Below are 144,179 nucleotides of genomic sequence, written 5' to 3' on the forward strand. Positions count from 1 at the left end.
TTATTTTATTTATTAGGGTTTAAGTCTTTTTAAAAGAGATTTAATTATTTTTATGTGTATTGGGATTTTGCCTGCATGTATGTCTGTGTTAGGGTGTCAGATCCTTTGGAATTAGAGTTACAGTTGTTAGCCATTATGTGGGTGCTGGGATTTGAACCCCAGTCCTCTGGAAGAGCAGCCAGTGCTCTTAACTTCTGAGTCATCTTTCCAGCCCAAAATAGAGTTTATAAGAAAAGACTTGGGAGTTGAAAGGGACTACGCACGCACGCACGAGCAGCTTATCTTGAAACAGTGATCTTGAAACAGTGAACTAAATAAACTCTTAACATAAGAATGGAAGAGAAGAGATGGGTGTGCACTAAAGAGAGAATTAAAGCATTGTTAGGCATTTCTACCTGCCAGAGGTAAACTGTGGCAAACAATCAGTAGGGAAGTTGAAAGGTAAGAGGGAAAAATAGAGAAAATGGGAGGATTTGATGGGGAAGGGCAGGTTCCATTTTGGTCAAGGTTTAAGGTGGTAATAATAGAATTTGCAAGTGGATAGGAATGGACTTTAGGAGCCCACTCCACATAGAGGGATACTCCCTCAGCCTAGACACGGGGTGGGTCTAGGCTCTAGCCGAAGGATATGGCAGACTCTTAAGATCCCCCATGGAAGGCTTCACCCTCCCTGGGGAGCAGAAAGGGGATGGGATAGGTAGGGTGTTAGTGGGGTCAGGGGAGGAGGGAAGGGAGAGGGAACTGGGATTGACATGTAAAACAATCTTGTTTCTAATTTAAATTAAAAAATAGGGAAAAAAAAGAATTTGCAAGTGGAATTACCACCTTCATGGTTGTATGGGTGCCTCTAGAGTTTGAGAGATGTTTGGACTCAAGCTGTTATCTGGAGGTTTATATGAGATCATCCTGGGGTATTAAAAGGATTATAGAGATCTGCAAGGAACGACCACCATTTGAGAGGATCTGAAACTGTGTAAATGAGGAAGAGTCAGAAAAGAGTGCTGGAAGTCAAGGAAACAGCCCAGGAACCATGGAAGGGTTACCACTGTTGAGAAGAAGGTAGTCTCTTTGACACTAGACACTCTGGGGGGTGCTGGAGGCAGCAGTCACATTATGTGCCAGTGGCCATAGTCAGACTTCAGAAGATTATATAATTGCTGGTTACATAAATAAATGTTAGTTGTTGATCCTTTTTGCAAATATCTAGTATATTGTAGGAGGCTCAGGTTTTGATAGCTATTCTCACACTTGCGTGGATGGTTTCTTTAGCAAGGATTGGAGAAAGCAGTATTGACAATCAGCTTGATTATATGTGTGAACTCTGCATTTACCAGAAGCATGAACACAATCTCAGACCTACCCAGTTATGTGGAAACACAGCTTCATTTACCGAGTTAAGACTTCTGAGTCGATTCCCACAGTAGTTATTCATACATATATCCTTCCTTCTTATGACTCCCAAGGCTTAGCAATTGGTGTGTTGTTAAACTTTCTAGGCTTGTTACTTTGGAACAGGTAGTAGAAGCCTGCTTCTCTCTGTCACAAGATTTAAAAATAGTTATTGCTGCTCTGGTGGCCTTTGGTCTAGATGAGTGGTTTTGTTTCAAATTCTAGTATTATAAATGTTCTTTATATAATAGAGCTGAAGGTCTTTCCCCCCTAAGAGTTGGTAAAAATAGGTGGAATTTAGAAATAATAATACAAGTTTTTAGAGACCCAGAACTGTTTGAGGCTACATGTGAATATAGTTGCCTTCTGCATAGGTCTGCCATCTATAATTATGTTGCAATCTGTAATTTTTCCAGTAGAAGTTTTGGTGTTTATAGCTGCTTTAGGTAAGCTATAGATTTCATTCAACTATTTGCTTATATTTTTCTTGGATTGTGCCAAGAGAATAGAATCTCAGAGCCAGCCAAGATACCAGCCATTGCCAGAGTCACAGCTCATGTCACCTGTTAACATATGGACAATTGGTTTAAAGAAAACAAACTTTTGTAGTGGATGAGGAGTGGGAGGGAATTTTAATACATTCACCAAATGAAAAGACAATAATAACATACTGTAGACACGACGTCATAACAAAATGTGAGGTAGACTGACTAGTGAGTGAAATTCACCAAATTTTGGTTAAGAAAATTTTACAGTAACAAAGTAACACGGGTGCCCCCTTTTCTAGAAATCACAAAAAGCAGTTGCATAAATTACAGCCAATCTTGACTATAGTTTTTCTAAGTTTTTAGTTTACATTCAGTATTAACCTGTGTGAACTGTCATACATGCCAAAGTTCAGCAGGTCTGCAGGTGAGTTACCAGGTGACTTAATCGATTTGCTGTCCTCAGGGATGGAAGAAGGGAAAATCAAACACACCAAGACATGAGTTAACAAATCATGGTGGCCTGGGCTTGTGCAATTTCATCCTTAAAGAGGACCTAGCATTCACTGAAGGATTATACTGATTAAGGTAATTTTAAAACCTCCAAACCTTAAGTTAGGGTTTGCAGAAAAAGAGGCAGGTAAATTCAAACTTCTCAATTATTGGAGTGATGGTCTTTTGGCTTTATTCTGGCATTTCTCTTGAACAGCGTTGAATAGTATTTACAGTTCATGAGCACTTGAATTTCCAGAGTATAGCCATAACTAATACGGAGTACCTGCATTAAAGTAACTTAGTTCAAAAAGAAAAAGCCAGTAAGATCTCCTAAGAGGCCTCTGCCCCCGGCACAATAGTTGTGGAATTATTTCAAGTATTTTATTTCCCCTACATAGTGTCATTGGAATATTGCACAAACAGTAGCTTTCTTGATATTACCTGCATTGGACCCTTTCAGCAGAACAGGAACAAGTTAGATACATTCATATCTAAGTCAGACTGCCCTGGGACATACCTCTTTGCTAAAATTCTGCTCTACTAAAGTTAAGGAGTAAGCATATAATAAGGCAGGTCCTCTTTGAAGGACAATTAAAAATGGGGTTAAAAGGAATTATCAATTTAAAATACATTTAAAACATAAGTAGCTATATTAAAGCCAAGAGATCTGCAAACCGTTCCCATCTAATACATTCCATCTTCTCACTAACTGTAAACTCCTTGTTATCCCTGGATAACCAAGCCCATCAGCTAACACTTGCAGTAAATGCAGGCTCAGTAGGGCTCTCAGTAGTCTCAGGTCCTAGGACAGATTCAAGTAAAATGACCATTTTTAACTGGAGATAAGTGATACACATGGGCTGAGGAAAAATCTGAAGAGATACCATGAAGTAGAGCAATTTAAGTGTAAACTTCCCATAGATTACTGTAGGATATTTTCTCAATGTTTCTGATTAAAATATTTGATAAGAAATACATAGAAACTTAAGCCTTCTACTGTTATTAGTCACACACTACCCACTAATTTTAATGAGTCCAAAACACTCTTCATGGAGTCTTCTTTACTCCTCAAGAAAACTGTCACTGATAGAACCATAGACACGATTTCCTTAATTTTGTTTCTCATTTCACCCATTTTTGTGTATCGGTGTAAGACAGCTGCTACAGTCTTTTCCATGATGCTTAGCCTGAGCCAAATAAATCAACTAGTTCGACTCCATAATAGAATCCCAGCCTGATTTGTGGGTTTCCAGGTGCCAACTGCTTACTTTCAACTAAAACACGGTGGTATAGCATAACTGCAGAATGCTAATTTGTCCACATAGTTTCATGCACAAATCAGACATGGTGTGCTTACAGACTGGAAATGGAAACACAATAGAATTTAGCTCAGAGAACCTTCATAAATGCACACAGTGCTTGCTCTGCATTTACTGGTTTCTTTTTCTTTTTTCTTTTTTCTTTTTTTTTTTTTTTTTTGTTCTGTTTAAATAGTAAACTTTTGACTCCTGTGGAAATTTTGCCAAAGGTTTCGATACATATAAGATTATAAATCTTAAACTAACACTGCACAGAGAAAGACAAAGCTACTTCTTTTTAAATACAAATATCTTCTACATTCTATCATTTCAGACCCCTGAGTAATACTGTACCAAAGTACAGATCTGAAGAGACACTGAGGGTTCAGGCCTCAAGTGTTAATCTTCAGTAATTCCACACCAGTGGTGTGAGTCCCATGTAACACATTCAAGCTGGCAAATGCTGACGTCAGTCCCCTGCCCCCCAACATAGTGTAGTAGAAAAAAACAATGCAAACTCCATATTTGTTCTCCAGAATATACCCTCAGGTTCCCACAGGCAGAGCACATCCTATGTAATTGCATAACTGCCCACTGTGGCACTGACCTGAACCTGGGTCCTTTCAGCAGAACTGAAGGACAGTGCCCCCAAAGAAGACCTTGGTCACATTTGGGGAGCTCTTTGGAGAAGAGATAAATACGTTGCACTTTGCTCCACAGTGATTGTACTTTAAAGGAAAAAAAAATCCCCAATAATTGTTGCCCCACTCCATCTAGGGATGTTTGTTGTTTTTGGACTCTCCTAAAACTCATATATGGCGTCCAGTAAGAAAGTAGAGAGGCTTGTCATCACTGCTGTTAGCAGTTTGAAACTCATCCCGGAGGCGGAACTGCCATTCATCCTCCAACTCTAATCGAACAATGGTTTGCCGTAAGGCGTTTCTGTCTTGGCAGATGACGCACAGGGTAGCACCTATAGGAAGAGCGGACATTGAATCAGTCAGAATGTTATCACCTTTGAAAACGAGCATACAGGTAGATATTTTATTCCAAGAGGTTTTGCAAGTTTCAAGGAGCTTAAAGTGATGATAGAAGGAGGTTTCCTTCAGCTACAGCTCTCTTCCCTCATAGACTGGTGAAGCCAGTGTTTTCTTGTGTCTTTAGAACAGAATGTTTCAATTGTAGCACTTTGTGTGTGCTGGGTGCTCTTCTGTGCCTTGTAGAGTGCTTAAAAGTATCCCTAACTTCCTGCTGACTGTTTGCTAAAGACACCCTCCACCCCAGACACACACAATGACAACCAAAAATCCAAGGCACATCCCTCCTACTTCTCTCACACACACACACGCACGCACGCACGCACGCACGCACGCACGCACGCACGCACGCACGCACGCACGCACGCACACGTCTTTTTAAGTTACGGATCATATTATTCACCTGCACCTAGTTTAGCCTTAAAACAGCCTGGTCTTCCTTCCCCAGTAATGTCAGCCGCCCTATTTTAGAATCAAAGTTTCCAAACTTCCAGCCAAAATTTTGCTTTTGTGTGTGACATTCAACTCTTGATTTTTTTTTCTCTATTGACAATGGCATTCACATTCAAGACACTAAATTTGACTTACCTTTTAGAAACTTGAATTTCTTAAGAAGATCAGCACCCACAAAAGAGTCACAGAGGTACAAGAGAAGTCCACTGAAAAACACTCCTTCACAATTGACATTGTTGGAGTGGGGTCTGGAGCTGATGTAGCATATGGCTACCTGAAAGTAGTAAGCAGAAAAAACAAACACATGTCAAAAGCAAATAAAGGGGCTGTACTTTTGCTAAGGAGCACTGTAGTCAATGCTTTCCTTTTCAGTTTGGGATGCAAGGTGAGCGCCAAGCTTTCTCAATATAAGTGGGTCGATTATTCAAGCTTTGTACTTATTTAGGAGTAAAAGTAGTAAATCATTTTTCTTGCGGAAATATTAAGAGTGTGTGTGTGTGTAAATTTTTTAATGCCCTACATTCTGGGGTTAGAGAGTTAGCTTGATGGTTAAGAGCACTGGCTGCTCTTTCAGAGGCCCCTGGGTTTGATCCCTGGCATCTACATTGGTAGCTCACAATCATCTGTGACTTCAGTCCCAAGGGATCCTACATCCCCCTCTGACCTCCATGGGCACCAAGCATGTACATGATGCACATACAGATAAAATGCCCATATGACCCCCCACACACATAAATAGTAAAGCAAAACAATACCACATTCCATAAGAAAGGCACAATTAGGAAAGACTAAATATTTCACTTTGAAAGAAGCTTAAGACAACATGAATTAGTTTTTAGATCCATATGGCTTCCATGCCTAGACAGTAACGACAGACATTGCAGAAAAACGACAGGATAGTAGAGGGAACAATGGAGTAAACTTGGCTTGAATTCAAACACTGGTTTCTTCAGTTAGTTGTCATGTGGGATACAGTTCTTCATCTACATAGGTAAGAAAACCTGTTAGAAGTATTTTTGAATTATTAGTATAGTCTGTTCAGTATTCAGCAAATATTAGCTGCTGTTGGTATTGAGATTGTATTGGCATATGGTTGGTTCTTTTGTTTTAAGGCAGAATCTCATTCTGTAACCCCAGCTAGCTCCTGGAATGCTGGGTTTACAGACATGTGCCTCCATACTCAGCCATCATATGATTTTAAAATTTTTATTTATAAAATTAATGGCATAGCCCAAAGCATGGATTATTAAGTTAGATTTGATTTATTGAATGTACTAAGACTTAATAGAGTTTGTGTTTGGATAAATGTGTTTATGAATATGTGCAAAGAAAAGGGCTAAAATTCCGGGACAGGAAAATGTTCTTGTTCAGGTTATGAGTAGTTTATTTTGTTCTTTGTTTCTCTCTTAATTTTGGTCATGCATATGCCATGGTGGGTATGTGAAGTGCAGAGGACAACTTGCAGGAGTTGGTTCTCTCCACCATGGGGACTCCAGGAATTGAGCTTGAGTTCAGTTTACCCACTGAGACATACCATCTTGCCAGCTCTAGTGTATATATGTATTTTTTTCAAATTCATTATAAGGATATAGTACATTATTGAAGATAATGAAATAGACTCTCAAGATAATCCAAAGGAAAAACTTAGTGGCAGAAACCTGGAGATGCAAATGGCAATTGAAAAACTAGACTGGACAGGTGAAGAACTTGAAGAATGGACAAAGGTGTACATAGCTTGTACTTATTTGTTCAGTAATCGTTGAGCTCTTGTTGTATCTGCTAAGATATGGTGTGCCTTTCAAGAACCAAATCTTGAGAAAATCCACATAATGACAACTGTCAATGTCAAAACAAGTAGACCAAGTAGCTACTTCTGTCCCTGCCATAAGGGCAGGCTGCTCAAAGCAGCTGACATCTCAGGAACCACCAAGTCACTGGCCAATCCTTTGCTTGTGGGACCCTTCGAGTCATACTGTCACTCACTGGCTCCTTATCAATGGACCTATAAAGGGAAAGAAATGGATGGGGTACCCAGGACTAGTCAGTCGAGTCTTTACCTCCTGTCCAATGTTAAGGTAGCAGTCAATGGCCAGTACAGGACTCTTGAAGTTATGGATGGCTTTGGGGAAGAGTTTATATGAGGCGTGTTGAAGGAACTTCTCCAGGAGGAACTGTGCAGGGGCTGCCAGTAGAGTGTGTTCACTGTCGGGAGCACAGACGTACTGAAGGGGCAAGATAGGAGCTAAGCTCTCTGAAACCTGAAATCAGATGGTCATGGCAAATGTGCCTGTCAGTAAATGAAATGTCTAAGATTACATTGGATTGCATACTAATGACTTCCATATACAGCACCCCCAAAGGATACCTGAAGTTACATGTAGCACTGAGCCTTCCATGAATGTTTACACACACACAAATACACACACTAGAATTTCTGAATTTCTGAGTGTGGTCTCTTGAGAACCAAGGTATAGTATTTTCAAGCCATGGTAGTGATGGTAAACTCCATATGAGGAGGACTGTTGGGGCTGGAGAGAGGGCTCAGTGGTGAAGAGCATTAGCTGCTCTTGCAGAAGACCAAGGTTTGGTTCCCAGTAGCCACATGGTGGCTCATGACCACTGTAACTCAAGATTCAGGGGATCCAGCACCCTCTTCTGGCCTCCACAGGCACCACACATACACATACACAAGTATTTTTATTTCTCTCCTGTGTTACATAAGGAGAAAACATAAAGATGGCTGTCTTGAAAATAAAGCTTTGCAGCTGGGCACTCGCCTTTAATCCCAGCACTCTAGAGGCAGAAGCAGGGGGATCTTTGAGTTCGAGGCCAGCCTGGTCCTAGTGAGTTCCCCACAGCTCTGTAGAAGGACCCTGCCTCGGATGGCTAGGTGGGTGGGGGGGTGGATGAATAGGCAAGCTTTGGTGGAATCCTTCAGGCTCAACTCTGAAACAGTTTTGTGTTTTCTGCCCGGGACTCGGCTGACAGGTGAAACTGCACAGCTGATGCTGAGGACTTGAGTTCCTTCCCTCCCTCGTCCAGCAGAAAAGCACGTGTCCAATGCCAGGACTTTAGTTACAGCACTATTCATAAGCAAGCATCTGTGCTTGTTCTCAACAGTGGAATCAAGCTCTACAAGCTTACCATGATCTTTGGTTTAATGATAAAGTCCCTTTGCCCTCCGACCTGAACACGCTTCTTCATGAGACTGAAGCTATTGAAGCGGCAGATGAGCAGGCCACTGCTGTTTGTTCTCAGGTTAAAGTCGACGTCTTCACAGAAGTACCTAAATCATAACCACAACAGGAAGTTTCACAGAAACACCTAAATCACAACCTCAACAGGAGGTTTTATAGAAGAACTTAAATCATAACCACAACAGGAGGCTTCTTTGACTCCCCTTCACAACTTAGCTATGATAACTCCATAAAGAAATGTGGCAGACATTAGGGGAGGGCCCAAAACATCACCTTGTCCTTGAGGAGCTAGCCCACATTCTACTGATTTGAGCATTACAGCTTTAAAGGGAGGAGAAAAAGAGGACTTCTGTCTGTTAGGCCACAGGGTTTTAGGGTAGTCCTGTCAGAAACAGGACTATATATCCTGTGTTCAGGAGAGCCAGAGGTCTGGTCACACACAGGATGATGCATGGAAGCAGTGGGTATTCTAATAGCTACAGGTTGGGGGTGGGCATTAAGAGTGATACCATTCTCTTGACATCATTCCTTGGCCATTACAGATTTCTCAGAAATGTGCATATGATTAATTCAAGGGGCCTGACTGCTGCCTTCTCCCTCTTGGAAGAGCTGTGGGTCTTACAACATTGGAGAGAGTGATTTCCTCCCTAGTTTTGAGAATGAAACGAGATTAACGTTGAATGTTCACAGGTGCACTGGTTGATCAGAAGCGACTCAATGGTTTTTGTTTTATTTGAATTCTTCTTGAATAATCAGGTGGCTAACCTGTGTTTTCTGATCATTTTACATTATAGTGTCAAGGAGCTAGGTCATGCTGGGTGTGGTGACACATGCCTATAATCCCAGCACTTAGAAGGATCTCAAGTGTGAGGCCAACCTGGGTCACATAGGAGTTGTGGGCAAGGGAAGGTAGTTGGAGGGGGCTTATGGTCCAAGGCAGAACAAAAACAGGGCAGAGGCTGTAGTGGGCAACATCCACCAATAGATGCCAGGATGCCCTGTGTCCACGGGGCCTGACCTACCTGTTGAAGTCATACTGTACATTCTGAGTCAGGTCTATATTGAGGAGAATGAAATCGTGCACATGACATCTTGAGAATGGGGCCTTTAGGCTCTGAGACGTCAGCTTGCTGCTCCATTTCTGTATACCCAGGATTGCATAGTGGACAATTTTCGGTGTGGCTTCAATATGCTGCAAGACAGTCTTCAAGGACACATTCTTGCTGGAAATTCCTGTTTCTGTGGGCTGGCTAAAATATAAAGTTAGTTTATGTAGAATGTCAATAAATATTCCTGAAGAACCAATGCTACTACACATTAGGAATCCTGTAGAGGCTGTAGTAAGATAATTTATATTAAGAAGGTCAAGTCCAATCACAGTGCCTAGCATGGCTAACTCAGAAAAGATGGCCTTTGGTGGTGGATGGTATTACCTTTAAGGCAAAAGGAAGGAAGGAAGGAAGGAAGGAAGGAAGGAAGGAAGAAGAAGGAAGGGAGAGAGAGAAACCCAGCTCATATTTCAATGTGAATAATGAACATTAGTTCCCAAACACATGACCAGAGGTCCAGAGGTTAGGAGTGCAGTAATAGCCAGTTTCTGATAATTACATGTCATAACTTTATGAACACTTCACTGATTTCAAATACACAGAAGAAGTGATAGGAAATCAGTGTTTCGTTAAGGACACTTGAATTTGAGGGGCAATTTCACAAGTGTTTTAGTAGTTAGCATTCTTGACTACTACCCGTTAGCACTGTGCCACCTGTAAGGAATCCTAGCAAGGTGGCACTGCTCTAGGAGAACCCCTGGTTTTCAGCTGGCTGTATTACAGGTGGTGAGCTCAAGCCAGGTGACCTGACTTTCTCTCCATTTAAGTAGTGGAGCCGTCAGTGTAAATGAGTCAGCATCAGAACAGGGAGCTTTGTTTTGTTTTGTTTTACACAGTCTCACTATGTAGCACTGGCTGGCCTAGAACTTGCTATGTAGACTGGGCTGGTGTCAAACTCAAAGGTTAGCCTGCCTTTGCCTCCTAAGTGCTGGGACTGAAAGTGTATACCACTATACCTGGACTGGAACAGATTTTTGCAGCTAACCAATACCAGGATTTGGAAATGGCCCAGGAACTTAATGACATACTGAAAGAAAAATCTTCAAGGAACCACCAGTGAGCTACTGAGTGGTCTTCTGATCCATCTTGCTCAGGAAAACTCTCTTACTTACTCCCAAGTCTAACTACAGCTATCTTTCATTGTTTCCCCCCCCCCCCCCCCCCCCCCCCCCCCCCAGGCACACAACTTCCTAAAAGTATCACTACCTGGTTTGCTCCTGAACACTGTGGATGTTCCACAGGACACAGGAGTCATCCATCACAACGATGAAAGGCCAGACACACTGCCGTTTGACTCCCAGCTCCTCCAGGCGATTCCTTTCCAGTTCCAGATTGTGGTATGATAGCTCCTTAATGAGGAACCTAGCGGCACCTGGAAGGCAGTAAGACAGTACAACCACAGCTCTACATCTTGCACTCTGACCAGTCACATGGCCTCCATTGGCACCCTGGTCCTAGAGGGACTGTGTGTCTACGTGGGAGCAGATAGAGTCACAGGTATGGGCATGTTGGGGAGAAAGTGCAGAGGACCCATGTCAGGCAGCTCCAGGGGATCTATCTGATGCTTCTGGCCTCCGACCCACACTTGTACAGACACATTGCTTTAAAAAAATCTCCAAAGAGTCACTGGGAAACGTAATCTAAAATGTAGATTCCAGCCGGGCGTTGGTGGCGCACGCCTTTAATCCCAGCACTCTCGAGGCAGAGGCAGGAGGATCTCTGTGAGTTCGAGGCCAGCTTGGTCTCCAGAGCGACTGCCAGGATAGGCTCCATAGCTACACAGAGAAACCCTGTCTCGAAAAACCAAAAAAAAAAAAAAAAAAAATGTAGATTCCTGGAATCCATTACTAGAAATGGCCTTGAGTAAGTCTAGTGAAGGGCCCTTCACAAGCAAATCTGATGATGTGTTCACTCTGAGGAACATACTTGAAGAATTCCGTTTCCCTGTTACAACAGAGGACACCTCACACAGCAAATGATATTAGTGACTAGGGCATATGACATGCTTGGTCCCACATCCTGCATCAGACAGTAAGACAGGGCCATGATGAGTAGAGATTTGGAAACAGGCACTCAGCCTAGATCTGCATTTTGCAAAAGATAGGATAGTACAGGAGATGCGACACGTGGTACGGAGCAAGAGGACCGAAGTCCTGCCACTTTTTATCCTGCCACTTTTTAGCCTTTTGTCTGGATGAGTTAACGCTGCCCAGCTTTGACTCCCTTACCTCTGAGAAGTGATGGCAAAGTTATATGTAGTCAGGATGGTGCCTAGCATATGGCACACACTAAGGAATGCTAATGGTAAGTAAGATGAATTAACTAAACTTTCTAAGTGGGCCACTCTAAAATAAAATGTAGATTATAACAAAAAAGGCTAGTAAGTGTATGGAAGAACCCCCAAATAGTAGGATTAGCTCAAGGTAGTTCTAGGATTTAGGGACATCTTGCCCTCAAGAGTCTGTGTAATGCTTTGGATTCTCAACATAGTATGGACCACATAGGAAAAACGGATAGCTTCCATGGCAGTCAGTGGCGAACAAGAAAATGCCTGCTTCCATAAACAGTATTAGAAGACCTAGTCACAGCAATTAGGCAAGAAAAGGAAAGTGATGCTCCCCAACAATATATCATTCATGGAGGAAATACACAGAAGTCTGTTAGAACTAATAAGAGAATTCAGCAATTTAAAAGGAAAGGTCTCAGGAATTTAGTTCTATTATAGCATGAAAAAGGTAGAATACTCAGGAATACACTTAACCAAGGAGGCAAAAGACAGTACATACACTGAGAAACACACAATATTAAGGAAATAAAAGGATATGCCAATAAATGGAAAGATGCCCAATATTCATAACTATAAAGCATGTTTTGTAGATAACCATACTTCAAAAGATCAGTAATTTAATGCACTATTTTTTTCACAGAAACAGAAAAAAAATCTATTCTTAATGGAATCTGAGGGCACCTCAAATTGCAACCAAATTGGAAGTCCTCCTGACTCTGTTTTTCAAATAGCAGCTCAAAAGGAGAAAATAGATAAGGTGACTATATCAAACTAAGAAGCTTTTGAAGCAAAGGAAATAATGAGCGGAGAAAAGACAACATACATCAGTAAGAGACAGCATAGAGAATGGGACAAAATACTGAAAATGACTGATCCAACAAGGGATAAATTCCTGGAATATATAAGGCACTCTAAAAGTTGAGTAGCAAAAATGCAGTTAGAAAGTGGACTGGAGCTAGGCATTGGTGGTGCATGCCTTTAATCCCAGCACTTGTGAAGCAGTGTCAGGTGGATCTCTCAGTTCAAGGCCAGCCTGGTCTATAGAGTGAGTTCTAAGATAGCCAGAGCTACACAGAGAAACCCTGTCTTGAAAAATAAAAAAAATAAAATTAATTAAAAAAAAAGGAAGGTGGGAAGAAGGAAGGGGGATGACTTGAAAGGATGGTGCACAACTTTACTCTTAACCCTTGAGAGGTATAGACGGGAGAATCACCAGTTCAAGACCAGTCATGGCTACCTAGTAAGATGTCTAAAAAACAAAGACTCCAAATAGCCAAGAAGTACAAAAAATACTCAGTATCACCAACCATCAAAAAATGCAACTCAAAACTGCAGTGAGCATCCCACCTCAGAAGGACTATCTCCAAAACGCATCAGTAAAGTGAGCAGTCCATGCTGCCAAGGGTGCAGAGGGAAAGGATCTCTTATGTGTTGGTAGGGCAACAGGGCCCTACCTAAAGCAGACGGAAACTGCAAGTACCATGTGATCCAGCAAGTCTAACGGTTGGTATATATCTGAGATATAGCCATTATCCTAAAGAGACACTTCAATAATGGGATCAACCTAGATTCCCATAGATAAAGACAATATGAGAACCACATAGCCATAAAGAGCATGGAATACTAAATCCCCTAGTTAATCTGCCTACCTGAATGGGTTTCTCCAGAACTTTTGAGCTTTGACACAACTAAAGTCTTTCAGGTCCCTGAGAATGGCTACAATATTATAATGTTGAAAAGCATTCTGGTAAACTTCCAATTAAAGTTTCACTGTAACTAGTTTTAAGAACTTGAATCTTGAGAATGTAAACAGCATTGGGTTTTTTTTAAATGGACTGTGGCACAGAATCTCAGGCAAAGGATGTCATCAAGTATTTCACATGCAAGAAATGAACAACCACAAATAGGCTTGTTTAAAAAAAAAAAAGCTGGGGGTGGTGGCACACACCCTTAATCCCAGCTGCCTGCCCAGGAGGCAGAGGCAGGTAGATCTCTGAGTTCAAGGCCAGTTTGTTGACAGGACTAGAACAGGACTTCACAGGACACACCCTCTAAATCAGACACATCATCACCTCTCGCCCTAGAACATTTGTCATGGATACATTCTGGCGGTAGAATGTCTAGCCTGAGAACATTAGGGAGTCTAAACTAGGAAGACTCCCGACCTGTCCCAGGGTGTTCAATATTCCAGCTGTTTAGTGCTTACTAGTCCTCAGAAGTTAAAAATTCTGTAAACCTGAACAAAAATGTTAGGGTCTACAAAATTACAAAACAGGGGCGAAGGAAGAACTCAGAATCAAAAGATGGTTGTCCTCTCGGCCCCGAGGGCACCCTTACCCACGCCTGCGTTATTGAACATGCCGGGAAGCACCAGCATGATGTGGTTGGGCCAGTACTTTCGGTACAGTGGCATCTCATATTCTTTGACCACTAGGAGGTGAAGGTGGCTGATGCCCTCCATGGCATGGAAAAGGTTTAGGAGTCCGTGCTCGTGGCGGCCGCTGGAAGGAGTGAAAATAGGGCTCTTGACTGCATTTAGATTCTGTGAAAGAAAACAAATGAGAGCAAAATGGGAGAGAAAAACCCTCAGCTGCGAGCATCTTGGAGGACCCCATGGAAGGACCATCAGCCCTCACCCAGAACCTCTAGCCCACCTTGTCTGAAACCAGCGGCAGCCGCATGCTTTCCAGGTGTCTGCCCTGCTTACTGAAGACAAAATGACTCTCTTTGGACTTGGGAATGATGAAGTAGAGCTGGACTTCTTCTCCCAGCATCGAGGAAGAAAATGTGAACGCATGCAGGGTAGAGTCAGACATCTGGATTTGCAAAAAAGAAAGAGGAACGGTCAGTCTATGGTTCCCAAACTTCCAGGCCATTTTAGATTTTTGGCATAAGCAACTGGTAAACATAAGCGCCACCAGACATCCCGGCTGTGAGGAGCAGCTGTGAGGAGCAACGTGTAGACGGCTTTATCATTTACTTGCTGTCACTGATGGAGAGGAGTCAAGTATGGAGCCCTGATAAAGCTTTTCTGAGGAGGAAAAGTCACACTTGACATTGTCTATCTTTATTCCTCATAGGTTTAGTACCTTGACAAATGTTCACTCTAAAGACAAATGTCCCTATGTGCTGCCCTGCTGTATACACATTTCCCCAAAGAACCCAGGAACAGAGACCCTTCTGCTCTGAGTCAGACTGAACACTTTTAAGTTTCAGCTCGTGGAGAATAGGGCTAGAATTGAAAATGTGCCTGTGGTTCCATCTTTTCTTGTTAAGTGGAAGGCAAAGCGTTTCCAACATTTAGTGAGTAACTCTGATAGCAGGGAGACCATGTGACTTGTATAAGGCAGTATAATCTAACCTGTCTGTAAAGGTTACTTTGAAGTTCGAATGCTCAGCAATCCACTGCCATGAGTAATTATAAAATAGCTCTTTCAGTCATACAATGAAGCCAATAATTGATTTAATGGAAGGACAACATTTTCATCAGCACCTAAAATCCAGGTAGGTTTCCTAATAGTTTTAATCTAAATATTACATTTCAGAAAAAAATAATAAAGTATGTTCTATATCACAAATGTGGGGATATATTACTTGTATTGTAATCATACAGAAATTATGTCAAGAGGGACTTTTTAAGCAGAAAATTTCTAAACCCCTATAATTTATAGGCCAAGGCCCTTGTGTCTTCTATGTCCTATGAGGAATTGTGAACAGGGCCAGTGGGATGGCTCAACAGGGGAAGGGGCTTTGCCACCGATTCTTAGGGCCCACAATGGTAGAGTGAGGGAACTAATACATGCATGCACGAACACACACACACCATTTAATTAAATTGCCAACAGACTAGTAGCTGTCCAAGAAAACAAATGACATAACAGGTAACTTGTAGCCAGTTTTCAATGTGTTGTTTCTAATACCCATTGGTCAGGATGTCCTTTCAAGGGGAGGTGTGGTCCTGAGGAGAAGCAGGTTTGGGGAATTCGCTCAGCACAGCCTAGAAGCAACAGGATCCCAGTGCTCAGTGCCAAGACACAAACTGAAGAAGAGAATGGGGAAATGATAGGCAGCTTCTCCTGCAAAGTAGGGGTGCTACTATCAACTGCTGTCTCCTCCTTGTGTGTGTAAGGATGCACTAGACAAAAAGATGCCAAAGGGGGTGATGGAAGGTGTTCTTATTATTTGCAGGGCCCTGAGTTGTATTCATAATGACCAAAATATGAGAAAATAAAACCAGGCACCGTAGGCATGCCTATAATTCCATTCAGTATGCAGGAGGGTTGGGAATTCGAGGCTAGCCTGGAACACTGAGTTCCTGTACCCAGAAGGAAATCAGAGGAAGAGACAGCTGCCAAGTAATAGTCTACATTGTTTCCCCAGGGCCTGAAGCTAGGGGTCTCAGGTCTCCTGTCCGTCTCCCCAAGGACACACAGGGTCCATACTGAACAGAGTTCCTAGGCAAAGGCAAACCGGCTGCACCTGGGAGGTGGAAGTGAAGTCCATGTACTGGTGGCACTGCTCACAGTGGTGGAAGGTGTTGTAGGCCGCATACTTCGTCAGCATCATAGACACGGTTTCTCGTTTCCGGGGCTCCTCAGCTTTGTATTCCTTTATTACTTCTGTGTACAAGGGGATGAGAAACTGTTATCTCCGTGACACACAAGTAAAGCTTGGGAAGAAATGCTCATTCCTCTTACGGACTTCTCAAAGGACTGTATCATTTGAGCCCCGATGAGCAAGTATAAAAATCAAGATGTGTGTGTGTGTGTGTTCATGTGTAAGAGTGAAAAACGGAATGTTGCACTCTTGTCAAAGGAGTGGCCTGTCTCCCTCCCCACCCTGGGCCCTGAGCCTGGCTCTATACACACTGACCTTGTTTGACCCCAGCCAGCTTCTCACTGTAGACCAGGCTCATCACACTGTACTTGGGATCGTGCACACTGACGTCAAAAGGCATTTTGCTGAAAGTCTCAATGTCAGGCCAGGGATCTCCCTCTGACTGGCTCACTCCGCTGGTTTCATTGTTATCTAGGGCAAGGCAGGGCACAGGATGGTGGGTCCACCTCCTTTCCTCCCCCACCTCCTCCTCTCCATGACCGTGCAAAGCCTGGGCAGAGTGCGACAAAGCACTTCGGAGACACGAGCTCTCTTTTTTGTTTTTATTTTTAATTTATTTATATGAGCATTGATCGGTGTTTTGTCTGTGTCAGATCACCTGGAACTGGAGTTAGACAGTTGTGAGCTGCCATGTGGTGCTGGGAATTGAACCTGGGTCCTCTGGAAGAGCAACCAGTGCTCTTAACCTCTGAGCCATCTCTCCAGCCCCAAAGCAAGCTCTTATCCCAGAGTAGAAGGAACCAGAACCATTCCTTCAGACTTTGGCCAGGAAGGGGATTTCCCCCTACTAACCCTGATTACTTCACAAACTCACCAGCTCAGTTCACAGATTCCTATCCCATAAGACCCAGAGTCTTCCTGTGTTCCTTAAACACACTTATTTGGATGATCAAAATCTTCAGCTTTAGCTGTGGGATGATTTTGTTCTTGTTCCTTCTCAGTACTGGGACTTCCTGCATCACATGTGCCAGGCAAACCCTCTACCATTGAGCCATGGCCCCAGCATTTTCCGTAGACATCTGAGACAAGGATTGCTAATCTCGGTTGTCAGTTTGACTACATTGGATATCAGCTACAACCCATGCAAATGGGCACACCTGTGAAGGGTTTTCTTGATTGGCTCATTTGAGGTCAGAAGATCCACCTTAAATTTGGGTCACACCTTCTCGTGACAGTGGACACCAAAGGACATGGAAGAAAGGACCTTTTGCTTTTTGCCTGCTTGCTCTCACTCTTGCTAGCAAGTTCATCCATCCTGCTGCTGAGGCATTCCTTCCTACTTCTTTTGGATTCCACTGTAGACCAAAGACCAGCTGAACAGCTGTCAAATTGTTGGCCTTTCTATCAGGGCTCTCTGATGATATATTAAAAAGTGATTTATTAGCAATGCTAGACTAGGCAGACCACAGCCTGGGAGCCACTCTAATAAATCACTTTTTAATATATCATCAGAGAGTCCTGAGTAATACAAGGTTTTTACTAACTTGATGGGGTCCTAGGCAAGCCTTGCTGGCATTCCTTCCCCGACCTTAGCTGGGATGACAGCCTGGTGAGCAGGCCTGAAGCTGCCTGAAACTTTAGGATGCAGTGAACAAAAGTCCTGGTATATGCGTACATTAGAATTACCCGGTTGTTCTATACTCCAGCACACACTCATCCCCTCCCATCCCCCTCACAAGTCCCCAAGAGCAGCATAGTCAGCTTCCTTCCTCGGGTGCCAGCTGTAGCCTTCAAACATTTCCAGAGCTTGTCCCACACCTTGGTACTGTACCCGCTAGGCACAAACTTAAACCCCAGTGTACCAGCTTGTGCAGGTCTTAGAGACACAGGGATGGGGTATTCCAGGTGCTAGGACAGCACGGCAGCAGGCACAGATTCTGTGTGCAGTAGATGGTGTTCGTTATTAACAACAGGGGTGTTGAGGAGGCAGCTGCAGGCTGCCTCAGTAAGAAGGGTGCTTTGCAACCATAGACCCTTAGGACCCATGTGGAGAGAGAACTGACTCCCAAAAGTTGTCCTCTGTCCCTGCCCGTGGGCCCCTCCCATACATACATGCACACAATAAAATGTAAGGTTTTTGTTTGTTTTAAGTAGCATAAACTTCTTTGAGGGAAAGCCCAAGATTAGAAGTAAGGCTATTACTTCCTAACATAAATACCATTTGATTTCTCCGCTGTTACAGCTTGCATTGCAGTTGGCACTGTTTGCAGTTGCAAGCATGTTCTACTCAGGAAGGGTCTTATGCCTCCCAGTGCACTTACAACTCAACCCTCCCCAGAGGCCCTCCTGTTGGGTGGCAAGTGACAGAGAAGCTTTGGCATCCCAGGGCGGGCGTGGGGGGATTGCAGGATCTCTGTAGCTGCATGTTGGGTAAAATCAAAGGCTGTGATACCAAGGAGTTCAGTGCAGAGCTGGCAAGAACCACAGGGTTTTACCAATCACGGCAATGAACCTACATACCTACCAAGGCTGATGAGACCCCCGGTGCGCAGCTGCAGCTTGCTGCTGCTGGAGAGAGGCCCCCAGAAGCTGAGAGCCACCGTTCACTTGTCTCCAGTCCATGATGGCTCTGCAGCTTAGGACAAAGCGGCCTTGGCTCTCGGCTCTCATGCCTTGGTCATAAAGTCAAGCCTCACCTGTGTTTATCTCCTCCTCATCATACACGTCCACCTCTAGCAGCCGGATGAGCATGCGGAAGAGAATCCTAAGGAACTGCAAATAGGAGGCAGTCTTCCCCACCTGATGGAGGCATTGTTAATCCAGGAAGGGGCGAAGAGGGGAAGAGAGGGAGAGGAAAAAGAAAAGAGATTTCTTTCACACTTTGGCTCTTTAACTGAGGTCTGAATGAGGTCATCTGCCATCCCTACCAACCCCCAAGATGTCCCCCAACAGCCCAGACATGTTCTGCCCTGGTCTCTCCCTACCTGGGGGGGCCCAGTGAGCAGCAGCCGCCTGGGGTGCAAGGTCCGGGTGCCTGAGGCGGGGTCTGGCTGGTTGCTGTAGTCAGCATGGTGCTGCCGGGCCGAGGTCCACTGGCGGTAGTAAAGGGACTGCTCCTCGCTGCTCATGTCCTTGTGCAGGCCTGGCCGCAGGGAGCTCACCCAGGCTACATCAGCGTGGGGTAGCAGGGAGGAGGAGGGTGGCAGCCTGCCGCCCTTCTGGGATCCCAGCAGGCTGTATGCCGCTTTGGATAAGATCACCACTGGGGGCAGGGCTGTGTGCAGGCTCCGGCAGCCTCTGGGGGGCTGCCCTGACCACGTAAGAGCCTGCGCACTGGAGGATGAGGACGAAGAAGGCTTGGAGGTAGTGCTGCTGGCCATCGGAAGGCCCAAAGAGTCACACTCCTGCTTCAGGCTCTCCCCAGGGGCAGCAGTGCTGGCGGAGACTCCTTCATCCAGCCGCACGCTGGGGGTGGGGCTCTGGAAGCTGGGGGTCAGAGGCTGCTGCTGGGGTTTGTCGGCTGTGCTAGACGAACTCACCCCGTTCTCCATGATGGAACCTGCAAGAGGACAGTGGAACTCATCCTATTCCCATCCCTCCCTGATGTCAAGGTCAGGAGGTAAAGGCTACCGAAAAAATCAACAAACTGAAAAAAGCTTTTGGACTGCAGATGGCGATGGAATATTTACTCTGCCTCCGGCTCCACACTGCTCCCTCCTGTTCCCTTGCCCTGGCTTGTGGGTAGGCTTGACCCATGAGAGACACACGCTAGAAGTTGGTTCTATCTCCCCTGGCTTCCTTCCCACATTGTCCCCTGGGAAGCCAGGCCTGGTTTGCAGGGTCACTAGATCCCAGTACTTTGTCACCTGTTGTCCCTTTTCTAGAGCCTTCCAACATTTTTGGAAGTAGTCCCTCTATTAAAGTCTCTCCCCCGCCCCTGCCCCCAACCTCCTCTGTCAGATGGTTCCACAGTTAAGTCCATAGCCATTTCCTAAATCAGGGTAGGAATGTTTCCATGGGGTTGGGTAGAAAGGAGACCTGCAGAAGAGGAGTTGAGAGTATCCAGTTTCTTTACTTTTTCTGTTAACTTTAAGCAGGCTTCCCTCTGGTGGATGAGCCTCCTGATACTCATGGCTGAAGATCCTCTCTGAGCTCAAGAGGTGTTGTTCAGCCATGCAGGTCAAATCCCAGCTATGGGACCTTCACTTGTTAAAAGCAAACCTCTCTTGCACTGGAGAGATGGCTCAGAAGTTAAGAGCATAGATTGCCCTTGCAGAAGCTCCAAGTTTAGCTCCCAGCACCTATGTCAGGTGGCTCACAAATGCCTGTACCCAAGGCCTCTGGCCTCTGTGGACATTCATGTGCACGCCCTCCACACTGGACACATACACATAAATTAAAGATAATAAACAGTGCTTTTCTGAAAAAGAAAACTTTATGCTCCTGTGACTGTGGGGGCTTCCAAGTGTTGGGATCAGGTTACCCTGCTCTTGTTACTCCACAGTGTCTATAAAACAGTGCTCTTCATTCCATTTTGAGGGCGAAGGATGAGTGCATCCCTGCATGGGCTGAGAAACTGCACTGTCGGCCGGCCACCACCCACCCAGCACAGAATGACCAATGACTTATTCCTAGAAGTAGGAAGGGAGCTGCCCTGTAAGTTTATTTCGTGAACTGAAACTGTACGGGACATAAGTACATTAAAAATCCTATAGAACTTGGATGTGCCAGACCAAGGAGAGGATACCCCTTGTCTCTTCCTGACCTCATATTCCCAAGCTCTTAGGTTTGACAACCCCCTTTCACTTTGTTACTTTGCACTGTCCTCTAGCTTTTCTGAGATGCTTTCAGGAAAACTGAGGAGCCTGCAGTGGTGGAGTTGAGTCGGGGGTGATGAGAGGTAAACAAGCTGACCCTGCTGAGGGTCTCATGTCCCTCCGGGCCTTGGGTCACTGCAGACAGGAGGCCTACAAGCATGGAATCAGCCAACAACTGCTGGCGGAATCAACAGGAACGCTGGTGCTACTCTGGGTAGAAGTGTGTGCCTGCTTGCACGTGCATGCCCAGGCAATGACCTCATCTGCATGGTAACTCAGAGTATGAGTGGGACACTTTTGGAGGGGGTGTTTCAACACACTCTCTTCCTTGTACTTTGACACATCTTCTACACTAAGCTTTTTTATTTTCATAGTCAAAAAAGTATGGAAGCGGGGCTGCATTTGCTCTATTACAGTTTACGAGGCTTTGCAGTCTCCTAGTAGCCCCTGGAGAGTGTGCCAGGAAGAACTTAGGATAACTAGTCATCCGCTCATGTGCTCATATATCCTTCCTCCAGCCATCCGCCCCTTCATCCATCTTGCCACGCATCCAACATTTGTACCAGGAACAAGCTCACAGCTTCCATCCAGACTGAAAACAAGCTCTCTATGCAAATATGAGCTCTGGGGTAATTGGAAGGAGATGGAGAAGCATCAGGAGCATGGTGCCAGCTATAAGGCAAACCAGTTACAATTTTTTGCCTTTAGTGAGCTCATGGTTCCACCCAGAGAAAGCTGTAGCTATTCGGCTCTCTGGCTTCGCAAGCATCCTTCCCAGCAGCTGGTCCCTGCCGTTGCTTGAAGACCTTGGGCATCAGTGACAAGCTCCACCTTTTGAAGGTGAGTTCTGACCTGAGGTTCCTGTGACAGCGCTGCTGTTGCTCTGCGGTCGCTCCAAATCGATGAGCAGCTCCTCAGAGTCATTCTCACTGGTGGGGGCCCTCTCCGCCTCCTTTCCACTGAGGTCGAGGGCAGCAGTAGGCCCCCGGATGACCTCTTTTGAGACATAGCAGCATGCCAGGCCCACCTCCTGCTCCAATGCCGTGCGAGTTAAGTAGCTTGAATCGATTAATCGTAGGTCACAATACTTTAAAGACCTATACAGAGGAACTATATTAGGGGCATGTCCCTCCAACACAGAATACTTAAGCATGCCTGAAGGTCCTGTGGTCCATGGGACAGGGAAGACCACAGGCTTTAGCGCTGTCTAAGTCTGCTTTACATCTCTCCCTCACCTCCCAGCTAGCCATCTTTCTTCCTGCTCTACTTCTGTGTCCCCAGAGTATAAAATAGAGAGGACGTGGGCGAGAGATATAGATCAATGACAGAAAACTTGTCCAGCATGTGTGAGGGCCTGGATTCCAGCTCCAGTACCTCTGAAAGCCAGAGTCAAAGGCTCAGTAGACAGAGCTGGCTCATCAAGGAAAGAGGCATGGCACATGGGAGCATTTGGCACACGGTAAACGTTCTGCTGGTGCTTTCATTGCTATTGCCTTCAAATCTACCGTCCCTAGATCCTTGTTGGAGTTTAGACTATCAGATTAACAAAGAGCTTTATCTAAATGACCCACCTACCTATCATCTCTCTGTGTCTGTCTATAATCTATCTATCTATCTATCTATCTATCTATCTATCTATCTATCTATCTATCTATCATCCATCTATAATCTATCTGAATACCTATCTGTCTGTCTGTCTGTCTGTCCTCTGTCTATCTGTCTGTGTGTCACCTATCACTTCCTGCCTTTCCTCTCAGCCTCTCAGCCTGTCTTGCTCTGGGCAAAGCCACAGTTCACCTGTAGCTCAGTCCTACTCCAGAACTGGAAATCTGAAAGGCAGAATGAATGAGGCTCTATTTCTTTCGTCCCTGCATGAAGCAATTACTGCCAGACAACTGAAACTGGTTCATCAATAATTTGGTAGTTCACCTGGGGCGCTGTGGTGCGCAGAACCCTGCAGTGATACACATCTTACCTGGGGAAAGTTTCTCCAAGAGGGTCCTTGCCAGTTAATATCACTATGCAGGGCAGACCTTCCAAGTCTTGGTATGTTCTAGGGATCCACTCTTCCTGATCAATTCCTCTCCACATCTGTAGAAGGGAAACAGAAGAAATCATTAATGGTCCTCATTCAAATTTATATCTTTTTAAAAGGTTTCTGGATACAGGCTTCCGATACACCAAGCTTTCTAATCACCTCCACTATTGTGCAGACCATGTATATTGGAATGGTTGTTTTTTTATTTTTGATCTTTGAGACAGGGTCTCATGTAGCCCAGGCTAGCCTCAAACCCCCTATGTAGCCGAGGATGATTTTGAACCCTTTATCTTACTGCCTCTATCTCCTAAATGTTGGCATGACCGGCCCTTCAAAGCATGTGGGCTTCAGTTCCTTCTCAAGAGCACAGAAAGGTGTTGGTGAGCTTCACTCATTATCTCCACAAGTCAGAGGAACACAATCCCGCACCCTTCTGGTGATGTGAAATGCACAGTTCCAGGCCACACTTGCTGACTCTGGCACTGAACTACAGTTTTAATGGACAAACTCTGGGGCTCGGGTGACGAGAAAGGATGGTGTTAGGATCTATTTATTTATTTATTTATTTATTTATTTATTTATTTATTTATTTAGTTTTTTTGAGACAGGGTTTCTCCGTGGCTTTGGAGGCTGTCCTGGAACTAGCTCTTGTAGACCAGGCTGGTCTCGAACTCACAGATTCCGCCTGCCTCTGCCTCCCGAGTGCTAGGATTAAAGGCGTGTGCCACCAACGCCTGTTGAGAAAGGACAGTTTTAGTTGTCAGGGACTTGAGAAAGAATCTCAAAGCTCATCCAAAACATTTTAATCAAGGAAATAGTGAAGATAGCCCCAATTATGGTGTCTAATTTTTCTCTTTCCCCCCTTTATTGGCTTTAAAAATAACTTTCCTGGAGGTGCAGGTCTGTAATCTCAGCTACTCAAGAGGCTTGGGAGAGATGCTCCCAAGTTCAAGGCCACCCTGTGGGCATCTTAATGAGACATGTATCCAAAACAAAACAAAACAAAAAACAAGGTGAAAGAGGACCAGTCTGGTCTACACAGTGAATTCCAGGTCAGTCAGGGCTACATAATGAGAACCCATCTCAAATAAATAAATAAAATATGTTAACAAGTTATTATAATTTTAATAATTCATATTTAATTTTAAATATTGTTAATAATATTTGTTTCTTATAAAGAATTGTGGTTATTAACACATTTTTTCAAACATTTCCTTTGCTAAGCTCCAAATACACTGAAATCTATTAGCCAAGAGATAATATAATGGTTCAGTTAATGTTTTATTGGGATCTGGAAAATACTTAATGAGAGCTGGCATTGTAGTACACACCTGTAACCCCAGCACTCAGGACAGTGAAGCAGGAGCACTGAGTTCAAAGTCAGCCTGGGCTACACAGTCAGACCCTGGTGAAAGGAGGAAGAGGGAATAAAGGAAGGGTATTAAAAAATAACTAGAGCCCCAAAGGACCCAAACTATTCTTACATTTTCACTTATTGTCCAATTTTTTGTTTCCTTTCTCTCCATGTGCACATACACACACACACACACACACACACACACACACACACACACACACATATATACACACACACACACATACACACACTCATAATTGTTCATAGCTTGGGGGACTTTTTTACACTTTTGAAAATCAAGGCATATCAGGATATCAGGAAGCCTCTACAGGAGTAGGTTTCCATGTGGCTTTTCTTTTATTCTTTTTTTTTTTTTTTTTTTTTTTTTGAGACAGGGTTTCTCTGTGTAGCCTTGGCTGCCCTGGAACTCACTCTGTAGACCAGGCTGGCCTCAGACTCAGAGATCCACCTGCCTCTGCCTCTGCCACCCGAGTCCTGGGGTTATAGGTGTGCGCCCATGTGACTTTTCAAATGGCCTTAGTGTTAGTTGTTCTCCCCATACTCCTCCTTTGTGTTTCTCTCCCACCCCTCCCTGTTTTTCCTCCCATTCTACTTCCCCTTTACCTCTCCATAGAGATAGGTTCTAGTTCCCTTTCCTTGGGAGAGCCTCTTGTTCCTCCTGTTCCTTAAAGGGACCTAACCTCTGTGGTCACTCAGATGGTAGCACACCTACTGAAAACTCACAAGCTGACATCCACGTACAAGAGAATCCTGGGTCTGGCCTACCTCACTTGGGCTGATTTTTCCCCCCTAGCTTCATCTATTTATCTGCAAATTTCATAATTCACTTTTCCTTTTAAAACTTTACCTATATGGGTGTTTTTCCTGCATGACAGTCTGTGTACTACATGTGTACACAGAGCTCACTGGATCCCTGGGACTGGAGTTAGACAGGTGTGAGATGCAATGTGGTTGCTGAGAATTGAACCCCTGTCCTCTGGAAGAGCAGCAAGCGCTCCTAAATGCTGAGCCATCTCTCCAGCCTCCATCACTTAATTCTTCTTAACAGCTGAGTAAACAACCGCTTTTAAATTTTTATTTAAGGCCCACTCCATGAGATGGAATTCACAGCCCAAATTGCTAAAACGGCCAAGAAGCTGAGCCTCTAGCTAGGTCATGGGCTGAGGGGAAACCCTACTACTATTATTCTGTTAAAGGAGCATAGTACTGACCCATATGCCAGTGCCTCACTCAGCATACAGCAGAGAAGCTTCCTGCGGTAGATGGGAATCAACAGAGACCCACAATTGGACAATGGCCAAAGCGAGAGGAGGCAGAAACAGTGTAAGAAGCAGAGGAAACAGGACAGATGCACACATGAACTCAAGACTAAAGCCACACACACACACACACACACACACACACACACACACACACACACACACACACACACCCGGGTTCAAGCCAGACAAAATTCAGCATCGAGTGAGCACACAACGTTCCAGCTCTCAGCCAAGGAGCTATGTGCACTTGGTTCTTGCTGGCGAGTGGGAAATCAGTTTCCTCCCATGGAGTGTTCCTGGGTAGATCAGCCAATGGGGAGAACCTCCAGGCAGGTTCCATGACGTAGCTGGCTGACAAAAGACAGACCCCTTCTCTTTTGTGGACTTTTTGTCTTATTGGTCTGTTCCAGTTTTCACTTTTGTGGGCTTTGTTTTGAAAGAGAGAGAAAAACATAAAAGTGGCTGGGGAAGAAGGTGGGGCAGTTCTGGGAGGAGGTGGGGGAGGGGAAAACATGGCCAAATATTTTGTGACCTACCATGTGGTTGCTGGGAATTGAACTCAGGACCTCTGGAAGAACAGCCAGTGCTCTTAACCTCTGAGCCATCTCTCCAGATTTCTGTCAAATATTTTTTTGTGGAACTTTAAAAAAAATTAAATTGAAAACTCAACATTCTACGTCTAGTTTTTAAAAAATACAGTTGGGTTGGAACGATGGCTCAGCAATTGAAGAGCACTTCCTGCCCCCGCAAGAGTGGAGTTCAGTTCCCAGCATCCATGTCAGGCAGCTCACAACCACCTGTAACTCCAGCCCCAGAGGATCTGATCCCTCTTCTGCTCTCTGTATAACACACACACAGTTTTAAAAATCTTAAAAATATATGGGCCAGCATGCCCTGGGGTGACCTTGACCTTGAGCATTGTGGGTCCCTGGCATGATGGCACTCATATGCCTGTAATGGCAGTGCTCAAGGAGGTGAAGGCAGAATCCGTTTCAAGGTCTTCCTCAGCTACAAGGTGAGTTTAAGGCCAGCCTGGCTACTTGAGACCTTGCCTCCAAACACACATCTTCAGAAGGACGTCAAGCCCCCATCCCACAGCACATCAAGAGGAACAGTGAGTCACCTCACTCACAGCAAACAATCCTGGAACAGCAGTCATTCTACTAAGTGACCGTCACTCTGCGTTCATGCTTTTCCTGACAGTGGGAATTCCCCTTCAGAATTTTAGATCCAGGAATCCACCATTAGGTCATGCGTGATTCCACCAAGGGTAAAGAACCAGGATGAGGATAGGATAACAGATATTTCACCACTTGAGGACCTTTTCCAAAGAGTGCTAACCACACTTTGGAAAATACCTTTACTCTTGACCAATAACAACCAGTCAAATCACTGTGCAGGCTTTCCCATCAAACTACTACTTGTGGTGAATGATAGTGACTCCCTCCATGGATCTACTGGGGCCTCAGAGTGATTTTTTTTTTTTTTCCTGGAGACACTTAAGCCAACACAAAAGACTGGACAAGAACTTAGTTTCAGTTCAATACTGGGCTCACTACCAAGGTATTTATCTAGAGACTTTGTAAGGATTCCGGCATTATGCTGGCCTGCCCCTGTCACCTGGCAGAATGCACTCAGGCAGTACCGTGGTCAGCCCAGGATTCCATGACTGTGTGTGTAGTCTGCACAGAGGTGCAAAGGGCCCCTTTAAAAGAAAGACCCCACCCACTTACGATCTCTTTCCCGATTTTTTCCCTCTCCATTTCCTTCTGTTCCCCTGGGACAGACAGGACTTTTCCTGTGTCCCTCTTCTCTTCCGTCTCCTCTCTGCCTCTGTGTCTCTTTACCGCTTCTCCCCCCTCCTTTCTTTCTAATAAAACTTCCCACTAAGCTCTGTCTGCCTGGCATGTTTGTCCCTCTCCCTCGGTCACCCTCACCTGCCATGGCATCCGCCATGGTTCCTCAAGCTTTATCATAACAGGCTTCACACACTTGTTGGGCAAATGGATTGATTTATTTAAGGTTCAGATTTTAATCTGTCCAAGGCTAAAATTTTAATGCTTGCCATCTCTTATCAATTAACCATCATGCACAAGGTCATATAGCGGGAGTAGTGTTTCATTTTATCCAATAGGCACGCCTGTCTTCTGAGAATGGTAAAGAACTTAGGGGCATCCAGCTGGTGAGAGAGTCTTGCTTAGATATGAGCATTTCAGAGGAGTTCACATTTTCACCCTCACACTGATGGTACAAGAAAGGAGAGACTTAGAACAGAGCTTAGAACAGAGGTTCCAAGCATCTGGGACTCGCTTATGTGTCTAGCTAGCAGCTACTCAGATAAATCAGAAGGAGATGCTGCCTGCTGTGGGGACTACAGCACTTAGGAAGCCGTTCACATACATATGGCACACTCTCAGAACAGTGTCCCTCACCTGGGATGCACACACAGCTAGCGTTCAGAGATGGTCGAGGAACACTGTCGGTCGGTGTTTTTCAAACAGTGGCCCGGAGGGGCAGATTTTTTTATAACCCACTGATATATACTGACCCAAACAAACGGCCCAAGACTGTCAGGAGCTAGATAAGGAGAATTGGGGCTGACCCAAGGACACCCTGTAGTCCTAGCTCGACCACAGGTGTGTGATAACCCCAGAGTGCTGCTGCATGTCTGTTGCTTCTTGTTCTTTAGTGTTTTCAGACTGCCTCAAGCCATATGTCTCAGTAGCAGCACCACGAGGATGGCTTGAGGAGCACTGTGATTCACCAGAGGAATTTTCTATAAAGTGGGTGGCCTCTGACTATAACCTTATTTTTCTCCCTCACACAAACCTTAATGACATATCTACTCAAAAGAAAAGTCCAGGTATGAGCTCATTCTATACGGAGAGATACCTTGCCCGGCCTAGATACAGGGATGTGGGATGGGGAGGTGCCTTGGTCCTGCCTCAATGAGTTGATGGGACAGGTTTAGTAGACTTCCTAGGTGAGGCCTTACCTTCTCCGGGAGCAGATGTGGGGGGGGGGGAGTGGGAGGAGCGGGAGGAAAGGAAGGAGGGGAACTAGTATTGGAATGTAAAAAATAAATAATTAAGAACAAAAGAAAGTCCAGGTATGAAGGCCAGCTGACCACTTCAGTGACAAATAGAACACCACTCAGGCTTCATTCTCTCTCCCAACCCTCCTGTGAGAAATGGCAGTTGCATAGAAACAACACCAAGAGCCAGCCTCATCCTCATGCTAGGCATGGGTGATTCCACTCCCCCAACACACTGGGAGAAACTTCTCTAGTGCAAAGATCTGACCTTTGAAAATCCACTTTCCAGAAGTTGTGAACCTACATCTACAGCTGAAATAGAGATGTTATAATGGCTATTGAGTATGAGTTTCTGTTTGGGATAATTTTTTTTTTTTTTTTCTGAAACAGGGTTTCTCTGTGTAGCTTTGGAGCCGGTCCTGGCACTCACTCTGTAGACCAGGCTGACCTGGAACTCACAGAGATCTACTTGCCTCTGCCTCCCTAGTGCTGGGGATTAAAGGCGTGCACCACCAATGCCCAGATGTTTGGGGTACTCTTATTTGTTCTAGTTGCTTATCAAGGATTTTGGGTTATTCTGTTTAGGTTAGATAATGCAACAGGAAATCTAACATTTGCAAAGTTACTTATGAATAGCAAGTAGAAATCTCCAAGTTGGAGCTTGAGGAAATCATGTGGTTCAAACCCTTCAAGACCACGTGCTTTCATTTCAGCCAGTGTGTGCCAAACGAGGTCATTCATAACCCACTTTAGCTCGGGATTTAATGGGCAGTGGGGACATTATGTTAGTCTAACTCAGACATACAGTCGCTAGCTCAGCCCCACATCAATGCAAACGTGAGCATTTGACTAAACGCTTTCTAATGGCCAAGACAAGTAAAATTATAAAAGTTCTCAGGGAAGCCTGGACCAGGCATACTGACAGGCAGTCAGTACTTGGCTACACAGGAGTAGCAAGGGGCTGGATCATGTACTACCTTCCTCTGCAGGACAGCGGCGCTGAGGGACAGAGAATACAAAGAAGCAAGCAGGAAATCCATATGCCAGGGGGCTGGAAGTTGCTCTAGATGACTTCTCAGATGCAACACTAGAGACCAGCCACCAGCTGACATATAGGCTAGATGCACAGAAGAGAATCGGTGAGGCAATGCTAGAGGGAACCGTTCCCCTTTCCCTGAGAAAACAGAAGGCAGTGGGCCAGATGCATCTCGAGCAAGGTCGAGAAACATGCGGGCAAACTGGGTCATCTCATTTTTTTGCACTTGAAGAGCATGGAGACCAACTGTATGTACGTAGGAAGAGGGATTTGATGGGATCATTAGAACTGATTTCAATTAAGAAAAGCAAGTGCGTTCTTTAGTTTTAACCTTAGCCTGGTCAGGGAGGTCACACTCACACATGTGTGAAAGCGTACGCAACTCAGTTATCTGGGTGGTCCACTTATCCAAGAGCCCTAGAAAACAGAAACAAACGGCATGTCTGTCCTTCGCTAACCTTTAATCGTGCCACAAAGTGAGTTGCAACATGGAGTTCAGAGGCCGGGCTCCCCAGGATGATCTCAAAGCGATACTGCAGGCCGAGCTTGTCTCGCACCTCCTGCAGCCGCTCCTTGGCCAGCATCGCCAGCTGCACGGAGGGCACTCTGACGATGAGCATGTGTCCTTTCCCACTTTTGTTTTTTCCTGGGCAGCTGAGAAGGTCATCCATGATGCTGAGCGTTTCTGGTGTGCTGTGTTCTCGGAGTGACGCCATGGTGGTGAGAGCCATCAGGGCCTCTGAGTACTGCTGGATGAGAAGATAGCAACGTACGACCATGCTATGCAGCCTGGGGTACCTACGACAGAACACAGGAAGCTAGCGCTCAGCGGGCTGGAACAGCAAGGTGTGCGCAGTAAAATGCAGAATGAACGCTGCAGGAAGGGTCTACAGAGCCGAATAGCCTTGGATCTCGCATTACTAGAAGTGGTTGCACCTCCAAAGCAGGTGTAACCTCTTGGGACAAATGGAGTAAATTAGAATTCGGGGGCTGACCCAGAGGCTCTGCCTTCTCAAAGTGGACTAGCACCGGAAGTTAGAATTGCCAGACCGCCCACGCCAGACTTATGGAAGCAAGCCCTGCAGCTGAACAGCTCCCTCCCCCATGGCAATTGGGCTCATGAAATACCGAGACACGCTGGTGGGTGCGGGTTAATTGTGAACGAGTCCCAATCCCCAGATCTTAACTCATGATTCTACCTGACAGCATTGCCAACTCGGTTCTCAGACATCATTAAGGAAACAGACACTGCTGTCATTATTCTTGGTGTATCAGGCATTAGAAAAAGGATAACTGTAGCTGGAGTGGTAGAGCACGCCTGTAACCCAGCACATGTGAGTCAGAGGCAGGAAGATAGAAAATTGAAGTCCAATCTGGACTACATAGCAAATTCCAGGCCAGCCTGGGCTATATAATGGGATGCTGTTACAACAACAAAACAGCTAGCAAAAAATATATCAACACACGAATTATTGCTAATTTGAGGTCATCTGTATGGGTAGCAGAAATACATCTTTCCCCAAAAATGAGTTGGTGCCCGGGAAAATAGGAGCTAGCTGGAGAAAGAGCACCCCCTAGTGGCGAGCGTTGTATCACCAGAGATTGGGAGGGGCAGGGCAGGGCAGGGCAGGGCAGGGCAGGAAGGGAGGTTCCTCTCTTTGAATCTATGAATCAGGTTTCGAGAAAACCAAAAGTCCAGTCTTTCAGAGTTTGACTTGGAACAGAGGAATAAAAGGAAGGCTGGCTAGGCAGGAAGAGTAATCCCTAAAACAGAAGAATTAAGACCTCAGCCTTGAAGGTCAGGACCTGAGGGTGGATTCCCAGGATAGAAGATGCTCGAACACTTCAGTGTACAGCCACAGTGTTCAAAGAAAGCCTTTGCTCTGAAGGAGCTGCCCAGCGATACTTGTCTGCAGTGGCCAAAAAACAGGGACAAAGCTGGGGGCTTAATGTCAAGAGACTGGCCAGGGCTCAGGAGTGGCCTTTAACATACAGATGTCCCTCTGCAATGAAGTCGGCAAGGAGACAATTGTGAAAGGGGGTACTCGGTCTCCCACTTACGCCACTTTGCATTTGTTCTTCTTGGAAGGTCATATAAACCTGTGGTAGTAGAAAGTCACCCCGAGAAAGACCTTTATATTTGGCCTTTCCATGTCTTTTGTACAAGTACCATCAAACTCACTGAGACATGGCCAAACAGGCTTTTGACTTCGCTTGGCATATAGCAAGGGGCAGCTGTCTTTTCTTACCTCTCCAGGAGCGTGCTCACCATCTTCTCGAACGTCTCATCGCATCTCAGGAGTGGGCTGGTGATCCCCCACTGCAGGGACTTGCTGTACTCATTCAAGCCAAAGTACAGCTTCTCGAAGCCCACATCCTCCTGATTGAAAACAAAGTAGAACCCCAATGAAGACAGGGTGCGTGTGTGTGTGTGTGTGTGTGTGTGTGTGTAGAGATATTGGTTATTGGTGGAGATAAAAGAAAACCTTGTTGTGAAACTTGACACCGATTTTGGATTTCCATGGAACTTAGTGGCATGTTGACATGTTGCCTTTAGGCCAATGGGAACTACACCAGGTATGCTTTCTTTTTCTTTGGTTTAGATTCACAGGCCAGATGTCTTCTTTTCCTGTTGGAAGCAGCTGTCTTTTCTAATGAATGTATCCATCGAGTTTGGAAAGAAACTAAAAAACTTGTACATTGCAAACACTTAACTCCTTTTACAAATAAAAATTAATTTTCAAGTGGAGTACAAAAATACAACACAATACGAACATCCTACCTCATTAGACAGAACACACAGCACCAGTCCTTCCCCCTACTGCCTGACTCAGTCATCACTGTACAAACAAGTAACTATTTGGGGATATGACATAGGATGCCCTCAGAGGATACTGAGATGTTCCGTATGCTGCTGTAGCCATCTAAGAGGGGCCAGAATGTTAAGCAAGTTTGTGACTTTATAGATTTGGCTTTATCTGTTTGTTTATGAAGAAAAACAAGGCTGATACTAGAATTATACTAACATGAAAATAAATTAGAGGCAGAAGATGAGGGTAGTAGAAATAAGAATGGACTAGGTATAAAGTTAGTAACTCTGGAAATGCATGCCAGAAATTTATGCATAATTTGTTGGAAGTGGCTACAATACTCAACTTTTCTTTTCTTTTTGAGACAATACTTCATGTAGCCATGGCTGGCCTTGAACTTGATATGTAGCTGAAGATGATCTTGAATTTCTGATCCTCCTGCCTCCATCTCACAAGTGCTGGCACCACAGGTATGTGTCACCATGCCTGGCTCTATGTAGTGATGGGCTTCAAACTCAGGGCTTCATGTGTGCTAAGCAAGCATTGTCCCAACTGAACTATATCCCCAGCCCCAGAGCCATTCAATAACCATCTTATACAAGTTTGTGATTTTTAGAGTCTATAAAATAAATATAGGGGTAGCTCGTGAGATGGCTCAATGGCTAGGAGTGCTCGTTGCTCTTGCACAGGACTAGAGTTCGGTTTCTACACCCATATGGTGGCTCACAACTGCCTGTAACGGAAGCTCCATGGTCTCTGATGCCCTCTTCTGGCCTCGTGTGCACCCACATGCATGTGTACATACTAACACACACATACATATAAACAGAAACTTTAAAGATCTTTAACAATATAAGACACTATTATTAGGAAGTTTTTCATTTTTAGTTCCCTCCTTCAAACAAGAAAACCCTGCTTGCTGGCGCAGGTCTTCTTTGAGAGTTGCAAAGATGTACTCTATTCTTTTTCAGCAGACTTGTGTGTTATACTGGTCACTATGGAAGAAAAACCCCCACCCATTTCCTCTTCCATTTTCATCTGGACTGCAGCACACAGTTATGCAGAAGAGCCCTACTGTGTGTACTAAGTTCTCCACTTTCCTTCTCAGCCCTGGTGCTGGTTGGTTTGGGGAATGACAACCAGGATTGAGGTGGCTCAGCAGGCAAAGGCACTTCCACTAAGTAACCTGAGTTTAATCCTTATAGGTGCTTTCCTTTCTCTTGCAACTGCTAGTCCTTTGGGTGTTCTATGAAAGTTGGGCACAGACCTACAAGTGCTGACAATGGTTTTTGAATTGAGGCACTTTATTACATTCCTTTCTTCCCCCAATAGACATGGGTGTCTGAATAGTCAAAGGAAGTGAATTGTGAGGCTCTTTCTCCTACATGTTGCTAGGGGGACTCAGTGTGACACATGCAGATAAATACAACATTTTTCTTTTTCTCTGTTGACCTCAGTTCCTTAGGGATGATTTATTTAAAAATTATTCTTTTTCCAGGCACTTGGTGGCACACACCTTTAATCCCAGCACTCGGGAAGCAGAGGCAGGCAGATCTCTGAGTTCTAAGCCTGGCCAGTTCTAGGACAGCCAGAGATACACAGAGAAACCCTGTCTCAAAAAACAAAAAACAAACAAACAAAAACCCCCAAAATGTATTATTTTTTAGAGGTGGAATCTGGGCTCAAGTAATCCTTCTGCCTCAGTTCTCCAAGTAGCTGGACAAAGGCATGTGTGACATGTCTTTTATTATCATGTTATATCTATAATTATCATGTCTGAATACAAGGATAATCTTTTAAAACTTACATTTAAACACTTTATTATTGTCCTGTGGTTGTGTGCATGGTGTGTTGTTAATGTGTACATGCTAAGGTGTACTTGTGAAAGTGATACATGACTACATGCAGTTGGCTCCCTTGTTTGGAAAACACTTGTGTGGCCCAGGGGGCACACTCAGGTTGTCAGGCCTGTGAAGCCATCTCCATAGTCTGGGTTTTTAAACTTTTATTTGTAAAAGAGTATAACAACTCCCCCTCCCCAGTTATTTTGAACAAACCCCAGAATCACATGTTTAATCTGCAAGTTCGTTAGTAGATATCACCAACTATTCTTTTTAAAAATATGACCCCAACACCACTATTACACCTAAAACGTTCACCATAACCACAGGGATGAGTCACAGAAAATCACGTTAAGCCCATTTTGTATTTGGAGAAACAAGCCTTCTTCCCTATCATGGGGTGATTCCTTCTACACAAGATTGGCCAAATGAGATATGAGTTCACTGCGGCCAAACAACATAATGAAGGGACACATATAATAGAACTAACTTTTTAGAGCAAAAAAAAAAAAAGGTATCAAAAATTTTTGTCTTTAACTGACATACAGTAATTGTGCACATTTGTGGCATTCAGGTGACATTTCAGTAGGTGTATGTAATGTAAATGATACAATGGGAGTAGGGGTTTGAAACATTCACTTGATTATTTCCAGTGGTGGGTCTCTCACCCACAGGGTGGCTCTTCCTCTTGTGTGTCTTCTGCACCTGTATCTCTTAGTCACCCTCTCTCTAGCTTCCCAGCACCCATCTTTCAGACCCCGGTGAGCACCATTCTACTCTGTTTCTCGGAGACCCTCTTTCTAGCTTCTAGACGCATTTTTGCTTTCTGTGCCTGATGATCCCAGCTCCTCTAATGCTCTCTAGTCCCATCCATTTGTATACATGCACGATCTGCTGATTAACTGACAGACAGTTGTGTTGATTCCATGTTGCTTTCTGTGAGCAGTGCTGTAGTAAACACACAAGTGCAGGAGGAGCCTTTAATGCACTGACTTCCATCCCTCTACGCACCAGTGAGACTGCAGGGCCACTAGGATCACACAGTCTCACTAGTTTCAAAAAATAATTCTCCCTTAATCTGTTCTACTGGCAATCCAAACTGGCAAGGAGTCCACAGGCTCAGTCTGTGCTTCAAAGGGAGAAAATGCTACCCAATCCTAATTTCACAAGTCAATGAATGGGTGTAGTTGGCACTGAAAGGATCCCAGTAAAGCCACAACCTGGAATAGTCTCTGCTACATGAACAGGGTATGAGTGGTGTCACACTGAGGGAATTGCTGAAGGCTTGAGGTCCCAACCAACATCTCTGCTTCATAGCAGTGAGATGCACAGGGCTCACAAGTAGATTTTCATGTAAAAGACATATCTGGAGTTTCTGACCCAAAGCATTCAATACCTTTACACAAGGGATCCACAACACACTGGCTAAGGTTTATTATTTTTTAATGAAACTTATTTCTTTCATACTATATTTGTCATACAGCTTATAGGCTGGAGAAAATATTTTCAGCTATTAGGGACTAGAGCCCAAATCATAAAGGACCATCTGATATGTGCAGTGTTGAGAGGATTTACTCCCAACAGTCAGTCCTACTGAAGGTACCAGCATGGTCACTCTAGTGTCAACCCGAAGACTAAGAACCCACTGAAATGGAAAATCCAGTTGTTGGAGGGGGAGGGTAATTATTGGAGACATATATCAGGCTGACCATTTATTAATCTACTCAAGAAAACAACGAAGTGAGCTGGGCTTGGGAGGCAGAGGCAGGCAGATGTCTGTGACTTCGAGGCCAGCCTGGTCTCCAGAGCGAGTGCCAGGATAGGCTCCAAAGCTACACAGAGAAACCCTGTCTTAAAAAAACAAAACAAACAAACAAACAAACAAACAAAACAAAACAAAAAACCAAAGTGTTCAGGTCTCAGTGTAAAATCAGTCTTAGTTTGTCTTCTTCAGTATGAAGATTGAATTGTGTACCTCATACTTGCTAGGCAGGGGCTTTATTGATGGGCTACCACCCCTGTACTTTGAAATTAAACGTTTAAATTCACACAGGTAATTCAGGATTTTAATGATGCTCTGGTGTAATATTACTTCTTTGTTTGTTTGGAAATAGGGCATCACTCTGTATACTACCCAGGCTGGCTTTGAACTTGCAGACCTTCTGCTTCAGAATCTCAAGAACTGGGGTGACAGGGCCACATCACCACATCTGGATACTACATCTATATAGTATGATTAATTTTGTATCTACAACATGCATACAGACCTAAAGACTAGCCCGCACGCAATGAATTTCTGTAGGACACAATTCAGCAGCTGTCTAGTGTTGTAGAACTGCAATTAGCACATGAAGGTATAGTACCAGCACTCAGAAGAATAGGAAGGCTAGGAAATCAGGGCCATACAGGGCAAAATAGCAAGATCCCATTCCCAAAAAATTGTGATCACATGAAAAATGCAGCATTGTGTTAATTAGACGTCTTGACATATTTGTGCTGTATTTTTGCCAAGTCATGGCCATGTTTAGTCCCAGGTTCCACCTCATGGGGAACTGCGAATGGCCATGCATGGAAGACTCACCGTTGTGTCTGGTTGTACCCAGTGGACCTCATTGCTGGGGCTGATCCGAGACTGCTGGGTCTGCAGTGTGTAGGGGAAGGAGCTCACCTGGAGCACCAGGAGGTTGAAAGCTTCGAGAACTTCTCTGCAGTTAATGACTCGATCAGCTAATCCGTGAGTTGGCTCACCATGTGACAGAGAGCCTGACACCACACTGCAGAGATAGCAAGAGTCGTGTTAGTGCCTTCTTACCCAGCTGACTGGATGCAGGAGCAGGCGGCAGCATGGAGGAGTAGATATGATACAATCAGAATGGGATCTGAGAGTTGAGTGTGGTGATACACACCCATAGTCAGAAAACACAGGAAAAGCTGAGGCAGGAGGATTGGTAATTCAAGGCCACCATGAGCTATATAATGAGATATTGCCTCATAAAACAAATATGATTTAAAAGATAAAAATTTATTCTTCCTTACCCCTTACAGACAGATTTTTGGGGACTCCCCCATTCCTGGCTTTTCAGTATGTTCCTAAGCTATTCTGAGTGCAAACTCAGTCACACAGCCCACAGTAGCTCAACTGTGTTGAGGTGGATTGTTTTACTGTGAAAGCTTCTAGCCCTGAAATGACCTTCACCCACTATAGCCTCCTTCCCTCCTCAGCTTCTCGCCTGGGAGGGTTGAGAGGAGGACTGGGAGGAGGGCTGGGAGGCCTCCCCAACCCCACAACCCAGAGAGTCATGCCTCTAGAGTTTTCTTAGTCCTGTTCAGTTTGGGTATGCCAGGTTATCATGCAAACTCCTAAACACACATTTTATTCTAGTTTTCTTTTCATTTTCTTGTGTGTGTGTGTGTGTGTGTGTGTGTGTGTGTGTGTGTGTGTGTGTGTGTGTGTGTTGACTTTCAGGAACTAACATGGTGGAAGAGAGAACTGATTCCCACAAGTTGTCCTCTGACTTCTAAGAGTGCATGAGTGCTACATGAATGGACATGCATAAAACAAATCAATCATGACAAAAAAAGGAAAATCAATGTAAATTGGACCAAAGACTTGAGGGGTCGAGGAATGATTAGGAGGAAGTTACCAATGGGAAGACACCAAATGTGAGGGTCCCTGGGCTTTCACAGCATGCCTTTAAAGGGTTTCTTTAGGTACCAATTACTGCTTTGGACGAGACACTGGGTCTGCTCACACAGAAGCAATCACCTCGTTAGCTCCACATGGGAGTTGTCATGAACTAGTACAAACAGTGTGTACGGATTCTGTTTCACCCTTCTCATAAAAACTTCAAACTTGCTTTGAATGTCATTGTCCAGGCGAACAACATATTTCTCTGCTCTCTGATGAGCCATCCCATTTTCCTCCAGACCCAGGTCTACAAGGACACCTGCCAAAAAAAAAAAAAAAAGTTTCTCTTTTTACATACTTTTATGTACAACACAAACACACACTCATAAACACACCACACACACAAACACACACACATGCACACACACCACACATACACAAACACACACACACACACACCACACATACCACACATATGCACACACACATACACACACCACACATACACAAACATACACACACACCACAAACATACACACACATAGACACACGCATACACACATGCACACACACCATACATACACACACCACACACACACACACACACACACACACACACACACACATAGACACATGCATACACACATGCATATACACACACACACACACACACACACACACACACACACACACACACTCAGTGCTGACCAATATTTTGAGGAGGGAATACCAGATTTCCCTTTCTTTAGAACATCCCATTCCATCCTGTATCATTTCCTTATGTAAAGAACAAGAAATACATTTCTGCTGTTTGTGTTTTGAGACAGGGTTTCATGAGCCCACACTGGCCCCCAGAATTAGACAGTGAGGATTAGAGGTTTGGGCCACCACACCCAGCTTACTGAACAGACCCAGGGATGTTGATTCCTGGAGTAAGCGCTGTTGAATGCCTGAGACCCATTTCATTTAACTCCTTTTTGTAGGTGGAGTGCCATGCTGATCTCTACCATAGGCCACCAGGAGAAAAGCAAGCTTTGGTTTGCAGATTTTTCTTTTCTTTTCTTTTTCCAGACAGGGTTTCTCTGTGGCTTTGGAGGCTGTCCTGGAACTAGCTCTTGTAGACCAGGCTGGTCTTGAACTCACAGAGATCCGCCTGCCTCTGCCTCCTGAGTGCTGGGATTAAAGGCATGTACCACCATCGCCCAGCGGTTTGCAGATCTTGAGTAAATTAATATAACATATAAATCTTATTTCCCCAAGTTTAGCATAGAAAAGGAAAATACAAATATGCCAGGTAAACACTTTTCCACCAAATTACATTGCCAGCCCCTACTATAAACATTTTGAAATAGGGATACACATATACAGGGCATGGGAAGCCCCTGATGAATGTTAGTTTATTTTCAAATTAATAAAACAAATGGGATTACCCATGATTACTGCATTCTCAAGACATTAAACTGTGTGGCACTGTTTGAAACATAAACATCTGAAGTCACTCTAGGTGCATGAAGCTGTTGCTGGGACATAATGCACTAGGCTCCTTTGAAATAAAGAGACTTTCATTGAATTATATTGATTTAATTATCTTTAAAAAATGACAACCCAGTTAACAACTACATACAGTTAGCATCTACAAATTATAAAAATAGCCTGAATCAAAATAAGAGGAAAAGGTGAAAAATGCTTTATAGTATGAAACCGTATCATACCAGCAAAGGAAAACTTAAAACTAATTTTAATTCAAGAAATGTTTTTTGAGACAGGGTCTCCTTATGTAACCTTGGCTTGCCTGAAACTCACAGATGTTTGCCTGTCTCTGCTTCCTGAGTGCTGGGATTAATAGTGCATGTCCTAAAATAGTTTTTTTTTTTTTTAATTTGGTTTTTATTGTGTGTGTGTGTGTGTGTGTGTGTGTGTGTGTGTGTGTGTGTGTGTGTCTAAATGCATGTGTGTGCAGTAACCATGGAGGCCAGAAGAGGGCAGTAGCTCTTCTGGAACTGGAGTTGCAGACATTTTTGAGCCACTGGGGTGCTGGGGATTGAATCCTGACTCCTCAGCAAGAGCAGCCAGTGCTCTTAACTGCTGAGCTGTGCCTCCAGGTCCCCCAAAATAGTTTTTGCTAGGAGCCTTTACTTAAGAGATTGCTTTCAGTTTCCAACTGAAAGTAGTCAGATTTTATTGTGAATGTTTCCAAAGTTCATTAACCAACATGTGGGCACTGGGAAGTCTTTTGAAAGTCGAAGACCTGTGACAGTCATTCATCATTCAGTAACTATTTATTTCAACCCTGTGGGGTGACCATCGGGGCTAAGCCATTCTGAGCGTATAGAGAGGAGTGAGACAAGGCAGTGTCATAATAGGCCGCAGGTGGCTTGGGGTAGAGGAAGCCAGCAAAGCAGAGGGGAGCTACAGGAGCCGTTTGTTCTTGTCTGGAAAGTGGGAAGAGTCAGGCCAGCTTAGCAAAGAAGCAGCAGCAGCTACAGTATTGCAGTAAGACAAGGTCAGATGTTCAACCCCAGGGATAAAAGGACGAGTGCAAATTAAACCCACAGTGAAATGGAACCACAGAAAATAAAAAAAAAAAAACTTAAAATAGTAACAAAAAGTAGGTGGGCAAAACATGTTTCTCATTTCTATAAAACCCACAAACTAACAAATACAGAAGAAGGCAGTAGAACTACAGGTATACAGATGGAAAGTAGGTGGACAGAATAGTGACCAGGAGAGACACTCAGATCTATGAACACACCATCATAGATGGCACTGGATTTTAGAAACCTAACCCCCAGTAGAGTAAAAATGGTAACAAATGGACCCCCACTCATCCCAAGAAATGCAACGGTGAAGGTGGAAGAGAAGGACTCTAAGTGAAACAAAGTAAAATTTGGCTGCCAAGTCTAAATTTGAAGACAAAAGGAACACATACAAAAGCTTTAGTCAGCAAAGCAGTTCCTTACAGGGAGGTGGTCCTGTGACTACAATAATCTATTAAAGAGTCCAAGTGAATGTGTGCTAGGTAAGAAGCTGTTTCTTCCTGTTAGAAAAAGAGGTCACAAGTAGTGAAAGGGGAAAGGCCAAGATGAAGTTGGATTTGTTTTAGATTAGAGGTCTCAAATGAACTCATTATTTAAATGTATACAGAGAAATGAAGGAGTATTAGTGCATGTATGGGTTAACATACACTCATACTTCCTAGATCTGTCTGTCATGTGTGCCTAAAATGACACCATTGTAGCAATAAGTGTACCAATGCCCAGATCTGGGCTTTTAGATATCATTTTCAATGAAAGAATCAAAGCTTTGGGGGGGGCGGGGAGTTAGTCTCAGAACAAAGGCGGGGAAATAGAAAACAATCTCGGGGTTAGTAGAACAGCAAGCCTGACACCGAGTTGACCCAGGAACCCACAAAAAGCTGGCTATGTGGCTTGCATTTGTAACCCCAGCACTGCTCAGATGGGAGGCAGGGTACAAAGAACTGCCAGGACACTTGCAAGCCAGTAACCTGGAGTATGCAAGGCAGAAACAGCAAGAAACACACTACTGTGGGGGTGGGGAGGTGGCTCAGTGGTTAAGAGAACTTGCTGCTCCTGCAAAGGACCTGAGTTCAGTTCCCAGAACCCACATGTGGCTTACAAGTGTCCATAACTCCAGTTCCAGGGGATGCAATGCCTTCTTCTGACCTCCATGGGGTAGACAAACAGGTGGTGCACATAAAATAAAATGAAATCTAAAAAAATTTAAGAAGAGAAAGAGATCCTGCCTCAGTAATGTAGGAGAGAAACAACTCCCAAAAGTTGTCCTACACACACACACACACACACACACACACACACACACACACACACACACACGCACACGCACGCACGCACGCACGCACGCACGCACGCGAGCACACACACACATATAGCACCTACAAGAGATTCTGATAGCCAATGCTGAAAATTTCGAGAAAATTTCAAAAAAACAACACCGATAGAAACAATCCAGAGGATAAAATTAATTTCCACAAATCATACTGGTAGCAGGAAGGAAAGAAGGGAGAGAAGGAGGGAGAGAGGGAAGCAGGAAAGCAGGAAGGAAGAGGGGGAATGCTTTTTCCCCCCACAAAATTCAGTTAATAGAGACTCCTAGGAAATGCCAATAAATGTTTGGAAATGATGGGATCACTGTTATGCAAACGTCACACTATTGCAGGGAGGTTCTCCAATGGATGGAATGTTGAAGATACAAGTGTACATTAGCACACTCAGAATCATCAGTGACGCAGGGAAGACAGTAGCTTGACAATCATGGATAACTGCCTTCTTTCATGTTTCATAGCGTATTCATGCTCACCTAACTTTGAGCATCTTCACTCCTATTTCTTTTTGTTGCTTAGCAACCATCCCTCACACAGTTCAGGTCATTTCCACCTTTTTGCCCTTGTGAACAATATAACCAGGACCATTTGTAGACAGGCTCTTGTATGGACATCTATTTTCACCTTTCTCTACTTTCATACACTGGAGCTGAATTGCTAGATCATATGGTAACTCCACATTTAACCATCTGAGCACATGCTGGACTTCCCTCAAGTGGCTACAATTGCCACTTTACACCCAGCATGGGTGACTGAGTTTCCATTTCCCCATGTATGTTGTAGCTGTAACTCCTGGCCAACGGTGGTCACTGCCAGCCTTTTCTGTTACTATAGCAGGTTTACAGAAATATCTCTAACACATTTGTCATTCTCATTTTACCAAAACCTAATGGCACTGAATATCTTTTCATGTGTTCATCATTCTCTCTCTCTCTGTCTCTCTCTGACACACACACACACACACACACACACACACACACACACACACACACACACCACAGACACAAAACACATACTTTCTCACACACACAAACACACAACACACATACACACACCACACACATACACATACCACAGTTGCTGTCTTCTTTCATTTCTTTTATTTATCACTTTGTACAAATAATTATGGCTAAACAATTTGGAAATAAACACATATTCCAACATTTTATCCCTAACTCTCCAAAATATATTTTGTAAGAGCAGAGGTTTCCTTTACATTAATTTAACATCATTGTAATACATGAGAAATTGAGTTGACACCAAACATAATGTCTGTCACAATCCATATTTGTATTTTACTAATTGTACCACTATAAATAAATACTTTGTATAAATAAAATAGTTAAACAGGGCTTAAGGAGACTAGACATTGGTAACACTTAGATAAAAGGAATAAGTTCAGGAGGCTGGTGAGGTGTCTCAGTGAGTAGAGGCACACGCTGCCAAGCCTGACTTTCTGAGTTTGATCTTCAGAGCCCACATGCTGGAAGGAAAAAACACTCTTTCAAGATGTTCTCTGGCCTCCACACATTCGGAATGCCCAAATGTACTTAAAATACTTTTTTTAAAAAGTAGGAGTTTAAGAGATTATTGTACAATATGTGGTTATAGTTAGCAACAACACATTTATGATATTGCTCTTTTAATTCAGGGTAATTGTTTTAAAGAATGCTACAGCACCTGGGCTTCATTGCGACCATTCTCAAGTTAAACATTTTTGACAACTGTATCACACAGGCAACCTTATGTACTTCTCTTTAGACCTAACATCAATTTGGTGCATTTGTGGGGTTGCTAAAGAACTTGATTACATGGCTATCAAGCTATAACCTTGTCTCCTGCCCCTAGATCACTCCATTGGAGAAATGGCTTTTGTAACCCTCTCACTTCTTGTTTGTTTAGTGATTTGTTTTTATTTTTAACTATGTGTAATAAGTATCTACCTTTGGGTATGTTTGCCTGAGCACAGGTGCCCACAGAGGCAGAAGAGAGCACTGGATTCCCTGGCACTGTAGTTTCAGGGGCTTGTGAGCTGCCTGGACTGGTTACTGAGAGCCAGACTGTGACCTTAACCACTGAGCCAGAACTCTTCTTTTATTTTTAACATTATTTTACATCTTTGAACTTAAAAACAATTCAACAGATTACCATATTAGACACTCAAAATTGTTAGGCTTCTACACCTTCTTAATATATTCTATCAATCTTTGGGTCTTCTCCCTCTGTTACAACAAAGTATTTTAAGTCACTCCCATTTCTGAGGTAGGACAGTGGGACCTGGTATGTTTCAGCAATAAATGATAAATGATGATAAATGTGCTCACTTGTGTGTGGCACCACGGTTTACAAGAGCTTTCTGTGAGTAGAGATAGAAAAATATTTTTTCCAATTTTTAAATTCACTTTTATTTCTACAAAGAACATTCCTTACTGTTCACCATCCCATACTTAAGTCTCGTCTTCCATGTGAGGGTCCTGGTCCTCAACATTAAAATATTCACCCCTCTGCTGTTTCTATGATGTCCACAAAACACTTCTTAAATGATTGCTATTCCCCATCACAAATATACTGATTATAACTCAACGCTCGTTTGTAACCATAAGATATATCACATCAAAATGTATTTGAATTGGGGCTGGAGCAATGTTCCAGTGGATAAGAGTACTGGCTGCTCTCCCAGAGAACCCAAGTTCAATTCCCAGCACCCATACGGAGACCTACAACCATCTCTAACTGTAGTCCTATGGGATCCAATGCCCTTTTCTGGTTTCCAGATGTACACACAGACAAAACACCCATATACATAAACTAAATCTTAAAAAAAAGTTTATCTGAACTAGTTTTTTTTCTTTTTTGGATGTACTGTTATATTATCAACATAATATGTGATTTGGTGAATTTATTTGTTTCTATGAACTTTTGTCTGTTGTTTCCCATTGTTTTCATTAATTAAAAAATATATCACATTACAAATGTATAGCAAGAAAACTGTGTTAAAGAAAGTTTGAACTGGGGCTGGAGAGATGGCTCGGTTAAGAGTACTGGCTGCTCTTCCAGAGGACCTGGGTTCAGTTCCCAACACTCACATGGCAGCTCATAACTGTCTATAATTCCAGTTCCAGGGGGATCTGACACCTTCACACCAATGCACATAAAAATAAAGTTAAATTTTAAAAAATTTGAACTAATTTAGGTGGATATGGGGCGTATGCCTTTAATTACCATCTTGGAAGGCAGATTTCCATAAGTTGGAGCCCAACCTGGTATACATATCAAGTTCTAGGATAGCCAAGGCTACACGGAGAGACACAGTATCAAAAAAATGTTTGAACTAATTCTTTTTGGTTATATAATTGTATTATCAGTATTATATGTAGGTTGGTGTGTTTATATATGTTTATTCTCAATTTTGTTCACTTTCATCATTTTAATTCTTTTTTAAATATGTAAAGCATAAAACGTGAGACATGAAAGTAGAGGAGAGGGTATCTGTGATGAGGAAGTGGAGCAGCTGTGGCAGGGGAAAGAGTGGGCAGTAAGGCAGACACAATTAGAATACAGGTTACAAACATGTATATGAGAATCTGATGAAACCTGTTCTTTTGTGCAATGAATAAGTGATAAATATGTAAATTGTTCTAAGCATCAAGTATAATAATCCTTTTGTACCTAGCTCTTCTATCTCATAAAGAGAAACATTTTCATTAGTTTCTGGTTTAGCCTCCATGTTTTGTTTTCCAAAAATAAATGCAGAAACTTAGAATCTGGAAATGGTGACAAGTGCTTACAAGTAGCTCCGAGAAAAGCCACTTTTGCTCTTAATTTAATTTAAGTCTTCTTAATTTAAGTCATCAACAATAGTTCTACTGGGTTAAATAAAAATTATTTTCTAAGAAATTATGGCCAAAGAGAAGCTAGTAAACAAGGAGGACCCTAAGAGTGGCATACGTGGTCCCCTGGAGAAGGGGAAAGGGTCAAGATCCCCTGAGCAAATTGAGAGCATGGGAAGAGGGGGGAGGGAGCTACGAGAATGAGAAGGGGAGAAGGGGAGGGGTGTGGAGGACTTGAAGGAGCAGAAAGGTTGAGTCAGGGGAAGAATAAAGAAAGGAGTTGGGGGGTGGTAGGTGAGGACGAGAGGGAGAAGGGAACTGGGATTGTCATGTAAAACAATCTTGTTTCTAATTCAAATAAAAAATGATTTTATAAAAAGTCATAAAAAAAGAAATTATGGCCAAGTCTGCCACAATTCACCAATACACAATAAAAAATAGTGAGCAGGACCCCTGGGACACCAGTAGAGGAACGGGGACTCTGGGTCAAAGCTACGTAAATAACACATCTTGTTTTTGACGTGAAGGGGAACTTAGGAAGTATCAGTATTCTTCTTTTGATACAAGTTGCTACTCACTGAGTTTTAAAAGGGAAGTATCTAGGAACCTCTGTCTTTCCTAAATGGCATTAATCTGATTCTCTGTATGGGGTGGTACCCTAGTCATGGCATCCCTGAAGAAATGAATGACTAAACATCTTGAGTGAGGAATCTTCTTGGACATTCAAGGGTACCAAGGGGCCATGTTGGAGGGATTTGTGTGCTCTTCTTTCATTATTGGAAAATTCAGAATCTAGATGTGTTGAAGGAAAACATGAACATCAACTTAGGGTCCTCTTTGTGAAGAAGAAGAAAAATATTATCTCCCTTGGGCAAGTTCACTACTGTGCATGGGGCTATAAGGGAAATGAAGCCAAGAAGACATGCCAAATGTTTACAGGCACCACAGACCAGACCACACATGGTGACCAGAACAAGTGGCCAATACCACCGGTAATGTTAATAATCAGATGACCTGGGACTGTCCTAGTGCCCCATTTGCTATTTGGAGAAAATAGTATTTTCTGACATACATCCTTACTCTTGATTTTTTAAAAAGATTTTTTTTATTTATTATGTACACAACATTCTACTTCCATGTATATCTGCACACCAGAAGAGGGCACCAGTACTCATAATGGATGGTTGTGAGCCACCATGTGGTTGCTGGGAATTGAACTCAGGACCTATGGAAGAGCAGTCAGTGCTCTTAACCTCTGAGCCATCTCTCCAGCCTCTCTTAATTTTTTTTAAGCAAGAATTTTCTTTTTTATGCACCTGATTTTTATTCCTTACCTTTCCCATCAAAGAGATATCAAACAAACACACAAACAACAACAAACCAAAACAAAACTTTCAGTTTTATCCATTAATCTTCTCTGTGGATCAGACAGATTTCTGTAAAGTACTGGTATACAAAACAAAACAAGAAACCCAGAAACTAGTTCTTAAAAAGGTAAAAATTGGTCCAGGCAATAGCTCAGGATAGAATTCTCACCTAGTATTCATGAGGCCTTGAGTTCCATTGTCCCAAACTCCTCCCCATCATATGACACATGAAAATTAAAATCCCAGCATTTGGGAGGCAGAGGCAGGCTTTCTCTGTGAGTTCAAGGCCAGCCTGGTCTACAGAGTGAATTCCAGGACACCCAGGGCTACACAGAGAAACTCTGTCTCAAAAAACAAAAAACAAAATCTCAGTTTTTAAGATTTATTCCAACTTTTGTCTTAGTTAGGGTTTCTTTTGTTGTGATAAAACACCATGGCCAAGAACAATCTGGGAAGGAAAGGGTTTATTTTATTTACAGTTCCACTGATGGAAGTCATGGGAGGGACCTGGAGGTGAGAACTGATGAAGAGGCTATGGAGGGGTGCTGCTTACTGGTTTGTTCCTTGTGGGTTGCTCATCCTGCTTCCTTACACCATCCAGGACCAGCAGCCCAGGGGTGGCACTGCCCTCAATGAGCTGAGCCCTTTTACATCAATTATCAATCAAGAAAATACACCACAGGCCAATCTAGTAGGATATTTTCTCAAGTAGGGATCCTCTTCCCAAATGACTCTAGCTGGTATCATGTTAACAGAAAACTAGCCAGCACACAATTCCTTTACCGCCTGTAGTCTCTTTTTACAGAAAACAAACAAACAAACAAACAAAGCCCAAACTGTAAAAGTTGGCTAAAATCCTGCTAGTTGCTTCCAGAGTCCATTGAATTTGTAGTCCTTTTTGTCTAGGTGGCTTCATCCTGGCTCCCTTCTGTCCTCTCACTGGGGGAGAATTCTTCAATCTGTATTTGAGAGACTATGAAAGCACTATGGGGTTGCTTAGGTTGCAGGGAAAATAGCTCTTGGCCTGCACAAGAATAGCATTCTAGGCACAAAAACAGCATTCAATTCCATGGTCCTGTCTGCCTAATAGGTACACCTATTGGGCATGTGTACTGAAGGCCTCTCTACTCTTGACCAATGGTTATTTCTGGAATGTGTTTCCAATGACCTAATTTGAGTTTGCAAGAGGAATTCCAACTCTTATCTATTGTTCTTATCTCTTCCTTCTAAAGCACATTTTCACTTAACAAATCAATTTAACAAAATGTTATAAAAATTTGGTTTAGCAGCTGGGCGGTGGTGGCACATGCCTTTAGTCCCAGCACTCGGGAGGCAGAGGCAAGTGGATCTCTGTGAGTTCGAGGCCAGCCTGGTCTACAGAGCAAGTTCCAGGACAGCTTCCAAAGCCACAGAGAAACCCTGTCTTGAAAAACCAAAGCCAACCAACCAAACAAACAAAAATTTGGTTTAGCAAATATTTATGAGGTGTCTACCAATGGCTAGATAGACATGTTCCTTGAATGTTCACTTTGTTGTTGAAGAGAAAGTTCTAGAGGCACCCTCATAGCTAGGGAACCTTAAGGGTAAATCTGAGTAGTAAGGGTAGAAGAAAAGCTGAGAAGGTTCTGGAGGTCAAAAATCTAGGGTCAATAAAACTGAAAAGCTCATTAGTCACAGTGGCAAGAGAGTTGGGGCATGGTAGCCTGGGAACAGGGTGCTAAGGCCAGGTAAGAGGCGGGAGTGGGGAGGAGCTCAGTGAGACTCTCTTGGTTTGGCAGTTGGAAGAGGGAGCTGGGCAGGGTTGTCTGGTCTTTGGGAATGAGAACAGGATGGAAGCAGATGAGTAGAGGCAAGAGAGGTGGCAGAAACAGTGAGGCCGGGCAGATGGACCGAGACAGGAGGGAAACCTGTCAATCAGAAGGAAGGCCAGGGGAGACATTTTAGTTTTACAGAGAAATCAGGCACTAGGGAAATGTCTGGAGATCTACAAAGATGACACCAACTAACAATCTAAGCAACAGAGGAGAGGCTACCTTAAATGCCCTCCCCTGATAATGAGATTGGTGACTGACTTATATGCCTCCTGATAGCCTTCATCCAGCAGCTGGTGGAAGTAGAAGCAGACACCCACAGCTTACCATTGAACTGAACTGGAATCCAGATGCAGGGAAGGATGAGTGATGAGCAAAGGGGTCCAGACCAGGCTGGTGAAACCCACAGAAACAGCTGACCTGAACATCGGGGAGCTCTTGGTCCCCAGACTGATAGCTGGGGTACCAGCATGGGACTGATCCAGACCCAAGGAATGTGGGTGTCAGTGAGGAAACCTCAGAAATCTACGGGACCTCCTGTAGTAGTTCAGTACTTATCCCTAGCATAGGTGTGGACTTTGGGAGCCCATTCCACATAGATGGATACTCCCTGAGCCAGGACACACGGGGGGTGGGCCTAGGCCCTATCCCAAAGGATATGATAGACTCTGATGACACCCTATGGAAGGCCTCACCATCCAGGGGGAGCAGAAAGGATATGTGATAGGCAGGGTTTTAGTTGGAGGGTGGTAGGGGAGGATGGGAGGGAGAGGGAACTGGGATTGTCATGTAAAACAATCTTGTTTCTAATTCAAATTAAAAAAAATCTGCAAAAAAAAAAAAAAAAGGCCAGGAAATAGGTGAATAAACATGTTTTAGGTTTGGAGTCTAAAGTGCTTTTTTTTTCTCCCCCCTTAGGGATAAAGGAGAAAAGGGTGGCAGGAGCATTGCTAAGAAAGAAGGGAGAGACCAGACACCCAAGTTTGTAACAGTCAGTGCGGAGAGTGGAGAGGGATCTCATCATTAAACAAAAGAAAACAATTAATTGTGGAGATAACGGGAAAAATGAACTCTCCATTCACAGCATGTGGTCCCCATCTGGGAACTGTTGAGTGCATGAGTCCAGCATCTAGCAGGGACATGGATATGCTGTTTGACATGTGGCTGCAGAGGAGAAAGGTCCATAAGGAACTGAAAGTTCCCAAAGTAGGACACTCTCTGGGTCTCACACCTGGAGAGGAGCAGACACAGTCAGTTCTGTTTGCACAGGGGAATTTCCAGTGTTTGCATCTTTGTTCTGGATCAGAGTGGCTTCCTAAGATCTTTGGTCTCTGGGATACTTTTACACTTGGACCAAATAATCTACTTGTAACCAACAGAAAGCTCTGGTTTCTTCATTGTGAGCGTGTGCAAGCACCAGGTTAGCTTCATTGACCTCATCAGTAAGACATGTCCACTGGTACCACCACACCTGCTCCCACTTGCTGGACATGTCCCCTGCACAAAGCAGGGAGCCCCCAACTAAGAACAGTCACTAATACTGATCCCACCCACTTTGAATTGAGCATGGCTGGCATTCTTACTGTGCTAGTATCTCAGTGTTCTAAATGACAGAATGTGGACTTTCCTGAATTGTTACAATTTCAGATTACTGGGCAAATTTGAGAAGATTTACCCCATTTCTTTTCTCTTTTCACCTTTGGATTTCTTTGTATTGTTTCATTTGTCCTTCCCTCCCGCTGTCTTTTGTTCTCCATACCCTCTTGCCCTAATCAGAATGTGAGTTAAGAGACACGTGCTTCACCCCGGTGCTAGGTCTGGAGCAACACAATGTGTTCTATTTTTATCTTTCCGCTTCCAGTCACAAATGAGCTGCAAGGACAGGCCCTTTCTGAGTGTCCTGAACATTTTTCCTGTCTGCGACTCTCCCCAGTAGGCTGGCTGCTGAATGTTCTCTTTAGGGAAATAGGCAAGTAGGGTCAAGAAGAAGACCACGGAATCAGTTCTTCCTCTCCCCGGATCCTGCCCTCTGTTCCTTCATTCAGATGTGAGTTGTGCCGGTACTTGGTGCCAGACCCAAGAGAGGCACAAATGAGGCTCTAGGCACTCAACGATGGAAGCACGGCTTTCTCTTGAGGGGTCTGCCTTCTGTGTCCCCAGGCAAGTTCCGTTCTCCATTTTCATGGTGAAAAAGGAGGAAACTGAGTCAGATGGTTTCTGGGGAACTTTTTGTTTTCACAGCTATGATAGTTAAGGTATTTTAATGAGTAATTTCTTACTCCATCCTGGACAACTTCTCTTTACACAGTAACATTTATATGGACTTTCCTATTAACCAGCATGTGTTCCAAAAATACGAAGGTATTTAAATATGAAGACACATTTTGGTGTAGTTATATTAGAAGATACTGTATATTCATTAAGAATGTTCCTTCCAAAAGTTTTTCATGGTCAGGAAATATATGCACACTGCACAGCTACAGCAGGAACAGATGCAAGTAGGAAGGAGGCACAACACTGGAGGGTAAGGAGTTTGCCAACAACCAAGTTTTTATAGTATTATCCTTGACTGGGTTACACATGTTTAATTTTGTGGGAATTGAACGCAGAGCCTCAAACATACTAAGTACATACTAAGTATATACCCTACCACTAATTTATAACCTCAGTCCACAAATATTTACATGTTTCTACTTTGTTATTTTCATTTTCCAAAATAATACCAGAGGACCAGAAAGATGGCTCAGAGGGCAACCATGCTTGCTGTCCTGAGTGTGACCGCTCAACCCCACAGTGGAAAGAGAAAACCGACTTCCAAAAGTTGTTCTTTGACTTCTGTGTATGCTCTGTGTCATATTGTCATATTCCAATACACACACACACACACACACACACACACACACACACACACACACACACCAATGATCATGTTTTTCTATAATTAAAAAGAATGTTAAAGTATATAAAAGTGATTGTTACTACAATAATTTTATCTACATTTTAAAAGATCCCCTAGAAGTCTGTATGAATTCTGACAGACATTGTCTATATGTATAGAATTCATAAGCCACATTTTTGAATTTTTTTGTTTCTTTGTTTTGTTTTTTGAGACAGGGTTTCTCTGTTTAGCTTTCTTTGAGTCTGTCCTGGAACTTGCTCGGTAGATTAGGCTGGCCTTGAACTCACAGAGATCCCCCTGCCTCTGCCTCCCGAGTGCTGGGATTAAAGGCATGCTCCACTACCTCCCAGCATTAAAACATTCTTATTTATTACATATACAGTGTTCTGTCTGCATATATGCCTTCAGGCCAAAGGAGGGAACTAGGTCTTATTATAAATGGTTGTGAGCCTCCATGTTGTTGCTGGGAATTGAACTCAGTACCTCTGTAAGAGCAACCAGTGCTCTTAACCTCCAAGCCATCTCTCCAGCCATGTTTAGAACTTTGAATTCATTAAATTTTCTGTTTTCAAACGTAATGAAAGTAGAATTCTGTAAATAAATTTTGTGTGCCAAAGCTCAGAGTGAATAGTGTCAGAATTGTAATTTGCCTTGAGTTTTGCAAATCTGCCTATAACACGGATCTCCTCACCCCAGATTATAAGCCTGTCAGATTCTATATCTTTCTGAAGAATGACAATCTTAAAGTATATGACAAAACCTCCTGGGCCCCAAATGGAGGGAAGAAAAGGCAGGCCCCTGAGAGTTATTCCCCGAGAAGGCTCTGCAAATGACATTCACTTGGAATAGATGCTATGACATTTTTGCTGAAACATGATTCAGGCTATCAGATCACAAACCAAGGGAATGCCGCAAATGCCAAATGGTATAAGTAATTGGCCTACACGAGAAGGCACTCCCTCCATGTATGGAAGACAAAAGCCCAGAGGAATAGCAGGTCAGTTACTTGGTAGTAAGGAAGCCCATTCATTCCCCACAGTGGAGGGGAGGGAAGAAAACAGTGACCAGAGTTGAGTGAGCCTCTAGAACAGCCATCAAGGAAGGCTTCCCTCCTTTTGCTTATTTCCAAATGGCCATTGTGTAGCTTGGCATTAAAGAAGATTGCACTGAGGCCTCTTGAAGCTGTGGACAAGCTTCCCATGTGTCAGCCACAGCCAGGGAGAGAGGCGAAAATCTACTGTTAGCTCACCTGGCCCCTGGAACTCGTAAGGGAAGATTTCATGTACAGCCATGCTGCTCAAAGTGTGGTCCTTTGACCAACAGCACCCAGGAGGTTCAGCAAGAAAAAAAAAATAAAATAAAAAAAAAGGTCTGGGGTCTCCAAAGATTCCCCCGCTCCAGACTGGGGGGAATCTTCATTTTAAAAGATTCCATGGAAATCTGTATGAAGTTTGACAAACATTGTCTATTGGTATGGAATCCACAAGCTACATACATTTTTAGAACTTTGGATTCATTCAATTTTCTGTTTTCAAATATAATGAAAATAAAATTCTTTAATGTGGCAAAAAGATTCATTCTCCATCTAAACTTGGTGTCTTTCCCCCAGATAAGATAATCAGAAGGAATTTGACACTTAAAAATTTCCTTTTAAACCTGGATTATTCCAGACAGTGGTGGCACATACCTTTAATCCCAGCAGTCAGAAGGTAGAGGCCTTCTGAGCAAGTGCCAGGACAGTCAGGACTACACAGAGAAACTTTGTCTCAAAACAAAACAAAGCAAAACAAAACAACAAAACCCAACCAGCCAACCAACCAACCAAACACCCAATAAAAGCCTACTTTATAGAAAAGCCAGCATTTTCTTAGCTATCCCAATTTTCTAAATTATTTATAGCCTTTTATAACTCAAGGCAATTTTTATTTTCATGAAGAGATTTATTTATCACAGACTTATAAAATTCTTGCTTTCTACCATTTCCACATTCTAGAAGGAAATGTTTCCTTGTTTCTGGAAATAATTTTAACTTGGCTTCTTGTTGCTGATGTGGAAGGTGGTGTTCTGGTGTTTGCACTGAAAATGCACTGGCAACCTGCTAAATGTTTGAGAACTCACACCAAGAAATGAGCCACCTGGGCACAGGAGGAATTCAAGTGGTGTTGACCCAGCGTCTTAGAGGTGACATTTCCCTAAACAGTGAATGACCAGATTGCAGTCCAGCTCATGGCATCATCAACTTACAACATCTGGCAAACACACTCATCAATTTAGCATTGTCCTCTAAGGCAACAGGTCTGGGAGAAAGCTTACAGATAAATTATACATCCCTTCAATTATTTTTTTCTTTCAATTATTTTTTATTACTGAAGAATGTTTTAAATGTCTTCTAAACATTTGGACTAAGTGAGAGGAAGGGATGAAGGGCTCTAATGCTAGAACTAAACACATAGAAAAGTTCACTCTCACCTGATTGTCGAACTCGTTGGAGAGTTTGCTGGACCAGAACCTCTGATCGTGGGACGATGATGATGAAGTCCACTTTGCTAAAGTGGCCGAGGTCCAGGCTCTGGCTGCCACTGTCTGCGATTGCACACACCTGGGACAAGAGTCTTCTGGCAACTGTGAGCTGTGGTTGATAAATTTGGAAGGTTTCGTTATCTACATCTAAAATTAAAAAAAGTTATAAGAACAATATTAATTCAGCTCTTTGACAGGCATTATGAATCCATATGGAGACATAAAACACAAAGGAAAAGCAATGTCTCATGACCAAGAATTCCCACTTGCTATTCTCATTTAATATGGAGTTTTAGGGATTTGCCTATTTCCCCCCTAAAACCTGAGTAAGAAGATATGTTAAAGAATTGGATATGACAGTTTTGCAAGTAAATTACTTAAATACTGGTGGATTATCTTACAACCCTTTTCCTAATTAAGTGGAGACAGACCACACTGTCACAGCTGGCCTAGGACTCAGCTGTAGAAAGGCAGTTTTCAGTTCTCTAAGACTCCCAGCACTGCCCAGTGCTGAAGCCCAGGCCTTGGCTAAGGAGGGAGGCAATTCTGTAGCTACAATACTGCGGGATTCCGTTAAGTTCTCTGGGTAGTACCAAAGTAAACATTTCTTTTTCAGCAAGTCAGCTCCAACACTGAACTTCTCCCTTTCTGACTAGACGACATGGACCAGAGACACAACCTTCACCTTTCTTCCTATTTGGCTTGGCTTTGCCAGCACTTGTGACCTGGCAGGCCTAGGAGGTGAAGTCACCGCCAGCCAGTACTGACGCCAGGACTATCCAGAGACCTGCCTTGTGAGAGAGCCAGCTGGCCTCTCAATAGGTGATGCACTGCACTGTCCAGATACTCTATGCATGTCTGTAGTTCTTTATTACAAGTTCTTACCAAGCCATCAATCCCTTTGCATGCCCCCCCCCCCACCAACACAAGGTCCAAGTGTAATGAGCAAATTGACAGGGCAGGCAACTGCCACTCCTTCTTGAAAGGGTTGCTTTGTATCAGGGACATGTGCTGGCAGTTTGACTGAAACAAAATCACAAGGCCCTAATTAACCAGTGCTAATTAAAGTTGTCTAAACTCAACAGAGGTGTAGCTGAGGTAGCCAGTACTCATAATACCCTAGCTACACTGATACAGAGGTATCCTTGATGACAGAGCTTAATGCTGTGAGTATCAACAGTAGAGTTGGGAGAATAGTTCAGTGGTAGGACACACCTCTAGATATATAGGGCCCTGAGTTTGATTCCCAGCACCAGAAAAGAAAAAGCAATACTAGCACCAATAATTTTTAAATTATGCATATGAGTGTTTTGTCTGCATATATGTCTGTGTACTATGTGTATGCCCAGTGCCCAAGGAGGCCAGAAGAGCACACTGGATTCCCTGGAACTAGTGCTATAGACATCTGTAAGTGGCTGTGTGGATGCTGGGAATTGAACTGGGGTCCTATGGAAGAGCATCCAGTGCTCGTACCACTGAGCCATCTATCTAGCATATATATATATATATATATATATATATATATATATATATATATATGTCTCTATTTTAATTCACAAAGACTTCCAATGAAGGAGCTAAAGAGATAACTCACTGGTTAAGGGCAAACATTGCTCTTGCAAAGAAACAGGGTTTGGTTCCCAGCATCCACATCTCGAAACCTTGGGTGATCCAGTACCCTCTTCTGATCTCTGTGGACACCTGAACATACCTGGCTTACATTCACACAAACACACACATACACATAAGTAAAAATTTAAAAAAAGTACTAATGAAACACACCTGTCTTCCAACATAAATAGGTTATTTGTTCCTTAGTTCACAGGCTGGCTGGCTGGGAACCAAATGTGTATATAGATTTGTATATATAATTTAACTGGGCAAACTCTGAAGTTTTTTGAAATCTAAAACAACATTTATCCAAGGGCCATTTCATTATAAAAATTTTATTATAAGCTTTAGTGCTTGTGAAGGTGTTTGTAGGTGTGCATGTGTCCATGTGCCACAGCATGCATGTGGAAGTTATGGGGTACTTGCAGGACTTGGTTTCCTCCTTCTACCATGTAAGGCCTGGGGTTTGAACTCAGGTCATCAGGCTTGGTGTTAATTACCTGTACCCATGGAGTCATCTTGCTGGCTTCAAGCAACTCTTCTTTTTAACTAACTAACTAACTAACTAACTAACTAACTAACTAACTAACTAATTATTTTTGAGACAGGGTCTCACTATTTAGCACTGGCTGTCCTAGAACTCACTATGCAGACCAGAGTGGCCTTGAACTCACAGAGGTCCACCCATTTCTGCCTCCCGAGTGCTGGGATTAAAGGCATGCACTATCATGCCTGGCTGACATTTCTTTTTAAATTAAAAAAAATATTTTTAAAAATGTGTATAGTGTTTTGGTTGCATGTATGTGCCTGGTTCCCTCAGAGGCCAGAGGAGGTATTGGATTCCCCCGGTAGTAGAGTTACAGATGGTTATGAACTGTCACGGGAGTGCTGGAATGAAACCTTGGTCCTTTGCAAAGCAATCAATGCTCTTAATTGGTTAGCCATTTCTCTAGTCCCTTCAAGCAACATTTCTTAAACAGGGACCAAGGATGTACTTGGAGATTTGTATGCATTTTGGGAATTAAGAAGTAATTAATTATTATTATCACATATGCATGCACAATGTCTGTGGTGTTCGGGAATACATGTGTGGAGGTCAAAGGAGTTGGTTCTCCCACTTTTATGTGGGCTCTGGGACTCTAAGTCAGGCCACTGGCTTGGTCTACATGCAGCCTGTACCTGCTGAGCAAATTCTAAACTTATTAACAATTCAAACAATTACTATAAACCCACTTAAATTTGTTGAATGATTGCTGTATTACCAAATATTATTGCTCAGAAGTCAAGACACTTGGAGGCCCATATTCATATTTGCTTTTACAGGAAGGTGAAGCCAAGCCCTGCTTTGACCTTCGTTGCCTGAGTGATCCACTATATAAATGATGCATCCTAGGCAGAGGAGGCCAGATGGCGTCATTAGCAGCTGTGGGGGGGGGCGGTGTTTCTTTTCTGTTTGTTTTCCTATTCTGTCTTATGATATCCCTATAATCAGTGAACTGGGGAAGAAAATTTTAATACCAAGGCACACAATGTAATAATCTGCTTCCTCCTCCCTGGCCAGTCACTGCCTACCACTGGGGCCCCTGACTCCTGCAACACACATGATGTGAGGTGACACTGTTCTGTCTGCCTGGAAGGGACAAGTCAGGGACTCAGGGAAAAGTGAGACAGTCCTGCATAGCCTGCAGTCTACATGTTTCATGAAGCTATTTGGGGCCCCCAGAAAGCACGACAATTCTCTGGGTAAAAACAGGAAAAAATTCTGAGGATCCAGCCAAATGTACAGACACATAGCTGTAATCCCAGAGTTTTGGAGGTAGAGGTTAGAGGGTCAAGAGTTCAAGACTAGACTCAGCTACATAATGAGTTCGAGGCCAGCCTTGTCTACAGAGCAAGTGCCGGGATAGGCTCCAAAGCTATACAGAGAAACCCTGTCTCAAAAAACAAAAACAAAAAAACAAAAAACAAAAACAAAAAATTAAAAAAGAGGGACTCCCTGAGGCAAGAAGATAACCAAATTGAAGGCCAGACAGTGCAGATAAACAGGAACCTGTCAGGAAAAAGACTCCAAGGAGAAGGCCACACAGGAAAGTCTTTCTGGACTCAGTTTACCACACATACAATGAAAAGCATGCTGTAACCTATGGCTTGAGGACTCCTCAAAACCCTGAGTTGTTTTGTTTTTTGTTTTAGTGTCTGTCACTTCCTTCTGCCTTAGGCCACATTACCCAGGTTTTGTGTGGGGATCATAGCAGCAGCCTCCTGAGGTGACACACACTCATTAAGGTCACCGTTGAAAGGGGTGACCACGCTGTCTCCTCTTCTTTGTTGTATTTTTTCTAGCAGCTTGTCCAGGTCATCGCCTATGACAAAATACAGTGGACTTAAGGTTATAATAAGCAACGTGCCTGAGTGGTTCTTATCAGTATCAGATGAGACAGGTGGGCTGGGTTCTCATTCAGGTTTGTTAGCTGGCCTGCAATTAAGTCAGAATTCCTACCTGGCCATCTCTCTGGCCATCTGTCCAACGTGTCTCTATAGTAAGAGCTTTTCTGCATGGCATCCACTCTGTGGGTTCATGCTTACAAACAGCATACTCTCAACATACTTTCTTTTGTCTTGAATCATGTACAAAAACGGGCAGAATGGGCCGTCTTTGTTTCTATCTGACATATGAAAAATCTCAGAACCAGGGAGAGACAGAGAAAACAGCCCGAGGCCATGCAGCAGTCACAGCTGAGCTGAAGCTCTACTCCTTGTATCCCTGTGCCTTCCTCTGGACCTCACATGGCTTCCTGTGGTCTTAGTCACATGAGTAAGGATAAACACCACTCCAAATGAGAGCTCTGCCAGCAAGCTTAAGCCCCACCTTCATCCCTGACAGGCTAAGATTTAAATTCAGACAACCACGCAACTAGGACTGGCAGGGTGGCCCAATCTTAAAACCACTTACCTAATGAGGTGGTTTTGAAATGCGATGCCAGGAAACTGACCTTTCCTGTGATGAGCTCATAACTAATTTCTTTCAAAAACTCACTTGTGGTAAGCATGCTTTCTGCCAGAGCTCGGGACTGACGCTGACCTGAAGGACAAGAGAGTAGGGTGATGACTCATGACTGGAGCTCATGCTTGCTGCAACATTAACTGATAAACACAGAAATAACAGAAGTCTAAAACTACAGGGACTTGACTAAGAAGGGCATGGCATGGCGAAAGGTCTATCTGAAACATCAATTTGAAGATCGTAATTGAAAAAAATGTATACATGAATATATGTAAAGGCCAGAGAAGTCCATGGAAAATACAACAGTGTGTTTACATGGTTGTTATGCATAGTTATCTTAAAAACAAACTTATGTGGAACTATTTTTAGAATTAAAAATACAAATGATCACACAGCTAGGAAACACAGAAGGGTGGGCAGGGAGTTTGGCCAGTGTACATTTGTGAGTGTGGATGGGATTTGATCTCTTTGTTAGGAAGTAGTGAGAGCCATCCAGTGAAGACAGGAGAAACGACAGACTGTGTGTTGATGGCTGTGAGGGATGGCACCTGACAGAGAGTCAGCACAGAGCACATTTTGTCATTTCTCTATTTTCTTAAGGGTTCCTGGGTGCTGTAGAGTAGGCTCTTCAGTGTGGAGAGTTCCTGGCAAATGGGACTGGTTGGCATAGACACTTGCAAAACTTTTACAATTTAGTGTGTGTGTGTGTGTGTGTGTGTGTGTGTGTGTGTGTGTGTGTGATGTGCTACAAATGCATGCAGGATCCTGAAAATCAGAATAGTGTGTTGGATCCCACAGAACTGGAGTTTCAGATAGTTGTGAGCTACCATATGGGTGCTGGGAATTAAACCCAGGTCCTCTGCAAGAGCAGCCAGTGCTTTTAACTTCGGAGCCATCTCTCCAGCCCCAACACATGCAAAACCTTTTAAGGACAGAAGTGACAGGAGATGGGGGAATCTGTTTCAAGAGTTAGCTTTAAAAGAATGTTTACAGAACCAGGTGCTGAGGCACCAGCCACACTGAGGCTTTAACACTTGATCTGAGAAAGACAGGGAAGTTAAAATTGGGAGGAGAAACCCAAGCCACAGCCATTAGCCAGAGAATAATCAGGTGGATGCTGGAAACACCCAATTGCTGCTTTTCAAATACACACAACAGAATGAATGCATTTAACAAGTGACAAGACTGAGCCCAAATCACACTTACCTAATACCACCACACAAAATTCATTCCCTCTGATTTTCGATGCACAAATGGCTACAACATAATCCGGCAGCCTCTGATAGTGTTTGATTTCACTGAGAAGCCTCAGTGTCTCTGAAATGCCCTCTGCCAGAGAGTTTTGGGTCACAATGACATGAACCATGTCTTGAGACACGCTGGCAGCTAATCTAGCGAGCCACGGGAGTTGTCCTGGTGACACGGGGGCACATGGAGCACCCATCTGCAGGGCCCGTTCTCTCACAGTAAATTCTTGCATAGCTTTCAGTATGATTTGCTCAAATTCTTCCCTGAGAGGTATCTGGTCATGACCTATATCAAGGAGAATTACAACTAGAATTTAGACGATCAGAGAAGAGAGAAAACACATAGTATCTAGCATCCAAAACTTCCTCTAAACCCACCACACTCCAACCAGTAAGTCCGTGTTTTTTTTTTTTTTTTTTTTTTTTTTTTTTTTCACAGTTGTCCCAAGTCACAGCTCATACTAACCACCTACAAATGGGAAATTCCCTCTTCATTTCTCTCTGGCCTCAATTTGTAAACCTCAGGCTCTGTTCTCCTATGCTCCAGGGATGCTCTCTTTCAAGGAGGATATAAGGTGCAAGACCAATTCTGTTGCACGTCCTGAGAGGCAATCACTCCCAACCTCAGCATGAGATTCTGCTAATGACTAATAAAATGAGCCAACACACTGGTGTATAATCAATTTTAGGTTCCATTCATTTTTCATTTTATGCAGATACTTGAAAAATACTTTAATATGTTGTCTTCACCTAATTTTGACATTATCCACAGGAAAATTAATTATTTTTTCCCAACCTACATAATACATGGCCTCCAACTTTCCCCTCTCTTCTGGATTGCTGAATATGACATCTGGCCTCTTCCCCTTGACATAGTTGAGCTAAGCTTTCACTGATGACCTGTGACCCTGAAATTAAAGGGATTTTGTTTCTTATTGTCCTTAGAAACTTAACCAGTCTTCAGAACAAAATCAGTAGGCACCCAAGTGGTACAAAGTAACTAATATTTCTTCCCTTAGTTTAAGTTAAAACCCAGGGGACTTGTTCTGCCTGTTTTTCCCCTGTGTGCATCTGAGATTCCAGACTCAAGGGCTCCGTCAGCTGGAGCAGACCCTTCAGTATCTATGATCTGAGGCTAAGTCCTGGCTTTAACCCCAGGCTACAGCACAGAGGTAAGGGTGGGGACCTCTGTCTGGAAGGCAACTCCAACAGTCAGAAACTATCCTCCCTCTGATGGCAGTAAGAAAATCAGGGGTTTAATTATTATTTTTAAAAGACAAGTGGGATTATACAACATATAACATTAAAAATAGAACACATTCCAACAAATAAGTAATTTATATTGGAGAAGCCAGGGCTGGTTGAGGGCCAGGGAGAATGAAAACCTCATAGACAGGTGCTGGTTTTCTGTACATAGAAACAACAAGAAAGCACATTTGCTACATTAATTTTGTTTCTGGATCTAGAGGGATTATAGCCTGGCACTTGCTATAGCTTGGCACCTGATTTGGGTTTGGTCCCCAGGACTCTACTTGCCCAGCCTGAAACATGGGTTTCTCATGTCCTTCCCACCCCTACTCCTTGCTGGGTAGTAGTGAATGGTGGGATGTTAGGCTTTGCTTTTAAATCAGTTGGGAGTCACTGGACCTCTGATCTTCACCCGGTTTCAAAAAATTAGCATCATGGTTTGTATTTACCACATTCATACTGTATAGTGAATGCAAACTGGCTGAATTTGTACTTTGAAATGAAGGGAAAGTGGTCATTTTTTTATATAAGTTTCTTCTTCTGGAGCACATGATAAATGAAAAGCAGGAGGCCCTATCTCCATTTTCTAGTGTCTTCTATTGAAAACCTGAAAGGTTCAGTGGCCCAGTTTATAATTGTGAGAGACCTAGGGCAAACCAGGAGCCAGCAACACATTCTCTTGGGACATGTAATGAATCCATGCAAAGGCACTTGGGGAAAATAAAGTGGTATAGCATGTTCCCAGAATTCTTTGTAATCTTGAAACTCTTTTGTAAAATTTTGATTGAATCACTGTTAAGAAACAAAGGTGGGGGGCATGAACTCAAGTTAGAGCTACATGTGATCCCCACTTCTCCATCACTACCACATTCAGTCCTGACTGGATTCTAGGATTCTTTTCTCTACTTCTTCCAAGCTCTGTGACAGTAATTTTCCCTCTGAGAACTATCTCCTGGAGCATCAGCTCTGATGGCTTTTCAGATGGAGCCACCACAATAGGAAGGAACAGGTTTCCAGCAGGCCTGGAGCCCACCTGGATTCAATGGCTCCATTATCTACTTCAAAAGGTTTCCAGCTTGTGAAATAACAGAAAAAACATTTTAAGTGACTGCCATTCAACGGCCCTTTCTTTCTGAAGAATCTTGCTTTTCTTTTTCCCTGTCAGTGCTCAGAGAAAGAAGTATTAAAGCTGTCATTTTAAAAGTTTGTGTAACTTTTTAAAAATGTCTATAATCTATGCCTATTCTTGTTGCTTCTCAAACTTAGAGAGACAGAACAATTTTTTTTTCTTTCATGAATACCAGAACAACTTGTTGGGGGACAGAGAAGTCCCAACACACAAACCTAGGTGAAAAAAAGGAAGAAAGGAAGGAAGAAGGGAGGGAGGGGAGAGAGAGGGAGGGATGGGTGAGCTATTTATACTATATACCAACAGACCTAATGACTGGAAGTAAAATTCTACAGATAATTGACCCTGAAGAGCAAAAAAAGAATCTTGTTTAATTAAATCAGAAACCTCTAAGTTAAGAGGTTTTTAATAGCTTGAAAGAAGATATTTTATTTTTTCCATTTAGTTAACTAGGACCCTGGTTTTCTTGGAAGGTTATTAAGGCTGAAAAGAAAAGACAGAACGAACGACTGGCCTGTTTGCGATGGTTTGGAGAGCATCTGGGTGTGCTTTCAGGCCCTGGAAGTCAGTCCAAAGTGTGGAGATTTAAGTTTATGACATCAAAGGATCGGACGAGTTGATTTTATAACAAGTACAGTTTAAGTTACAGATTTATTATGAAAGTGGGTTCCATGCAAAATGTGGCTAAAAAGTCCCTGTCAGGGCTGAGCCCACATTGGGTGGAGACAGTATCAAGGAGTCTCCTGGGAAATTAAATATCCTTGCCAGTGTTGCCACACAACACTGGAAAGGCTATGTCTGGTTTGCTGAAACTTTTGCTTTTAAAATACTATCTCAGTATTTTTGTGGTTTCTTAACACCATAGAACTTTGTAACATAACAAACAAACAAACAAACAAACAAACAAAACCAAAGACCCTTATGGCCAGGATAGGCTCCAAAGCTACACAGAGAAACCCTGTCTCAAAAAACCAAAAGAAAAAAGAAAAAAAAAACAAACCCTTATGAGTACAAACAAAAATTTTTATATGAAAATTTACACCTCAAACCTTTTCCTAAACAAATCAATGGTGTGAATCTCAGAGTGAAGGTGTAATTAGGCTTTATATTTGATGGCTCACTGTGGTTTGCAAAATAAAGGACATTTCAATGTAAATGTTGCTGAGCCACCACACTGTTGTCAGGACACCTGCATGTACTCACTGTAGGTTCAGAGGAAGTGAAGGGTTCATGACCTTTGCCTCCCTCTTTCCCTAAGGCCTTCCTTCCCACAAGGGCTAGGGAGCGTCATGAGACTGGACACTAGAGGGAGCAATCTGCCTCTTTTATGACAAGCGTGGAGAAAAGGGAAAAAAAGCAAAGCTATAGAGAGGAAAGCAAAAAGTCTGAAGACTGGGTAGAAGGAGAAACTTGGAAAGAACATATGAGCCAGGCAGGCAGACGAATTGAAAAATGACACAACACATTCCAAACAAACAAACAAACAAACAAACAAACAAACACAATTTAAAAGGTTCCTAGCCCATGACTCTGGAGAGCAACTTACCTAACCGCACAAGATACTGTACAGTCAGAAGGATCATGTTTTCCACACTCAGGAGTTGGGTGCTCGCCAACCCTAATTGCTCTAGCTCTTTGTTTTCCAACTGTGGAATCTTGTAGCAATTCACCAGCAAAGGACTCACAACAATGTCACCAACATTTCCATAGAAATAGGGTAAAGTTCCGTAGCCTGTCCCCAAAGAAACAAGTCAGTAAGCACTTCTGAATTCCAGTCATGCACACCAGCTCAGTGACATGCTCAGAAACCCTGTGCCCTGCTAGAATAGGGAATTCACCTGCATGTTACATATTCTATAGAAACTGAGGGGGCACTCCAGTTATATCACGCTTGTCACAGGAGGGATTCTGTGAGCACTATAGTTCTGTCACAGAGGATCGATGTCGTGATAACTAGTTCCAGATCAACTTTCTTTTCAGATGAGAAAACAAATTATGATAACTTTTCAGTTCCCCAGTGTTTTGGAAGGTGGGGGAAGTTAAGCTAAACTCACCGACACACCAATAGTCTATTAACTAATAGCAAATGCTTAGAGAATTCTTACTCGTTTTACTATACTAGTGTTTTGGGTTTTTTTGTTCAGATTTTTATGTGTATGAGTATTTTGCCTGCATATATGTCTGTGCACCATGTGTGTGTCTGGTGTCCAGAGTTCAGAAGAGGGTGTTGGACACTGACTAACTGACTAGCATCCCTGACACTGGAGCTAAGGATGGTTATGAGCCATCACATGGGTGCTAGGAATTGTCCCTGGGTTCTCTGCAAGAGCAGCAAGTGCTCTCAACAACTCACCCATCCCTTTAGCCCCTTATTGGTATTTATGTTAGTTTTTCTGAATGCCAGGGAATGCCCCAGAAATACATTTAAAAGGTACCCTGCTTTGGTGGTGCAGTAAAGAGAACTATCCATCTCTGAGACTTTCTTTTGAGACAGGGCTCCACTAAGTAGCTCTGGATGGACCTCAATATGCAGACCAGGTTGACCTTGAACTCACAGAGACCTCCTATGCTGGGACTAAGGGAATGTGCCACCATACCTGGTCTCTGTGAGACAGAAAGTTTCTAACAGTCACACGTCAAAAGAACAAAGGGCCCCCACATTCCTCATAGTTCTAAGGCTTAGCTACTTTATGCTGATACTAAGACCCTCTGAGCCACATGAATCTAAATCAATGGGACTCCCCCAATACCTCCAGACCCAGGATCAGTGGACAGGGTGATCTGATAAAACTTGAAGTAAAAACACCCAAGTCAACAGAGTCAGGCCACCACGGAGCAGATAATGACTCATGTTAACACATCCTGCCTGCTTTATCATGGAAAGAAACAGGCACTCTTCTTCTGGTCTAGACCTGCCTGCCTACCAGAGCTGGAATCCTAGAATTTAGACCCCTAAACAACCTACTTTCGATGGCAGTTAGCAGCTGGGGAGGGGAGGATTGTCTCTACAAAGATGCTGGCTCACAGAGACCAATGCCCCAGGGGTGCCTGCTTCCCTGGTGAGGCCTGTGGGTTGGCTTAGCTTGTTTCTGGGATTTGGCTTCCTATGACTGGACTGTCTGCTTCCTCAGCCTGTCCACTTTGAGCAGGCTTTGGCACACAGCTTGAATCTCAGGGTCTGAAGGGTTTCTAAGACACTTCCAGACAGAGGTAAACCCTGTCTCCCAAGACGTCTTGAAGCTCTGCCAGCTCTCCTATTCCAGTGTGTCATAATGTTATCTTAGTGTGTGGTAACTGTTGTTTCCTGACTCCCTCACTTGGAGAGATTCTTGAGGGGCAGAGTGTTATTCTCAGTTTCAAACCATGTGCTTAATACTGCATGAAGGGACTGGCAATGGGAGGTTGATACAATCAATAAAGACAAATACATAGACTCATGAGTGTGTGAATGAACCCACAGACCAGAGTCTAGACGATGGAATTTGGCTACCTTACCTATCAGGATCACTGGTCTAACTCCTGAGTTACTCAGCAGGTTTTCAGGAACAATCACTGTTTCCCCTGCAGGGACAGGCCGAGGCTGGAGAATTCCAGTTAAGGGGGTCTGTGGAACTGGGGCAGATAAGAGGGGCTCTGGGAAGAAAAAAGTTGTTTGACAAGAAAGATTAGGCATGGGCTAACTGGGAAACTTCAGAAGCCAATGCAGTTTTAATACTTTAGAAGCTTTAGAAGTCTGATAGTTTACTGTGTGTGGTTTCTTTTTCATTAACATACTCATTGCAGAAAACTAAAAGAAAAACAGAAGTAAAACAACAAATCAACCACAATCATTCCACTGTGGATAATGACCACTGAGGATCTGGTGGCATCTTCTAAGCAATCTTTTGGATTTAGCTTTGTATTTCATATTTACCATGCCCTAGTGACCAAAACGTGGTTTTCTATTATATAAAGCTGAGAACAGAAACACCATTAATCATTTCTACCTGGAAGCAACAGTGATAACATATAGTCATAGTTCCTTGCATATATGAGATTTCTATTGGTCTTTAAAACTACCTAAGCAAATTAAAAAATGTAAAGACCCCTACATAGTTCTTGGGGTTGGAACACTTGTTACTGTCTACCAAGTAGAACAGGTAGACAAATGTTTGAACACTTAGCTGTGGATACCTTTGGACACAGTCTGGATAGCATGAAGGAGAGCCAGGTAACTCTTCATAGTGTAGTTGCAGACTAAACCATGAAAGCCAAAGTAACCAAGATGTGTCATACAGAGAACAAATTTAGAAGGTCGACTCTAACACCACTGCTGACAAAGCAAGTCTGTATGTGCCCTGTGCTGGTTTAGTTGTTAGCATCAGGCCCTATGCAACAAATAACTTATCAACTTCATGGTTAAAACTAAGATCAGTTGTAATAGTACATGAACTTACATGGAAGGACTACATTATGGAGACAAAATATTAACTACTATCAATACCCTTATATAATACTGCTAATCACAATGATTGATTGAGGGCATTTATCTTCAAAGGATGAGGGCAGGAGCAGAACTTATCTCTGCTAATTAAAGAAAAACTTTTAAATACATCTTCAGTTAAAATCTCACCAGTTCTTGAAAGAGGACGGACTGTGGGAACAGGCATAACTAGAGAAGGCTGGGAGACAGGTGACCCAGGATACCATCCCCGGTGTCGTTTCTTAGGTGGGCCAGAAATGAACATGTTAGCTGAAAACAAAAAGGGAAAGCAGCTTTGTCCTCAGCAGTGGGAAGAGAGAACGAATACCAAGGGATCACATGGCCTTTCCTTTGTCCGAGTCACTGTCCTATGGGCAATGATAGAGCTAGGAAAAGTCACACTCACAATCCAACACCACACTAACAATTGTAACCACATGCTGTTTTACACTTTACAGTTTTAAACAGATTATTTGATTTGATTCTATTGACATCTCTGTTAAGTTGTGGGACAAATCTTGGTAAATGGAGAAAAAGTATCTCATGTCATGCAAATCTTTTCAGACAGAGTTCTGTACTTCAGTAAGTAAAAGACAGATGTGAGTTTCAAGGTTCTTCACTATAATTTTGATTAAACACTTATTTCCCAGTTAGGCTTACCCATGTAGAATCTCCAAGACATTTAACAGTTACTGTTCACATCAATCATAAAATTTCAAAATGTTGTGTTTTAAGCAAAGGGAAGGCTCTACAGTGTATGTTCAGATAATTAATTGTTCAAAAATCTGTAGCACCAGGCCAAAGGGATGGTTCAGTTGGTGAAGTGTTACACAAACGTGAGGGCCTGAGGACAATCTTCAGAATCCATGTAAAAAGGCCAGGCACAGAGGCCTTTAAAATCAATGCCGTGCAGACAACAGGATCCTGGGCTCACTGACCAGCCAGTCTATGCCATCTGTGGACTCTGGGTTCAGTGAGAGACCCTGTCTCAAAGGATTATGTGGAGAGCTATAGGGGAAGACAACTAATGTGGACTTTTGGCTCCTCACATGTGTACATATGCACATAGCTCCTTGTTCTCTCTCTCTCTCTCTCTCTCTCTCTCTCTCTCTCTCTCTCCTGTTTCTGTCTCTTTCTCTCTCCTCCCTCTTTCTCCTCTGTCTGTCTGTCTGTCTGTCTGTCTCTCTCTCTCTCTCTCTCTCTCTCTCACACACACACACACACACACACACACACACACACTGTACCTTGGTCTATGGATGTGTAGCTAGGTCTTGGTGACAAAGAGTAGTTCCCGGGGCGGGATGGAGTGGACATGGATGAGCCACTCTTCCCTCCATGGCTACTGGTCCCATTTGCTGCTTCTGTAGAACAGAGGTTTGGAGGACACTGTTAGTGAAGCAGCAGGCTTCTGGTAAACCTCACACTTGAGCGTTCAGGGAAACGTCAGACAGGACTCAGCCCAGTTGCATAAAACCAGCTATAACTATCAGAGCAATTACCTTCATTAAACTTAACTGTCAGGCATGTCAATGACTAGAATACATTAAAAAAGTAGATGTACCCAGGAATAATTTCCTGGGACCCTAAGAAATCTAGATTTAGTGCACACTCATAACTACTGAGCTGTCTCTTCACTGAGCCTTCTCTCCAGCCATTTTAGGTTTCCTTTAATGTACAGTAATTTCTTTTCTTTTAAAAAATATTTCTTGTGGGGCTGGAGAGATGGCTCAGAGGTTAAGAGCACCGACTGCTCTTCCAGAGGTCCTAAGTTCAATTCCCAGCAACCACATGGTGGCTCACAACCATCCATTATGAGATCTGGTGCCCTCTTCTGATGTGCAGATAAAAATGGAAGCAGAATGTTGTATACATAATAAATAAAATATTAAAAAAAATTTCTTGTGATTATTTTTCTTTTGAAAAATCTTGAAGAATTTGCTGGTTCAATGTTCCTATTATCATTGAACATTTCTGTGTCCACTGTATTTCCAATAAATTAATTGCTAGCAGCCTAGTCAAATTCATATTTTTAATTTTTTTTTTGCAAAAGAATCTCAAAGACAGCTGTAAATATCCACCAGGGAGCAAAGAGTGGACAGTTTTCTCTCTCCTAAGGATATTAGGAATGATTAGTGGGGATTCAAAATTTGTTAGCCTCTTTTTCTTTTTAAAATTTCATTTTTAGGGTCTATGTGCAGTGGCACTCGCCTTTAATCCCAGCACTCAGAAGGCAAAGACAGTTGACTCTCTGTGAGTTTGAGGCCAGCCTGATCTACAAATCAAGTTCTAGGACAACCAGGACTGTTACACAATTATGTGTGTGCATGTGTGTTTACATGTGGGTTTGTGCATATGCATGTGGTAGCCACAAAGTAGAAGAAGCCATCAGATTTCCTGGTCCTGGAGTTACAGGAAGTTGTGAGCTGACTGAGGTAGGTACTGGGAACTCCCATCCTTTGCCAGAAGCAGTATGCATTTTTTGTTTGTTTGTTTTTTGAGACATGGTTTCTCTGTGTAGTCCTGATTTTCTTGAAACTAGCTCTGTAGACCAGACAGGCCTAGAAAGCACAGAGATCTGCCAGCCTCTGCCACCCGAGTGCTGGGATTAAAGATTTGTGCCACCATTGCCTGGCTAGCAGTCATTCTTAATTACTGAGCATAATTCTTGCATTATGAAGTCAACTTTAGTAACTTCTTTGATTACTTATCTATTATTTCATTATTTTTCATCATTGTGAAAACTTTAGTTTGTTCATATTTAAAATCTAACTAGGAGATAAATAGCTGGGCTAGAGTAAAAAACAAGATGGATTTTATAAACTGTGATGTCTAACTTTTTGATCATGTCCCAGAACGATAGGCTCTCTGTGTTACCATTTCTTTTCCTTAAGCACTGAAATTTTCTAGGATTCCACCCTTCATCATAGTCTGCGACATCATGTATCTTTCATGGCTAATATTAACCTTGATGGTTTTACTGACATGTTGGTAGCTCCCCTCTATCCATCCATCAATAAATGAGTGATGGACAGCTCCACTTATTGGGACTACACATGTCCATGTGCTCGCCTCCCGGAGAGTCTGTTCCCTTTTCCACAGTCCCTGTCTCAGATGATGGCACCATTAGCCCAGAAAGATTGATGTCAACTGAGGCACTTTCTCCTTCAGGCACATGTTAATCTGCCAGGTCCATGTGATTTCATTCCCTGAGCAGCTCTCCATTTTGTCTTACCTTCTCCAATCTCTTATCACTCTGGCTAAGGACCTCAGCACCTCTCACTTAAACTAATGAAATGACCTCAGAGAAGTATTTCTACCTCTTGTTCTTACATGTTACTTCCGAGAACATCTGGTTCAAATTCAAACCAGAATAGGCCAGTTCTCTGCTCCACAAATTTATGGTAAAATCCATGTTTCTCAGCCTGCCTTCCTGTGACTGCCTCCTGCCACTTTGAGTTGTACATTTTATGTTTCAAGTCCAAAATGTAAGAAAGTTCTTACACATCTTATAATTTTCTTTTTTTTCCTTCTCGAAGGACCCTTTCTCCTGTTTGTTTTTTATTTGTTCATTTGTTTTTCAAGGCAGTGTTTCTCTGTATAGCCCTAACTGTCCTGGAACTCACTCTGTATGTCAGGCTGGCCTTGAACTCATAGAGATCCATCTGCCTCTGCCTCCTGAGTGCTGGGATTAGAGGTGTGTGCCACCACGCCAGCTCTCAGATTCTTGTTGTCACTCATTTCTGCTAGTACTGGAATATGAACTATCTTCCCCCATCCCTTTGGAAAGTACCTTTTTCCTCATTCTTAAGACCAATCTCCTCCCAGTTATTCCTGAAATGCTGGCTACAGCACATTGAAAAGATCTTGTAAACCTGTCACCTTTACTGGATTTGAGACATCTGGGGTCAAGCATTGTTTGTTTTTATAACCTCAGGTGCTAGTCACAGCAGGAGCACAAGAAACATTTGTTGAGCAGAGTCAAACTCTAGTCTTCTGTGCACTAAATGTCATTTTGACTTCTCTGCTTGGATCGCAGACAGAGGCAAGCTTTGTCCAATATTGCATTATTTTAGTCAGTTTCATGGCCATCTTAGACTGGCAGGTAGAAGGGGAGTCTGTTTTCAAACACTAATTTGTCAATAAATTTCACACAAGTCATTTGGTATATTAAAAAAAAAAAGGAAGGAAGGAAGGAAAACATCACCTGAAACAAAAGTCTTTCCTACAACCTGCAAAGATAAAGGCAGTGGTTTCACAACATTCTTATTCCAGGTCAGGTCCTGAGCGCCACTTAAATTGATTGAAGAATTAGCTGGACTGAGAGTTGGCGAATCTTGAAAATGAGAGAGGTTGTTTAAATTAGAAGCATTATATATGCAGGAAGAAAGTTAAAATGGCAGGGGTGAGCTGAGGAAAAGCAGGAAGGAGGATTTAGCTTCTTTCTGGAACTATTCAGATACTTTAGAAAAGTCAATGTGTATGTATTCAGGCTTAATTAGTTTTTATTAAACAAACATGCACTAGGAGTTAGGTGTTAGGAGCTACTGTAAGTGCTTCAAATATATTAATTCACTTGATCCATGTAACACTTTAGGAATTTACGTCATGGTAGTTGGTCAAACTCAGATGACCTGTCGATGGGGTATCTATGCTCCATATCCAAATTATGTCCACAGTTCCTTCAGAGATGAGCTATATCTATCTGTGTACAGATAAATCTCTTGTGTTTGTACATGCTTGTGCTTATATGCAGTCGTATGTGTATGAATACATATGTGCAGAAGTATGTGTGCACACGTGTGGACATCAGAAGTCATGTCAGGCATCTACCTCAGCTGCTTTCCACTCTAATTTTTGAGACAGGGCTTCACTGCATCTGGAGCTAGTTAGTAAGTTTCAGGGATCCTCCTGTCTATCATTTCCCAATACTGGATTTACAAGTGTTGTGATGCTTGCCAATAATACAAGCATGTGGGAGGATGACAAGCAAGAGTTACAAGTTCAAGGCCAGCCTGGGGTACAGGGTAACTAAAAAAAAAATGGTGGGCTTTCCTTCTGCCTGGCTTTCATACTACTAGAGGTGCTAAGGGGCTGCTGAGGGAGGGCAATAGCAGCATGAATGCTATAGGGATAGCCTTCTGCTTTCTGAGTGGATTTAAGGCCCACTCCATAGGAAGCAATTGCGTGGTACTGCAAATCTGACAAAGATCCATGGCTAGGGAGCTCACAGACCCTAATTGTGAACCTATTATTATTATTTTGGTAAATGGAGATAGAAACAAACTGCCCTCTACATTTGTATCTCCCTGCTCATAGATCAGTCCTTATCAGAGAACCCTCTTTGTGCAGTGGATGATGGTTGACGAATAAACTCACAACTGGTCAAAGCAGAGACTCAGTTGGTCAAAATGGGACAGTTATTCCCCATGTCTCTCCTTGAGGCCCAGGGAAGATCATGGAAGAAGGGATGGAAAGACAATAGTGCCAGAGGCTGGGCAGGCCTGACTGAAGATGAGGGCTGCCTTCTAGGGCTGCAGGACTCTTGAACTCAGAGCAGCTGTAGCCATAAAGACCTGCCTAAGATCACCATGGATGAGGAGGGGCTCATGAGCTCCCATTCTAGTTGAGGAACTAACGGTATTGATGGCTGCTAGCGGAGGGAAAGTCAGTTTTCTTTAAGGGTATGGTCACTGGTAGGTTTACCATACTGTGGAGGATAGCCGCGAGCATATAGGCAGAGTAAATTGGACTTAATGGGTTATTAAGAAAAAAAAATTAAAAAGAGGGTATGAAGTTGAGATAGCCAGTGGGGTAAGGGTAAGAGTGGAGAATGAATATGATCAAAATGCATTTTCTGTATATACTAAATTCTCAACTAATAAAAATATGATTTTTTAAAAGGATGTGGGAGTAGGGGGATGGCTCAGTGGATGAAGTAGACAATGTCAGCCATGAAGACTTGGGTTTTGATCTCCAGTACCCATGTAAAAAGCTAAGCTTGTTGGCATGCACACAATAAAATGCAGTAAGTTGTTATAAAGTGTGTAATATCTGAATTTATTATATTTAGTGTGATAATTCAGTATTAAATTGTTTATAAAATATTAAAATTATAATTATGAATAAACTGTACAAGAGAAGTAAAAACTTATACTATGAATTGTTAAAGAAAACTAAGTAGCTAGGGGATGGTGGCACACATCTTTAATCCCAGTACTAGGGTGGCAGAGGCAGGCAGCTCTCTGTGAGTTCAAGGCCAGCCTGGTCTACAGAGTGAGTTCCAGGATATCCAGGGCTACACAGAGAAACTTCTGTCTCAAACAAACAAACAAACAAACAAACAACCCAAAAGCTAAACTATAATTAGAAACTAGAGGAATGCAAATCAAAGTTACAATGAGATACTACTCATCCAAGAACACTGTAATAAAAGGAGAAGGAAACAGAATTGGCAAGGACCTAGAAACACTGGACCCCTTGGTCATTGCTTATCATAGGTCATTGCTTAAAATGGGGCAGCCTTGTTAGCAAATGGTTCCTCCAGTCCATGGCACTAATGTAAGACCCAGAACTCTCCCAGGCATGAAATGAAAGAAAGTGAAAACCATGTCTATACAAAGAAACTGTCCACAAATGTTTGCAGAATTCCCTTCATTTTATTGGTTGATTGATTGTTGGCTGGGGATTGAACTTTATGCTGCCTATAAAGTCCTCCAGAGAGCCCCACTGGTGTTCCTATAAGACTCCATGTGTTAATGTAAATACACACTGATTAATGGATGAACAAATTTCAGTTTATGTAGACAACAGAATATTATTTATCGGGGAAGGAGTGCATCACTGGCATATGCTACAAATGAGTCAAATGAATGAAGCCAGTTGGTAAATGTCAATAAAATGCCCAGCATAGAGAATCAGTAGAAACAGGAGGCAGACTTGGAGCTTCTCGAGGGTGAGGAGGGGTTAAATTAGGACTGTGAAGGTTCTCCTCAGGGTGCTGACACATTCTGCTGGACATAGTGGTGCACTGAGGCAGATCAAGAGTTTCAGACAAGCCTGAGCTTTATGTGAGATCAAGTACCAATAACTTGCTGCATCCATTGACTTGCAAACTTGTAATGGCTGAAATGTATGATATGTGAATTACGTCTCAATATCAATAAAACCATTATTCAAAAATGCTGCAAGTACTTCTCCAATATAAATAAATCTTTAAAAAAGAAAAAAAATGCTGTAAGTAAAATTATAAGGCAAATGAAACCCATGTAAGTGACAGTATGGTCAGTAGAATCCAGAAAGAAAATGGCCACTGCTTGTTGCCCTGCATCTCACTGGTCCACCTTTAATGTCAGCAGGGGCTCCAGTGGACAGTGCCCTGTGAACTCACTCTCTTGGAGAAAGACTCCTACAAGTTCACAGCTGGTTTTTCCAGCTTTTTGTCTCTGAGCCTTCTTCAAGGTCATCAAGATCTTTGAACCCTTCAGTACTTATCCCTAGCATAGGTGTGGACTTTGGGAGCCCATTCCACATACAGGGATACTGCTGAGCCAAGACACACAGGGGTGGGCCTAGGCCCTATCCCAAAGGGTATGACAGACTCTGATGACCCCCTATGGAAGGCCTCACCCTCCCTGGGGAGCAGAAAGGGTATGTGATAGGTAGGGTTTTAGATGGGGGGAGGTGGTAGGGCAGGAGGGGAGGGAGTGGGAACTGGGATGGACATGTAAAACAATCTTGTTTCTAATTCAAATAAAAAAAATATAAAGAAAAAAAAAAGATCCCTGAATCCTGTAAACCTGTCCAGAAATGTGAGGGAGTATAATGCTTCAGAAGCAGTCCTCAATTAGTTAACTGCCTGAGGGAACAGAGGCCAAAAGAGGCCTCCATCTTTAGGAGGCCATTCTGGAAGGCCTTCTGCATGCTTCTTAGTGAATCTGATAGACTCAGACTTTCTTGGGCTATAGCGATCACATAGAAAACACTCTTGCACACTGGCTTACTCCTGCTTCCAGGGGTCAGTTCCCAAATAAAATACAATACTCAAGTTCTTATCTTAGGCTCCGATTCTATTGGGATCCAAACCATATCAACAGTTTTAAAAAGAAAGAGGCAACAATATACAAGTAGAGTTTATAGAAAAGTTAAATAGTTTAAGACACTCAATGTCAATCATAAGGGACATGTTAAGTCAAAACCACACCCAGATATCATTGTTCCCTATCAGAGTGACACAAAACTGAAAGTTTCCATAATAAATTCTGTTAGCACCTGTGCAAATGCAAACTGCCACGATGCCCTGGAGACTGGATCCGTGGAAATTATGGATGAGTACATGTTTAGCCCAGCAATTTGTGGACACAAGAAAGAGATGGTATGTGCTGGTGTTACTCACTGCTGAGTCTTCAGGAAGGATGTAAACACCCTCCAGCACTGGGTCAGGCTAAATAATTACGGTATGCCCGGGGACCATGAAAATACATTGCACTAAAAACCAGTGGAGGAAGCTCTCTATCTGTAAAGACCTCTCAGACAGCAACAGGAAGCAAGAGATGCAGGCAATGTGTAAAATCTGCTGCCTTTAGAGCAAGCAAAGTGTGTCAAGCAAAGTCTGTATTTGTGCTTGATTAAATATATACATAAAGAACTTTAGAAAGATGGCTTACTCCTTTTGTATCAGTGTGAAAAACACCTCACAGAAGCAACTTAAGGAAGAAAAGGGTTATTTTGGCTCATGGGTTCAGTCCATCATGCTCCAACCATAACAGGTACATAAGAAAGGAATTCTGTGATTATCTTCTTGCAGCCAGGCATGTAGCAACCAGGTGGTATGGAAGAGAAGCTTACTATACACATATGAACATATCATATATGTACACATGTAAAAACACATGAACACAGGTGTCTTAGTTAGGGTTTCAATTGCTGTGGTGAAACACCATGACCAAAGCCCAAAGCAAGTTGGGGAGGAATGAGTTCATTCAGCTTACACTTCTACATCACAGTTCATCATCAAAGGAAGTCAGGACAGAAACTCAAACAGGGCAAAAACCTGGAGACAGGAGCTGGTGCAGAGGTCATGGAGGGGCGCTGCTTGCTGGCTTGCTCAGTCTGCTTTCTTATAGAACCCAGGACACCAGCCCAAGGATGATGGCACCACCCACAATGGTCTGGGCCTTCCCCATTGATCACTAGTTAAGAAAATGTCCTACAGGCTTGCCCGAAGCCTGATCTTGTAGAGGCATTTCTCAGTTGAGGCTCCCTACTTGCTGATGACTCTAGCTTGTGTCAAGTTGCCATAAAACCACCCAGAACAATAGATATTCTTCAAAATGTTAAAGTTTCAAAACCTCAATAAATAATGATAAAAATACTTATATGTAAGTTGACAACTGATATCAGAAGTGTTTATTAAATATACAAAGTGAAAGTTTACTTCAATATTGAGTTACACAGTGCTTTTTTTTTAAAAAAAGATTTACTTTTATTTTATGTGTATGTGTGCATGTCTACATGTATGTTTGTGCATCATATGTATGCTGGTGCTGGAGGAAGCCAGAAGAGGGATTCAGGTAACTCGAGTTACAGGTGCTTGTGAGCTGCCTCCCGTAGGTACTGGGAACTCAACCCTGGTCTCCTGAAGACTATTAAGTGCTTTCTAACTGCTAAGCCATCTCTCTAGCCTCTGATTTTAATTTCCTGACATATATTAATTAATTTATTATTTATTTTGTGGGCACATGCCACAGCATGCATGTGGAAGAGGTCTGAGGACAGCTTGTAGGAGTCAGTCATCTCCTTCCATGATAGGACCTAGGGATTGGCAGGTTCAGGCTAGACAGCAAGCACTTTCACTGGCATTGCCATCTTACTGTCCAACACTGTGATTTTAAAAGGTAACTTTCCATTCCAATATAACTGCTTTGGTAAAGTTATCAGTGATCTAAATCCCAACTCCAAGAGACAAGTTCTGGCCCCTACTACCCTAAATTCCATTGCTGCCTCTATTTGTTCCCTTGCCCCCAAGACAGGGCTTCTCTGTGTAGCCCTGGCTATCCTGGCACTCACTCTGTAGACCAGGCTGGCCTTGAACTCAGTGATCTGCCTGATTCTGTCTCTCTTTTGAGTGCTAGGATTAAACATGTGCGCCACCACTGTTCAGCCTCTATTTGTTTATTAAACAATTTTTTTGAGCTCTCTCACAGGTTGCTAGGGCCTACAGGTAAAACAGTAAACACAGAACCTTACTCTAGTGGCAGATGAAAAGTAAGAGATCCACAGCCAGACTTTACACACACACACACACACACACACACACACACACACACACACACAGAGAACTTGGAACACATAGCTCTAAGTGGGGTGTCTCCAACAAATCTTTCCCCTCAGAGCTCAGAAAACTCCACAAACGAGGAGGCAGAAAGAGTTTAAGAGCCAGAGGGGATGGAGAACACCAAGAGAACAAGGCCCTGTAGGTAAACTGAGCAAAGGATGTGTGAACTCACAGAGCCTGAGGCAGCATGCACCGGGGCTGCACCAGGCCTTCTTCACACAGATTACAGTGCTCAGTTTAGTGTTTGTATGGGATTCCCGAGTGTGCGAATGAGTGGGTCCCTGATTCTTGTGCCTTTTCTTGGGCTCTTTTCCTTTTGTTGGTTTGCTTTGTCTAACTTTGATTTGATGTTTATTATTGATTTTTAGTTTATTATTTCTTACTTGGTTATGTCTGGTTGTTACCTCTTAGAAGTCTCTTTTTTTCTAATGAGAGACACCAAGGGATTGGATCCAAGTAGCAGGGAAGATGGGAAGGAACCAGGAGGAGTAGAGAGAGGGCAAACTGTAATCAGGATATACTCAATGGGAAAAGAATAGTTTTTTTAAAAGGGAGGAAAAGAAGAACCACACTTGTACATTTATCATCCTCAAGTTTCCTGGTGCCTCTTTATAACTCCTCCCTCCTGTCTTCTCCTTGGTGCCTCTTTATAACCCTTTCCTCCTGTTTTCTCATTGTCAAAGAGATGCCCAGAGCTTGGGCAGAATAGCCTGCACAGATAACACCAGGACAGTAAGAAACATTCTCTCTCAAAAACATTCAAGGCTGTTCACTGTCCTTCGTTCCTACATATATGATGAATGCTGCGAAGAAATCAGTAAAATATAGACATCTATGTATTTAGATTAATTCTTAATTCTGAGAAGTTCAGGATGTTTAAACTATGAAAATATGTGGTAAAATTAAAAAAAAACAAAAACATGTACCAAAATTTCACTTTTTCACGAAAAAACTTTGACTTTTTCTTAAGCATACACTGGTCTGTGTTCATCTAGATCAGCGGTTCTCAACTTTCCTAATGATGTCGTGGTGACCCCCCCCAAGTTATTTTCATTGCTACTTCATAAGTGTAATTTTGCAAATGTTATGAATCGTAATATAAATAAATATCTGTACAATATCTGATATGTGACCCCTGTGAAAAGATCATTGAACCCCAAAGGGATAGAGACCCACAGGTTGGGAATCATTGATCCAGATCATCTTTCGAAAAATATAATAAAAACAATTAAGTGTTTCAGTGTGAGCTATCAATCATTTTCAAAATGCTAGGTACTATGCTTGGCAATGAGATATAATGTTAAAAAATATGCAGACACAAACCTGCCCCTTAGTTGTTTACAGAAAAAGAAAATGAAAGAGGCCACATGGTCTCAATATCTGGTAAGTGGTGGGCAGATATGCTAGCCCAAGTGTAACCACACTTGAAAAAATGTCTCTGGGCAGGGAAGGACATTTGACACACAGAGGGATACATTTAAAGCGACTGGGAGAAGCATGGCTACCCCTCAGGACAGCCAAAGGATGCTTCCTCATACAAACTGCTTTCTAGACAGCCTCTGGAGGGGCAGAGGAGTCCAACGCACAGGGGTTTGGAAGCAAAGTGATGACTCTGTGAGTAAGGCGGCCTCAGTTGGATGCGGGAAATCATGAACCATTTGGACACTTAAAACATCAGTAGAGCCCTGAACAGGAGGCAAAGCAAGGAGGTCAAGAAGTACAGGAAGGAGACAGATATCCCAGTACTCGAGAGCGGGAGGAGGCAGATCTCCCGAGTTCAAGGCCATGGTCTACGGAGCAAGATCCAGGGCAGCCAAGGCGACACAGAGGAACCCTGTCTAGAACTCCCAGCGCCCTCAAAAAGAAGGCGTATCCAGGTCTGCTGAGGGTTGCTTAGACTCCTTGCATTTTCTTATTGTTTGCTGCATGTGTGTGTATAATCCATGTGTGTAGAAGAGAGGGGGTTGCACACACAGTACAATGCAGATGTGGAAGTCACGGGGCAGCCTTGGGTGTCAGTCTTTACCTCCCCTTTGGTGTTTAGACAGTGTCTCTCAGTATTCACAGCTGTGTATGCCAGGCTAGCTGGTTCTTTTCTTGTCTCTACCTCCCGTCTTCCCATAGGATTACAGATGTGTGTGGAACTGCATCCGGCTTCTGCATGGGCTCTGGGATCCAAAGCCAGGTTTTCACACATGCTCCATAAGCATTTTTACCTATTGAGCTATGTCTCCAGACATTCCCGAATCTTACATTTTGGAGAACATCCTCCTGGCAGGTTCCAGACCACAGCATTATTGTGACAGAGGACAGCAACAGCCTCACTATACAGTTCTTCCTTGCTGCTGTGGACTGAGCAGCTGGGCTGCAGCATGCACTCCCACTACGGTGGTCTGTCTCAGCACAGGCCCCAAGCAATGGTCAACTGACCACAGACTGTAAATTCTGAAACCCCAAGCCAAAAGAAACCTTTGCTCTCTTTAAATTGATTAACTTAGGTATTTGTGACTGTAGTTAACAGCGGAAAGCTGATTAACACAACCACTGTCCAAGCCACAGAGGGAAAACCAAACCCAAACTCTGTCAGCAAGCAGTAGCCTCTGTTCTTCCCTTCCCCATTCCATCTTCTTCCCTCTGCTCTACGTAATGTGCCTGGCAAGCAACCCTGATCGTTCGGGCCTGTCACTTTTCTAATGGAACAATATTAGGAGAGTCTTTTGTGAATGACTTTCTTGTTCATTCATCTTATCTATGAGACTCAGGTATGGCGCTGGATATAGGGAGTTGTTTGTTCATCTCACGATCACATGTTTTTCCTTATATAAAAACCTGCAGTTTTCTTCTCCATTTTATTGCTGATGAACACTTGGGTTGCTTCCAGCTTAGTCACTTATGATGAACAATTGTAAAGAGTCACGTACATATCTTTTCCAAGAATTTCTTTATGGAATAGCTAGATTATAGAATACACTTTCTACTCTATACAAGTTACTTGCAAAGCGGGACTGTCAAGTAACATTCTTTATTTTAGATATTTTAAATATTGAAAACTTTTGCTTGTGTGCATGTGCATGTAGGTGCCTGCAGAAACCAGACAAAGGTACCAGACCCCTCAGAACCGGAGTAATGGGTGGATGTTAGCCACCTGCCTCTAGGTGCTGGGAATTGAACCTGGATCCTCTGCAAGATTAGTAAATACTCTGGAACCATCTCTCCAATCTCATAATTAAACTTTTACCAATAGTGCTTTTGTGTGTGGGTGTGCTTGAAATTTTGCCAACATTTTACTTTCGGCACACTTGAAATTTGATAGATATATAATGGCTTTTCTCCGCCCCCACCCCCACACCTCTCTCTCTGTGTCTCCCCTTTTTCTCTCTCCTTTCTCCCTCCCTCCCTCCCACTTCTGTCTCTCTGAAACTGGTTTTTTGTAGGGAGAGATAGAGACACCTGTACCCGTGACCATGCGCCAGCTGGGTTAAATTTAGTTCCCCAGGTCCCAACTCACTCATGGGTTCGAATTCTGACACCAGATAAAGAGGAACATGAATGGAATTTGAGATAGGTTATTAACTGGTAATTTACTGGGGAGTTATACTCACACGAGGAATCAGTAACCACATTGGTACTCCGAGCGGTCTGGTCCCAGAATGCTTCCCAATGGTGGCTGAACCCTGAGTGTAAGAGTGCCTGGCTCTCTCTTGCCCTTTTCTACACCCTCTTATGTACCTATGACCATGCCCATTTGGGATCTCTCCCTACAGGGTTTCTCTGTGTAGCCCTGGCTATCCTAGAACTTGCTTTGTACATCATGCTGGTCTTGAACTCAGAGATCCATCTGCCTCTGCCTTCCAGGTGCTGGAATTAAAGGTGTGAGCCACATGCCCAGCAGCTTCTCTTATTTTAATGTAGTGTTCCTAATTACTGCAGTAGGTAATTATCTTTCCATGTGTTTGTTAACTATTCAGGTTTCTTGTTTTATGAGATACCTGTTAACATAATTTCTCATATCTTTATATTGATTTGTCTTTTTCTAATGAATTCATAGGTATCATTTTCCCCTTGGAACTAGCTCTCTACTAACTTTACATATTCCCATTGCTTCCTAATTTATGGATTTTGTTTTACTTCTCTTTTGGTGCTTTCAATAATATGAGGTTATAACTTTAACAGAGTGAAATGCAGGTCTTTCCTTTTACAATCAACACCTTGTGTTTCTATTTGTGAGACATCATTCCTGGACCTGCAATCATATTTTAAATATCTACTAAAAGCTTCATGCAGTTTTATATTTCTATCTTCCAATGACCTGGGATTTATCTTTGTGTATAAAAGAGGGCATCAGTTTCACTTTTGTGCAGGATTTCTGATTTCTGCGTCCCATTTACAGAGCTGCCCCACTGATCAGCAAGCTGCTCCTTCTAAGTCACACACACACATGTGATGTGAATCTGGCTTTGGATTTTCTCCTGGCTGCCCTGTGTCTATGCCTGTGTTCCGTGCAGCCCATCTTTGTCAGTAAGTTTCCCTGTGCCTGGCCTATGTAATGAGTCAAGCTTTCATCTGTTGTTCATCTTACTTCTCTAATACCCAAGGCTACAACAGTAAGGAAGTTACCTACAGTGGCTCACAGAGAGGAAAATCCCATTTCACATACAGTATCTCTAATTCTAATAACAGGTATGCCTTCATTATACACAAAAGACACAGTGCCTGTGGATGTTCATGTGAATGTTTCAGTTATTTGTTTAAAACCAAAAGGGGAAAATTAAAGGAAATGCTTCAGTTTATTGTGGGGCTGGGGTATCAAATCCAGGGCCCTATACATGTAAGGCAAGTGCTATATGACTGAGCTACATTCCCAACTAAGAAAGTGATTTGATGTATGATTTTTAACATATTCATTTTCATGTGAAACCATAGAACATAATCACAGTAGTTTTCTATGGAGAAATGGCCTATAGAAAGAAAAATTGAGCCATCGCACAAAATCACACAATAGCCCTTCTGATAATTTCTCTTAAAGCTATAGTATTACTGGTTTTGGCAGGCCTTAGGTAGCTCACCTTTGGCCTACTGATGGATAAATACATCCTCTTTATTTGGAAAAAATGGTACACAAATAAAATAATGCTCTCCCAGGGCCAATATAAAATTTAAATAAAAATGAAATTCAAGTCACCTATATCTTACACATTTTTTAGGTATTGGAATAAGCAGAAAAGCAAAATGAGAGATTTGGAGATTTGGGCTAAGAGGCCCTGGAATGCTGTAAACAGAGTCTAGGGGCAACTGCAGTGGGAGCTCAGAGGGCCAGCCGCTGAAACGTGGGCAGCAGAATCCGTGCTAATAAAGCTTAAAATGGAAAGAGGTTTCTACTGGAAATTATTGAAGGCCACAGGTGCTACATTCTGGCAAAGAATCTGTTTACATTCTCTGCATGTTCCAAAACTGAAAGGCATAGCTTAAAGGTGGTGACAGATTTCTCAATTTGGCAAGGAAATTTCAAGAAGGATTAGCAATCAGGCTATGGCATGGTTATTGCTAGCTTTTAGTTAGACTTACAATGAGAATTAAGAACCAAAAGCTGAGAAGAGTATGAAAAGCATGTAGTCTGGAAAGAAAAGGAACAAAATGAAAGTTATAGATAAGAAAAGTGTGTGTGTGTGTGTGTGTGTGTGTGTGTGTGTGTGTGTGAGAGAGAGAGAGAGAGAGAGAGAGAGAGAGAGAGAGAGAGAGAGAGAGAGAGATTGTGTGTATGTGTGTGAGTGTGTGTTTGAGTATGTATGTATGAGAGTGTATGTGGATGCTATGTCTGTATATGTGCATGTGTTTGTCTGTGTACACGTGTGTGTATGTGAATGAATGTATGTTTGTGTATGTTTTAAAAAAAAGATTAGTGTCTTTAAAGAGGAGCCAAGCAGCTAATACCACAGCAAAAAGGAAGTTGTTTTAAGTTCATCTCAGGAATCAGCCAGATCCTACCATCACAGGTTCCAAAGTATAGAATTATAAACTCATTTGAAAGACTCTTTTGGGAAGAATTTGCTTCTGGGATGCCTGCCCCCAAAGGGCTTCCCAGGGCAGTGTTGTCCTGGGTTCTGTTGCCCGGGTACCCAGAGGCCACTGTTACCATGCTTCAAGGGATCTAGCTAGCTGCTACTTAAGCTAGTGGCAACTTTGTCATCCATATAGTGTTGTTTTTTTATGCATAAAGAATGCAAGGGTTGCTGGGGTCATAGCAATTCTACTAACAGTCCAGAGAAAAGCCCATGGGTATAGTCAATGGGCAGCAGGGTTGGATCCCCTGCAGAGAGCCTCTGAGATGATGATATATAAAGCTATCAGGGTAAAAATCTGGCTGCACCAGGAATGCCAAATGCACAGAATGTCTGCTTAGGAAAGCTGAAAGCAACAAGTGGACCCAGTCCATGAGAGAAGCCATATGGCCTGCAAACACCAAGGTCATAGGGCAGGGCCACACAGATCTGCTGGAGTCTTTCTTTGGCCACATTTCTTCTTTCTGTGTTCCAGTTATTCCCCTTTAGAACAGGAATATTCTCTCTATGCCACTGAATATTTAATGGTATGTGATTTATTTTGATTTTAAAGGGGTCCATGGCAGATTAGCTTGAATTACAGTAGGGACTTTAGACTTATACTTCAGAACAATATTAGAACTGTTATGCTCATGGGACTTTTGAACTGCACTAAATGCATTTTATATTAAGAGATGGCCATGAACCTTTTTTTGCAGGTAGAAATCAAGGCAGAGCCACATAGGTGGTAAATTAATCCCTTCCTCCAATACTACATCCTGAGGATTCACATTTCAGGCTCTGAAACCTTGACTGCCAGCATTCCAATTATCCAAAGGGGGGAGAATCTTAGTCTATACCTAATGTTTTTCATGACACCATAATGCTAACAGGAAGTTCTTACAGCCTATTCCATTCAGTCTGTGTTAGAAGGAGTAATAGTTGGTACATCTACCCATATCAATGGATCAGTATGAAAGTCTTTAATATGATGCCTAGTAGAAAAACATTTTCTTCTCGTAAACTATCTGCATTGTATCTAAATCTGCTAACAATGAATTTCATGGTCAAATTATCTCTTCCACCCCCACATAGGAATATGAAACAGCATTGATCACTTGTGTTTACTATGAGTCAGTCAGTGACCTTCTCTCCCTTCTTTGCTCATGTCTCCTCATGGCACTGGGGGATCCTTTGCTAAAGCCTGAATCTTTGTAAAAGACTGATTTCTTCTTTCACAACAAAAATACATTTTCAAAATATATTTCCTGGTATGATTAAGATTATATTAGTGCCTATGACGTTTTAATATTTTTCATTATTTTCGGGGACAACTTGTTATTTATACATCTAGCCTACCCTGTAGTAAAGCTAGAGTGGTTTATTGTTTTTTTTTTTTTTTTTTTTTTTTTTTTTTTTTTTTTGGTTTTTCAAGACAGGGTTTCTCTGTGTAGCTTTGGCGCCTATCCTGGCACTCGAGGTTTATTGTTTTTTAATCCCTTCTATTAGTGGTTTTAAATCATGGGAGTTGTTAGTCAGGTATTGGAACTTTGCCTCACAACATCTGATAAGGTTCTTGGAACATAATAAACACTTGATATGGATTTATTGGAATGAAGTAAATGTCAATTTTAATACTATAGTTTTAATATTTTATTATCTCCAAGGTCTAAGGACAGATAACACACCATAAACCCATCAAATTACTAAAATAATATTCTAGGACAGCCACGTAGGTACATTGCTGACGCAATGAAGGTTGGCCTTTCAATGCCAAGAACCAGACACCAACTTTTTCCCTTTCCTGAACTGCTAGTGACAGGATGCTCTTTCGTTTATTTTAGAAAGAAACAATCTGTTGTCTTCGGTAATGGGCTCTAACTCAATATCCTGGACAGCCTGAAAGTTAGACATTCTTATTCAGGATCAGGCAAACTTTGCTGATATGGGCATAGGGCAAGATACATTCTGCTGGAACTTGTATTGCTGTTGACATATTCTAATACTCATTTCCATCTTGTAAAAAGTACAGTTTAGTAGCTCACGAGAAGTTTGCATAAGATTTGAAAGCTGCAAGTTAGCTAATGAAGATTTTTAACCTGAAGTGGAGCAGACAACGGTAAAGCACATATGAAGTTTACATATCAGATGGATAAAATATTGCAGACAAGGGAAACTGAAAAAACGAATTCATATTCTTCTTCATATACTTCTTGCCTAAGACCTAACCATGTCAATTTGAGTACTTTTCTCAAATAATCAACTCATCAACATGCAGCATGGGCCACTGGGCTCCCCTTGAAGTCTTACCTCATCTCAGGTTCTTGCTAGGGCTGCATAATGAAGAGGTTTAGAAAGCTGGCCTAGTAGCCAATTTATTCCCCATCAAATCAGCCGGTCATTCTGCTGGCCCAGCTTTGATAATGTACTCAAAGTTTCAAGTACTAAGATTTTTATCTAGTTATTTGTAACTGAGCTCCTATCTTGTAGCATTAAAAAGATGATCCTGGATTCATCCATTGTGATACACAATCCACTCAGGAGCCTTGTCTCATATCCAGGTAGAGTGCTGCTTTCTTGAATTATCTCAGGGTTTTTTGTTTTTGTAGTTTTGTTTTTTCTTTAATGGGCCTTGCTTTCCTGGAGTCCTCCATCTCCTCTGGCTCTTAAACTCTTTGCCTTCCTTTTCTATGGGGTTCTCTGAACTCTGAGGGGAGGTATTTGGGTCATCTCAGGGTTTAAATGGACCTCTACCCTAGAATTCTAGTCTTCATGAGTGTGTCCCAGTGTGCACTACCCTATAGCTGCTGTGTCTGATTTCTACACACTCTGTGCTGTCCGAGTCCCTGACATCCCATTCTATGCTAAAGCTAAGTTTTCTGCTGTCAGTTCTTTTCTCCCTTCACTGTCTAATATGGTGGACTATTGAGACATGAGCCCCGGTCCTGCACAGACTTATCTCAGTGCTGGGTTCTAATTATAATAGTAACTCAAATGGTATCTTAGTAATACCCAAATAGTATTTTATTTGAAAACATCTCACTCAAACCAGCTAAGCAAGCTTAAAGATGCTTCCTTAAACACACATCTATCCTTGCATTAACATGAAACCATTTTGTACCTGTCTGAGTGAAGCCTGCTTTGTATCCATTAGCTGTCCCATTTTCTGGAGCCACAGTTGATGACACTGAAGAAACAGGTTTAGTGGAGTGGCAAACAGCAGAGGATTGACGGCTTCTACATTCTAGAAGAGAGTTAAAAACATGATATGAAAAAGCTAGTTTATATTTTAACTGGCAGTGGGCACATGATCCGCAAGATCTCCAAAATAAGTTTCTGCTTCTTGAGTGACAGCAGCTCTCCTAATAACTGTCTCTAGCAGCCTGTTCAGGCTGGTGACAGTTCTTCCTAAGACAGGTGCTATGCTTAAGGCAAAGAACAATCACAATTTTATGACCCACAGATCAGTTCCCACATGAAAAGTGCAAATAACCAACACATCCTTGCTAGTTTTATGGGCAAGACAGAGGCTGAGATGTCAATATTTATAAAAACATTGAGCTTTTAGGATACCAGGTAACTTCTTGTTCATAATTTATTTAAATGTGCAATGGTAACTTTAATCCTTCTTATTTGCTTCTAGACTTTTCTACTCAATCTGAACGAATATTTAAACATCAGAGAAGTAAAAACTCCACAGATAAAGATAAAGATGGAAGCAAATTATTATTATTCTCAGTTCTTATATTTTTGGTCATGAGCCTAACCTTTAATGGCTGAGCAACCCTCTCCAGCCTCATTCTCACTCAGTTCCTAGTAAAGGAAATAGTAAGTGGTATTCAAAGCGATTATTGATAATGCAGCGGCAATCTTTGCATTAAGTATCTGCTATTAATGACTAATTACATTGTGTACTGACAGTGAACACTGTGACAGTCTCTTGGACTTCAAGCTCCAACTAAATTATGCTATTACTAGTCTCAAAAAGTAGTTCATGAAATAGAAATTGAAACAGTTGTATGACAGGTTACTAGTTCTAAAAAAAGTTCCCATGGGAATGAGAAATTTGCAAAGGCTGAAAGCACTTTTCTGAAGCATGCTGTGCTATGACTTTCAGAAAAGTGGTTATGTTTTGGCATACGTTTAACTTCATCTTATGCATATTACATGCATATTGACATCACATGATTTTATATAGGTAAATTACACAACTTTAGTTCAAAAATAAAGACTGCTGTATGCAGCTACTTTTAAAAATGACCAGTGAGGTGGTGCAGAGGGCAAAGGTGCTCCCCACCAAGCCTGACACACAAGCTCAGTCCCTGAACTCACACAGCGAAGAGAGACAACAGATTCCCACAGGCTGATCTCTGGCTTTCACACAAGTGTGCGCTGTACACACACACACATCAATCAATCAATCAGTTAATGTAAAAATGTTATTTTTCACTACAAAGATCAACTCTCTTAGCACCAAGAAAGTTAAGTGTATTTACACAAGCAAAACAAAAGCTAAGGTAAAAAAGTTAAAAGGTAGAGGGATGATAGTTATCAAGTTTTTAGTCTTTAACTAGGGTTTATAGTATTCAAGAAGACTTTCTGGAGGAAAATTCTTTATCCTTAGCCAGGATAAAGAGCTATGAAGTTCTTAAGAATTCAGTGGTTGTGGGATTGAAGCTCTGATCACAATGGCTTGGAACATACAGCATCGTTTCCTGTGGTGTTACATAATGCCACCTCAAATGCAGCCAAGAGTCATTATGTGGAGGACTCAGAGACAAATGAGCTACTGCAATTCAGATGTATTGTGCTATTCCATAGTCAGGCAAAACTCTTATGTAAGCAAGAAGGGTAAAGACAATTATTCTATGGAGAGTAAGTTCTCAGTGTCAGAAGAAACTGCTTTAGATCAGTGGCTAAAAACATGGTGATTCCCACCAGGCTGGTGAGGATGTTACTTCCTACAGAGTGGAGAGAGCCAAATTGTTGCTAATTCTAAAGAAACAAAACTGCCAACTCACTCATGCACTCCCCTAGACACCCAGAAGGCTGGATTGCTTATCTGGGGTATGATTTTGGTAAAATAAAATAGAAAAATGTAGATTAGTGAGAATTACTAACAAACCGAAATAAAGCAAAGAGCACATTTTACACTCGGAAACGGATGAGACACCAGAAGTGCATCTCCCAGCCCCAGTGCCACAATGTGTTCTCGAGACTTGCACTTTCCTAACGCTCAAATGCTTCACTTAATTCTAACAAGGGACCATCACAAACCTCCCAAAGGGCTTCACATTTTTTGAGCAGCCTTTTGAACTTGAGCTATTTATCTACCCCACACCTGTACTCTGAACCCTGCAAGGGTCACCAGTCACCACCCCAGAATCTCCTTCCCCTCCCCCTCCGGAATCCAATTACCTTTCCAGCAGATGAGTGGCCCTTTTGATAACACACCCTGGGAGGTTCTGACTAGGTAGTACTTCAAGTGCTTCTGCTTCTTTGGCTGGGTGGTGAGCTTCAAGTTAATGTGGTTGGAAAATTCCGTGAAATACCGAAATCCTCTTTCCCCACAACCAATACAGTTTCCAGAAAACCCTGAAATGAGAAAAGCCAATGTTACCAGTGTCCTTGTAAGTTGATACACTACTTCTAAATGTAAAAAGTATAAACATATTCAGAGTTTATGAACCAACAGTGTCTCAACTTTTAGGAAACACTTCAGAAGGGTGGAAAAAAAGCAAGGATAAGGTTTTAATAGAGCCCCACACCCCATCTTTCCTCTTTAATTTTAAATTCTTCAGATACAATTGCAAAGAAATCAATGTTTGTTAACTGGTACTCTATGTTCACAAGAATCAGGAAATTTAATATTGCTTCAATGCTGTTAAGAAACAGGAAATTCACAGTCAAATTATAACAACAGCAGAGTCATTTTTATGACGGTAGAAGACTGGGACTAAGTTAAATTCTACTATAACAGGACAATGGCTAAGAAAATGGAGTAAAAAGTATCATGTGGCAGAATTTATATAGTACATGAGACAGGAAAACCATCCGGGGGCTGGGGAGTATAGCTCAGTGATAGAAGGTCTGGCTGTGCAAGACCCCGAGTTCCAGCACTGGGAAAAGAAAGAAAGGAGGGAAGAGGGAGGCAGGAAGGGGAGAGGGGGGGAGGGAGAGAGGGGAGGGACAGGGAAAGAAGGGAGAGAGGGGAAGAGGGAGGGAGGAGAAAGAGGGGGAGAGAGAAAGGGAGGAGGGAGGGAAGGGAGGGGAAAATGAAGAGAAAGAAATTTTTGTCCTAAAGCTCTTCAGTCTGTTCCTTTCTTAAGAACCCGCTGAGGAGAGAATAATGGGTGAGTGTCAGAGAATATCATATTCCTAATGAAAACAGCTTTATGAAACCTATCTCTTTATACAACAAATAAAGCATAATAAAACTTTAACTTAAAAGTATCACTTTTTAATTTTTCATTACTTAAAAAACTATTTAATCATTAAGTACCTGCTATTTATTATTCTAAAAAACGTTGTTTTTTTTTTTTTTTTAAGAGCCTGTGGGTCCTACTATTGGTTCTCTGCACACCTCAACACAGCAGCTCATCCCCAGAAACCCACAGCCTATGAGTCAGTATATAGCAAGTATCTGACCCAATATGGAACAGTTAGAATCTCCCTTCTAGAATATTATCTAGATGATACTGGACCCTTGATTTGCAAGAGTTTGTAAAATTGGAGCCTGTAGGTGGCTTGTCTTAACCACACAAGAACTGTGGTTTTGGAGCGAATAGGCTAAAAGCTGTGACTAAAAAGCTGGTAAGCAGGAGGGACAGGACAGCATGGACAGAGCTGTGCGATGCTGAGCTCTGCTAGACACTGCCTTTCCTATGAGAGTCAGATACAGCTCTATGCACCCCATTTCCTCTTTACTCACCTGAGCTTCCTCGTCTCTGAAATCAAATGTCTGAACAATCCCTTGGACAAATTAAATAAAATATGACTCTCAATGGCCTGGTTGGAGCAGATGTAGAAGGAGAAAATGGAGAAGGCTGGGAGGATAAGAAACTATGCACTGCTTTATGAGAAGTCAGCTGTTAGCCCCTTTAATACACAAAAGGAAAGGCCAGTAAGACAGTGAGTTTCTTTACTCATATCTGATGAGAATAGAACATACATACAGCCTTACAGATCAACAGGACAAGGGGAGAAGACAAAGAGCCCCACATCCTGTATAAAGACCATGTACCTGTCTACAATAACTGAAAACAAGACCACTGACAAACTGACACACAGTTTTCAACCCCCCTAAAACAACCTGGTATATATTAACAAGAATAAAGAAAAAAAGAAAGGCTGTAAGTATTAAAAAGAATATTTTACAATATCTCCATTGGAGAATACCAATAATTCACAGCATTTATAAGCAGCCCCCCAAGTTATTACTATAACAATCATTTATGGAACACCTTCCAGTAAATACTGGAGGAAATGGTGAACAAGAGAAGACTACACCTCTGCATAATTACACAGAATTAGCATTTTATTTATTTTATCAAGTAATGAACATTAATATATGATGGGGAATGTTCTTCTGTATATATGTTTCTCTTATTGGTTAATGAATAAAACACTGACTGGCTGATTGCCCAGACAGGAAGTGACATAGCTGGGCAGAATCAGTATATAAGCAGGGACAAACACGAAATCTTTCTTCGATATGGAGATGCTGAGCAGTCAAAGGAGTTGAAGGTCTAGCATTCTCCGGTAAACTAAGACTACATGGAAATCCATAGATGAATAGAAATGGGTTAATAATTAAGACAGAACTAGCCAAATAAGAAGCCCAATCCATTGGCCAACAGTATTATAATTAATATAAGTCTCTGAGTGTTCATTTGGGGTTGATGCATCTGTGGGGCCAGGCTGGTTGGAAGAGAACGTGTTACAAATATAAACTTTTAAATGACAGAATGCTTTCAGGGGAGGATTGGATTAGAGAATATTTGCACATTTCTCAATTTGTTGAAGCTGTAGGCAGATAACAATAAAAAAAGTCAAAGAATGTGTAGTTCACTAAATTCCTACAGTCATCCATCCATCCACCCACCCACCCATCTATCCATCCATCCAATTATCCATCTGTCTGTCCATTCAACCATTCCATTTGTCTACCTGTCCATCCAACCATCCAACCAACCATCCATCCATCCATCTATCTATCCATCTAATTGTCCATCTATCTGTCCATTCAACCATCCAATAATCCATCCACATGTCTGTCCATCCATCCAACTAACAGATACATAATTTGATAGTGCTTTCTGTATTTTGAAGAACCATTGATGGATTATGAGACATTTTTCAGGATTGTTAGTCAGAGCTACACCACTGATTCTGTTAGAAGAGACTATAATGCCTTTTAAATGCTACACGTTTCCCAAATTGTTTTACATCACAATGAGTCTTAAGTGCATGAATGAAAGGAGTGTCCCTTATAATTAACTTCTCTGCCCTTATGTCATAGTTTACTTAATTTTTATTGCATAGTACAGTCTGAATAACTACTGAACAAAGAAATGAACAAATGAATGTTCAGGCCTTCTTTGTTAATTTACTACGATGAATAAGATTGATCATTAGATTTCTGTATTGAACAATTTGCTTAATTTCATTTAACGAAAAAGTAAGTGTATTATTTTGTTCAGTACTTGGGCACAAACCTAGGGCCTCTATCACTGAACTAATTTTTTTTTTTGGACAAGGTCTCATTATGTAGCCCAGGGTGACCTTGAACTCTTGATCTGTCTGCTTTACCCTCTGGTGCTGGGATTATAGATATGTGCAACTGTGCCCAGTATACATTTTTGGTACTTGTGGAACATGAAAATGACCAATAGATGTTAACCAATACATGGCTCTGAACTATAATTTAAGAAGCCTTAATATAACCCTAGCCCTTGGGAAGATGAGGCAAGTGGATCTCTTGTGAACTCAAGGCCTACATAGTTAGTTCAAGGCCAGTCAGGGCCACACAGAAAGATCTTTTCAAGAAAGAAAGAAAGGCTGTGGGGAGGGAAGGGACCTCTATATAGCATGTTTAGTGTCACTTTCTGACTCAAGATATTGACTGATGTTTTTCAAGGCTTTCTGATATTGTATGGCTGCACAAAAATAAACCAAAAATAAACTCGTAATCAATACAGAAGCTTAATTCTTTGTCCTCTTCCTTTTACTGATATTTGTACTTTAAAGATATGGTTCCATATAAATAAAAGGAATTCTAAGAAGCAAAACCTTTAGAAAAAACACAGCAGCAAAAGAACCACAAAGCTTATTACCTACTTTTCTTTTTATTACAAAACAAAATAAAACCAGATAGGTGTGGTGGTGCACACCTTTAGTCCAACACTATGGAGGCAAAGGCAGGTGTTGATGAGTTTGAGACCAGCCTGTTCTCTGTAGTGAGCTCCAGGCCATCCAAGTCTACACAGTGAGATCCTGCCTGTCTTAGTTACGGTTACTATTACTGCAGTGAAACACCATGACCAAAAGCAAGTTCCTTTTCCATACCATGGTTCATCTCAAACAGGGCAGGAATCTGGAGGCAGTAGCTGATACAGAGGCCATGAGCTGCTTACTGGCTTGCTCTCATGGCTTGCTCAGCCTATTTTCCTATAGAATCCAGAACCATCAGCCCAGGGATGGCACCACCTATAATGGGCTGGGCCCTCCCCATCAATCACTAGTTAAGAAAATGCCCTTTCCAATGATCTTATCGAGGCATTTTTTTTTTTCAACTGAGGGTCTGTCCTTTCAGATGACTCTAGTTTGAGTCAAGTTGACATAAAACTGTCCAGCAAACTCTCTCAAAACAAGATAGTAACAAAAACAACCAAAACACCAACCCCTCTCTCTCTTCTCCTGATGTAGTATACTTATGTTGTGGAAAAGCCAAGATTCTGAGCCATGCCAGAAAGTAAAATAATTTTGAGATGTTGTTCTATGTTTCATAGCACTTATATATCCTTAGCTATTTTAGGTGAATTGGTAAAATGAGAAGTATCTGTTAGTTACCTTTCTTGTTACCATGACAGACTGATGACAGAAATAGCATAAGCTAGGAATGGTTTATTCTGGCTATGGCTCAGGAGGTGCAGTTCATCATGACAGGGTTGGAGCAGCTCCTGACTGGAGATGAGGAGTGTGAGACAACTAGATACACTGAAGCAGTCCTGCAGCCAGGCTCTACCTCCTAAAGGTTACACACCCTCAGGACAGCACTGCCTGCTAGGAAGCCGTGATCAAATACAAGAGCCTGCCGGTAAGGTTTTAATATAACTTTCTCTGGGTTCGTTGACAATTTCATATATATAAAGTGCAATTTGATTATTAAGCCCCTCTCTAGTCTCCCTTCTGTTGGAGACATTTTACATTCAAACTAATCATATCTATAAAGGCATTAGGTAGTATTAAAAATTTGCAAATACTTTACAAAGTGAATAATTCTCAAACAACTGAGAATTGACATCAGGTTTAGATCAGTGACTATACAGGATAAACTTCACTTTATTTAATGACATTCAAAAAATTTTTTACATGGCTAAAGATGAAATTGAGATTATTACATGTGCTAAAAAATAAATATTAAATTTTGATAAATTGCATGCATTTTAATTGTCTCAAAAAGTTTTGCATGTCTAATTTTTAATAATAAAAATGTAAAATATATTTAAGTTAATGAGAGGACAGTATTTGCTGTTTGAAACTAAACCATTTAAACTCTAACTAAATTCAGTGATATACATATAAAATTCTCTGATAATTTTCAATAAACATGTATTTCAATTCCCTCCTTCTGGAAGAAGTGTTATAAACATTAAACACTCACCTAAAAGTGCATTTTTCCCATGGTCATCTGGTAGAAATCGCTTGTCCACAGCACAAACTAGGATATGTTCAGGAAGATTGGGAGACTTGGCCCCCACCAGGAGGAACCCCGCTGGGATGTCAATTTGCTCCATACACAGCGATACCAAACGCAAATCCTTTCCTGCTTGGCAAAACCCTGAAAAACAGTAAGAAGAACACAGGAGAATTTTAGGGAAGACAACATCTCCTTATCCCCCATTGGGAAAGTAGAGTTATGTATGGGAATCTCTTCTAAGGACTCAAAGCCCATGTACTCCAACAAGAAGACTAATCTATCCTCTCCTCTCTGGTTCCATCAAGATGACAACTCAAGTTTTCTGGCCCACAAGTAAGGCAATCATAAATATATAGTCTATACATTTTATATGCACATTGTAAGGTTTTTACATTCTGTGTGTGTGTGTGTGTGTGTGTGTGTGTGTGTGTGTGTGTGTGTGATATTACATGTGAGTATAAATGTGTGTGTTTAGGAGCCTGCAGAGATTAGAGGTAATGTGAGCTGTCTTCCTCAATTGTGCTCTACCATTGAATCTGGAGCTCATCAATTTGAATAGGATGGTGGTGATTAGTTCCAGGGACCTATCTGTCTTCTCTCACTCCCCACCGGTATTGCAGTTACAGACACTCGCTTGTCTTTTTTATAGGTGCCTGGGATCTGAACTCAGGTCCTCATGCTTGCAGCAAACTGCTTTATCAATGATCCATCTCCCTAGCTTATTTCCCAGCCCTCGCATGGGACCAGCTCACAACCACCTCCAGCTCCAGGGGTTTGACACCATCTTCTAGCCTCAAGCATATATAACCCCACACAGATATAGAGAATATACAATTTAAAATAAAATGAAAAAATTTAAATTATAAAATACTAAACCAGGAAGCACTTGAAAGAAGTGTCAACTTTGCTTATCAAAGAGATTACTAATTGACAATAAACGTAGAACACAATTCCCCTAGGAAGTGGCATCCTTACCCTTAAGTATGACTTGCTTCAAGAACTGGGACATGAACCGCCTTGCTCATCAGCATGGATTAACCATTGATGAGAAGCTTATGACTGGCTATTCATTGAGAGCTGCCTCTGTCGCCAAGGCTGGAGCAGTGAGTCTCTACAAGTGTGACTCTGTATTGGATGGAGATGGCAACCACAGCCTGTATCAACTTACAAAATTACTGCAATGTGGTTAGAACGTTATAGTTCTATAAAACCTTGAGGTTGGGATTAGAGGGATGGCTCAGTGGTTGTGAGCACTTGTTGCTCTTGCAGAGGAACACAGTTTGGTTCCCAGCACCCATTCAGGTGGCTCACAACTGCCTGTAACTCCAGCTCCAGGGATCCAACACTCTAGTCTGGCCTCTGTGGCCTCTTGTGCACAAATTAACACATATACACACATTTTAAAAATAAAATAAATCTTAAAAGACCCAAACACTTAACCTTAAGGTCACCATTACATAGTTGCTTAATAGGTGGCTCTCATAAGTTCAGGGATTCAGAAAGACGGTCTAAGACACTTAAGAATTATATGTGAAATTTATTCTTAAAATTTTATTAGTATTGCGTGTGTGTGTGTGTGTGTGTGTGTGTGTGTGTGTGTGTGTGTGTGTGTGATATGGAGGGTTTAGGTGTGCCACAGCACGTACATGGAAACTAGAGAACAACTTTGTGCAGTTTCTTCTCTCCTAACTATGTTCACATGGATTCTGGGAACCAAACTCATGCCATCAAGGCTTCTGTGGCAAGCACTTGTACCTGAGGAGCCATCTCACTGCCCTACTAATTTGGTATAAGTGAAATCTGAATAGTCATCATTACCATTTCCTAAAACCTGTTTATTATAATTCCCTACTTTAAAAACAGTATATGGCCAGGCATTGGCAGTACATGCCTTTAATCCCAGCACTCAGGAGGTAGAGGCAAGCCTGTGAGTTCAAGGCCAGTTTGGTCTCCAGAGTGAGTGCCAGGATAGGCTCCAAAGCTACACAGAGAAGCCCTGTCTCAAAAAACCAAACAGTATAGGGCCTTCTTCCAACATATGCAAAGTGAGTAAATCCAGTCAAGTGAGCTCATAGTTCATCTAGACAAAGCCCATTATCAGTGTGTAGTCTTTACTATTATATAATTTCACGTTGTTTTCAGCTACACTGATATGTTGTTTAATTCATATGTGTAATGGGCTGCTGTTTAAAGTTGGGAAGCTCAGGTAATTATAGAAAGATAATTTTACTAATGCACACAAATATGCTCATTGGGCATATAAAGTGAATTTCTCACCCTAACTCACCCAGACATCTCCCCTTCCTTCATAAGGAGCCACTGGCAGCTGATAGCTGCTGGGGGAGGGAGAGTCTTTTGTGGCGAATGTGTTCTCATTGGTAGGTTTCCCATGCTCCAGTGTGCAGCTCTGTGCACTAACTGGATTTAGTGGGTTATCAGGGAAAAAAAAAAGAAGACACGAAGTTGGGAGTAGGACACATTAGGAAAATTGGAGGAGGGAAAGGAGAGTGGGTATAATTATATCTCATTGTACATATGTATGAAATTCTCAAGGATAGAGACATCTAGAATTTTTAAATGATAATATTAGAACTGGGAATGTACTTTAGTAGTAGAGTGACCTAACATGTGCAGGCCCTAGTTTGATTCCTAGTAACACACAGACACATACATCAACATTCGCACATACATAAACACACACATATGGACATATCCAACATCAGCAAGAGTATGTAAAATGAATCAATATGATTTTAGACACCAAAAATTAATGCTTGCTTTCTTTTATTTGGAGCTCACTATGTTGCTTTGGCTGGCCTAGAACTCTCTACATAGATCAGGCAAGCCTTAAACTCACAGAGATCCTCCTATCTTTGCCTCCCAAGCATTGAAAATTAATGTTATAAAGATTAAAAAATAGCAATTATGATCCAGGCTAAATTTTATCACAAAGAAAAATATAAAAATTATGGGAACAAATGTTTATATTCCTTTAATCCCCAAATATAGAAATTCCATAACTTGGGCATTAGATGTTGATTAGGAGCTAGGAATATAGTTGAGTGGGAGAGTGTTTGCCTAGTATGCTTGGGGGTTCTATAGCCAGAATGGGGGTGGGAGGTGAGGAGTAGAGTTTGGACTGACTTTAAATGCTGAAGACATTTAAATCCATTTGTCTTTCCTAAAACAAAGTATAATCTTTTATTTTTGAATTTCACACTCTCTTTTTTATACATCTTACTTAAACTACAACTATTAAGTCATAAACTGTATATAGTTTTTATATAGCATAATACATAACTGTAGTTTTTGTATAGCATAAATATCAAAGAATATGCTAATATACCAGTCAGTCCAGAATAAGTGCTTTCTACTTAAAGTTAAATTTTTTATTGTATGCCACGAAATACAGAATTATTTAAAAAAGCTCGAGGAGTTCAAAAGTGTCTTACTAAAAGATATTTGTGACTTGGAAGATTGGGGGACACTAAAATACTCTAATCTCTTCAATATGCCAATGAAAGAAAGGTCTAGGAAGGTTAACCAAATGTCCCAAGGCCAAATAGCCATAAACCAAGCAAGAGGACACCATGACCCAGATCTCTAAATCCAAGTGAGTTGATCCCTTAACCTCCCCATGTCTTACAGACTGTAAAGGAATATGCCTTAAATTCTACAACTCTGGACACTAAGGCAGCAAGACCTTGAATTCAAGACCACTTTGGGAAATCGATCTCACAACCAAATAAAAAAAAAAAGAAAAGACCAAAACTAAAAACAGCAATGACACCACCACCACCAAAACCCAGAAAAAAGTGGGCTGAAGAGATGGTGCAGTTGTTAAGAGCACTGGCTGCTCTTCCAGAGGACCCCAGATCATTACTGTCCACAACACCAGCTCCTGGGAGCATCTGATGTCTTCTTCTGGCCTCTTTGGGTACCAGGCATTCATGTGGTCACACACACACACACCACATACACACACACACACACACACACACACACACACACACACACACACACACGTAAATAAAAAATAAATAGATCTTAAAAACCGACAACAGAATAAGTGCTTCTGACTTGTCTATGCTTTCCCCAACTCTGGTACAACACAGGACACCACACTATAACCTCTTCCTTGCTTTTTTTTTCAGTCCTATCATGTGTTTTCATTGTGTCCTTTTAAGCTGAATTCTGGGGGGCATTTGATATAACATTCCTTGTCAACCATGACTATGTCAGCATCTACCCATGTCATACTCACTGACGAATCCTGAAAAATGCAAGGTTTTAGTTATGAATGCTGGCATCTACCCATCATGCCAGATAATGAGGAAGAGGATTTTGAGACCAAGAGTTTGTTAGTCTGGAAATTTTTTACAAACCACAAAATGATGTATGTTTAGAATATAATGTTTCTTTTTTCTTCTCTCTCTCTTCTGCTTCTTCCCAACCCCTGTAGGCCAAAAGGTCCATGTCAACTGTCTTCTTCAATTGCTGTCCACCCTATTCTTTTGAGATACAGTCTCTCACAGAACATGGAGTTCACTAACTGGCTAGACTGGCTGGTCAGTGATTCCCAGGGTTTCAGAAATGTGTACCTAACAAACCTGGCTTTCTATTATAGGTGCTAAGAATCTGAACTTGGGTCTTCCTGCATACAGCTGGCACTTCCCTGACTGAACCATCTCCCCGGTCCAAAGAGTGACACTTCTGATGAGATTTCTCTCATGGCAAAGGTGGGTAAGGGGAAACCACTATTTTGGTCCCTGACTAAACACAGTTGAGAAGGCACAATGTAGAGAGTGCACACAGAAAGCATGATTTTCTTTAAAATGAAAAAACTCTTTTTTCAGAGTGATTTCTGGGGCAAAATGAAAACTATATAATTCATTTAAATGAAGAAGCATAAACAGTTTTTAGTATGGTAGACTTGGGGGTTTCCATCTGTGGTGGGAAGATAGATATCAAAGGTAATAATCAGGCTGGGCATTGGTGGTGCACGCCTTTAATTCCAGCACTCGGGAGGCAGAGGAAGGCGGATCTCTGTGAGTTGAAGGCCAGCCTGGTCTCCAAAGTGATTGCCAGGATAGGCTCCAAAGCTATACAGAGAAAGCCTGTCTCGAAAAACCAAAAAAGAAAAAAAAAAGGTAATAATCATTAAACAACGAATAGATTATATCAGAAGCAAGCTTTCTAGACTTCTTTTCTTAAAAACATTGGTACCCGAGACAATGAAGATGAAATGTGGAGGAAGGTCTGTGAAATGGGTGCAAGGACTCATGTCTAAAGCAGGGACTCTTTAATAACATTCAGCAGCCTTGTGTATAACACAAAACAGAAAATAAATATCCACAAGGATACATCCAAATGATGCAGCAAATGAATAAATGGTGGAGAAGAAAGGAATCTCTATGAAGTAAGACTTCAAGTAAACCTATCTAGCTACTTTGCCCACAGGATGTGGTGCATAACTACTGATTGGGTGTATTTCTTCCACAGCACGGGGCACCGGGAGCGTGGAGAAGACATGACTTCAGGTCACTAAGTTCAGCACCCAGTCATTCATATGAGATACTGATACTGGGCACTCTTGGAATAATGTGATGGACATGACATGCCACCTCTGTGATCTCCATTCAGATCCATAGTCTCTGGGTCTTCAAAAAAAAAAAAAAAAAAAAAAAAAAGCAAAAAGCAAACAAACAAAAACCCCTCTTTTATAAAGGGATTTCTTACAAGACCCGTGATTACTATTCCTAAAATTGCCAGAGCCATCAAAACCAGGAAAAAAAAAAATCTAAGAAAATGTCACAGCCCAGAGGGCACCTAAGGAGATAATAAATACAATTAAATTTGGTGTAATATTCTTGATAGGATCCTGGCTCAGAAAAGGACATTAGATAAAAGCAAGGAATCAAAGAGAACCATAGACTTGACTGTTACAGTTAATAAAAATATGTAAACATTAGCTCACTAATTGTAACACATGTGCTTCCCATACTGAGCTGTTTATAGAGGAGATTGCATACACACAGAAATGGAACTTTGGGCTTGCATTTTCTGTAAATGTAAAGCTGCTCCTAAAAATAGGCTTTAAATACTTTTCTTCTTGGTACTCGCTAACACAGCCTCAGGCAATTTCATTAAAAAGAAAGAATGGGGTGGAAAGGAAAAGCCACACTGAGGCTCATGGGGGACTCACTTCATGGCCAAAGATGGCCACAGAAGCAAAGGAAAGCTACTAAATTCAGTTTGTGGTTATCCTAAAAATTCAAAGTTCACCTGCCAAGGGCCTGGTGCTCTACTGTAAACATTTCCTAACTATTCCCCTAAAGTCTCATTGTCAGGGGTTAGCACAGCTAATTAAACACATTATAGATCAGAGATCCCCAAAGAAAGAAAAAATATTAAGAGCAATGTTTATTTTTTATTTATTTTTTAACTAAAAATAAGCTGTGCCTATAAGGAGTGGTTAGCTACAGAATCCATGACATGTGACTGGATTTCCAGACCAACAAGATCCCAGTATCCCTCATGGCAGGGAGATGGCTACTCTTTAGAGACTACTGGAACACCTCAGAGCACCCCATGGGAGGAACCTGGCTGCTGCTGTACAAAGTTGCTTATACGGATGAGCAACTCGCTTTGCAAACTTGCTCCGGGACTCACTTCACTTCTGAGGGCAATAATGGAAGGCTGATCTCCTGCCACGATCTTTTGAGACAAATGATTTTAATTAAAACATTGTGGTGGTGATAGCAGAGGGCCCTTCTTTATAAACTTCATCTGCATTTTCTTAAGAAAATAGCAAAGGTTTTCACTTCATAGAAAGGGATTTGCATTCTTCAATTACCTCCAACTTGAAGGCACCAGAGTAAATAAAAAGGGGGAAAGGAACATTTACTGACACAGCAGTAAACCCAACTAAAGTAATGAAAGCAGCCTCCAGAGGTCTAAAACCTGGTTGCTCTTCACCTGCGTAGACAATCAACTGCCTCCCAGCAGGGTAGGGACCTACTCTAGTCCAATAATTTACATAAGAAATTAGCAACCAAAATTTGCCTATGAATGGCAGCTGGTCAGATGTTAAGTATCTGCTTATCTAAATTGCCTCTAAAAATAGCTTTACAGCTTTAAGCCTTAGGCAAACAGAGGATTCCCCAGGAACTGGAAGATGGCCTTCTCAAACAAGGCCACAGCCATTCTATTGAGCAGTTTCTTTGCTGCTTTGTGAGCACAACTTCAGGGCAGCTTTTCATGTGAGTAGGAAGATTTTTTAGATCTCCCAGTGAGCAGAATTGATAACACCATGTGAATCCTAAAATACCAAGTTATAAATGACTTTTTATTTTAAACACTGTCTCAGGGGAGAGTTAAGCACAGGACATAAACAGCAGCCAATAGTTACGAGAACCGGAAGCAGCAGACGAAGGTCTTGACCCCTTTGCTCATATTATCGCTCCTCCCTCATTTCGATTGTATTCCAGGAGGTCAGCCTGATGGTTGGTTATAGATCTCCGCATCTGCTTCCATCTGTTTCTGGAAGAGGGTTCTAGCTTCTTTGGGGATGTGAATTGTAGGCTGGGTGTGTTTTGCTTTATGTCTGATATCCACTTATGAGTGAGTACATATTATAATTGTCTTTCTGGGTCTGGGCTACCTCACTCAGGATGGTTTTCTCTAGTTCTGTCCATTTGCCTGCAAATTTAAAGATGTTGTTGTTTCTTACCACTGAGTAGTACTCCATGGTGTAAATGTACCACATTTTCTTTGTCCATTTTTTTGGTTGAAGGGCATCTAGGTTGTTTCCAAAATCTAGCTATTATGAATAATGCTATGAACATAATTGAGCAAATGTCTTTGTGGTGTGAGTGTGCCTCGTTTGGGTATATGCCCAAAAGTGGTATTACGGGATCTTGAGGTAAATGGATTCCTAATTTTCTGTGAAATTGCCACTTGTACAGTGGCTGTACAAGTTTGCAGTCCCACCAGCAATGGGGAAGAAGTGTTTCCCTTTCTCCTCATCCTCTACAGCGTCACTAACTCCATCTCATCAACTGGAGAACCAGCATAGGACTGAACTAGGACCCCTGAATACAGGTGACAATGGTGAGGCTTGGGCAGTATATGAGACCAATGGCAGTGGGACCAAGACTGACTCTGTGGAGCCCATTCTCTATGAAGAGACACCTAGCTCAGCCTAGCATGGAGGGGTGCGCCTTGGTCCTGACTCTACGAGGTGAGGGGATAGACTTAGTTGACATCCTAGGGGAGGCCTGACCCTCTCTGAGGAAAGAATGGGAGGTGGCATTGGGGGAAGAAGGGGAGAGCAAGAGGAGAAAAGGGAGGGGGAACTGAGATTGGAATGTAAATAAATAAATAAATAATGAAATAAAATAAAACAAAATCACCATTGCCCTTTTGGGGCTGAGGTGAAAGGATCACCCCAAATTCACACTACAGTGTGAGTTAGAGTGAGATCCTAACATAAACATATAAAACATATCCTAACTACGTGGGTGTTTTCATTGTTATTACTTTGTTTGTTTGTTTTCTTTGAGACAGGGTCTCACTATGCAGCTGTGACTGTCCAGGAATTCACTATGTATGTAAAGGTGTCCTCAAGTTCACCGAGATCCACCCTCTCTGTCTCCCAAGTCCTGGGATTAAAGGGTGTGTTATTTTCAGGACATCAAGTTTGTATCTTGGTAGCTACAAAATAACTTTTCAAAATACCTGGTTATAAATAAAGCCATTACCAAATGAAAAACACACCCCAAGCACAGAAGGACAGGGGAAACTCTCTCCCACACTTTGGAAAAAATTTGGTTATTTCAAAATCATCTGCTGAAGTTTTTACTCTGGCTCTATTTAATTATTCACATGTAATTAGATTCTCAACCAGACATCACCATTTTAAGCACTGTTCAATGTCATTTGTTACTTGGTGAGGTTACTGCTCAGTTGAAGAAAAGATGTAACAATAATAACTCAAGTAAACAGCAACACAATACTGTCACTGTCCACATCTCCATGCATTTAAAGTCTTATGGTTCATCAATAATGAGTAAACAATATACACTATATTAAGTCTGGGAAAGGAGTCAATCATATGTGGAAGGAAATCCATAGAATGACGTGCTGTGGGCAGGCCTAACATAAAGAACTCGAGTGCAGATACCTTCCAGGGACACGTGCACTGTGGGATCGTCATTCGGCTCTTTCCCCTCTAGCTAGAGGCTTTGGACCCTTTTGTGGGCTGCCAGATTATCAGGCAAGTAGGAAACCAAAAGAAAATGAACTCCTAAACAAGGGCAACTATTTTTCTGGCTTTACCTGGATAAGGCTTTAATTTACATCAAATAACTTGTTCTCTAAGCTTTGTCAGGAAATTATCCGGAGGTCTGGAACCTTCTTTTTCCCCTCCCTCATGCCTCCTCCTCAAGGTTTTCATGCTCTGACACAATGCAGGTTAATGTCAGTCAGCCAGAATATGAAAACCACACCCACATACTAATTAGATGGGGGATCTGAACACAGCTACTTGGTAAAGGGAAGAAAACAGACTTTAAGTTGGGATATCACTGAAACCAGAAAACAATGAAAATGTTGGAAAGCAGGATTTCCTTATTTAAAATGTGGTTCAAAGTGTGGCAGGAAATAAAGCTGACACAAATAGAATGAGATCATCAGCTGGCATGCTGGTGTACACCTTTAACCACAGCACCAGGGAGGCAGAGGCAGGTAAATCAATCTCTGTGAGTTGGAGGCCAGGAAGTTCTACATAGTGAATCCCGGGCCAGCCCACACTACATAATGGTACCCAGTCTCAAAAAACTGAGTGGTGGCAGAGGGGAGGAGAGGAGGGAGAGAGAACCAAATTACTTACATTTTTATATTCTTTTTTTAAAAAAAAGATTTATTTATTATGTATACAGTGTTCTGCCTGCCTGTATGCCTGCACATCAGAGGAGGGCACCAAATCTCATTATAGATGGCTGTGAGCCACCATGTGGTTGCTGGGGATTGAAGTCAGGACCTCTGGAAGAGCAGCCAGTGCTCCTAATCGCTGAGCCATGTCTCTAGCCCACATTTTTATATTCTAGAACCAAATTTTATACTTATAATATTTATAAAAGATTTATGTTTTACCCCTGAACTCAGTGAGTATAGCTGTAGGGACAGCAAGATGGTTAATTAGGCAAAGGTGCCTACCAGCAAGCATGACCCTGGCATCCCTAGGGTGGAAGGAGAGAATTTACTCCTGCAAGCTGTCCTTTACTCCATGTGTGTGCCATGGTTCATGAGCATCCACCCACATGTGTAACACACACACACACACACACACACACACACACACACACACACACACACAAATGTAATAAAAATGTTCTAGGTAAATGTAGAGTCAGGGCATTTTTTGGGGGGGTGACTAAAAGGACAAGAAAGACGAAATATTGTTTTAATAAAAGCTTATGAGAGAGTAAATTCTTACATACTAGTGGGAAGCCTTGACCTTTGTCTGAACTTGCATTTGCTCAGATGCTCTCAACAAATTGGGTCACCTGTGAACCTCAGTCTCCTCATCTACAAGAGGGGGTGGGACTTATGGTTCCTGTAGACAACTGTTGTGAGCCCTGAAGAGTCCATAGGGGAGAGGATGTTGTTGTGTGAGATTTTGATAACATTCTGACAATAAAGAGTTTGCTTTGAATCAGAGGGCAGAGCTAGCTATTAGCTGACCAAAATTAACCATAGAGGTTTTGGAGAACTGAAGATAGAGAGACAGGAAGTAGTAGGGTGGGGCTTAGAGAGGGTCTCAGCCCTTTTTGATGGAGGGATGACAGAAATAGAAGGTCACTGGTCACTTCTCTGTTGCTTCCCTGATCATTCAGGTTCATAATCCAATATCTGACTCCCAAGTTTTTATTGGTAAATAATAATTAGATAAATGCATCAGCATATAGCACTCATTCCTCTCAACAATGACATGAGTCCAGTTTTGAGAACCATTTGGAATGATTGGAAACAGGCCAAATGAATTTACAATATAAAACTGAAAAGAATCCAAAAGTGCAAACCTACCATCTGTAGTACAAGATCCTTCTGGGGCAGGTTTTTGTGCATAGGGGATTGGTGGACTGTTTGAGTCAGACATGTCTTCTTCATCTTCGTCATCTTCCATTTCATTAATTGCTACATTATTAGAAAAATCGATGCTGCCATTTTGAGTGTAGCGGTGCACTAGATCTTTATCTAGGTCTTCCACCTTGGGTTTGACATCTGGGTAAGCAAAGAAACCAATGCAAATTTAATTTTTTAAAAGGCTGCTTATGGAAAAAAGATTCCATGAGAACTCCTGAAAGATATTTTTTGAGGAGGGGGAGACTGGCATTTTTAACATTTGAGTTCCCAGGATTTGGAGTTCCCACTTCTTTTGAAAGGGGTCTAAAAATGTATGCAATTAAGAAACTTACCTGCCGATGAGAAAGGGTGCTGATCCGGGTCCAAGTAAAGCTGGGAGAAGATTGGCCGTGGGACTACACTGCTACATCTGAGCGAGGCTTCTATGGAATTGTGTAGAGCTTCCTCAAATCTAGCGGATTTCAGTTGCCCAGCGTATGAGTTCCCCATGGTCTGTACCAGCACATCCCAAAGACAGAGAGGAAGGGGAAATTTGTGTTAGATGTTTATGTCCTAAAACTACATGTACGGGGTTAGAGAGACGGCTTAGCTGTTAAAGAGCACTGACTGCTCTTGCCGAGGACTCGGGTTTGTTTCCCAGCACCCACATGGTATCTCATGGCCATCTGTAGCTCCAGCTCTAGGAAACCTGATGCCTTCTTTTGGCCTCCACGGGCATTGCACACACATCCATGCAGGTAAAATACTCACACACATAACATAAAAATAATCAAAAGAAAATTTAAGTGTAAGTCTGGCAAATATAAGCTATATCCATATAGTTATGTGAAATGTATGAACTATATTCTTTTTTTGTTTGTTTGTTTTTTGAGGCAGGGTTTCTCTGTGGCTTTGGAGGCTGTCCTGGAACTAGCTCTTGTAGACCAGGCTGGCCTTGAACTCACAGAGATTCACCTGCGTCTGCCTCCCAAGTGCTAGGATTAAAGGCGTGCGCCACCACTGTCGGCATGAAATATATTTTTAATCTAGCTGTCAAAATGGCTCAGTGGGTAAAGTTGGTTTTTGCCACATGGAACCCACATGGTAGAAGGAAAGAAGCAAGGAATAAGTTGTCCTTAGGCCTCCACTTGTATACTGTGTCATACACATGGCAGCACATAGTGCACATGCATGTGCAAACCCACGTTTAAAAAAAGAAAAAAGTTTATATTAAAGAAAAAGAAATCTAGGGCAACTCATGTGTTACATTGCTTTACAGTCAAGGCCTATCTGAGTCCCTTCAGAAGACCTCATAACCCAGTCTCTCCCACCAGTAAGGCAACATTATCCTGTCAGTTATGAAGCCTAGCCTGCTTAACAAAGGGAACACACCTTCCTCTCTCAGCTGGGCTACCACAGCCTTAGATCAGCTCTTCCAGCAGCATCTGAGTAAATATTTAATCACTGTTCCCTCTAAGACCTAGGGGAGGAAAAGACTCCTGGAGAAACAAAACGAAAGTCTCATGATAATGTATTTAAGTAACCAACCCCTGAAAGCAAGATGTGTGTTATTTAACCAAAGAATTTGTTTCTGTGATACTACCATTCATCTATGTAAAAAGCATTGTTTCTTTGGTCTCACCTGAATGTCTTCTTTGGTATCCTTCTGTAAAGTGAACAAAAATAACTTTGGAGCCACAGCCTACATATTCTTCTCACCACTAGTATTGTGTGGTGCTCTTTAGTCACAATAAGTGATGTGGAATAATAATAATAATAATAATAATAATAATAATAATAATGATGATCACAATTTATTGAATTAGCTACCTAATAGTTTGATTAATAATTTCCAAATGGTTCAGGGGCCCCATGACCCTTTCCGTGGTCCATGAAGTAAAAAACATTTTCAGGGTTGGGGAGATGGCTGAGGGGTTAAGAGCACTTTTGCAGTGGACCCAGGTTCAATTCCCAGCACCCATATGATGGCTTACAACCATCTGTAACTCCAGCTCCAGGGGCTTTGCCACCCTCTTCTGGCAGGCACACATGTAGTAGGAAGACAAAATACCCAGACATATAAGATAAAATGAACATTAAATTTTTTCAAACTATTACTAGAGAATGTGTTTGCCCAACCTAACAAAAATTAATAAAAAATGTTCTTTTACACACACACACACACACACACACACACACACACACACACACACACACACACAATTTGTTAATATAGTGAACTGTTTGTTATTAATTTTGAAAATCAATATTTACAAAGTTGGTTAGTTTTAGTTTCTAATGTGTATAACCTATCTAGACAGAACCTCAGTGGGGTCCTCAATAGCTCTCAGGAATACAAAAAGTTGCTGAGATCAAACGTTGAGAAGTATTGGGCTAGACAGTAGACTGAGTGCTATATAAAAATTATTTAGTCTACCAGGAGGTGGTGGTGCACACCTTTAGTCCTGGCACTTGGGAGGCAGAGGCAGGCAGACCTGGAGTTCGAGGCCAGCCTGGTCTACAAAGTGAGTTTCAGGACAGCCAAGGTTACACAGAAAAACCCTGTCTGGAAAAACCTAAAAAACCAAAACCAAAACCAAACCAAACCAAACCAAACCAAAACCAAAAAACCAAAAAAACTGATTGGATGCTGAAGGAAATATGACCTCTTTTCACTTCACAAACTAAAAAAATAAAACAAAAGGAGCTAGAGAGATGGCTCAGTTGAGAGCACTTAAGTTAGGATCTCAGCATACACGTTGGGAGGTTCTCAATGGCTATAAATCCAGCTCTAGGGGAAGCGATGCTCTTTTGGCCTCCTCCAGCACCAGCATCTCTCCATTATGTAGCTCTGGCTCCTGGAACTCACTGTGTGGATCAGACTGGCTTCAAATTCCCAGAGATCCATCTGCCTCTGCCCCCCAAGTGCTAGGATTAAAGATATGGACCACCACGTCCGGCTTCTCTCATTTCAAGACAGATAATTTTGATGCTATTTTAGTTGTATTTCCTCCATGAAGGAGAGAGACAGATTTTATTCTCATCTGTGCTGCCAACTCAGATAGACTACTTGTAGGGAGTACCTGATGAATGAACTCGGAAGTACATCAGGGGTAGGAAAGGCAGCCATAATCCATTGTGCCAATTCCGAGTCCAGAAGGGTGATGCGCAACACAAGCCCAGCTTCTCTCAGATTTCAAGAGCTCCACAGCAGACTGTGCTGTCCCTGAGCTGCTAAAGCACAGCAGAGAAAGGACACAGCCCCTGTAACCACAGCAGTGTGCAGTGTGAGCTCCAGTGAGCTGGTGGGCTTCTCCAACTTCTTACATACTCCTGTGATTTGGAGGAAAGGTCAGGCACTATTTGCCAACCTTCCTTTAAAAATTATTTTGATTTTATGGGTATAAATGTTTTATCTGCATGTATGTCCATTTACCACATGTGTGCCTGGTGCCCCAGGCTGTCAGTTCTGGAGCTGAAGTTACAGATGGCTGTGAGCCACCATGTGGAGCTAGGAATCAAACCCAGGTCCTCTGAAAGAGCGTCAGTGCTTTTAACTGATGAGACATCTCTTTAGCCCTGGCAACCTCTTTTATAGTAGCTAATTAAAAAATAATTACTATGGATTTAAAAGATGTTAATATCTATTAATTTTTAATCAGTTTCATTTTTTATAAAGAGGATACACCTAAAACATATAACATTTGACCAAAAGTTGGGTGCATTTTGCTATCCAATTAAAAATGGTAAGTGGAAGATAACCTACATTCTATCAAATGAAATTTTTGTGAAACACTTGAGTTTTTGGCCAAGCCTTTATGACATCATATTAAGTGCATTAAGCATTTAAATTGTCTAAAACTCAAAGCAATTTGTTTTTTAATAGCAACACTTGATCAAAACAAGATGGGTGTTGGGAGAGAAATGTGCTGTGCCCCTAGTCTGTTTTGGTCTTAAGCCAACAACTATTTTACCTTTCTTCTTTGCTAACAAGAGAAAACTCCCAGGAACTAACACCATGTCAGCTACAGGGATGTCTTACCCAGGGCCGGTGGAGTAACTAACACCTTTCTCCAGAGCACAAAGTATCTGGAACTCTTGTCTCCTCTCTCAGCCCACTACAGAAGGTATTTTCAGTTAAATGATAAAAATTACATAATCTTTACATTGTTTTTAGTGTGAGTGTTTTTCTTGAATGAATTCATGTGCACCACGTGCATGATTGGTACTGCCAGAGGTCTAAAGAAGTCACTGGATGCCCTGGAATTGGGGTTACAGATGGTAGTGAGCCACCATGGTAGGTGACATAGTGCTTTCAGTTACTGAACCATCCATCTCTCCAGCCCCCAAAGCACGAAATCTTAATTCTGTCCCCTGTTTGTTTAGGAAATAAATGCCAGATTAATATACACAGGGAAAACAAATAAATGCTGTGAATAAAGACATTAAACCAACATAGAAATGGGAAATGAGGTTTACCCTCATGTATTCAAGGGGACACAAGTGGAGGTGAATTCCCTGTTCAGACTTCGTGTAAGAGGGAGAGGCATTTTAAAAGCGTGAAGGATGATAGAACTGACCCAGGGCTTGTTTATTACTGACTGTGAGACCCTTGGGAGCCTGATGCCCCTCAAAGAAGGGTGGAGCCCAAAGGAAGCCTTTTCAGTGTAACAGATTATAAATACCATATGAAATATGTATATAGGTAACTGAAATTATTGGCATTCATCCCTGTAGCTTGGGACCCCAATGCCCAAGATGAGGGAACACCTGATAGAATTTTAGGAGGGAATAAATGACTTCAGTTAAAAATAGAGGAACAGGCCTGCTTGGTGGTGGCTTACACCTTTAATCCCAGCACTCGGGAGGTAGAGGCAGGTGGATCTCTGTAAGTTCAAGGCCAGCCTGGTCTGCAAAACTACACAGAGAAACCCTGTCTTGAAAAACCAAAACAACAACAACAACAAAAAACCCAAGAAAAACAAAAAACAAAAACAAAAAAACAAAAAAATCACAAACAAAAACAAAAACAAAAAACTAAGGAAAAAAAAGAAAATGGAGAAACACTTTGCAAAATTAGTTATTTAATCAAATGCAACAAGAAAGCAGACTTGTGGCCCTTTCTGTACCACTAATTAACTCCTTGAAGTACAGATGGAACCTGATAGAAACCCATCCATGCTACCATGGTTGGGTGCTGTCTGCTCTTGCCTTTCCCTTTTCTATAGAAAGAAAGGCTGGGGAAGTGAGATGAGGGCAAGTAGGCAGCATATATGTCTCGTCGCTGACTGAGGTGGTGAAGATAAGAAAAGCTGGGAAAATAGTTTTAGCTATTGTTTCCAGACCTCTCAATTTTTTCTCTCCTGCAAATGAAAAGGAAAATAGCATACTGCCAAGAACTAACAGGCCATGTCAAAAGATATAGGAGTCCCTATGAGTGGCTCCCATGGGCCAAAGGTCAGAGGAATGAAACATAAAACATAAACATTGGTCAAAGCATATTTACAATTTTTGCTACTCAAGAAGAAAAGCAGAGTTCCTCTTAGCAAAACAAACAAAAACTAAATCGAAACACCAAATTAACTGAGCACTATTAGAAGAAAAAGGAAGGAGGGTAGGTAGTATACAGTGCTCCTGCTGTCTTTCACAGTAACTTTTGTTGTCAGTGAGTGCTTTTTGTAAATGAAGATTTCTAGCTAATAAATGTGCAATGAATACCAGAAGTAGAAAATAATCACTTTGCAACTACTAATTCGGTATTCATGTAGGCAATGGTAAAAGATGAGACCATTAGGTAAAAGGTTGAGGGGAGCTTTATAACAAAAAATTCAGCTGTTACTTCTTGAACCCATGGATTAAGCACAGAGTCCTGATGTGATGTAGTGAGACAATGTGGACACTCCCAAGGTGACAACATAAATGAAGCACACATACCACCCAGGAAGTATCCAGCCAAGACATGTCAGGTCTCAGAGGGAGCTGTGTGATGGATGAGTCACATAAAACCACAGGGAACAAACAGAATCAGACCCTGATTTCTGCAAAAGGCCAGAGTCATCCCATTTTTAAATTAAGATTAAAATTTAAACTTTAAAAAATGCCAGTTTTTCTGTTTTAATATGCTGTTTGAAACAGAAAAATGGGTGAGAGTAGTTGCATGTAGTGCATACCTATATAATTACAGCACCCTGGATTCCAGGATAGCTTAGGCTAGATGGTAAGACTGGAGAGAGACACAGAGAGAGAGACAGAGAGAGAGAGACAGAGAGAGAGAGACAGAGAGAGAGAGAGAGAGAAGTGAAGATGGTATGTCCTTTGGCTGGGGTGTATACATGTGGGGTTTCTGTTGTTTCTGTTTTGAGATATTTTAAAGGCAGAATTTATTGACTGTGTGGTGGTCATAGTGCAGAAAAGGAGACAACTTTGTACAACTTACTAGATTTTTGTTACCTCTGTCCTTATAGTCATTGTCATACACTTCCCACACACCAGCCAGCTATCATTAAAGAACCATGCAGTCAAGCACACAGGCTCTGAAATCAATTCCTGTCCTACAGTCTCCTGGATGATACTGGCCACTTCATCTCTCATCGGTGAAATGGGGCCAATCTTCTAGCTTTTATGAGGATAACTGAGACTTTGAATATATAAAGTTAAAATAGGGCCTGCATAGCATCATGTGCATAAGGAGTTAGTACTTTTGGTGTCTCAACATTTGCTACATTATGATTACCAAGAAAAGACAAACTGTTTCCTTTGAGCGGGTTGGGTGCCATGGTAAATGCTAAGTCATGAGCCACTCACACATAACCATCAATATCAAAGCTCCAAAGCTGCTTTTACCATCATATACAATTCATTAAAACATTTTATATCAGATAAACAAATCCTGAATAACCAGTGACACCAAGTGCTACTCAACAGACTTCTCCAGATGTGGGAGGGCTGTTCTGTATTTCTCAATCATATGTGGTGGCCAAGCATCTGACATGTGGTTGCTGTGACCTGATGTCCATCAGCCACATGTGATGGCCAAACATCATATCTAGCTGTATTCAATTTAAATAGCTACTGTGCCATGCAGCCATCTTACTAGACATATGTGATGACTGAGAGACAGTTATTTCTTAGGTTCAAAAGGCTTGGTGATGCCCTAGTGATATGACCTTGAATATGTCACTTCATCTTTCTCAGGTTCTGCCATCAATACAATTCTTTGATTTGACAGAAGAGGAATCGGTGTTTCCTGATTCTATGCTCTTTCTTACCAAACACGGGGCTACAGCTCTCAGCATGCAGAGACAATGGGTTCTGTTGCTAGCATTGAGAGTGATAATGGGCAGCTCTCAGACACCAAGTTCAATTCTTAGAGGTTCCTATGGAGCCTCCCACCCCAAACCAAAGACAAATACACATTCACAGTCCGATTTCTTAGCATTTTACTCACTACTTATTTACTGGTGCTGGGGATTGAATCCCAGTCCTTCTGTATGCTAGGTATGTGCTTTGCTACTGAGCTAAATCTCAGCTCTGTTTATTCTTTTAAATAGACATTTGCTACCCTTAATTATTTGTATTAGCTGAGCTTAGTATTTGTTTAACTCCCTAATTTAACTGTGGGTGTTTTGGAAGGGGAACATATTTTGTGAAACCAGAATTGAGTAAAAGGGGGGGGGAGATTGAATTTTCGTGTGTCTCATCCAATTATATATCAAGCAGATCTGAAGCAATGCTATTTTTTCTAAGCACATTCTAATAGAGCACAAAGCTATGCACACATTCAAAATAAACATGTTTTATTGCATTTTTATCTATCCTCCTTGCTGAAGATCTGAAAAGTCAATCATATATATATATATATATATATATATATATATATATATTAAGCTGGGTGGTGGCATATGACTAATCCCAGTACTCAGGAGTCAAAGGCACACAGGTATTTGAGTTCAAGGCCAGCTTGGTCTACAGAGTGAGTTCCAGGACAGTCAGGGCTACATAGAGAAATGCTGTCTCAACGCCCCCCCCCAAACAAAAGAAAACAAAACAAAAGACAACTCTTCCGCCTCTTTGTACATCTCTTTGAGATTGAGGAATGTCTATTTTGACAGGTTCTGAAGCCAAAAGTACTGTTTTTTTTTTTTTTTTAAAGAAGTCTTAGTAACTTAATTCTGACATTTTCAGCAGATACACAAATATCCTCAGTAATTATGGAAATAATCACTATGATATACCCAACAAATTCACAGTGATAGGAAGATGAAGCAGGACACTGTAACAAAGGGACACAGTGTTCCTACTGGGAACCTTCCTGTAAAACAAAAGTATTTTGTCAGGACTCTCTGGAACTGGCATAATTCCTCCTGAATGACCCCCACCATGTCACCAGAGACCAGTTTTTCAATAGGGAGGAAAGTCAATAACTGAGAACAGAAAACATTAAATAATGAGAAAAGCTTCCAAAGTGTGGTCACCACATCCATCAGAACGGTCACGACTTTAGAGCTGTGGTGACTTAGGAGAAGGGACTTCTGTGGGGACTAAGATTTGCATAAGCTCCAGAGGAAAAAGATAATTTCCCAACTGTAAAGGCAATTTTAAAAGACACTATTAAGACGGCTTTCTAAATGTCAGTGATAATTTTGAAAGCATAGCAGCAAAGGCAAAGATAATTATTTTTTCTTAATTTCTCTTATTTAACCATCCCCAACTGTTTTTTTAAAGATTGTTTAGAAAGTGAGCTATAAGCATTAACCCACTAAATGTGTAAGAGTTAAAGACTACTTACAGTTTGTTTGCTTTGAGGGAATGGGGGCTCAACTAATCTAGAAACAGGGTCCCCTTATCCTGCACTTGGGTAAGAACTAAAACTGCAAAGAAGGATAAAGAAATCGAGGCTCAAAGCAAGAACAGTAAAATACACATACATCTAAGGCCAGCAAATCAAATTGTGCTTCAGAATCAGCAAAATTCAATCATTTTTTTTTTTGAGATACTATCATCAAACAGCTGCTTTTTTCCCCAATCAGATGTGAGTTTGGGGCTTTTTAGAAATCCACCTGCATTTTGCAGCTGTGAAGGAACATATTCTGCTGTACTTTGGGGAACACTAAAAGAGGAGGACACAGCTTCACAGAGGAAGAGCAAGTGAAGCTCCCGTCAGTGTATGCAGCTCCTGCTTAGTCTGTCCCGCTCCCGCCCCCGCTCCCTACCCCTAACCCCCCCCCAGCCATCAGTCTTTCGTTATCTTATTAACTCTGCTGATTGCACTTGTCAGATTTGCCACAATTTCAATGCTACTTAAACAGCTGTGCGTTTTCTCTAGGCAATTATCAGTCACCACACTCAGGTTTCTAAATTAGCTGTTGAAAGGGGCTTTAACCTTGAGAAAATAGACACTCATGTATATGTTCCTTAAATGGGAGTCGTTATTACTGAAAAAGGGATTGAAAAAAAGTCACATGCCTGTAGCTAATAAATACGTTAATTCGAACACTAATTTACAAAATTTACCAATTTAACAAGGCCTATCATACAAATGATTTTTTCTTTATTATACATATTGACATATATACTTTCTTTCTATATCTGTATATATGCATAATGTATAAAGTGGAATATCAAAATACTGCCAAAGCCCCATACCACTCTGCCATTACCTATCTGCCAGGAGGTATTACCTATCTTTGAAGGTGTTCACAGATCATCCAATACTTTCTGAGGTCACTACTAAAGCAAGTAGACGTCTGCCAACATGCAGATCTCTACCCCCAGAATCTCCAACTCTTTTCAAAGCCAGCATCCATCCCTTATCGTACGGCCATTCTTTGTCAGTTCTGGGACAGAACCCAAGGCCTCACATGCTGGGCAAGCGATCTACCACTAGAGTATACAACAGAACATTTTTATTCTTGGCTTTGACATTGAATTTTTTCTTCCTCATACAATATATATGAGAAAAAGAAAAACAGTTAAAATTAAGTCTGTAAGCCAGGGCTGTAGCTCGGTGAATACTTGCCTCGAATGCGTAAGGGTCAATCCCCAGGGTCACATGTATACATACAGAATAATAAGAATTAAAAATTTTTAAAAAACCTGTGAGCCAGAAACATACTTCATGTTTCATGTATGCCCTTTATAAATAAGTTAAAAATAAATGAAAAGATAATCTTCTAGAGTTAGCAAGTTTTGGTATTTGAAAAAGGTTTAATAACAGTTTTCTGTGTACAAGAAAGGTCTGAAGCATGTAGGAATAATTTTTAAATTAACGTGGCCAGCTCCCTACCCAAGCATTCCCCTGCTTTCTGTTCCAAGGAAAGAAAAAGGCGGTATTTCAACAGTGCAAAATTCTTCGTTGTGACAGAAACATTAAAATGATAAATGTTTTGGAAGGCGAAGTACACTTCAAATCCTAACTTCTCTTTCAGACCTATGCTGAGTCTAACAGTCCTCACTAACATTTGGTGAGGATTATCCTTCCATTAGACAAAAGCTAGTGCTCCTTAGATAAATCAGGAGTTATTGCCATGAGACTCATAAAACCTTTTCACAACACACATTTCCAAGGGAATCCTTTAAGGTTTTAGGAGGCTACTCCTTTTACTAAGTAACAAAATACACCCCATGGTGTCTCGCTGACCCCACTCAGCTGTCCTTTGACCTCTTCAATTGTTGAAGCCTAACGCCAGGGCCCACAGATTTTGCCTCCCATATCAAAAAGGCTAATGTTGCTTCCTCCTAGCACCTGGTGAAACAAAATGCAACAGTTCTCGCTCTCCCTTCTGCCTCCTCCCCTCTCTCTGACCATTTCCCAGATGTTAAGCCAATAGTGGGTTTCAGTGTCTTCGTGGTCATCACTAAGGAACAAACAGGGACTGGGCTGAAGTGGCAATGACCCTCTTGTTCTCTCCGGTCTCGAAAGGATACAGCAGGTCATAAAAAGGAAAAGATCTTTGGCCTCCCCTGAAAACACCGGGCTATTCAAACACATTGCAGCTTCTGAAGTGAAGAGTCTGTGGTAAGTTCCTTCTAAAAGCTGAGTCACCTAAAGCAGTCGTTCTAAATCCTCAATTCTTAACAAGTTTTCCCCTTGATATTGGAAGAGGGTAAATCAGTCTCACCCTTTCCACTATGAATTAAAAGTCTTCTAAAAATAAAGCCAGAAACATCTTACTAAATTCCTGTAACACAGTATCATGTGAATTTTAACACATGTGATCGATAAATATAGGTTGGGTTTTTCTGTATGACCAAGAGCCTTGAAGTCTCTTATCAGACAACTGGAAAGAAAATTATTATCATTAAAGGGGAACCAGAAAATGCATTCTTGGAGGGAGTGAGGGTGAGTATGATCAAGACATGATGTAAACATGAATGAAAATTTCAAAGAATAATAAAAAAGGAAAAAAAAAACCAAACCAAGATGTGAAGAATAAAAAAAATTAAAGAGATTTATTTTTATTTATGTGTATGTGTGTGCATGTCTGAGTGTGGGATGCCATGTGTATGGATGCCAAGGAGGCCATAAAAGGTCCTTGGATCTCTTGGAGCTGGTGTTTCAGGTGGGGCACCTGGGTGGGTGATAGGAAAACTTCAGTCCTCCCGAGAAGTGGTGAGTGCTTCTACCCCTGGGCCTTCTCTTTAGCCCTTGAATTCATAGCTTTTCAATTTATGTAGACAGGAAATAGGAATCGAGTTGGGACAAAAACTGAGTAAGTTTAACTGGTGGAGTTGAGAAGACGGAGAACAGACATGCATGGAGGGTGGGAAAGAACACTGTGGAGTGCATATTAGTGTCTGCTTAGTTAGTTTAAGGACCAAACCCAGTTTTATTTAAACTGTAAACTAATTTAACAGAAACAATTCGACAATGGAAAGTTTGAGAAGAGGAATGCAATCATACAATACCTTGGTTCATACATTAACATTTTTGAATCATGTTCATAGTTTAGCTAGGCAGTCAACATCTCAGGGAACTTGTCTGAAATCACAATATTCTTCAGGGTTCTTTGTACCTATAAAAACAGATAATGCACAAAACCACAAGTTATTTCTAATTATTCTATAATGTAATAATCTACATATCTAAAACTCTGCAAAATCACAGACATTACCAAAGCCTACCTAGCTCTACTCATTAAAAGGGGAAATATAAAGATGCTCCCTCTTCCTAAAGCCCTCAAACAACCGCCCTCAAATATATATCCAAAATGATTTCTGTTTCTCTTAGGCCCCACCCTTCCCTCAGTGAAAGCTGGACAGGTCACTATAGTAGAAAAAGTCCACAGACTGCTTCTATTTTGAAATAGAATTAGTGTAAGATAATTTCCTTATTTTGGGGGCATTTGGGAATCTTATAATCCCTGATATTTGTCTAAAATTAATTTATTTAAAGAAATATAAAAAGGTCATATATAACTAATACTAAAATAATATTTTTGTGCTTTTTGAAATTCCTAAATGATTTCCAGGAAGAAAAATTGCAAGAAGAGAGCAGTGATTTCTAGGAGATATTAATTATAATTATCTACAGTTGATTGAATAGTCTGCCTATTATTCTCTGCACTAAGTAGATTATGGTCAATGTAAATTATTGCATGAAAAATATGATAAGTTGGCAAAGCCTTAAATGAATTAAAGCAAATTGTCATTCATTTTTATACATGACTTAGAAGTAATTCTTAATGTGTCTAAAAAGTAAACTAAAGACTTTCAGTTTTGTAAGAATGTACTAAGTGCAATATGAATATTTATAACACTAAAATACGTGAAGTCATGTTAAAGAAAATGTTTTGTCAACTTGAAAGAAAAGAAACATTTCAGATTTGGGGTTAAAAACATTTCTCTTACCCTCTCATTACTGGAAGAATGCCTTCTCACAAAAGAATAGTGAAAAATACAGGCCCTGGGTTTCCGAGCTCATATACTTGCCATGCACACATGCACAAACAACATCTTTTGGAATCAGGAGCCTTCCCACCTAATCCAAACCCAAGATTACCCCAGATGGTCAATGAGGTCAAACTGCATTACTGCTGATGAGAACTGTCTGACTCTGCAAGTACCTTAATGATTTTTAAAAAGGTCAATAATCCAATTCCAATAGCTTTGGAGTCTAAAATTGCTAATTTTTAGCCACGTGCTGCACACTTCACCTGCTAGTAATGACATTTTTGTATTTTCTTCTAATTACACTCAAAGCTAAGACCTTTGGCCCTGGGCCACAGACCCCTATTCAGGCTGCACACATTTTCTTAAAGGCCCCGATCCTTTGTTGTCATTCTTTCTCTTTCATTTATTATTTACGCCCATAGAGAAGGAGATACTCCACCGTTTATACAGCATAAAGCTTTCAACCATCTCAATTTCTTTGCCTTTCAACCGATAGGCTTTTTCGTAGACAAATGCCAAAACGTTTGCCAAAATCAGTTTTTGTTTTTTGTTTGTTTGTTTTTCAGTTACATTGCCCTCTCCTTTCCCATTTTCCATCCCTAGGCAACCTCCTTCCCTCTCGTCCCACAGGAGGGACTTTATACGAGTAAGGATTTACACACTGTGACCATTACTAACAAAACGAGTACAATACAAACCTCCAACGTCTGACAGATCAATAAAAATTATATATTTTCTTCCAGCAGAGAACCCATTAAATGAAATTGGAGATAATTTAAAATAACTTAAAACCTACCCTCAGCCTCCATTAAAGCACAGAACTCTCAGTACCCCCACCCCCCGGCAGAAGTGCCAAAAAACATTTTGGTGACAATGAGAATATTTGTTACATGGCCAAAACTTTTCAAGTGTTTTAACATCTACTAGCTGCTGGCTGCTTACAAAAAGGAAAGGAGAGAAAAGGAAGAAAGAGAAAGTAAACTGAAATGGCTACACGTTCAATTCTAAAAATTTAATTTAATTTAGATAAAAATTTAATTTAGATAAATGTCTTTAATCTTTAAGACATTTTAGAGCAAAATCTTCATATGCCATCTCTACCATCATTGCTACTTCCCATCATTTTCCCCACATACACACACATATATACATATATATGCACACACATACACACTTTGGAAGTCAGAAATACAAAACTGTTACCATGATGTAGATCACTCCCTTAGACCACAACAAGTCACCAAAAGATTGTGAGCGGCAGGATGTTTATGAACTGACACGGTCCATCCCTGCACTCGCTTACTCTTGAGTTCTAAGTGTTTTCCTGTTGTCTGTCCCCCGCAGACCCAGAAACCTCTTGTCTTTTCTTGTTTTCACCATTTGCTTCACCCAGCAGTTCACTGGAGACCCATCCATCTTGGAATGCCTAGAGTGACAGATGCTCTCCAGAGCATCCACACTGCTGAGTGAACAAAAGATAACATCACCTCCAGGAACTCAGAGAGAAATACAACCGCAACCTTAGCACAGGGTCTGACTTGACAGACACTGGACCATAAACCTCTTCTAAGTGAAAAAGAAAACAATTGCCACACACACAACAAAATCTGACACAATCAAAGGCAGCAAAGAGTGATCATTTGTGGATTGCCTTTCACTCTGTGACTCACTTTCCTCCCAGAGCTTTTATATTGGGGCAATTCACTAGCCAAGAGGCAAGAGATGTTCTTGGGAAGAAAAGCCTTTCTCAAGTGCCTTCTTTTATTGAACAATATTCAAAGTGAAATTCATTGACTTGTGTGTTGCAGGAAACCCAAGGCTTCATTCAGTTCAGCCCTCTTCACTCTGCCCCTTCTTGTTTGCATAAAGCAATATCTGGACTCAGAAATGCTGACTCTATTCTACTGCTGTGAAAGGAACATTCATGCTTTGCAAATTAAAAATACATTAAGCACATCAGAAATTAAAAAGCAACGCGTGACACAATGTCAACAATATGCGTGGCTCAGAATAGAAAAGCTCGCCATTCATTAATTAGACAACCTCCAACTTGGGTTTAAAAGACAGTGACCAGGAGAGCATCCTGGGAAGGGCCTCAGACTCCCTTCTAACAAAGAAGGGGTCATGTGAACATCTCCAAGCAACAAACCAGTGCCAGGAAGCTACATGCAGGAGATTCTGCTGATCTAGAATTTGGAATTTTGTCCTTATTTCAATTACAATGGGAAATAAGCACAATTCTAACATTTAAATAGCAGGAGGGGGAAATTCTGAAGAACAAATAAGCAAAAACCAACCTGGAGTTTAAATTAAAACACTGTGATCAATGTCAGTTATGGAGATGAACAACCATTTTTATGAGAAATGCCAAGAGTCACAGAGGCAAGCCTCTATTGTAGAGAAATACATTCTCATTTTCAAAAATGTACAAATACTACAAATACATATGGTACATCAAAAGACCCCCGAATGGCCAAGGAGAGGCTCAACAACAGGATTTCTGTGAACTCTGAGCAGTGGAAATGATATTTGCTTAGTAAAATATTTTAATCTTTCTTTAAATTTTTCATGTAGAAAACCTTTAAGTTATGCTAAAATTGGCATGGCTTTGTAGTCTGTAATGACTCCTCTCCTCTTTATATTCCAAAAGTAACATGAAATTTAAAAGATGTTTTATCTGTTGTGTTTGAATTATTTGGGGAATTAATAAAATTAGCCATAAACTAACATTTCTTATTTAAATGTTTCTATGTCTCCTTTACTTCCTTACTTTGGCATCTTTATAAATCCCATAGTACATTTTTTTTTATAATCTCAGAATTTCTTATTATATTTTAAGGCTGGCAAAAATACACAAAATAATTAAATGAATGTGTACAACTTGGTAACTCAATAGAAGAAGATTAAGTAATTACAGAATGACTATCTTCTTGTAGAAGACTTTGTCTACCATGAACTGGCTCAAAGTAATTCTCCTAAACTACTGAGTGCAAAATAGCACGTCCCTGAGTACTCTCAAACTTGGGCATTAGTAGCAAGAGAGATGTGACCTTGAAATGACAGCACCCCTGCAAAAGGCTCCAATAGATCCAATGAAATTATCTTCTAAACACAATGGATCCATATGAATGTGTGGAAAGCCTATCATGGATCCATATGAATGTGTGGCAAGCATACCACGGATCCATATGCATTTGTGGAAAGCACACCCTATGGAAAGTTCTTATTGCTTGACTGGTCAAAAACAAAACAAGACTTTTCTTTCTTTGAAGGTCGATTCCAGATCACAGACAGGGCTAGAAACCCGCACTGGGGGAAAAAAATCCATCAACATGAAGTCCTAAAAGGTTTTACCCGTCGCCATCTTATTTGCACTTCAAAACCCTGTGAGTCCTCCAGTTAAAGGCCAGGGCTAACCATTTCAATAATAAGAGAGGTGGCCAGTGGTGATCTATCTTCCATTTGGCTTCTGGACAAGAGTTGTAATGTCTAGCAAGCTTCCCTTCCCAGACAAGAGCACTCCCCCAAGTCCTCACCGTCACTTGTGCAGCCTTGGATATGCAATACCTTATAAACAACCCACAGGCTTCTTCAACCACACACAACAACGTGCGCAATTCATGATTTGGGCACATTTTCTTGGCAATGATGTCATGAAATGGAAGGCTACTAAGTAACAGGAGCACTGCAGACACTAGGGTAAAGGGCAGGTTCTCCTTGTTCTAGGCTGAGAAAGTGAAGGGACTTCCCAACTGTTTGTAGCCTCTCCTCTCACTTGCATCAAATGTTAGTATAACTTCTTAAACTCTATCCAATTTATCCCAACACATCTCTTCCCTTTGGCCAGTGTTAACCAACTCCCAGCAGAATGGTATCAATTAAAATCTATGCACTGTAAAATATTTTAGCAAATCCCCAAAAGTAAAGATATCATAGGTCACAAACCCCTGGGTCAAAAAGACCAAAACCAGATAAGAGATTATTATGACTCAGCTGATTTATGACACTGTCTTACCAAACATGTCAACTCACAATCGCCCTCAAGCAAAATACAAACCAGCTAGCCAGCCAGCCAGCCAGCCAGCCAGCCAGCCAGCCAGCCAGCCAGCCAGCCAGCCAACCAACCAACCAAACAAACAAACAAGCTCTAGACATCAGTAATGGTTTTTAAACCAGGTTGTCACGTGTTAACTGCAGTGGAATTATTCCTTACTAATAGAGGACATTATGTCACTAGGCATGACTTACTAATTTCACAGGGATGTTTAATGTGCTTCTCAGAAAAGGGAATAAAAGGCATTTATATACTTTTTCTGTCCATTTTTCTGTTTCACTTAAATGACTTCAATTTTCTAACTGATATTGATAGGTTCCACCTGAACACCATATTGACCACATGCACAGGGTATTTCCTGTAGTGATAATAGTCTTGCAAACTGAAACTTTTTATTTATTTAAAATTAATTATTTTTGACAATTACATGCATGTATAGAATGTATTGTTATTCCCATTCTCTTATCTATTTCCCATTATTGCTAATTTTTTCTTCACAGCTGGTGCCTTTCCTGCTTGTGTCTACTTATTTATTCATTTGTTTGTTGTTTATTGGTTTTTGGAGACAGGGTTTCTCTGTGTAGTCCTGGCTGTTCTGTAACTTGCTCTTTAGATCAGGCTGGCCTCAAACTCAGAGATTCCACCTGCCTCTGCCTTCTTAGTTCTGGGGTTAAAGGTGTGCGTCACCATGCCTCATCCAGAAAACAGCGCTCATAGAACTTTTCGGGTTCTTTCATTAACTTCATGGAGACTCCATGGAGAAAAAGTGTGTAATTCAATAAATGCAAATATTTGTCAGCTAACAGTAAAGAATAATTTGTCATGAGAGTTTTAATTTCTTCTATTAAAATTCTACTGGAAACATCTTTTGATCTTATGAACAAGTATTTTCATTTTCATACCCTTAATTACCAAAAATTTTATAAAAATCAATAATTCTTTTAGGAAATAATTTTATTGTGTGTTACCAGACCGATGATTCTGAGATTTATATTTTCAATGACATAAAAATTCAAACCATACATATTAAATGAGAAAAAAGTAACTAAAAGCCTAAAGGCCATGAAATTTCATATCACTGAAAAATAACCTTGTATAAATATTTAGGAAAGCAAATTTCTTAGCCTACTGTAGTACATAAATAAAAAAAATGTTTTCCTCAGAGAATTGACAAATGTAATTGATTTACCAGACAGGAAACATTCAATCTCCATTAAATATTTATTCAGTGCACTAGTCTGTTTGGTGCTATTTGGACCTCAAAGGGAAAAAAAAAAAAAAAAAAAAAAAAGAGTTCCTGTTTGGTAGGAATCATGGCTTAGATTTGACCAGAGATGAGACAATTCTTCAAATAGTGAAACTACATTTCAAAATGACCATGCTAAAATCTGAAGCTATGCTACGCTAGATAATGGTCCCAGCACATGGGGAGCCAGGCAGAAATCTCATTACAAATTTGAAGCCTGCTGGGCTACACAACTAGAATCTGTCTCAAAAAACAAAAAGAAAAACAAAGCCAAGCCTACTAATCAACCAAACACAGTTAAAATACAAACAACTAGAGACATGTTATAAAATATAAATTGTTACTTTGAAATGAACAAAGAAAGTGCTAGGGATGAGTTCCACAGGCTTGATTGGGGTTTGTAGTCAGATGCCCTGGAGCATCTGTGTCAGGAGTCAGGTCTCAGCTTTGACACTTGGCGGCACACCTGTCTTCTCTGGAGGGAGGGAATTAAAAGCAACACATTTCTAGACTAAATACAAAACGAGGGACTCTGTTTGTAGATGACATGATATTTTATATGGACTACCCTAGGATTCCACAAACATTTGCTAGAATTAACAAATATAATAAGGCTAATAAAAATCAACATATAAAGTTAGCAGTATCCATATGTGCTAACAGTATACTGCCAGTAATAATAAAATTCAACTTGAAAACCCCACAAAGTAAATTTAACCAACGAAGTAAAAAGAAAATCTACTGAAAAATATAACATATTGGTGAATTAAATTGATGCTGAATTAATTAGGAGATAGCTGATTTTCAAAGATTAGAACACTGGTATTATTAAAATACCCATATTGCTCAAAAAATCAACAGAAGTTGAACAGTCAAAGATTTCTTAAACAGCCCTCCACCCGGCAAAACAAACAAAAATCTCTGAAGGAATCGGACCACAGGTTTCAAAACTGCTTCAGAACTGTGGTGACCAAAACAGCATGGCTCCACATTGATATAAAAACAAACCAACGGAATAAATTCACACACTATTTATCCTCCACAAAGATGCTAAGAACTCACCATAAACTGTTGGGGAAATTGGATGTTCAACATGCTATGAAATCACAGACTCATCTCACAATTATTTACAACAGCAATTCAAAATGCTTTTCTAAATTTTCAATGTAAGACCTGAAACTTACAAAACTACTTTCTAGCCAGGCCTGGTGGGCACACCCCTTTAATCTCTGCAGTCAGGTGGGAGAGGCAGGTAGACCTCTGTGAGCTGGATGCCAGTCTGGTCTATATAGTAAGTTCCAGGGCAGCTAGGGCTACATAGTGAGACCCCATGTTAGAAAAACAAAACAAAACCAAAAATACTTGCTAGGAGACAGCATCGGGGAAAATCTTTATGACATGGATCTGAGTTATGATTTTGTTTGGATATGACTCCAAAAGCATAGGCAATAAAAGCAAAAATTGACAAAAGGGATTATGTCAGAACTAGAATTGGAATATAAAAATAAATTAAAAAACAATTAGGAATAAATCTAATCAGAAAAGTAAAAATATATAGACTGACAAAGACCGACCAACAAATATGCTTAAAGATGCATCTTAACAGAAGATGTACAAGCCTGGCAGTGGTGCCACTCACCTTTAATCCCAGTACTTTGGAGGCAGAGGCAGGTAGATCACTGTGAGTACAAGAATAGCCAGGTCTACAAAGTGAGTTCCTAAACAGTCAGGGAAAAACAGAGAAACTCTGTCTCAAAAAACTTAAAAAAAAAAAAAAAGGAAGAATAAGATGTACAAATGGTCCAAAGTGTATGAATTATCTGCACAAATAACCACCTGGGAAGTGCAAATCAAAACTGTAGAAAGAGGTGGCCTCACACCTGTTAAAATGGTTGTCTTCCAAAAGATAAAAGATGACAAGCTCTAGAGAGGCCATGAGAAAAGGGAAACTTGCTGTTGGTGGGAATGTAAGCTAACAGGGGACATTGTGGAAAACAGTATGGCAGTTCCCTAGAAATTTAATGTTGGAGCATCCATCCCATGATGGGATATGCTGCGAATATATGTTTATCTTATTGGTTAATGAATAAAACTGTTTCAGCCAATGGACAGGAAGGATGTAGCCAGGCAGGAAGTATAGGTGGGGTGCTACCAGACTAGGAGAATTCTGGGAAGAGAAATCCTGAGAGAGTCTCTATGTAGCTGCTGAAGGAGAAAGAGACCTGGGCATCACCAGTAAGCCAAGACCATATAGAGATACACAGATTAATAGAAATGAGCTAATGATTGAGACAGAGAGAGAGAAAGAGAGAGAGAGAGAGAGAGAGAGAGAGAGAGAGAGAGAGAGAGAGAGAGAGAGAGAGCGCTAGCCAATAAGAAGCCTGAGCCATCAGCCAAACAATTTATAATTAATATTAGCCTTGGTGTGTTTATTTGGGACTAAATGACTGCAGGACCAGGTGGAACAGAAACTCATGTCCACAATTCCACCCATCTGTTTGGATGGGGATTTCACTATGGTATTGTTTCTTGTGGTTCCATTACTCAGAGCTCTTCAAATAACTAACTGTGATCACACATGGCATTGTAGTTGCCTTGGCTAATAATGAGGCTGCTAGGCTTCCACTGTGCTTCATGTATAACTTAACCTTACCTTTAGGTAGGTCTGCAGAGGAAAGACAGTATGCACATTGACCTCCAATTTATGACAGCTGAACTCAGAATTTTTTTCTACTTTACAAAGGTACAAAAGAAATTTATGCACCAGTAACTGTATTTATTTTCTTTCCTAAAATAATTTATTTTTATTTTATGTGAATTGGTGTTTTGCCTACATATATATCTGTGTGGGGGTCCTGGATCCTCTGGAACTAGAGTTGTAGACAGTTGTGAGCTGCCACGTGGGTCCTGGGAATTGGGCCTGGGTCTTCTGGAGGAGCAGCTAGCACTCCAACGCCCAGTAACTGCATTTCAAACTTTAATTTTCTGGGGGTGGATAGCAAGGGGCTGATGTAATACTCAGTTGTGATACTGAGCAAAGGCAGGGAGGCATTGCTTCCAATTAGTTAACGTCACAAGGGTAAATGACACGCACTGTGCAGAGCTCTGCACTGTTAAGCACAATGCTTGGTAGGTCATGTGCATTCAATGCAATTTTATTAAGACAACGACCACATGATAAGTTACGGAGTGTCTTTATAGAGTTCAGCACTACCTAACTTTCAAGCACGTATTAGGGAACTTAGAATGTGTCCATTGTGGATATATTAGGAAATTATTATATATCCATTGAAAATGAAACTTAGTATCTGCACACCCATGTTTGTCACAGCATTGTTCCAGTAGCTAAGACATGAAATCACCCTAAATGTTCACTAGTGAATAAATGGATACCACAGAGCTGTCTTTCCAGCCTTGTTAAGAGCATGTACTATTCTTACAGAGGGACAGAGTTCAATTCCCACATTGGATAGCTTGAAAAACACCTGTAACTCCAGCTCCAGGGGCATCCAACCCTCTGCCCTATGAAGCACCTATGCACACACCTACACACACACACACACACACACACACATACACACTATTTCAGCAAGAGAGAAAATCAGCGCAAATATCTATTGATTGTAGTTAGTAACAACAAATTTGTTGAATAAACTGCCATTTACCTCACTATGGTTTTTTTTTTGACAATTTGTGTATCAAAATATCAGATGGTAATAAGAGATATGTGCATATCACCACATTGGTCTATCGGTCTGCATGTCTGTTTTGTGCCACTTGTAGACTGTATTTGTCACTATGGCTTTATAGTATAATTTGAAGTCAGGTATTATGATACCTCCAGAAGTGTTCTTCCTGCTTAAGCTTGCTTTGGCTATCTATGGTCTTTTGTTTTTACATGTGAATTTTAGGATTCTCTTTTCTAATTCTGTGAAGAATGCCATTAAAATTTTGATAGGATCACATTGAATCTGTACATAATTTTGATAAAATACAGACATCTTTACAATATTAATTCTGCCAATCCAGGAACAAGGAAAATCTATCCAATCTCCAGTGCCTTTTAATTTTTTATTTCAGTGTCTTGACGTTTTCACTGTAAGTCTTTTATCTTCTTGGGTAGGTTTATTCCTAGTATTTTTTCTCCCCCTTTGGGTTTTCAAGACAAGGTTCTCTGTGTAACTTTTCTCTGTGTTGCCCTTGCGGTCCTGGAACTTACTCTGTAGAGCAAGCTGACCTTGAACTCATAGAACTTTCTGAGAGCTGGGATTAAAGGCATGCACCACCACTGCCTGGCTTCTTTTCTTAAAGCTATGGGGTAGTTTTCCTAATTTCTTTGTTGGCTGTTTGCCACACGTAATGTGTTCATTATGTTATGTATCTACTCTGAATTTTATCAGGACTTTTAGCATGAAGTCATGTTGAAACTTGTTAAATGCCTTTTCCACTTATATGGTGTCAATCTGGCCATCCTTGGGATGAAACTAACTTGGTTATAATGTGTGAGCTTCTTAGTGTCCTTAAATTTGGTTTGCAAGAATTTATTCTAGAGGCTCTAAGCAGAGGTAGAAAGAGATTCGAAGACAAAAACAAAGTAAGGTCCTTCGGAAAAAATGGAATCCTCACCCTAATGTTATTTTTCCATTAAAAAAAAAACTCAACGGCCTCATGGTGGTGGCCCATGCTTTTAATTCCTGCATGCGGGAGGCAGAAACAGGTAGATCTCTGTGAGTTTGAGCCAGCCTGGTCTACAGAGAAAATTCCAGGACGGACTCTAAAGCCACAGAAAAACCCTGTCTCAAATAAAATAAAATAAAATAAAATAAAATAAAATAAAATAAAAATAAAATCTCAGGAGTGATCAAGGTGGCTCATTGGTTAAGAGCACTTGCTGCTTTTGCAGAGGACCTGAGTTTGGTTCCCAGCACCCACTTGGTGGCTCACAACTGCCTGCTATTCCTGTTCCAGAGAATCTGACACTGTCTTTGTTGTGGAATATTATTTTAACTAGACAAAGATGTGTTACATTTGTTTATGCTGTGGAATATTACTTCAACTATAACATAAAAGGTGTGTTTATGCTGCATTAGTTTAACTATGTAAAGATGTGTTACATTTGTTTCACCTTGTCTGCCTAAGGCACCTGATTGGTCTAATACAAAACCGAACAGCCAATAGCTAGGCAGGAGAAGGATAGGTGGGGCTGGTGGGTAGAGAGAATAAATAGGAGGAGAATTCTAGGCTCTAAAGGAACAAAAGAAGAAGGAAGAGAGAATGAGGAGAATAAGAGGGACACAGCAAAGGCAAGAAGCCAGGTGGCCACCAGTCACACACGAGAAGCAGAGAGAGTAAGACACACAGAAGGAAAAGAAAGGCAAAAAGCCCCGAGGCAAACAGTAGATAAAGAGAAACAGATTAATTTTACTTAAAAGAGCTAGCTAGAAAAGAGCCTAAACTAGGCCAAGCATTTATAACTAATATTAAATCTCTGTGTCATGCTTTGGGAGCTGGTTGGTGGCCCAAAAAGAAAAAACCTGGTACATGTCTTCTGGCCTCTGTGGGCACCAGGCATGCATACAGTACACATATATGCAAGCAAAATACTCATACACATAAGGACATTTCTTTTCTTTTTTTCTCTAGAGACAGAGTTTCTCTGTAACCATCCTGTCTGTTCTGTAACTCACTAGAGCAGGCTGGTCTTGAACTCAGAGATCCCCCTGCTTCTGCCTTCCAAGTGCTGGGTTTAAAGGTGTGTGACACTATGCCCAGGAGAAAAGGTCTTAAGAACAAATTTTAATAAGAAGTTCTCTTTTGTTTGTTTGTTACTTTCTTTTTTAGGCAGAACCTTCCTATAGAGCTCAGGCTGGCCTCGATGTCATCCTCATGCCTCGGCATCCCCAGTGCTGGAATTATATATGCGTTTTTTACCACATCTGACTAAAAGAAACTTGGAGTTTGTGTCAGTTGACTGGCGATTCATGAAGTGGACAAAATGTGTGTTTCTCTCCTATTCATTGTCTCTCACTATTTAAGAAAATGGCAGGAGGCTGCATTCTGCCCCTTCCATCTGCAAACAGCAGGGGAAAAGGAGAAGGAACCAGATGATTTTGATACAGCCAGAGGGATCCCACAATTCCAACTGCCCATCCCTTCTCTACTGACTATGAAATGTTCGTCCAATGCAATACTTTGTACTGTCTCACCATGCAACTGCTGCACCCACACTATCAGCAAGACAATCTGTTCTGATGCTGTTCCAAAATCAGAAAAATCTATGAAATGGGATTTCTGTCCTGCAAATCTCTTTCTCAATATGTCAACCCAATGTGCTCAGACTGATCTGTTGTTGGAGTGAAGCTATTCCTATTCCCTGATTTCATCCATTTGTTCACCTAGAAAGCTCTGTAAAGTAGGGGTGATGACAAACACCTGCTGAGCTCACAGAGATACCAAGCTAGAGGTGAAGGCGGACTGCTCAGAAAATGAAGCAGCTCTGGAGAAACCAAGATACCATCAAAGAAAGGGGACACCGGGGTGGCTTTAGGAGACAGGGTAGGAATTCATCAAGAAGAATTGGGAGTCAACAGACCAGAATGTCAGGCATGGTATACGGAAGGCGTAATAGAAGGCAACCATCGCATGTTGGGTTGATTTCTCAGGTGGGAGTTAAGGATGCAGAGGGGAAGATTGGAGAGTATGGTGGGGCTGGTCTTGTAAGGGATTTTATATGTCAAACTGGGACTCTGAATTTCATCCTAGAAGAAGTTTCAAAACCTAAAATTAACAATCAGATTAAAAAATAGAAGATATATTTAGCAGTATTGTATAAATTAGAGATCAAAAATTTCTGCCAGAGCTGGAGATAGAATTAACTGGTAGAAAACCCAACCAGCTGAACACCAGAAGTTTCTTCAAGAGTGTAGAAAGGGGTAATTTAGGATTTCTTTTAATTAGGGGTGGAGGGAAGGGAAGAGGAATCTTTTCAGTACATAGATAGAAATTTAGTACCTGAGCTCAGGACTCCAGACCACACAAACAGGGCCTGAAGACATCAGCCACATATCTAGCTAATATGGGTACTGGTCTAGGTAGTGAAAATATGTTGAATTGTTAAGCAGCAAACCCTGAGAAACACTGCAGTTTGATAATCAAAGGAAAGCAAAGCAGATGGAGAAAGAGTAGGAAGGGAAGCAGGGCCTCATGAAGGTGAAGGGAGAAGAGAACTTGTGAATGAACATGTGCCATTACCCATAGCCAGTAACTTTCGAGAAGCAACTGTGACAAGCTAGGGTGGAAATACATTGGTAACTGTAGGAGAGCTAAACTAGCAGGAAGGATAAGTTATAGGCAGGATACTTACAGGATAAGGTTCTTGCCTTAAAGAAAAGAAAGCAGAAAGGCCCTAGAGAAAGAGAAGAGTCTGGGACAAGACCCAGCAGCACAAGCTGTGGTGGCTGCAGAGATAACCTTCCTCCATCACCTCCTAACTCTATTAGGAAGAGACACTTGTAAAGCACCGTTTAGTATTTCCTGTGATTTTCAGGCAAATGTAAAAGCATGAAGGAAATAAACAGCACAGTATATCTTAAAGATGGGATCAGAACCTGTGATCACTGCTAGACTCCTGAGTGTGAGAAGAGGGAGTGGCAGGAAAGGAAGATGGACACATGCCCGTGTCTTAGGAGTTCAGAGCATCCTGAAGATTCAGAGTAGCTACAAGGGGCCTTTGGTGAGAAAAGCACATTTTCATTTCAGCTGTGAACAGATGAGCCCTGTGGTGGTATTCCAGAAGGTGCTCACAAGGAAGCAAAGATACTCAGGGCACAGTTAGGATATGGAGGCTGGGGTAGACCTGAGAAAAGTTTAGGAGCAATAGGAAAAGCAAATAGCAAAAGTTAAAGCAATAGGAAACCAGGGATAAAGAAGCCTTTCTCTCTCTGTGTCTTGTGCTGTTTGTTTCCTCCATCCCCATGGTTATTGCTTTAATTCACACTAGACCACTACATCAATTGTTCAACTTGTTCAACACATACCTTCCTTAGGACTCATGTCAGGTTCCGAGACACAATTGTGAATAACTGGAAATGATTTCTGTCTCCGAGATCTTAGGGGAAGTAGTGATTACTGTGTTATGTGGGGTATCTTATTTCATGCCCAAGATACCTCATGTTTTAAGAACTATTATTGTTTCTAGTTTTTAGACTAGAAGATCCAGTTTTAGAAAGTTTAATGATTTGTTCATAGCTGACTGATACGTGGTGGTGCCAGGGATTGAACACACTCATCCTTCTTCAAAGCCACATTTAACTGCTCAACTATGGCATCTCTCACGTAAATATGTCAATTGTGTTTTTAAAAAACACAACAAAGAGCACACTGTCTCAGATGGTAACAGTTTGCCAGCTCTATACTTTCCAAATTTGCCACATTCCAGCCAGTGGGATTTTATTTACATGCAAACTGGGGCGGAGGAAGGCACCTTCTCTGCTAAATGGGACTCTGGGGAAGAAGTTGGGGTTCAGCTTAGACACACTAGCTTAGAGATGGCTGTGAGGCATCCACTTGGAGACACCAAGAGTCCTTTGATTAATCTGAAGTTTAAGGCAAAGGCAAGGTTAGAGATGAATAATTTGGTGTCAAAGTCAAGGCAATTACGGAGACTCTTCAGGGACTTCATGAAGTGAGAAGTGCAGCCTGATGAGAAAGGGCAGCTGGGTTGAGTAAGTGATTAGGAAAAGGGAGAACAGCAACAAACACAAAGATAAGATTTAGCAGAAAGTAAGGCTAGGGACAATTCGTGGTGCTGTCAATCTATAAGGTTTTCTCTAACAGTGAACACAACACAGGAATAGAAACACTTGCCCAAATGTGACTGCTATCTCTTTTACTAGTTTATTCCTCTTCCCTTCATCTGATTTAAGTGTCTGTGAGTTCCCAGAGCACACTGGATTTAACATTGCTTTCATAGAAATGCTCATACTATAGGCTCCTACTTAAACACATCTTCCCTTTGTATTTAGAAATCCTGTTTGTGTTGGTGATTGTTTACTTGTTTTTGTTTTTGTTGTTTTTTGAAACTGGGTTTCCTTGCTGTCCCGGAACTCACTCTGTAAACCAGGCTGTCCTTGAACTCAGAGATCTGCCTGCCTCTGCCTCCTGGGTGCTGGGGTTGAAGGCATGCATCTGGTTTCTGTTTGTGGTTTTTATTGTTGTAGCCCCAGTAAACTCACACAGTACATATACCCCTGGCCTGTCTCCAGGTTATACTGGAGACTTTTTACAAGAGGAGCTGTAAAAAGTATAGTGTGGCTGGCTTACAGAGTATTGTCTCTAGACATCTGTGGTATTGTGTTGCTATTATTCTGGTGGCTACAGCAAAGAAACTCACCAACTGTCTACTATCATCAGCCTTTCATCCTGCCTCTCTCTATGAGTCAGGGAGGACTCCTCCACACAGCAATGATGTTTTAGAGTGGGGCTCTATTGGCAGTGACAGGAATAATTACTTGGTACTTGTGGGCTTCCTAGCAAAATTCAAGGTCTTGAGCCCATAGTTGCTGATTCCATGAGTCTTGGACAACCACTGCCTTCTGACGCGCAATGAAAACACAAATTCTTTGTTCTATTAGAAATGATCAAATTCTTCTCTCTGTAATCTACAAAGCACTATCATGTGCACGAGGACTCATTTAATATTTAGTTATTGTTTTGTCTGCCAGTTAAAATATTTTATTAGATGCAAGTTTCTTTTTAAAAATCCAATGAATGTGCACTTTAGTTCATTCAGGTAGTAAAAAACAATCAGGAAAACCAAAACATCCTTGTGGGTCTTGTAGAGAGGGGATCCTGTTAACACAATGCCCTCACTTATTTTTTTTTCCCCCAAATGAGAAACCCAAGATTATTTAAATACTAAATAGCAGGATTGGTACCAGAAGCCAAGGCTCCCAGCCTCATACTTTTTTAAACAACCAAAATGGTGAGGGAAAAAAAAAAATCTCTTGAAAGGCAAAACTAGATGAAGGTGAAATGCCAATTGGTTGAGTTTCAACAGTGCTTTCACTTTGTTCTTGGGGGGTGGTTCGATAATAAACAACTCTAGTGATTAGCATAAAGGGCTGGCAGATGAAACGTTCTAACTCCTCAACAAAAATATTTGTGTTCTCGGGCCACAGTTAGTAAAGCAAGTGTTAAAATTAAAGTAAATGGAAACAAAGATGATTAGCAAACCTACAGGGCCTTCTCCCTCACTCTTTTGAAAGACAAAAAAAAAAAAAAAAAAAAAAAAAATCCCTGTGGCTCTCCTCATTAGCAGCCGCCAGGGTGTCAAGTCCCATTGTGAATCCCCCTCTCATAAAGGCACACAGCTACCTGCAGAGCCAAGGAGGACAAATCACATTAGTAAAGACACCAGAAGAGCAAAGGCTGCTGTGATCGCCTGGTGGACAAAAGGCAGCATTCCATGTGGATGCCATTGCTGGAGCCTGCTTTGTAAATGCAGGGATCTGAGGTCCCAAGACCCATCAGCTTAAAGCCACAGAAGAGTCAGGTCAGAAAAGCCTTTTTGACACATTAGGACATGATTTCATTAGATCCCCAGGTGCTTAAATGTGGTCGTTACTGTTTTTATTTCTAAGTTGTACCCGAGATGAGACCTAAAGGAGGAGACTGACGATGTTATGTTGAACATAACATGTTCATGACTGAAATTCACTAACTAGACTCTGCCTCCCCGCCACACATTCACCCCCTTTTTTCCCCTCTGAGACAGAGGTTTTCACTGTGTAGCCCAGGCTGTCTGGGAACTCACTCTGTATACCAGGCTGGCCTCGAATTCACAAAGATCTGCCTGACTCTGCTGGAAATAAAGGTGTGCACCACCACTGCCAGGCCACTTCCCTCTTTTAATATGTCTAACTTTTAATAGTCTGTAGTGACTTAAAATCGATGATATGCATGTTTCAGTTTGTGCCCACACTACTCAAGAGTGCTGTTTTAAACTCGGCTTAGCAAAATTTAAACATCCTCAATGGTAATTTGAAGATATGTAATATTAGATCAAGCAGCCCTTCATTCACTGTTTTCAGGCACATAGACCATCATTCACTATGAAATTTGATAAATTTATTGGGAGACCTCCCCATTAGAACACAGACAAAAATAGTCTGATAATTTGATTTCTTTCAAGATTTATTTTATTTTTATATGTATGTGTGCTTTGCCTGCATGTATGTATGTGTACCGTGTGTGTGTTTAGTGCCTGTGGAAGCCAGAATAGGTTGTTAAATCCCCTGGAACTGGAGGTTCACATGGTTAAGAGCTGCTATATAGATGTTGCACACAGAACCTAAGTCCTCTGGAAGAGCAACACGTGCTGTTAACCACTGAGTCTTCTCTTCATCTTCATGTCTGACAATTTAAAGAGTCCTCAAAGTTGGGCTGAAGAGATGTCTAAGCAGTTATGAGTACTGGCTATTCTTCCAGAGGTCCTGATTTCAATTCCCAGGAACCACATGGTGGCTCACAACCATCTATAAAAGGATCTGATTCCCTCTTCTGACCTGCAGGCATACATGCAGATAGAGCATTCATACACAAAATAAATAAACAACAAAAAAATCACCACCACCAAAAAGCAAGCAAAAGAAAAGAAAAATTAAAAAACAAAACCAAAAAAGATTTTCCAAAGTCAAAATCAAAGTATAATAATAATGAGAAAATTCATTTGTAAATTTCTATTTTCAGAAAAGGAATTTCTCATCATAGGTTTTTATTTGATTTTAACACTGAGAACAAAAGCAGTTCAGTTCCCACCTTCCTCTGGAAGATGATTTTTGCTTTGTCAAACTCTAACAGGGTTATGAGTAGGGCTACATTGGCACGATGGCTATGGTTTACACCTAAGTGACTGGTGTTGCCTAGACTTTTTAGCCAGGTGGACATTCTGACTTATTTATATTCAAGGAAAAATGATAGGGAAATTAACTGAGTTTAAAATCAAAAAAAGCTGTCTGGCTTCTGTCCCCCTACTTTGGGTTTAAAACGATAAGCAGTCAATCTTCCTAGCATTTGATAGCTAGAGGAGCACAGAGATAATGTAACTTGAGGCTGAGCCGCATGTCAAGTCCATTGTGAAGGAAGGGCATACTCTCCCGCTGCTAACTTTCTAAGGAGACTCTTGCCAGAGTCATGGTCTCTGATTGGTTCAGTTTTGCCACAGATCTATCCTAATGGACCAGCAACTAACTACTGTATTTCCTCAGATGCCCGAACCTCCTTCTCTTTTTCTCCCCTGTTCCTCCCTCACACCTGGGTAGCCAAGAGGCAGGATCCCAAGCAGCCTGGCGTGTGCTGTGCCATGAGGCAGAGCAATGGTTTGTTTCACTCTTTAAAATGAGTAGGGAGCTATGAAATGGAACAATACATCAAATACCCCCAGTATAGTAGGTGTGGATCACCTCAGACAGTAAGGGTTCAAATCCTTCCTTTTTTAAGTCCCTATCCACAGAATTAGGCTTTTATTACTCTAGAGTTCTTGTGCATAGTATCTCTTGATCAGATCACCACATGCATAAGTAGCAAAGCTGACACTCAATGGTTCTGACTCAAGAACCAGTTGTTTGTTTGCTTTTCTGTCCCCTGCTATGTGAGTGGCTGTTGTAGTGGGGCTATAGCTACCTTCCTATAACCCAGCTGCTGTGAGCGGGGTGGGGGAATGGGGGGGAGGGGGAGGGGAGGGTGGGGGGTGGGGTCAAGAGTTTGGCTTGAAGAAAGGAAGCAAAAACTACACACATAAGCAAATAAATAACTCAGGCCACTTCAGAGATAAGCTGTACTTGGGACTTGTCACCAAAATGTCCACTGTAATGTAAGAATGAAAGTGAACACACAATGAAAGCAAAGTGTCCACTTTGGAAATGGAAGTTAAGATACAATGAGAGCATCCTGGGTTGTAGCACTTTATAAAAACATGATAATCTTAGGTTGGTCAAAGAAAAACTTACAAAAACAATAGACTTACCAACTACCATGGTCTAAAGCTGAGAAAGAGTTCCTGATTGTCACCTGAGGTGTCCAAAGCTCCCCAAAGAGCACCCAGAACAGCATGAGAGCGTTCATACACACAGCCACATCTGGAGATGCCACCGCTTCAGTACACGAGAGACGTAAAAGGGTGACTGATACACTCAGGAAAGTCGTGCTGGGATTCAAGCCCACCTGCTTAAACTCTGTCTTGTACTCCCAACTAAACCAGTGTTCTCTTTTTTTTTTTTTTAATTAAAAAAAAAAAGCACTTGAACTCATCCAAATTGTCACCAAGATTGTGAATTAAAGCAAGAGGTCACTAACAAATGTCATGTTGGATAAATGTGAGTTCATTCTTACAAATATTGAATTTTTTGCTTAGATTTTTCTGAGTTTAGATTGCCAGACAAAAATAACTTATCCTCAACCTTCTCCAATATATGATTCTGTATGACTAAGTAAATTCTGACTTTACAATTTACTATTTCAACCTCAAAATTTTCTTCCTTCTTTCTTTCCTCCCTCCCTCTCTTCCTTCTCAGGATGAATCCCAGGACTACATACATGCAAAGCACACCGTCACCACTGAACTACACCTTCAGTTTCCCAATTTTCTAAGAAGATAAATCTAAAACCTAATTTGGATATGTGAAGCTTCAGATACAATCCTTAGCATATAAAACAAACAAATAAAAACTTAACTTTGAATGACAATTTTTCACCCATAGACATGACATGGATTCTCCTTTGAAATCTTTCATTCTATTACCTACCCTGGAAAGTCATTGCTGAGAAGTGAAATGCAAGGAACCTTTTAGATCAATGGAATGCATGGCAGACGATGGAAGGGAAAGGCAATCTTTTTCTTTCTAGTACAAAGTGAAGAAAAGAAGGAAAATCGGAGGAAGGAAGAACACAGAGAAACAAGTGGCCACAGTTATAGAAGCCACTCAGCAGTGGGTGGGTGGGCCACAACAGGCTGGGTGTTTGGAGATGGACCCTAAACGATCCTCTGCTGGTGTGAAGGTGGTGGTAGGAAGTAGTGAATGAGTCATCTATCAACAACTATGGCAACAAAGAATAGAACCCACGCTCTTGTTTGTTCTAGCAACTCCAGTGCATATCAACTCCATTATAACAAAGCAGAAGATCTAGTTGGAATTCTTATTGATTTTTTTCTTATGAGATCAAAGTGCTAGTGAGTCACCCTTTAAATTCTCAGTCAGTTCAGTCGGCTTTTCTCACAAACTGTAGTTCAGAAACTGCATCAGAAACACCAGCAGAACAATCTTTATACAGACTTTATACAGGTCAGCAGGTTGAGGAAGGTCTTGGGCCCCCGTGTTTTGGAAGCCCCAGAGAAAGTGACATTCTACAAGTTCAAAAGCCAAACATGTGAGTTGAAAAATGAAGAATTCAAAATTATCTGTGGTTGTTCAATAGGCTGCTTGTTTGTAAGGATTATCTAAGCACATCCATGAGAAGGGAGGAAAAACAGAAATAAAAAAATAAACAATCCTCAATATTTAAATTAAACCAAGTTATACTTCAACATCCCAACTTAAAAAATGGAAATACTTTAATTACAGTGCTTGGTAAGCCTTCTGCCACTTCTGTTCAGAGTTCTGAACAGGAGGTCCCAAGAGCACAGGAGAGTCACCTAAGGCCACTGAGCAGTAACAGCAGTAACTCCCAGTCCAAGCTTCTTCTTATTAACCTGTGCCAGCTGGCCAGTACTGTTTCCTCCCTGGTATGGAACTATGCATTAAATACCATTAAATATTACATACCAACTAGGCTTTCAGCCATAAAACCTAGAGCAACCCATCGGCATGTGAAAAACAAACACGGCTTCATGAGGTCAAGCATCTTTGCTCCTGGATAACACGTTGATGTTCAGGCTCTGATGGACGCCCTCAGGAGTCATAACTAGATCTGACTTTACACAAAGGGTGTGTGTTCCTCAGGGCACCAGTAGACTGTTCAGTAGTATAAAAAGAAGCATCAAGTCTGGAATTCGGAAGTAGAGGATGCTTTAGAAGACACTAGGCATCCCCTCATTCATGGAGAGACTGAGGGGAGAACTCACAGCACCACTCAATCCGACGCACTAAAGTACTTTTCTAAAGAACTGGAGTTAAGGAGAGCAGCATAGAAGGGTAGAGTTGAGAGTAGAAAGATATATGGGGAGTCTGCAAAGATAAATATAACTGCAAGCAGTGTCCCTGTCTTTATTAAATAGTGTGCGTCAGAAGCCATGACGTTACTCCTGTTTTAAGTTGCCAAAGTTATTGTAAGCCACAAAAGACATCACTAAATGAATAAACTGAAAATTTAGTCACCCTGAGTGACACACAGGAATAAATATACAAATAAGCATTACCTCACTCAGTGTAGGGGGCACAGCTAGATTCATTTGTTCATTCACATTTTCTGACTGCATTATTGTCAGGGATCCTCTTGGTTTATGGCTGAAAGGTAAGAGGGAGGCTGGGTTGACTGTCATATGATGTTTTTATGTGCTAAGGGCGTTATTTTGCTTGTTCCTTTATAATGACACATTTGACTACTGGCTGCAGGAGTCACCTGCAGGAAGGAGACTGCTGATGCACACAACCCAGTATACAAGACGAGCAGGCAAGAACCCAGCAGAGAAAGGTTTGTAGCAGATCTGAAAAGACAAATCTTACTTTTCCCAATTTGGTTTGTTTCTGCTAGAAAGAAAGCCAGCTGCTTGCCAGCCAGAAATGTACAGTCATGACTTTTCTCTTCTTCACAAGCAAAGTCAGCTAGTGTGGTTTTTCAGAGGGATCTAGAAGGTAGCAAGGCACTAATGATTACATTTTGCCTGTAGTTAGTTTAACCTTTGAAACCTGCCAATCGCAGGGTGAGCTGGAGAGGTCAATGTAGCCTTGCCCTTTGTACATTCTCTCCCTGTTCAGATGGAGAATAATGTATTAAGGAGAATATTTTATGACACAAAAACATGCAATAGGCACTACAAACACCCAAGGTCTTGAAATAATTCATTTCCACATCAAGTAGCTGAGAAGCCCTCATGCCTTAAGTTAGCTTGTTTTCCTTTTTAATCACTGTGAAGAAGCAGCTGAGTGGTAGGAAGGGCTTTGTATTTAAAAAAGTCACTAAACTAAAACATCATTTGTCCTGGTGTAAGGATTCAGGCACTATGGTGGCCTGCCCCTGTCACCTGGCAGAATGCACTCAGGCAGTACCCTGGCCAGCCCAGGGTTCTAAGGTTGTATAGTCTGCACGAAGGTGCAAAGGACCTCTTTAAAAGACAGACACCCCTCCCCCACTTAGGATCTCTTTCCTGCCCTCTTTCCTGCTGTTCCCCTGGGCACACAGGACTTTTCCTGTCTCCCTCTTCTCTTCTGTCGTCTCTCTCTCTCTGTCTCTTCACCTCTTTTCTCTTTCCTTCCTTCTCCCTTCCTCCCCTTTCTAATAAAACTTGTCACTTAAGATCTGTCTGCCTGGCCTGTTTGTCCCCTTCCTCTGTCACCCTTGCCTGCCATAGAATCCCCCATGATCCCCCATGCAGAGTCGCCCTCCAGCTTTATCATAACACTCGGGTCATCTTTTCTCATTTATTTTGGGCTAACAAACCATTTGCTTCCAGAATGTAAGCTTTCTTGGTATATGTTCAGAGACCTACACAATCTTAAATAATTATGGAAACATTCCTCTTAATGCTGAGGGTACCATATACTACTGAGTGGCATATAGTAAAACACACTGTCCTGTATGTAGGACACACCAATCACTGGCATTAAAACTGGGTCTTCATTAAACAGTCCGGTCTACAGATTATTACATTACCCTCCCCATTACACATCTATATATCCATTTTTAAAATGCAATGTCCTCTTTTTCCCTCATTGTCCTGCTTATCACAGAGAAGTGAGATTAATGGAGTATCAGTGAATATTTTGGGTACAAATGACCCACTTTTATGTAGTGGCAAAACCTTAGCAAGGGTCTAGAAAGGAGAAAACCCAACTACTCCTCTATTGAACCCATTCAGCTGGCAGGCAATGAACTGACCACCTGCTTTTGAAAGGGCCAGAAAGACAGAGAGAAACATTTTCACTAACTGGCTATATTTTTATTAATTAGTAAAGTGTCTCTTCACATTTCTGTCACCAAGATGAATTATCTTCAGTTCTCCTTGCAGTCCTCTCAAAGGTCAGCTAAAGGAGAGTACAAGAGGAATATAATGGGTTGTTTTTCCTTTAACAAAACAGAACCATCACTTCCCTCTTGATAAATGAAGGGGGAGGCAGGGGTGCCATCATTTACCCTGGACTTTTATTTTTCTGCAATGAAATTTTTAAAAGTTGTGGCATATTTCACAAAAATTACCACTTTGGTTTATTATCTTCAAACACCCAACATTATAAATAGAATGAAAAGTATATTAAAGTTTTGATACTTCTCAAAACTTGAGTGCTGAAGTTTATTAACCCAATTATTGCTATCAGATGTGAAGTGAGACTTTCAGCTGGGCATCCTGGTAACACTTACTACCCAGTTTCTGGGAGGCTGAGGCAGGAGGAGACCCAAGTCAGCCAGAGCAGCACAGCATGAGTTTATCTCAAAGGCAAACAAGCAAGAAAACCAAAACAGTCTCAATTGATCTTGGCTATGTAAACACTCTCTGGACTGGGGAGAGGGTTCCCTGAAGTGCTAGCTACAAGCATGAAGACCCAAGTTCAGATTCTTAGCACCCACATAAGAAAAGCCAGGCTGTTAGGTTCATATCTCTGTAATCCTAGGATAGTAGGGCTGGAGACAGGTGGATACCCTGGGATTCACTGAACAGCCAATACAGCCAACTGGTGAACTCCAGGTTCTGTGAGAGACCCATATCTCAAAAGATAGGTGGAGAGCAATCAAAGAAAACAACTGACATGGACCTTTGGTCTATACACATACTCTCTCTCTCTCTCTCTCTCTCTCTCTCTCTCTCTTTCTCTCTCTCTCTCTTTCTTACACACACACACACACACACACACACACACACACACACACACACACACACACACAACCTGATTCTGGCCATACAAGTGCTATAAACTGCAAAACTATTACTAATCAGCTAATATTAATGTCTATCTTAATGATTGTTTCCTGTGTAACATGATAGTTAATCAGTCCTTAAAGTTTCTAGGGTTCCAGAAAAGGCAGAGTAGAAATGTCTAAATCAGTAGTTACTGAAAATCTAATCTCAAAACCTATTCTAAGAGCAGCTAAGATAATATACACAGTGTTATTACTGAATATTCCAGTACATAATCCTAGTTGTGTGTGTGATTGCCTCCTAAACATCTGAGTTCTGGGAAATCTCACCTACCTACGTAAGTACTTGGATGTAAGAGAAAAATGAATGATTATAGTAGACTAAGCCAAGAAATGAAACAGGTTTTACTGCAGATGCAGGCTCTCTTTTATGTAAAAAACAAAATGGCAGTTTGCCATGATGAGTTCTAGAAGTGATAATTCACCTAGCAGGAAGAGACTTATTTTTTTAAATAAAATTTTGACGACAAAAATAAAGCTATAGCTGTATAGGTGATTTAGTATAGAAATAAATAACCTCCCACTAAATACATTAACAGTCCCTGAAGACACCATTTTATTTTGTTCTGTTCCATAGACCCTGAGTCAGCTAGTGTGCATTATTTAAAAGGCAGAGTAGAGCTGAGCAGTGGTAGCACATGCCTTTAATCCTGGCACTCAGGAGGCGGTTATCTCTCGGTGAGGATCTCTGTGAGTTCGAGGCCAGCCTGATCTACAGAGGGAGTTCCAGAACAATCAGGACTACACAGAGAGAAACGCTGTCTTAAAAAAGGGGGGGTGGGGGGAGTATGAACTAAAGCATTTAGGAAGTTGTGTTTTTGCTTGTTTATTTTTTAACTAAAATGACTATTTTGTTTTTGAAATTTGAAGTTCAGATACTGAAAAAGAAACTCATTTGACACAACTTCATTGTTTTTGTTTTATTCCATGTATTCTGTCTGTAAATTTCAAAGATGATTTTGGGTATGAGTCGTTCTAGAGGTGTATATATTGTCAATGTTGTAGCTGTTTCAACTGGATTACAATTAAATATTGAATTTTTAAAAAGATATCTTAAGTCATAAAATTATCTGCTTTATTCAAAATTGTGCTTTCTGATCTGCTGTAAGTTTTTAGTAACACACAAGGTCTCTTATACAATAGGCTGGGAACAAGCCATCACCTATGATTGGCAAACTCAGGTATTAAGACCTGAGGGGTCCCTTCCGAGGAAGAGCAGGATGGGCTGTTTGAAACAGAGCTTCCTGATCTATTAATGACTTCTTGAGCATCACAATGTCCTGATGTAATCCAAGCGTTTTAGAGGAGTCCTCAAAGACAATAGAGTAAGAGTTCAGACTAGCGGAGGTCTTTAACTCCCTTTCTTTGAAAATCTGTCACAAGTCACAAGGATAATGTCTCTTTTCACCCAGTGAGAAAGTTGTTCTCACATGAGCATAATTAATCTTCTGACACCATGACAAAGAAATTTCTTAAAAGGATTTCTCCGATTTCCTCACAAAGACAGAAGGTTGTCTTTATCCATCATCTGCTCTTCCTAAACTTTCTTTTTGAATATTCACATCAGCAGAATTGTCTATCAGAGGAGGCAGTAGGAGAGAAATCTCTGCATGACTGATAGGGCCCTAATGCTCTGCAGGCCTATTTAAGTGCAAGAGTCCATTGTTGCAAACTTACTTTACAGCAGTTAAACAAATATAATGGTCACCAATTCAACTATTGTGTAGCCCAGACTTGACTAAAACTCCTACGAGAAGTTTGCTAATGACAAGGCACTGATTTTGAAGCCAGATAAAGACTCTGCAGATAAATTAGCCTAATGTCCACTTATAAAAAAAGAGACATTCTCAAAGCCATGGAACAGTGTCTGTATAAGTGAAGGTATAGCATACTGTACTGTATAATCATGAACAGTCCATTTAAAACAAGAAAAACATAATACTAGTATAATATTGTGACCTTGAGAAAAATTCCATCCATCATTTAATACATCACACCTACACCACAGCTCTTTGTGGGAAAGGGCTACATGTCTCACCACACGAAATGACCAGCTAGGCTACAGAATGAACTGCTACTTTAATTTTTTTCACTTTCATCTTAGTGATTTGTTTCCAAAGAGAGATGTAGGTATGTCTTTGTGCTTTTAGCACCATCTGTAAAAGAAATTCGAAGGCCCCCTGAATTCCCTGAGTACCTGCTGCTTTCTTGGGTGGGACTAATGAATGACTCAGGGCAATATAGGTCAGTTCAAATGGAGGAGTGAAGCACTCTGGGCAAAGGTCCAGAGACTGCAAGC

At 41.6% G+C, this 144,179-nt stretch overlaps 1 protein-coding gene across 1 annotated transcript; it reads right to left on the reverse strand.

Moving 5' to 3' along the window:
- Window positions 1-4,373: 4,373 nt before the first annotated feature.
- Window positions 4,374-106,073, reverse strand: Greb1l (GREB1 like retinoic acid receptor coactivator). Its single transcript, XM_035440293.1, has 31 exons — window positions 105,917-106,073; window positions 105,525-105,722; window positions 94,401-94,577; window positions 88,934-89,110; window positions 86,637-86,759; window positions 68,389-68,505; window positions 67,292-67,411; window positions 66,175-66,312; window positions 64,226-64,411; window positions 60,262-60,588; window positions 59,005-59,133; window positions 58,280-58,414; window positions 54,390-54,587; window positions 38,290-38,470; window positions 37,105-37,297; window positions 32,122-32,252; window positions 30,331-30,670; window positions 23,100-23,215; window positions 21,977-22,221; window positions 19,292-19,866; window positions 19,004-19,106; window positions 16,623-16,778; window positions 16,230-16,369; window positions 14,405-14,566; window positions 14,088-14,292; window positions 10,670-10,835; window positions 9,377-9,604; window positions 8,302-8,443; window positions 7,215-7,415; window positions 5,293-5,431; window positions 4,374-4,640 (listed from the first exon to the last, which is right to left on the reverse strand). Exons 1-31 carry the CDS (start codon window positions 106,071-106,073, stop codon window positions 4,477-4,479), a joined length of 5,769 nt encoding a protein of 1,922 aa, XP_035296184.1. The 3' UTR covers window positions 4,374-4,476.
- Window positions 106,074-144,179: the final 38,106 nt, after the last annotated feature.

This window comes from Cricetulus griseus, chromosome 2, assembly GCF_003668045.3.
Source record: "Cricetulus griseus strain 17A/GY chromosome 2, alternate assembly CriGri-PICRH-1.0, whole genome shotgun sequence".
In the NCBI taxonomy this organism is placed as follows: Eukaryota; Metazoa; Chordata; class Mammalia; order Rodentia; family Cricetidae; genus Cricetulus; species Cricetulus griseus.

What these genes read in the sequence shown, in the direction of transcription:
- Greb1l (XM_035440293.1), bottom strand. Translation starts at nt 106,073, where the DNA reads ATGGGGAACTCATACGCTGGGCAACTGAAATCCGCTAGATTTGAGGAA. An exon ending in CTACACATCCATAGACCAAG is followed by an intron (nt 67,412 to 68,388) that starts GTACAGTGTGTG and finishes TTTTGTTTTCAG; the next exon opens with CTAACATGTTCATTTCTGGC. An exon ending in GTTCAATAACGCAGGCGTGG is followed by an intron (nt 10,836 to 14,087) that starts GTAAGGGTGCCC and finishes ACTGCCTTCCAG; the next exon opens with GTGCCGCTAGGTTCCTCATT.